General features: G+C 45.6%; 1 protein-coding gene across 1 annotated transcript; it reads right to left on the reverse strand.

The window, feature by feature from the left end:
- Positions 1–9334: 9334 nt before the first annotated feature.
- On the reverse strand, positions 9335–75796 carry LOC138467981 (extracellular calcium-sensing receptor-like). The gene is made up of 5 exons (XM_069608376.1): positions 75521–75796; positions 64376–65206; positions 61533–61760; positions 10478–10601; positions 9335–10278 (listed from the first exon to the last, which is right to left on the reverse strand). The coding sequence occupies exons 1-5, from the start codon at positions 75776–75778 to the stop codon at positions 9335–9337; spliced, it is 2385 nt and encodes a 794-aa protein (XP_069464477.1). The 5' UTR covers positions 75779–75796.
- Between the last annotated feature and the right edge of the window lie 68383 nt (positions 75797–144179).

Genomic DNA, 144179 nt, shown 5'->3' on the forward strand with positions numbered 1-144179 from the left:
ATGGGGAAAATATATACAAGACACTTTGGGAAAGCCTGAACTGTCAGAGAATATCCTTCCCATCCCGAATGTAACATGGGCCTGTAAAGCCTCGGAACTAGATATCATCACAATTATTCAAAATTTAAAAAAATTCACATGCAGCAGGTCCTGATGGTGTATGCAACACAGTGATAAAAAAACAACCTGATCTATGGGGAGCGGCGCTATTGCTCCAATTTAAACAAATTGGCAAACTCGGTATGATTCCTGCTTCGTGGAAAACAAGTCATATTTTAACAGTACGCAAGAAAGGGCGGTGGGATAAACCCGGCAAACTTTCGTATGCAAGCAATGCTCGATGTTTCCTCAAAGATTTTTGCTAGGGTATTGCTTTGTGAACTGAACGCATGGATTGCTGAAAAAAATATACTACCTCTGAACCAAATAGGATTTTGGGATCAATCCAGTACCACTCATAATTGACTGATACTATCAACTGCAGTAGAGCACTCATGGGTAAAGCGCAACTTAGATGTATATTGCGCATACATTGATTTCTCCACTGCTTTTGATACTATCTTACGCAATAGATTATGGCAGAAATGGAATTCCTGGGGGATCCCGCAAGGCCTATTAAGAATGTTGATGCTACTCCATTCTGACACTTCTTTCCGGATACGATTGAATGCAGCCGGAAGACTCTCTCATTTCATGGCAACTTGTTGTGGGGTAATACAAGGATGCATGGTTGCTGCTATTCTATTCAATCTTTATCTGGCAGACATGAAAATGGCTTTCAATATGCCCAAAGCCAATCCAGTAAAAATTAATGGTGTGTCTATTGGATGGTTGGTGTATGCAGACGACCTGTTAATTTTAGATTATACCGCAGTAGGTCTGCAGCATATGCTTGACTCTCTAGCTGCCTATTCTATCAATAATGGCTTAACCATCAATATTGATAAAAGCAAAATTATGGTATTCTCAAAAAACCAAGACCGAGGAAATACTCATGGAAGTTGAACTCAAAGAAGGTTGAACAAGTCACTTCCTATAAGTACCGCGGGATCATTACTGATGAGAAGCTAAACTGGGCTCCACAATGGTCTGCACTGAAAAATCGCTGTTTAGCAGCAGCAAAAGCCTTAAGTATGTATATTGGCAGAAACAATGCCTACTCTGTCTCAGCAGTATTGGCCATTTATATGTTAAAAGTCAGAGCTATGCTAATATATGCTGTGAAGATATGGTGACATAGTTTTGAAAAACAACGAAGCAAAAATATTGAGAAAGTTATTACGTCTGCCGCAATGTGTAAGTGTGGAACATCTGTAACTTGAATTTAACATAAATGGGATTTGGAATGCATATGTCTGCCAATGTGTTATGTCTTATGAAAAAGTGAGTATTTTTCAAACTGACATGTACTAATCGGTATAATGGGTATTTTGCAAAGATTGCATAGGAAATGGACTTTGGCGACTGTCCCAGGAACAACATCAATTATGGTTCTGAAAAGGTGCCTAAAAAAGACACTGCATGAATTGCGATATGAACAAAATACGATTACTATTGCCTCAAAAGGAAACAGCGGGATGTATGTTGAAGAAATATACACTAGAACAATGCCCCCTAAATACATTTTGGCCTTGCCAAGTGTCAATACGTTTCGCCCTTATTTACTGATGAAATTCAACATAACGGAGGCATTAGAGATGAAAGGCGATAGACTAAGAATTGCACAAGAAGATAGGAAATGTAGGTTATGTGGCAACAATGTTATTGAGTCTTTGTATCACATGATTATGCTATGTGAAAGTTTAACAGATTTGCAGACTAAATATTTTAAATCATATAATAATGCAATTGATATGAATTATTATATTGATCTATGGATGAATTTTATGCGAGGACATGATATTAATATTATATACTTTTTAGTTGTATTTTATATGAGGATTGTTGCTGTTTTTAAATGTTTAGAATAATGTATTTTTAGAAGTCAGATATGAATTTTGTTATGAAATGTGATCAACTATTTTTATGTCTATGTTGTTTGTCTTGTGTTATACGAAGCCAATTGGCTAAATGTATATCTAATAAACTTAAACTTAAGTATATGATTTAAGGTTAAGGGTGTCCTATTTGAGTACTGTGACATTACACTTGATGTTATAGTTACTGAGCAATGGTATTTTGTTGGCTGTTTCTGTGTCTATGATATGGGCCCAGTGGGCTGCACTTTAAACTTTCAGGGAGTTAAGGGCAGGTGTAGCTCTGGCAGAATGGTGATTTGGAAGGTGTCTGCTCTCCTTCAGACTCTTAAGCCAGTAGGGTCTTCAACCATTCCATTCCAGGACGTATAATTTGTTATGTAGGTTTTTCAAGTGTCACCTTTTCATTCTTCAAATACCATTTCTCCCAATTTCCTAACACCACTTCAGAAAAGCGGATTAGTGAAATTGGGTCATTGCTAGACCAGAAATCATTCCTACCTGTTCCTTGGCATGCAATTGTTTTCCATCTTCACCCATTTTATTTTTCGCTCAAGCTTACTTTTACTAAATCTTTGCGTCTAGTTCAGGGACGTTTGCATGTGAAGGGGTTACCTTTTTGGGATTCTGACCAGCTATCTTTTTGATCTGTTGCTTTTCAGCAATGGTTCTCCCAATCTGGTCACATTGATGTTTCTTGTCAAGACAAAAGGCCCTCCTTTGACATCATGTCACAATGAATTGGGCTACCTATTCTTGAGACATACCAATGTTAACGTGTTCCCACTGGCAGCCTTATGTTAATGCTGTTCAACAAGGGGGTTCCTAGCTTGTGGGATGAACTAAATGCCATGACACTTTGCAATAGGCATGTGTGCTTTCTTGAATGCTTTCTTTTAACTTAAGTTGGACATTTGTGAGTGGGAGCATCCCTCTACCTTTTCAACTGGAGTGTTACCAGCTGTTACCAATTGATATTTTGTAAACAATACACTTTGTTGCTTTTCTGATGGTTGCACTGGTTTCTTAAGAGCCCATGATCAATGGATTGCCCTGTTAGGACTGTTAAAGTCCTAAAATCCCAGACATACAATGCTGGGTTTCTCTCATTCTGTTTGTTTTGGGCTTATAGGCTTGTGTTGAATCCTCTTGGGCATAATCCAAAACAAAATAAGGACCATAGATGAAGTCAAAGTCAGATTTCCCTCTTTGTAAAGGGGCAGCAAAAATACCTGTGTCGGGTGTTCCTCTTTCCTCAGCATGTATGAACGGTTACAAGGAAAACCCATAGTAATAAGTATTCTCAAACATGTATCAACTAATTTCTCTATAGTCCATTCAAAACAACACTACATTTTGATTATGTTGTTTTTCTATTAAATGTTTATATCATGTAGTGTTACAAATCGAACGCCTATTATGTAAAGTGTCTTGATTTCAAAGGGGATCACAAAAGGAATGTTTGCTTTTAACATCTCATATAGCGACTTTAAATGTGTAAATTACCAGTGTTGGTCAGTCATGTTATGCACGTCTTATGTTCCGATACAAATTGCCACTGTGAATTTATTTAATTAATTGAAATCAGAATTACAGGTTTTGAGTTGATGATGTAATTTAGTGATTAACCTATTCGTGCTTTTCTGTAAATGTAGGTTGTTTTAGATGTTTTTAGATTGTATTGAATGTTTTATGAATCTGTTTTTTCTTTTCTTTTTTTATTACATGTCAATATGTATTTTATTGTTCTGTTATTGAAAAGTTGATTTATCTCAGTTGATTCAAATAAAAAAAATGTAAAAAAATGTCTAAATTGCACATGAGCCAAATACTCCTTATTTACAAAAGGAAAACAAGTATTTGACTTAAAATCCCTTCAAACTCACTGAACCATCATTTCAGAGAATGACATGAATTTACCCGACTATTTCATTATGTGATTTCCTTTTCACTAAGGTGCAAAGCATGGATGTTACAGCCTTACAATGACATGTTGTCATTTTCTGACTTATCAAACACAAGATGTGTTTTTGTTCATCTGATAGAGGTACGCTGAATTTGATTAGCTATAGTGTTAAAAAGTTGCGGTGGCTTGGTGATTGAAATGCTACCAACCATATGTAAAGTTGTGTCTGATGGTGGAAAACCATGGTTAATTATCTGGAAATAAAATATTCAATAGTAGCATTATTGTTGCACTTTCTATCTAGTATTACTCCAGTATAACATTGTAGATGAAAAAACAGATACTTACAGGATCGATTATTGCAAATCGATTGAATTATGTATCAACACACTAACACATATATTTATACTGCTGTCACCATCGCATATAAGCGGTCGACCCACCAGGGTTTCTTTCATGTATTGCTCAGCTATGGCGCAAAGCCCATTGTCAGGCGTCTGCAACCTGCGGCTCTCCAGGTGTTTTGAACTATGACTCCCATTATCCCTCATCATTGACTCTGATGGCTAGATTGGATGTGAGCTGTAGTCCACAACATGTGAAGAGCCAACTGGCGGAGAGCCCTGAGCTAAATAAATATGCAAATGCAGAACAGATAGAGATTGAATTTGTATTGAAGTACGTAGCAATTGAAAACAATGTCCAACCGTTAACTAGATGTGTGCCTATTTCTGGGCCAAGATAGGACATTTTCATTTTTACTTCTGCGCTTGATAGCTCCTATTTCCAGATTCTAACTCACTGTCGTGGCCCGCACGGACATGGATAACCTGGCATGAGAGGTGAGCCTCGTCACACCGGGAGGAACCAATAAGACTTGTGCAGGGTTGCGCATGCGCAAAAGTGGATTTCCCGCATTCGGGAAGAATGTAAGTTAATAAAGAGAAAAAGCACACGTTATTCCCGGCTCAGTGTCCCTCTTTCCAGCGCAGTGTGTGGGTGGCATATAGGCACATTCTGACGGGCACCATATAGGATGTATTGACCCACTCCGCTATGCTATGCTATGCGGCATCACCCTGCCAGTTATGGGGATAGAAACAGCAACAATGGCAGCAAAACCCTTGTTTGCGCCAAAAACCTACAAAAGACCTACAAAAACCATGTGCCTCAACACACAAAAAGAGGGATGCACAACCTGCCACCCATGGTGCATGTGCAGTGGAATAGAGCACATCCTGCAGAAATGTGCCAGTCGGTCCCATGACCAGCAAACAGAGTGCACAGAGAAAAGCAGCACTTTTCAAATGAAACCCAAAAATATGCCTACAAATGACATTTGTTTTGTTCCCAAAAACTCCAAAATGCTTATAACACAACACTTTTCAACATTCACAATCTTGCCTGGTGCTAAAAGTCATGTATCTAATGAAGCATTGTAAACATACAAAGTCCTAATATGAAGAACAAAACATTCATCAGAAAAATGGATTGCCTGAAAACCGACAGCCATGCCAAAATCTGGGTGCAGTAAACTGGGCTGCCTGAATGACAGCTGTCAGAGGAGACTAAGAAAGCTTTAAAATAACCTACAACTAAAAAAAAGTCTGCAACATAAACAGGATTGTTGCCAAAAAGGAATACAGATTGTAGTTGTGTTTTGATTCCATAGATTTTAAGGCCAAGAAAGAAATGTATTTGTATGTGATGCAACAGATGTGGTTTTTGCTAAATTTAAAAGTTAATTAGTTTGGCTGAAGTTGCAAAACTGCAATAGCAGGTTTTTCTCACAGAAGGAACGCCTTCCCTCAGCAGAAACTCACAGGGAGGTGTTAATTGCGGGGTTTGAACAGACTCTGGTTTACAAAGGGCAAAGGAACAATGACCATACTCCAAACCAGGACATTGAAGGTGTGAAAGGCCATAGAACTGCTACAGCACAGGAAACTCCTGGCTGACAGAAGCAAATTCCAAAGGAGGGGGCCACCACATGCCTCAAGGAGTGACAAAGACTGACCATTTGGTGTTAACAGGATATGTAATGTTTTTTTTTGAAGGTTTATAACTTATTATCAAAAGGGGTGCAACATCTGAAAATGCAGATTAATTAACCTAATTATTAGCACTACCTTTGAAAACTTAGTACAACCGTGTAGCTTATTCTGAACAAGAATGGCAATAAATGTGGGTTTATAGGGTCTGTATTTCCGCTAGAATTGTGAAACTTTATACACTCATTCCCATGTTAAACACACACATTTGTGGAAACCTGCATACAAATTGAAAAGTGTGTTCATACTGAAAAGGGCAAAAGTCTGTAGAAAGGGGAGACATGATCCCACACCTATGGGGTTTTGAGGAATAGCTGCTATGTAAAATATGCAATCTGTGCATGTGATTTTATAGAGGTTGCACATGTGTAAATATGTATTTTGCCAAAATTAGACTTTGCGTTCCAGTGGCTAGGGGTGGATTCTCAGAATCATAAAATTATACCATAAAGATGACACTCTGTTTCACTCCTCCTATCAAGGCAGAGAGTAGACTCTGACCCAATCACCTTTCAAAGGGGCAAGCTTAGCTAAGCCGGCCCATACACCCCTTTGTGATGTCATTTTTAGTTATAAATAGAGACAGCTGACAGCACACAAGGACTCACTGATCCAGCCACCTTCCTGATTCCGGCAAAACACTCTGATACAGCTTTCTACATCCAGCTTTAAATATTCTTCCAGATCCAGATGCCAAATCTCTTGCCAGCAATAGAGACTATTGATTCCAGCAAGGCCCCAAACCTCAAATTTATGCTCCCCACTCAGTAAAGGCTGTGTGGTGTGAGAAGGCCATTTTGAACCAGTATCCAGAAATTCTCTGGCTTGCCACCACTAGGCTTGTCTGAGGAACTTGCCATCCAGCTGATCCAAATACCCACAGACTAGGAGAGCAGATCCTGTGCCAATCCGGCGACCGACCTAGATGATCCAATCCCATACCTGATGTGCTGTTTTCTTAGACCAGACCCCATCCATGACCAGAACTGACGGTCCCATTTAAAAACGTATCCAGTGAGTGTAAATAGGAAGAATTGTGTCACTAGCATATGTACTTTGCATAGTCTTGTCCCTATTTCCAAACCATCCTATCTTTCATTCAGAACCAATAATGTTAGAACTATCTTTGCGCTGCCCTTTTCTCATCTGAAGAAGTCGGATTTCCTTATCAGGTCATCACCCTGATCCAGTGACTGTAATCCCTGTGTGGTATTTGCGTCTTCATAGTCACCCCCTAGTGTAAGAAAACTCATTTGTCCTTTTTAAAAGTGCATTTCTGTTTTCAAATCTCGTGCCTATTTTACAAAACAACCTTTACTAAAAACTTCGTAAATCCCTCAGTTTTTGTGATAGAAACGGAATTTCATCTCCTACTTGTAGCCAACATCCATATCTATCCATAGCACCCACAATCTCATTGCAATCAATGCGATTCTCCCGTTATCGCTAAATATCGGGCAATGAAAAGTTTGCCGTGGTTTTAAAAATCTGAACGTTTTACACGTGTAAAATAGCTCTAAGCTGCTTCCGACCTGGACCTTAAGATTTCAATTGTTTTCTGTTGACCAAATCATTGCTTGTGCTTGTGTGCAACTATCCAAAGCGGCTCCCATAAGAATTTATAACAATTTCAGCAATTTTGACCATATTTGGTGTTTTTACCCAGTCCATTCAAAAGTCAATCTTGAAAGCTAGTCTGACAACTGAAAGTCAATTCCGTTTTTCTCTTTTGTTTGCTGGGGGAAAGTGGGACTGATATTCTGTTTGATTTGTGCCATTCCTGGATACCTGCTGTCTCCTCCTATCTTTTTACATTGCCTATTGGGGGATTGAGGGGTGTTGCAGGGGGAACTGCTAACCACAGTGCTATCTGATCTGAACCAACACAAAAGTATTACTTTCTGTGCTGCATTTGTTTTGCTTATTACCTATTCCTAGTGTACTAAAGATATTATTCAGTGTTCTGTCAACCCATTGGTGATTGTTGTGTACCTATTAAAACATATTGTGATTACATTTTAAATACATAAATAAATATTTACCTTTGCAAACCAGCCTGATTCCAGGTTCAGTGTGACCGGGGGGAGGGGGTCGGAGGGGTTCCAGTAGAAGGGTGTGATATGGTATATCGTTCAGAATAATGAACGTTGAGACAAAAAGAAATAATTATTTCAGTTGTGCACCAAATCCTGGGCTTTTACTTGGGGGTGTGCCGGATTGAATCACTTACATCACAGAGTGAGACAGGATAGTCACTGTGTGCGACAGACCTCCTTGCAGAATACAACATTGCGCTGCAATGCAAGTATCTACGAAAAAAAGACAGGCCCTCCTTTACAGATTCTAATGTTCACTGAACTCGGCAATCCTGCTTGCATTGTTTGACAAGCATTAGATCCCTACAATGTAAATAAGCCTATACAGCTGACAGGTAAAAGAGAATGCAGACAAGGCAGGGAAAAAGGGCAAAACGGAATCGATGATAAGATCCGTGTGCATAAACAGGGGGTGATAAGCCAAGAACTGTAATGCTTTACTCTACTGCTATGACATAATTGATTATTTGAGTACTGTGTCATTTTGCCATTAGACGCATGCGATTGGCCATTGGAAAGTAGAATGTACAATTTCCTTTCTTTCATGATAGGGAGCATATTGGGGTAAGAGTAATGTGTATCGATTGAAATAATCATGGTGGAACTTCAGCTACATGTTTATGGGTACATATTTGTGTATCTATTCCAATATAGCTTTGTCCTAAATTGAAAACACAAACTGGATACAACAAGCTTGCAAGATCACAGCATTATGGGGGTTCTGTGTACAACCCTCTGGCAATGTTCTAACAGGAACACCACTATTTCTCTCATCCTGCTAACTTGTCTCTGCCCCAGACTGGACGCTAACAGCCACTTAATAGCAAGCTCTTAATAGCAAGACAGCCATACCCAATCATATCAGATGGACAAAATGGGAACATGTTGTAGGTCTGGTGTATGCTACCATTCTTAGAGAGCTTAAGTAGGTAGGATGTTGAGGGTACGTTTGAGGAATCCTCACTTACATAGTTTTAAGAAGCAGTTCATTGTATCTGTGGAAGAGGGATTTCCATGACAAATGACTTAAAAGACAGACTTGTGGTTTCTACAGCTTGGTAGATGAGTGGTTCTGTAGGTATATGATATGATATTTTATTTATATCGCGCTCGTACACAAGTGTTTCAGAGCGCAAATACGTAGTTCTACACTAGGACCATGAGCAACAGTCTTCACGGCATTTGATGAACATGTTTTTGCCATTATATTATATGTATGTATGTGCAACCCTAGCATCGACATAGGCATTCATTGGCATTAAAAGCAGAAGATGATTGATATAATGAGAGTCAAATTCCAACACATTACTCAGTATGCATGTGGGTGGAGCTGGTTTTGTTGGCGTGTCCGGCTGTCTTGCCCATTAGATATTCCTTTGTGTTCATATGAGGTCTCATCATGATGATGAAGCATTTGGGAAGAAAGATGCAGGACACCAAAGCGGCACTGGAAGCCAGTATGGCAAAGATCTCCATGGCCACCATGTACTTGCCCCGAGTGCTGAGGTAGGCAGGAATAAATGAGAGCCATACACTGAGGAAGGCCAGCATGCTGAAGGTGATGAACTTTGCCTCATTAAAGCTGTCTGGCAGTTTTCTGGCGAAAAAGGCCACAATGAAACTGTTGGTGGCCAAAATCCCAAGGTATCCCAGCATGCACCAGAAAGCAATGGGAGACCCCTCATTACATTCCACTAGTATCTTTCCAGGAAAAGTGTGGATATTATATTCTGAGAAAGGAGGAGAGAGAGATAACCAAGAAATACAGATACATACTTGAATGAGTGTACAAACACTGGTCAGTAAGTATGACAATTTAGGCCCAACCCATCTCTTTAAATCACTGTTGGGTTTGGTTGCATTGAAGGCTATAACCACCATGATGGTTTTGGCCAAGATGCAAGAGACACACAAAGCAAAAACAATGCCAAAGGCCACTTGGCGAAGGAGACATTTCTCTGGTGTGGGATAACCGATGAAAGCCAATGACGATAGAAAACAAAGGGTGAGGGACAGAAGCAGAATGTAACTGAGGGAGCGATTGTTGGCTTTGACAATGGGCGTCTTCCTGTGAAGAACAAAGAGTTCCAATATTGAAACTGGTACCAAAGAGCAGATAATACAGAGAGCTGTCAGGCAAGCTCCCAAGGGCTCATCATAGGAGAGGTATTCTATTGTCTTCAGAATGCATTCATCCTGACGGATATTGGGCCACTGGTCCCACGGGCATTTGGTGCACTCAGCAGAGTCTGGAAGGGGATTAGAAAGACATGTACTTAGTTGTGTTTCTATGTAAATTTGTAATTATTGTGACAACAGTAATAACATGTTGATGTGGATAACCCATCCTTTCAGACTTTTCAGAGGACAATGTTGGTTATAGTATAATGTTTTGATTTAAAAACATAATGGACGTTTAGTTCATTACTACATATGCTGTCCACTTACCTGTCTGGTTGGTGATCTCCCCTTGAGGACATGGAATACAGAGGAAGCAGCAGACTGGCTCCCCTTCTTTACCTGCTTTTCTAAAGCCAGGCAGACAGCTTTGGCTGCAAACGGAGACTGGGACCTGTTAGCGAGAAAAGTGAAGAATATATAATATTCATATTGTTATTAAAATTAATATATGACATCTATGTTTAGAGCTAAACACAGTAATAGTACGTGAGCTTGACGTGCATCAGCCCTAAGAGGGGCAAGGTTTGAACAAGTATTTTCTTAGTGCTTGCATACATCTGTATTGGCAAGGCATTATACAAAGTATTTTAAAGGGTTAGAAATGCATTGATTTAAGCTCTATGTGGTGCAACATGGCTCAAGGCAGGCACACATCTTAAACCCTTGCCCATTCAGCGTTGGCATGGATTTAAGGTCTGTGTGTTATGATGCCAATGTATGGCTTGCTGTTTTGTGGTAGAACATGTATCATAATGCCATGCCAAGATTTAATTGGCACAGATTTAAAATCGATATGCTGTAAAACCATGGCAAGGCATAAAGCCTTTCCATAGAATGGCAGCAAACAGATTATAAATCCTTGCAAATCTAGCCTTTTTAAATACCTTTTTAGGCTATAGAAGTGCCTCTACCCTGCAACAAGTCACCATCATCCGGCAATTCTTTTCCATTGCATTGAAATCCCTGCCAAGCCGAATCGGTCCCCAATAGTTTAGTTGGGAGATTTCTACACTTTTCTTCACCAAAGTCCCAATGTGGTGAGTGTTCAAATTCAGTCAAATCAGTTTCCAATTCTGTATTATCTGCAGTAGCTACACATGCACAGTTATGCAATTCTGCCAGCCCGTGAGATACTGGACTTCTTTTGATCTGCTCATATCTCACTTCTACAGGGAACCCTACAACACCAATGACCATGATGTAAAGTACTTTACAATACCTACAGTGATTGCAAAATTCATGATTTAGGAATGCTTTCAAAACGCATAATTACAGCCATTAAGACAGTGTCAGTGACAGTGCCATTGAGTGTCCCTGGAGCAGATCTCTTGCCACCATTAGTTTCTACACACATTATGGCACATACTGTTAGCTCTGCATTTACACTAGTGAAGAAAGAGGTGTGACCTTGCTACAGCACAAGCGTTAATTACATGATTCATACTTCAAATCATCAGCACCCACGCCTGCATACATTGGCCATGGCAACAAAATAGTGTTTATTTGCTGAATGGGTCTCCTATTATAGCAAATAAGTCAGCATTTTAAGCACCGAGAAGGCATCACACAGTTTCTGTCTCATGTTATCCCACCTTCCACTGTGTTCACTACATGCCACAACTTTGAATTCTTTGTATTTGTATTTTTGATGTTTGGGGTGTTATTTTCGCCGGATATTATGTACATAGTACTCAGAGGTAGTCAGGGGATAACCTATCCAATTGATTGCGGGTATCTGGAGGTGGAAAGCCAGTTGTTGGGGGGGGGGGGCACAGGTAATGGGATACAGAAAGTTGGGGATTGGATAAGAGAAATGTACATTTCCAGCACATTTGAAATATTCTTCGTGATAAAATATTTATTATGCATTTTCCCAAATTTACATTCCACTTCCTTTTCAATTCAGGCTGCTCCTATAGTAAATCAGTTAATTCACACCTGACTTTAAACCCCCACTTTCATCGGCTTTAGGAATGCCCCTTTAACTGGCCCTGAGTTAATGGATAAAGGGAGACGCCCCATAGATCTTCCCTGTACCTCTGGCGTCAGCACTATCAGACCAGTGCCTTTACTTGTGTGTCCTGTGAAAATGATCATTACCATTGCTAAACACATACCCCCAATTACAGTACAGTCACTGTGGCTGCCAATGGTTGTTTCAAGTTAACTTCGTGATGGACATTTAGGAGGTGCTTTCAGCCAACATTGTCCTTATTTTTATTTTATGTCTTAAGCATGGCCCTTGCTCAAAAGTAGTGGAGCACTGTTCAGGGTGTGGATATCCATACATTGGGCTGGCATCATTTAACACTACAACAATACTGTGAGATGCAGTCTTTGCATTAGTCTGTGCATCCATCAGGGTTAGTACCTGGTCAGGTATTGTTAACAAAAGCTAGGTTTTGAGAGCTTTGCTGTATTGGAGAATTGAGGAGCAATTTGGAGCCGATACAGAGATCAATTTCTAAAGGTTTGCTACGTGACATGAGAAGGACTGTTGGTGGTCCTCTATTTGATGGCAATTGTGATTTAAGCCGGTTGGTTGATGTCCAGTTGAATCAGTATCATGATCTGGAGTGCCTGGTCTCCTGTTCAGGGGTTGCCGATGCCCATCTGACAGCTGAAGTGACAGCCAAGTCATTGTAGCTTAGGGGTTGCATTTATGATATAAACCCATGTCCCTAAAATCACATAACTATGAGAGTTGCTGTACTGGTAGCAGTTGTACATTTTAAATGTAAGCCATACCTGAGTTTACAGTATGGTAGCTAGTATCTCTCATAACTATCTAAGTCACATCAAATTGATTTCAAGCAGGTGTCAGCTCTGTCGACCCACGTCAGCTGTGGAAGAAGTATATATATTCGCCCCAGCCAGGCAGTGTCTGCTTATCAAAGCAGGCCTGTTGCATGGGAGCTGCCTCTCTTTGGTTAATTCTGAGGTAGTTGAACAAATCTCCACACTGAGTCAGTCTCCCAGCAGGAGCTGTCCTGGGAAGCAGGAATCAAAGAGCACAACCATCCCATAAGGAGTAGCCTCACACCAGAGTACGAGGGTACTGCATACCAAAAAGCCCTTTGATGCCATTGAAAAGGGAAAGGGCAGAGTCAGAGGAGAGAGTGGAGCTCCGACCAGTTGGAGGAAGATTCCACCATTTTGTGTCTCTCAGTCTCTCTCCTTTCATTTCTTTCACTTCCTTTGGCACAAAACATTTTGGGTGTGATGTCAGAAGGCATTGACTGTTTGTCTCAAGCACAGTGTTTGGACCCATTAAAGCAGATTGCTTTAGTCCAATCACCTCTGGACTTTCTCCTTTAATAACGGGGTCTTACACTACATCTTTGATTCTTTCTTGAACAAAAGCCAGAGGAAGAATTCATTGGATTTCTGATGGGAGAGCTGACTTCCCAAGTCCTACACGGAAGTGAACTGTGTATCCATAACAGAGGAAAGCTCTACTCCCTAACCATCTCCAGGCTATATTGGGGTGATTTTCTGTTGTAGCGAGACCTAACTGCTCGACAGCTACACTGGTAAACAGAACCTCATTCTGCTGAAGGACCCCTGTAGATGTCTGCCAGCCTCCTCCATATTTGGCACTTAGGAACAAAGACCAGTCATATCCTTGAGGTCCTGGATTCAGACCCACAGCAATCTGATAGAAAAGAAAGCCAAGACCCCTGCTTTTCATTGCCTCAAATCAATTCAACTGACTTCAAATCACGTTCACTGCATTTGAAACACAGGGTACACCGGTGCTGCCTTTGGCACTCAACAGAACCGTTGACCTTTTGTGCTTGCAACCACGAACCAGCTTCAAGCTGCACTGCCTCCTCGTAGAGGCCTTCACCTGCTTGGCTCAAATTAACTGCTCAGTGCCAGAACCGACTTTAACCACTGGAGTCACTCATCTACTCTAACTAGCAGTGGCCGAATCACTGGACCCAGCTCAACCTCAAACTGCTGCTTCAGCATACAGCTCACTGGACCAGGATCAATACTTCAAACCATCATCAACTTCAAATCAAACCAATGGAGCATTAGGAATTTAGCCTACTCAACGGTTACACAGATCTCAAACCAACTCTACTCTGAATTGATCTTGGGCAGCCCTCCGGTCTGCAATACCCGAATGCTGCACTCAAACCACTCAGAGCTACCGCATTCAAACCGACTCAATGCCAGCTTGATGCTTGGGCAAAAAACAATCTCTGCACCCAAACTGAGCTTGATCCACTTGCAAATCAGCTGGAAGCTTGGTATGATGCTGTTGTACTGACAAAGATTCAAAAAAGGTACTGTTGACCCATAACTAACCCCTGGTCCATTTCAAGCCCTATAGAATTGTGCACCTTTTTTTTCAAAAGGCACATACTTTTCGGAGAGCATTGCCATTGTTGAGTTGCCTTTCTTCCCTGTATTCTTATCCAGAGTGCCGCATCTTTCTCTCTCTGCATCTTCTCACTTCCATCCACAAGGGTGGGTTTTGTACAGTGTTTTTCTATTGGTGTGCTTATTTTTATACCGCTGTGTTTTGGACATTTGACCTCATTACAAGTGAGGCGGTAAGGGGTTAACGGCACCGGTAAAGGTGTCGGCGCCGTTAACCCCGTACTGCCTCATTACAAGGTCCCCTCGCGGGACCCGCTCTGGACGTCTGGTCAGACCAGACGTCCTTTGCGGGTCCCACGAGGGGACCAGCATGCTAACAACGGGCCCGTCATTAATGGGCCTGTCAGCATGCTCCCCATTCCCATTGAACCCTATGGGGGCTCAAATGAGAATGGGGATGGTTCGGGTCCGGGTTCCCTGAATGCAGAAATACCGGGCCCTCCAAAGTCGGAAGGGCCCGGTATTTCCCCATTCAGGGACCACCGACGCAGACCCTAGTTTGTAGGCAGCCATGCCCTTATTAAGGGCATGGCAACCTACAAACTCATAATGAGGCCCATTGTCTTTTTTTGGACGGTTATACTTTGCTGTTTGGGTTTCTACTTATTATTATTAATATTATTTTTAATTTTTACAAAGCGATGCATGCCCATGGGCCTCAGAGTGCACATAAAACACAACAGACAAACAGAAAGCATGGCAGGGAGGAGTGGTCAAGTAATGGGGAAGCTATTAGTCTGCTGAATCAAAGAGGCAAGTTCTCATAGCATACTTAAAGTTGGCCAGAGATGGAGACGTCCTTATGCAGAGGCCGGGATCATTCCATTTTCGGGTGCATGTGTTTCAAAATATGCTCCACCAAATTTGGCAAGTTTAAAACGTCTTTGACTCAGTGGGCCTCATTCCGAGTAGGGCGGTAAGGGATACCGGGCACCGGTAAGGAGACCGGTGCCGGTAATCCCTTACCTACTACGAGGTCCCTTAGCGTGTCTCTTCCTTAACGTCTGACCAGGTGTTAAGGACGGGACCTGTTAAGGGACGTCAGAGCTAATAACGGTACCACGAATAGCGGTACCGTTATTAGCTACTTCCACATTCCCATTGAGCCCTATGGGGGCTTAAATGGGAATGGGGAATGGTTTTTTCAATGGGGATTTACCGGTCTCGCAAAGGTCGGACTACACCGGTAAGTCCCCATTGAATGAGACCGGTACCGTTATTGGAGGCAGTCATGGCGCAAATAGCGCCATGACTACCTCCAATCTCGGAATGAGGCCCAGTGTATGGTCATCGTCAGCCTGCAATATTCACACAGAGTGTTTAACTGTCAGACGGTTAATCAAGTACTGATGAGCCATGGTGATCTGACATTTGTAGGTAAGGGACAGTGTCTTATGGATGATCCTCTGTTTGATAGGCAGCCGGTGTAAGTATTTTCTGAGTGAGGTTACATGATCACGTTTAGAAAGTCCTGGATTTTCTCTGATTGCTCCATTGTGAGTAGGCTGTAAGCGATGTATATTAGATTGTGATGTACTGATCAACAGACTATTGCAATAGTCTAGTCAGGGATTTACCATGGCGGTCGCAAGAAGGGTTCTCTTTCTTGAGTGACAGGTAGGGTCTAATCTGGTGAAAACGTTTATCTGTTTAACGTATCAACAGTCGAACGTATGTGAGATACCTGATGTTTCATTGAAGGTTCACATTCAAAGTAGTGCCCCAGTGTTTTTACACATTTGGAGAGTGGGATCTGATTGCCCATGATCATAAAGTTGGCATAAAGTAGGTCTAGTTTCTGGTCCTATAGTGATGCTATTAAGGGCCAGTGATTTTGATGACTTCCATAGTTGCCATGTACACCCTTTCTAGGGCCTTTGTGTCTTCTAAGTGATTCCCTGACAATTGCAGAAGTACCCGGGTGTCATTGGCATATTTGTCATATATGACACCCAGACTTTCATCCAGGTTGTGCAAAGGCCTGAAGTACATGTTGAATTTGTAAAGGCACAGGCATGTGTAACGCTCACCTGATATCCACGGGGACGCCACGCAGTCTGATTGGACCACTTCTGACCTCGAACCCCCTCCCTTGGACTCTTGTTCGGCTGAGGAACGGGTCTGAAAACACAGGAATTTGGGTTTAATCTTAGTGTCTCTTCCTGTCTGGAGCCCACCTCCCTTGTGGACCCAACTTCCCCCCTAGTACTCTCCTCACCTTGCTTTATTGTATGGTGCGCTCTCTGTCCTGCTTCTCATTGCAGGGGTGTGTTGATGGATGGGTGTGTCACAACCTAGTTGCTTCACTGGTGCGGGCCCTCAGAGTCCAGACCTGCTGCGGCTCCTGTTGGTGCAGGTAAGACTGCTGTTTGACAGTTTTGTCCTTTACTTTGCAATTGCCCCTATTAATATCTCTCCTTCATCGATAGGTGCAAGAAGAGTTCTAGTGGTGCCGTGCTGCTTGGGGCTGCGCATGAAATGGTAAGTGAAAGCACGATGCGCGGCGCTATGTGCCTTTTTTATGTTGACCTGTTTGTTCTCTCTTCCTTGCAGACCGCTGCAATGTCCCAGAATGGATGCTGCTGAGAAGATGGAGAGCGATGAGTAAAGCGTAACACACGCCGCCTTCTTGAACTCTTTTGTCTTAATCGATGTTCCTTCTCTCTTGCAGGTCATTATTATGGCCCGGAGTGGACGTGGGCTGAGGGCGATTCAAACCCAGGTAAGCGTACGATTATTTGGTTATTTTCAGTATTGGAGTATAAATGCTTACTAATGCTGTTTTTGTTCTCTTTCTTCTCAGGTTGCTGCTTTCAAGATCGAGGGAACGGCGCCGAGATGCTGTATTCTCAGGACCCACGAGCGGAGGACAGGGGTAGGATTCCCTCTCAGGTAAGTGTATACTAACAGTGTTCTTGTTCTTGCAGGTACCGTATCCAGAATGCTGATGAAGATCCGAGCAGAACGTGGTGAGCGTCACGCTGCCAAGCGCAGAGTAACGCAAAGCGTGTTCCTCAGCCTGGCCGTGGTTTATATAGCCCCCAGGTATCCCTAGGCCTGACCACACCTAAAACACTAGACCGCATAGCTCGGTTCTTGGACTGAGCTATGCGGGGGCATCCATGTTGTGCAAAAGGCTTTTGCCAAGCCCAGTTCTCAAGTTCTCTTTGTTTCACATATGAGCCTGGCGCCAAAGGCGCCAGGACTGACTCCAAGAGAGTTTTGGGCGAGATTGTGAGACCTTCAAGGCCATGATGGAAGGTAGTGGCGCAGGCCATTAGGGCCAGGGGCAGGGGTCATGACAACATGAGCCCTGTGGTACTCCACATGTGGTAGTGATGGGTGGGCCCTGGGCATCCTTTACAGTTCTTCTTGATGTTCTTGGACCTAAAAATGACATAATCTATAGGGTGACCTTCTCAGAGCAATTATTAACTTCTTCCAATCTAACTTGTAATAGTCTGTGATCTATGAGATCGAAAGCTTTGATAGGTCCAACAACATCAAGAGTGCTTGGTGGCCTTTCTCCACAATGCCTATGATGTTAGATTTGAGGTCCAATAGCACGGTCTCTGCCCCATGTTGCCTTGTAAATTCGGATTGATGGGTACCTAAGATTGTTTTTATCCTCTAAGAATATTTGTAGCTGCAAATAGGCCACTCTGTTCAGTATCTTAAGAAGATAGGAGACGTTGGTGATTGGTCTATAACTCTTGCCACCTGGCGGGTCCAGTGTGCTCTTCTTGAGCAATGTATTGATCCATGCCTTCCTCAGTGACCACGGTACCATGCCATCTGTGAAGGACATATTAATTATTTGTGTAATCCAAGGGAAGAGAACCTCAATGGAATCTTTGAGTCTATTGGTAGGACACATTTCCCCCAAGCATAATGTAGGTTTGAGTTTCTGTACTATGGCACCAAGTTTGGCTTCAGTACGAGTTTTAAACTCAAACTTAGGTGATGAAGTTTTGTGATTGGTTGAAGTCAATGAGTATTGTGGTTTAGCATACTCTTAGACATTTATTAAGGAAGCTTGGTGATTGGCAATGGCCTGTTGGTGCCTCTTAGTTTTATTCACAAATTGATTTTGTTTTTCTTGGCACCAGGCATGGTCTCTGGTGATGAGAGGAAAAGGGAATGTTTTTCTGTCGAATTCCCTAAGAATTTTGAAGAGCTCGCTTGAGCTGGATCATGCCTTTGTAATTCTGAGGTTGTAACTTTCAGATTTGGCTTCTACGATGACTCTTTTAAATGTTTGAACTGCTTCTTTATATTTACTCAAAGTGATAGGACTGGGGTTCTTGTTCCATTCCTGTTCCAGAGCTCTTTTCACTTTCCTTGCCGGTATGACGCTGTCGTTAAACCATGAGTTTTCAATGTTCTCACTTTTGATTTTCTTGATTTTTTCGGGGTGCCAGTACATCAATGGGGGAAGCAATAGTGTGCGAAAGCTCTAGTACTAAATCTGTTTCATTGGTTGCAGATTGGCAAGCAACGATACTGAAATGTTGGTGGTCTTGACGTTTTTTAAGTTTCTGCATTTCCATGCTGTTCTTTATCTAATCTAGTGGGAACAGAAGATAGCAGTATTGACATATTAACCATGGAGTGGTCTGACCAAGCACAAACCTGTGTAGAGATAGATATACTACACAGGTTGTGTGTCAGTATCCAGTATATGGTCTGGCCCCCACTATGGGTTTGATCCTTTACATTTTGAGCAAAGCCTGTGGCATCAAAGGTTGCAAGGAGTGATGCAGCCTGTGTGTCAGAAGGGTCTTCTCCCCACAGATTAAAGTCTCCTGCTACAATGACATGGGATTTGGGTTTAGTGATACTGCTTACTAAAGCAAGTAGTTGTTCTGCACATCAGGGTATGTTTTGTGCTGATTTGTAGAGGAGGATGATTGTCAATGTGGAATTTGAAGTAATCCTCATCTTTACCGTCAGACTCTTGCAACCCTCAATACTTGAGGTATTGATGGGCTGACAGTCTAGGTATTCTTTTAAGATGAGTGCCACACCACCCCCCTGCTGCACAATACAGTCAGTTCTTAACAGTTTATAGCCAGGTGGAAGAGAGAACAAGCCTGATATCTGAGCTGTTTCATCGAGCCTTGTCTCGATGACTGCCATCATATCAAAATCATGAAGATTGATATGATCAGCGACCTCTATCCCATGTTGGACCAGTGAGCATGTGTTGACTAATGACAGACTCCATTGCTGGTTATGAGTGACATTGGAATTCAATTTAGGATCTGGGTCATCTATGGGCTTTGAGCTTTAGCGAAATGGTGTCAATGTCGACTGATGTATGACTGTTGTTTTTTGTTAACTGGTTGAAGTTGGTCGATGTCTAGGTCAAATTCTAAGCACTTTCCTGTTTTTTGCGGAACATAGGAGTGATGTACTAGTATCAAGATTGTGCATTGGAATATGTGGGGATAATTCCCTGTGATCTGGAACTTTTGTAATGTGGTGTTTGATAGCATTGCAAAATGAGCAAGTGTGTTGTTTGGAAAATGCCTTGGTGAGAACTTATCCTAGCATTGCTCAAATTTGAGCTGATAATTTCGCTTTGATTAGAATGCAAGGTGATGGAGTCAAATATGTGATCACCACCCACAGTTGTTTCTGCCATGGTAGGCGTGTCAAGTGTCTGGTATTTTGCAAGGAGTTCAGGCTGTCTTGTTTGGTATCGGCTTTTAAGTGAGCAGGACACAGCAAAACACACTCTGTGTAGGGGCTTACCTTCTGTGAGAAGGCTGCATGCACGTTAGAACTCTGCAGAGGGGATAACTGGAGGAGTAAGGAAAAGGGAGGAGCCCACCCTGCCCACCCTTGTGTGAACCTAGCTTAAACGGATGTTAACCGGCCTGGCCAATGCGCTGGCGGTGACTTGCCACCAGACGCTCGTACCAAGGCAAAAGAACAACTACAAGCCTCTTAACCAATACAAAGGAAGAACATTACTCTCAATAAGAGGTCCATAGAAGGTTTATGGTCCTTAAAATTATGAGCCAATTTATATATGAATCAAAATATGCAGATTCTCACTCGCAAAAAGCTTTGCTCCACTCAACCGTCACACGCTTGACATAATAATGAGCAAAGTCTGAATCACATTCACACCACTCCTGGGAATGTAGCGTTCCAAAGCCCCAAGTGACCACAAAAGGCAAAGGAGCTATATCTCTTAACTGTTCCTTTTTTAACCTTATGATTGGGAAACCTCTGGCTTTGTAACAGTTTGAAAGCTGAGTCAGCACTTTAGCCAATACTCACCCTTGTACTCCTGTGGGGCAGAAGTCATTTTATCACAACTACAGTACAGAATTTGTTCGGCAAATGGTTTAATTTTGCCCCTGTTTCTCTAGGACTGTGATTAAACATTTGTTGGAGGGGTGGATGGTTTGGTCATAGCATGACTGATTCCTAAGGGGTATTGCTGTCAACCAGTATCATAGCCGATAATATTGCATCCCTATGCTGGAGAAGTCTGCAAAGCTTGTTTCTACCTCATAGACTGGAAAGGTTTTGAATATACTGTGCTGATCAAGGAGGCTTTTTGCCAACCTTTGTTCGTGAGCATTTGTGGACAGTGGCCAAGTGGGTGACCAACAGTGAGACGGCAGTGTGATGACGGCAGTGTGATGAGACCAGTTGGATGGGATAGGGTCAGTTCAGGTGATTAGGAGGCCTAGGAGAGTGGTGTAGGAATGGTCATTGGTGGTTGCCTTGGCCGATTTTCGCTTTTCACAAGTTGGAGGAAGTGCCCTATGACTAGCCTTCAAGCTCACTACGTATAGAGCCCAGTACAACGTGGTTCACTGATCAAAGTGGTGTAGGAGTGGTCATTGGTGGTCTGTGGTGAGCCGGGGTAAATCTGGGATCTTTGTGGCTGAGTTTTGACTGACATGGCCTGAAGTATTGGAACCTTCTCTTTTCATTGATGCGTCTGACACATGGACGGTAAGCATTACAAAGGAGTGCGACTTTCGCTTGATTTCTCCTTTTGTATGAAGCTATAACTGCCAGATCTGCCCAGGAACCACCCTACTCCCTTCGGTTTGCTGCCTGTATCTTGCCTAGCCCGAGTGGCTGGAAATACCTGTCACCACTCCCCTTCCTTCCCCATTGGGAATCATCTTGTGAGCTGCAGACACAGCTGGAGGTGGTTGGCCACATAAGCAGATACAGAGTTGTGTTAATTGTGTGTTTATGATATTACCTCAGTTGAGCTTACTTACCTGTCCTTACTGTGAGGCATACAGGGGCCAGTTTCTCAGCTAATTAATTCTGCTCAGCTATTTGGGTGACTGCTGCTTACAAAGATCCTTTTCCGGTTCGGAATCAAAATGCCCCATGCAAGCAAATCTAAAACCAACCACTACAACCTGAGAAAGGCGGGTTTCAGGCCTCCCTAGGATGCAACACAGGCTTCTGCTAACAGGGCAGACATGGAGAATGAAGCATGTAATCTTGCCCCCTAATGACCGAAGGAACGATAACTTCCTTCTTCCCCCCTGAGAAACCTGCAACAAATCCTCCCAAATCCTCCCACTGAAGTACAAGCACAGGAGGTGAGTGTATCCCACAACTGTTTGAACTTTGATGATATAGACAATGATTCCTTCTTAGACCTTTGCCTCACCATCCAGCAAAATATGGTGGGAGTGGATGAGAAATAGATGCTGGCAAGGGGTGAGCCCTTGATGGAGAATGCTCAGGTGATTAGGGCAGAGGCGAGCCCTGCACCAGATATTGACTCCGTCCGTTTGTCTGCCTCTTCAAATCTCATTATTGACTCAACTGGGACAGTCCAGATTGAAGATTCAGTACAGGAGGATGACTCGATAACTGGTGAGCCTTTGATGAATTGCAATCATTTATGTTAATGTTAATGTTAATGTTAAAGGACATTTGTACCGCGCACTATCACCACCGGAGTGGTCCCCTTGCGCTCTGGCGGCTCTGAAAGAGAGGAGGTTGAGTTAGTGGGAGGAAGCAGGAAAGGTGTAAGAGAGCAGTGATGTGCTGTTGGCGGCCTCAGCCCAGTGGGTCCGTTGGCTGGGCCTGGGTCGTTTGCGGCCGGTAGTCATCGTGGACTGTTGTGCAAGACTATGTGTGTTTTTGTTTTGTTGTTGCAATGTAGTGAAGTTTGTGCGGTTTGTTGTGCTGTAGGTTTTGGTTGTGTTTGGTTTGGAGTTTGAGAGGTGTATGCAGAAAGGGAAATTGTTGGTAGGCTTGGTTAGTTTGCGTCTCCATCCTGAGTCGAGGCGCTCGGCTTGCGTATTCTCCCCTGAAGTGGCTCTGTCCTGATATGGGATCGACTGGTATACAGGGTTCCTTACTCCTCCGGCCCCCACCTCCAACAAGCTCTCTTATAGCTCCCCTTATTCTCCCTTCATACTCCTGTGGCCAGTGCACCTGCTAATGTCAACCTCTCAGGTAGTGTGGTGATTGCCAATATCTCGACAATTCCACGCTACTGTGGTACCTGGCAGTAAATAAGGGGCGGGCGAAAGTGTTGGTGGGATTGTCTGGGATAGTTGACTCAGTATCTGTGCGTGCCGCCTGTGTTCCAGTCTATCCGGTGTCACCCGTTCAGGTGCCGTGGGAGCTGTCCTCTCGGGTCGGGGATGTCCGTGTCCTTTCCGGCTTAGTCATCCTTTTTCCGGTTTTGGTTTCCAGGTTTAGTCTGTGGTATTGAAGAGCCAGGTTTTTTGTGATTTCCTGAATTTTAGGTGATCTTCAGTGTTTCTTCTTTCTTTTGGGATGTTGTTCCAGGTTTTTGCGGCTAAGTGGTAGAAGGAGGTGCCTCCAAGTTTTTTCTTAAGGTATGGTTTGAGTTCCAGGCGGATTTCGTTGCTTGATCTGAGGGGTCTCGTTGGTTTGTAGACTGTTACTTTCTTTTGTAGGAATTCTGCTCCTTGTCCGCTGATTGCCCTGTGCGTTATGCACATTGTCTTGAAGGTGATGCGTTGTTTTACTGGGAGCCAGTGCAGTGTTTTTAGGGCTGGAGTGATGTGGTCTCTTCTGGATAGTTTGAGGATTAGTCTTGCCGCTGCGTTTTGGATCCGTTGCAGTTTCTTCAGGAGGTATTCAGATATTCTGAGGTAGAGGCTGTTTGCATAGTCGATTTTTGACATGATTAGGGCGACGATAGTGAGTGTTTTGTGCGTGAAGGAGCGGAAAGTTAGAATTCTTCTTGTCGTGTGGAGGAGAAAAAAGCATTTCTTCACTGTTGCATTTATTTGTGGTTCCAGGGTTAGGGTGTTGTCCATTAGGACTCCCAGATTTTTTACTACCTTCGATGGTGTTGGTGTGTTTCCCATTTCCGTAGGCCATGAGATGGTGGTTTCAATCTCTTGGTCTTTGGATACGATCATGATTTCTGTCTTTCCTGGGTTGATTTTCAGGTTGTTGGTATCCATCCAGTTGAAGACTTCTTTTAGACAGTCGATTAGGGTTGAATGGTCGGCATCGGTGTCTTTGATTTTGTAGATGATCTGAGTGTCGTCTGCGTAGATGTAACATGTAATGTTGTATTTTTTGAAGATTCTGATGACCGGAGTCTGATAGATGTTGAAATATAGTGGAGATAGTGAGGATCCTTGTGGCACTCCACAGTCGTTAACTCGTGGAGTGGATTTGAAAGGTTTTATCCATACGGTTTCTGTTCTGTCTGCTAGGAATGATTTGGTCCAGCGTAGTGTTGTGTCTGTTATGCCTATGTCTTCCAGTCTTTTGGTCAGGGTGGCGTGGCTAACTGTGTCAAAGGCTGCGGAGAGGTCGTGCAGAATAAGGGCTGAGGTAGTGTTTGAGTCTGCGTTAGTTTTGAGGTCGTCCCAGATGGATAGTAGTGCTGTTTCCGTTCCTCTCGCTGGTCTGAAACCGATTTGAGCTTGGTCTAGCAGGTGGTGTTTTTCTACGTGTTCTTGGGTTAGTTTATATACGTAGGTTTCCAGAACTTTTGCTGGGTAGGGGATGTTAGAGATCGGCCTGTAGTTGGAAAGGTCATCTACGTCACCACTTGTGTTTTTCAAGAGTGGCTTGATGTATGCTGATTTGAAGATCTTCGGTACAGTCCCTGTTGATAGTGATAGATTTAGAAGGTTTCTGTAGTGGTCTGCTGGCGATCCTTGCGCGAGGATTGATTTGTAGATGTCTGGGGGAAAGGGGTCCATGGGTGATCCCGCTTTCTTGCTTCGTTTTACCAGCATTGCGAATGCCTCTGCTGATATTGCAGGAAAACTTTGGAATTTGTGCTGTGGTTCCGTGTTAGGTTCGTTGGGTTGTATGTTGTGTTGGTTGGTCGCTTTTGTATGGTTAGTCAGATGTCATTGAATTTTTTTTTTAAGTGGTCCGCCAGGTCGTTGCATATTTTTTCTGATGGGGTTGGGGTGTTATCGCAGCCTGGTGGGTTTCTCATTTCTTCTATGATGCTAAACATTTCTTTTTGTGTGTTGGTGGCATTGTTGATTCTGTCATTGTAATGTCTTCTCTTTGGCTTTTGAATTTCCTTCTTGTATGTGCGGATTTGTTTCTGGTACAGTGTTTTTTTCCATGGGTTGTATTCTTTCCTCCATTCCAATTCCATCTTTTTGTTTTCCTTTTTCATGGCGTTTAATAGTGGGGTGAACCATTTTGCCATTGCTCTTTTTTTCGATGGGGTGAACGGTTTTTCTGGGGCGATCTTGTCTATTGTATATGCGATCCATTTGTGCAGTATCTCTGCTTTCCCGTCTCGATCAGCTAGCTCCAGTTAAGTAGTTGAGGGTTTCGTTAATTCCAGTTGTTCGAATAGGTTGCTTTCTTTGACGTGTTTCCAGTTTCTTTTGGTGGTGGTTGTGAGTTTCGGATGTTGGATGCAGGCTTGGGTAGGCAGAGTGATCACAAATGGGATGATGAAATGGTCGCTCCAAAGTATTTGTAATGGTGGTGCTGTGGTGATTAGTTTCTTTTTGGCGAAAATTGCGTCTAGGGTGTGTCCTGCCGAGTGCGTTGCTCCTTTGACTAGTTGTCGTAGTTTCATGGTGTTGAGTTGTTCAATTAGTGAGTTTTGGGAGTTGGCGTGGCAGTCTTCAAACCAGATGTTGAAGTCGCCCAGTATGATAAGGTGTTTGTGGTTGATGGCTAAGTTGGTGATGGCTTCTATGAAGTTATCAACGAATGTTGCATCATATGTTGGTGGTCTGTATACCAGGCTGAATGTGATGTTGGTTTTTGGGCTTCCTGTTAGATGTATTACCATGGTTTCGCAGTTGAGGATGTTGAGTGGTTCGCCAGTTTTTATTTTCAGGTGTTCTTTGAATGCTACAGCAATGCCTCCTCCTTTTTTATTTTTTCTGTTTATTTGTATGCATTTGAAGTCAGTCGGAAGGCAGCTTTGGAGTGTGATTTTGTAGTTGTCGTCCTGCCATGTTTCTGTGATTAACAGGATGTCAATGCCGTTGTCGTCGAGTAGGTCAAAGATCTCTGTTGAGTATTTTGACATGGATCTTGCGTTTATTAGATTGCAGTGAAGTTTGGAGGTGTTGTTTTGTTTGGGCTTTGTTGAGGTCATCTTCTGCTCGGTGTTGAGGTTTCCTGCCTGGTCGGTCACTTTTTGTGCTGTGGGGTTTGGGGTGTCAGCGTCTTCGAAGAGTTCTTCTAGGTATTGTCTTGTTATTTTTGTGTTTTCATCGGGTTCGTCTTCCGGGAGTTGTGATTGTTGATCAGAAGTTCCTCTTGCTTTGGTGATGTAGGGGGTTATTGTGTCAGTCGTCTGTTTATTGTTTGTGTTGTTCATCCTTCTTCTACTTGCTTGTGTTAGGTTGTTTGATATTGCTGCGTCTAATGTTGGGTTGGGTTGCCGTGCTGGCCCGTTGTCTGCGAGGTATGAAGTTAGGTAGAGGGATTTTTCTCTTCTCTCAGAGTTGCTTCGGTTTGTGTTCCTGTCTGTGGGGATCCAGTCTATGGTTGTTGTTCTAAGTTGCTGTTCTGGAGTGTTTGTTCTTTCATCTCTTCATCTTTTCCTTGGGATGGGTCATTTGCGTGGCATTGTAAGATTGAGAGTTGTTTAGTCTTTTTTTGGTGACGTCTAGTTGGTCCTGCTTTGGTTTTGTTGTCTTATGGAGTAGTGGCGGGTGTTGGGGCGTCCGCTACTAGTTTGGGCTCCGTCTGTAGGTGGTGGTCCGGCTGAAATTGGCGACTCGTGCAGTCACTGTCCAAGGGCAAGGGGGGTGGTAAGGTTATTATGTTGGGTGTTATCGGTGGCTCTCTATACTGTCTGTTTCCCTGGGCGCAGTTCACTGTGTTGAGCAGGCTATGTGGGTTGGGAAGGGTATCTGCTGGTTGTAGGGTGGCTTGGACGGGCGCAGCTTGGACTTTCGCCATGTGATGCAAGGGGCCCTAGTTAGAGTGACCCACCGCCGTAATTCACTGGTGGCTTCTGTCTCACTTGAGAGTTAGCTTAATTTGCGAGTGGGCTAGATTTGAGAGTGAACTAAATTTGAGATACCTGTATAGTGGGAGAGAGGCTTATCAAATTTGAGACACCTGTACAGTGGGAGAGAGGCCTATCAATGCCGTTTGGAGATCAGACAGTGCAGTTCGGGCACAGGGGCCCTGCTATCAATGCAGTTTGGAGAACAGACAATGCAATTTGGGTACAGAGGCCCAGCTATCAATGCAGTTGTTTGGAAATCAGACAATGCAATTTGGGAAAAGAGGCCCTGCTATCAATGCAGTTTGGAGATCAGACAATGCAATTTGGGCACAGAGGCCCTGCTATCAATGCAGTTTGGAGATCAGACAATGCAATTTGGGCACAAAGGCCCTGCTATCAATGCAGTTTGGAGATCACACAATGCAATTTGGGCCTTGCTAAGTTTGAGACACCTGTTTAGTGGGAGAGAGGCCTATCAGTGCAGTTTGGAGATCAGACAATGCAGTTTGGGCACAGAGCACCTGCTAAGTTTGAGACACCTGTTTAGTGGGAGAGAGCCTATCAGTGCAGTTTGGAGATCAGACAATGCAGTTTGGGCACAGAGGCCCTGCTAATTTTGAGACACCTGTATAGTGAGAGAGAGGCCTATCAATGCAGTTTGGAGATCACACAATGCAATTTGGGCTCAGAGGCCCTGCTATCAATGCAGTTTGGAGATCAGACAATGCAATTTGGGCACAGCGGCCCTGCTATCAGTGCAGTTTGGAGATCAGACAGTGCAATTTGGGCACAGAGGCCCTGCTATTAATGCAGTTTGGAGATCAGACAATGCAATTTGGGCACAGAGGCCCTGCTATCAATGCAGTTTGTAGATCAGACAATGCAATTTGGGCACAGAAGCCCTGCTACCAATGCAGTTTGGAGATCATACAATGCAGTTTGGGGACAGAGGCCCTGCTATCAATACAGTTTGGAGATCAGACAATGCAGTTTGGGCACAGAGGCCCTGCTATCAATGCATTTAGGAGATCAGACAATGCAATTTGGGCACAGAGGCCCTGCTATCAATGCAGTTTGGAGATCAGACAATGCAATTTGGGCACAGAGGCCCTGCTATCAATGCAGTTTGGAGATCAGACAATGCAATTTGGGCACATAGGCCCTGATATCAATGCAGTTTGGAGATCAGACAATGCAATTTGGGCACAGAGGCCCTGCTATCAATGCAGTTGGGGGCGACGGGGTGATCACATTGGTAAACATTGGTTTAGCCTAGTGGCCAGGTGTCTAGGGTAGAGCTGTACCTCTCCCCAACCCAAGCCACCCTACCTTACTGGTCCCTGTAGTTGCTGGTTGACGGCTGGCCACTGGCTTCCCCTGCGGACACCTGCTGACACTTCCTGGAGCCGCCTCTGTTGGAGCCGCCCTTGGCCTTGGGGCCCTTAGCCAGAGGGCTGCCCTGGGAGGACCAGTGATGAAGTGTGGGTGGGCCAATGAGAGCGAGTGGAGGGCGGGCTGGGAGGCGGGAGGGGGAGGGAGAAACATGGAAGGGAAGCGGGCTGGGGAGGGAGGCTACTCACGCTGCCCACAAGCCTGGGCGGGCCTCAGAGCTGGGGCAAGATGCCTAAATCAGAGGCCCAAGTGGGTCGAAGGTCGGAGCACTCACCAGGATCTGCCGGTGAAAAGTAATTAGAGCGCGTGCAGTTCGGGTTGCAAGGCCTGGCTGCAATGGATTAAGCACCAATCGGGAGCTGAGGGCGGGCTGGGAGGCGGGAGGGGAAGGGAGAAACACGGATCGGAAGCGGGCTGGGGAGGGAGGCTACTTGCGCTGCCCACAAGCCTGGGGGGCCTCAGAGCTGGGGCAAGATGCCTAAATCAGAGGCCCAGGTGGGTCTGAGGTCGGTGCACTCATCAGGGTCTGCCAGTGAAAAGTAAATAGAGCGCGTGCAGTGCGGGTTGCTAGGCCCGGCTGCAATGGGTGAAGCATCAATCGGGAGCCGAGGGCGGGCTGGGAGGCGGGAGGGGGAGGGAGAAACACGGATGGGAAGCGGGCTGGGGAGGTAGGCTACTCACGCTGCCCACAAGCCTACAGGGGGGGGCCTCAGAGCTGGGGCAAGATGCCTAAATCAGAGGCCCAGGTGGGTCTGAGGCTGGAGCACTCACCAGGGTCTGCCGGTGAAAAAAGTAAATAGAGCGCGTGCAGTGCGGGTTGCTAGGCCCGGCTGCAATGGATGAAGCACAAATCGGGGGGGAGCCGAGGGAGGGCTGGGAGGCGGGAGGGGGAGGGAGAAACACGGATGGGAAGCAGGCTGGGGAGGGAGGCTACTCGCGCTGCCCACGAGCCGGGGGGGCCTCAGAGCTGGGGCAAGATGCCTAAATCAGAGGCCCAGGTGGGTCTGAGGTCGGAGCACTCACCAGGGTCTGCCGGTGAAAAGTAAATAGAGCGCGTGCAGTGTGGGTTGCTAGGCCCGGCTGCAATCGATGAAGCACCAATCGGGAGCCGAGGGCGGGCTGGGATGCAGGAGGGGGAGGGAGCAACACGGATGGGAAGCGGGCTGGGGAGGGAGGCTACTTGCGCTGCCAACGAGCCTAGGGGGGCCTCAGAGCTGGGGCAAGATGCCTAAATCAGAGGCCCATTTGGGTCTGAGGTCGGAGCACTCACCAGGGTCTGCCGGTGAAAAGTAAATAGAGTGCGTGCAGTGCGGGTTGCTAGGCCCGGCTGCAATGGATGAAGCACTAATCGGGAGCTGAGGGCGGGCTGGGAGGCGGGAGGGGGAGGGAGAAACACGGATGGCAAGCGGGCTGGGGAGGGAGGCTACTTGCGCTGCCTACGAGCCCGGGGGGGGCTTCAGAGCTGCAGCAAGATGCCTAAATCAGAGGTCCAGGTGGGTCGGAGCACTCACCAGGGTCATTCCTCTTTTTCCCCCCAGAAAAGTGTAGCATGAGTCTTGCTTCATTTTTTGGCATAAAAAGGCCGCAGATTTATTTTCCACAATATCATAAAAACACACTGCACACATTAGTGGAAATAATTCAGAAGATGCGGCGACTGCTCCATGTCCAAAACCTGCTTCCCCCTTTTCTTCCAAAAGTCCATCATAGGCCCAACTCTCCCAACCCTTTGCGCCTGAGCCTCGCCTGCCCATGCAGGTGTTCGTGGGCGGGGTGAGTGTTGTTTCCTTGGGGGAAGCTGAGCCCTTGTTGTTCCACCAGACGCCCCTGCCGTTTAGGCTCCCAAGGGGCGCTGGTCTGGGAAGAGTGAAGACCCTTCCAGCTTTCTCCTGGCTCGTCCGGAGTCTGTCTCTTGTGTTTGGTTGCCCAAACACCGCCACACCGCCTGTCCTGCGATGTCGACGATCAGGCCTCCTTGCTTGTCCTGTTTGTAGGGTGGGTGGGTGTAAAAACGAAGTCCTCTGTTGGCAGGCGGGCATCCCACTGCCAAGGCTGGATGCTGCCTGCAGTGGGAAGCCCCCTCACTATAAAGGGGGGTAGCCCCGCGCCTTTCCATTGTAGCCCTTTGCTGGCTTTTTCCCCCTTTTGCCGCGCTGCTTCGTTTCGCTGGCTTTCCCCGCTTTGCTGCGTTTCGGCGGGTACCTCCGCTCCATCCTGAGGAGGGGGAGGGAGATTAGAAGGAGGACACCGCCGGGGTTATCGGGGTGCCTCCTCCATTTTTGGATTTTCCATCGACACTGTCATAACCTGTGCATCCGTCCATTTTGGACCCATTACATAGCAATAACTCATTCCTCTTTTCCCCCCCAGAAAAGTGTAACATGAGTCTTGCTTTGCTTTTTGGCATAAAAAGGGAGCAGATTTATTTTCCACAATATCATAAAAACACACTGCACACATGACCTGCATATCATTTGCCATGAATATTTTGCTAAAGCTGTCGCTTACTTAATCTTTGGGCTGCAATGGAAGGAGGCCAGGGTGCATCTATGCCGGAAAATGTACCTATAAGTGAACCCGCAACCTCTGCCCTTAGGGAGGATGTGTTAGACCACATTCCAGCCATGAATGCTGCCATTTCAGATACTTCGGCAATCTTTTTTTCACAAAAGCAACAAAGTTTGGTAAGACAGGCTGCAGCTCTTAAGATGCCATGTGAAGTGGCTACTGATATTCCATCAAAGGAAATCCAAGAAAGCACACAAAGGTGGCACGTGGCAAAAAACGGCAGGACAAAATCTTGGGTAATCTAACTACTTGGGTTTTTGCGGCTAAGTCTGCAGATGAGATCCATACCTCGGTGGAACACCAGGACATAAACTTGGATTCACCTTTGTCGAAGACTACTGTCAAGGCCCCCGACAATAACTCTTCCCCCAATGCACCCAAATGTTCGCTGTACCACAGACTAACTATGAAGAAGGGCCCATGTCTGGAAGGTGATACATGCATTGATATATCCCCGGACAGTAAGGTTTTGCTTGATAAAGAACATTAATAAAAAAACACGAGACAAATGGCTATGCCGATCAGCTTCTCTGGCTCGTCTCCATAAAGTTCCTCAACTACGTGTGCTAGTGTCCTAAGACTTTGAGTTCTTTGAACCTTTAAAGGGTATTTACCCTAGTGTTTCAGCAGTTCATTGTAAACACACAGACACAGTACTTTTACTGCATAATTGTCATGCTCAGTTGCTGTCTGGGGGAGTGGTGCTTGATCTCAAATTGTATTCGGTGGATTTAGCTTTGCCAGCCACCCTAGGAATCAGCAGCACTCCCTCTGTAACAACAGCTTACTTGCCTGGCAAACCTAAGGTCTATATATCGGATATTCAAACCATCCTAAAATGGCTGGCCGATTATTTGCCTCTGGCTGTGAATAAACAATGAGAGTTGTCACTCATGTGCTGGAATACCTGGGGCTTTGCTCATTTACTTTCCCCCTCTGGCTCACTGCCCTATATCACAAAACAATCATTCTTCCTCTTGCAGGAGACATGGTTAATGACACCCATATTGGTGGATGGTTATACCATTTACCAATCATTTGCAAACAGGGACTTTAGGAGAAGACCATATGGAGCTCTGGTCACGTGGGTGGCCCACAATTTGAAATCTTGTAAAATCTCACTTGCTCAACACAAACAGTAGCAGTAGAGGTGAATACTAGCCTAAATGGAAAGTGCTGCAATATGGTGCTGGTCTATGCATATACTCATCTAGTGGCCTTCACAGAGAGCAAGTTTGAGATGATATGCACAATCATTTTATGGCACGGGATGGTGGTAATAGTGAGGATTGTATTATTGTGGGTGATGTTATCAATTGCCACTGTGCTGAGGGTGAAGGCACGTATGTAGAGGGTAGACTGTCGACTAAAAGCATAATGAAGCAGGATGACTCTGACAATGGGGGGTTGACTTTGCTGAGGTTTTTAAAAAGTTGGAATCTTGAAATATTGAATGGCTGCACCAAAAGTGATACTCTGGGCGGCTACACTTGAGGAAGAGGTAGCTTGTGTGTAACCCACAATTCCTGGAGTGATCATGAGGTCCTAATTCTTGGGTTAAAGGGTTCCTACCCTATGGTGGTGGTGAAGGCCGTAGGGGATTTGGAAACCAATTGTTCAGCTAATTCCATTCAATGGACAGAAAATAACATAGTACGAGCTACACTCTATATCCAGAAGGTGGGCTACTCAAACCTCCATGCTTTTGAGGAAATGGTTATGGAGAACTTTGAAAACTTGATACATTCTTTTGTGGGTTTTCACTCTACAATGAACGTGTGTCTGGCCAGAAGAGAGTACAAGCCGAGTCTCACCTTTGATAAAGCAATTAGAGATATGAAGCGCAATTTACTTGGGGACCTAGGTGGGATCAAAGCTAAACTATTGCCGTGTAAAACCTATCTTAATGAGATAAAACATCTTAAAAATGAAATTGGCACGCTAGTGGCGCACATCTGCTAGAGATGCTCAATGGAAACGTGTGATTTCAGCAGAGACTCTCGCAGTATCTAGTCTCTCCTAGGGGAGACCAAAGGGAATAGGAACCAGCGCTTGCTAAATCCTATTAGTGAGCATTCATGGGTTACCTTTTTGTCTCATCATAACACTCCAATTATGACTCCCCCCCTACGCAGATCAACATCAAACCCCTGGATTGGACCCTTGATGTGGATAAGGAGGACATTTATTTACAGATTAGGGGCCTCATTACAACTCAGGCGGTAAGGGGTTTACGGCGCCGTAAACAGCGCCGACCCTTACCGCCTGAGTACGAGGTCCCTTAGCGCCATGGCGGATTTAACACCTGCTTTTAGCAGGTGTTAAAATCCATGGCGCTAAGGGACCATGGAGTTAATTACGCCACCGTAATTTACGGTGGCGTAATTAACGCCTTCCCCACTCCTATTATGCCCTATGGGGCAAAAATGGGAATGGGGAAGGGTAAATGGGGATTGGGGACTTACCGCCCCGCCAAACTCGGAATGGGGCGGTAAGTCCGCCAACCACCATGGCGTAAACGTAGTTTATGCCATGGTGGTAAAGTCACGGCCCAGGCGGTAACTTACCGCCTGGGTCGTAATGAGGCCCTAGGACACTAAAATCATCCCAGGCACCTGGCTCGGATGGCTTGGTGTTGTATCTTGAATGTATGAGTCTGACTGTGTGCAAGGTGAGGCCTCTGAGAATGCTGTGTGGAATGTAGAGGGCTGGAGGCCTGGGGGGTTCCAAGAATGTCAGTTAGGGACTTGGAGTGATGAAAGGGACCAGAGTGGGTGTATGTTGCCTTCTCTCCCACCACTATGCTGTAACCTGTAACTTAAGAAGAATAAAGCATTGTGTCTATTTGCAATTTACCTGGGTCAGTCTTGTTCCTGCTCCTTGTACCTTACCTGATCCAGGATACATCACCTTGCCAATTTAGTCCTGAGGCAAAATCCCAAATTGTGGTCCTCCTTGTTACAAATACTATTCGATAAAGTCCTAGAGGAAGGAAATATCCCCACGTCCTGGCAAACAGCTATATTGATCCCGGTCCTAAAAAAAGGGGTGCCCTAGAGATATGGGAAATGATCATCTGTTATCAATCCTGGACTGTTCAGGGAAACTATTTGGAACATTCCTCTTGAAAGAACTCCAGAGGTGGGTGGAACACAAGGGTCTCTTGGGGTGGTTTCCCCCCAGACTATTTTACCACACATAACCATCGGCTTATGGATTTCTTAGTTGAACAACCGCATGGTAAAAATGCACCCCCACTATATGCTCTTTTCATAGATTTCAAAACTGCCTTTGATTCAGTACTCTTATGGCAGAAGCTTGAGAGAATGAGCTGCCGAAAGGGTTTGCTTTATTACATAACATTATTTCATAAGAACAACACCATACGCTTGATGCTTGATGCTAGGGGTCTATGACTGAGCTGGTCGTCCAGTGCAAGGAGGTTAAACAGGACTGTGTCATGGCCCCTTACTGTATACCCTTTTTGTATCAGATCTTCCCATTACTTGTCTAGGAATAGAGGTTGCCCACCTAAAATTGACATGACATACTCTGCAGTACTGGCATATGTGGCCAATCTCGTTCTTTTAAATCACACCTTTACTAGTATGCAACATATGGCCATGGCGCTTTGGCTGTACACTGATAAAAACAAAAACCTGAATATCAATAGGAATAAGACCCAGATTATGTTGGTCACTCCCAAGTTTATAGGCAGACCTAGATTAATTATACAGAACACTGAAATCATTTATACTGCCTTTTATAAATACCTGGCGGTGGAATTTGATGCAACACAGGGCTATAAAACATGCGTAGAGGTCTGTACTAGGAAGGCTAACCTCGTTAATTGCGCAATTTGTTAAAAGAATGGGAGGCTATACGTTTGCTGGTGCGAGCTGATTGTATTTGCAATGCTTGGTCCCGGCGGCCACTTAAGGTTTGGAGAGCCTGGTCAGCCTCGATTTGATATGGCTCCAGTTAATCAAAGGAAGATTCTGGAGGAAGCTCCTTGGATTGCCTAATTGTGTCACCATGAAGATACTACATTTACAACTTGAGATTATGTCCCTTAAGGTATGATCCTTAAAAAGAGAGCAACTCTGAACATCAAAATGTTCTGTGGTCCTACTAATCTCTTGCTCCAAAGCCTAGGAATGCTCAATGTAGACTTGGAACAAATTCTAACTTCCACATGGACGTGAAAGATCTCTTTCAACACATAATGTGGACCCCCAATTAGTGGGGACAACTTCCATGTCTTTACAGCGTTCATTCAAAAAACGCATGGATCTGTGGGACCGGACGAGACCATTTTGCACTCAACAACTTTAAAATGTTATTTGTTTGCCTCTGATGTGCTATATATGTTCAAGAAGGCTCCGTCGCATCTGGACATATGTCCCTATAGGCACCTACAGAGATGTATGCTCTTTCTGTGAATAAATCACCATCCAGTACTAAGTTTATGGGCTCATCATTTTGACTGCCTGAACAGGAACGTTATTGCAATATTTGCCATGTTAAAACAAAGTTGGAGATAGCTTGGCACGTCATGACTGAATGCTTAAACATGGCACGGGTTATTTGTGCAAATATGTGCATCATTTGGACATAACTAAGGATCCTTTATTGTGGACACCATGCATTAACTCCAAGAACAGTGGGCTTCAAATGGCTCTTTTTAGAGTCTGGAGCGTGGTGGTCAAGCAATTGGCTTCTGAACATGTCAATGAGGACCTTATGAATTAATAAGTGGTATTGCTCCTGTGTTATATGGGGCATTTCACGCTTATGTTATTACGACCATGCATTTTGTATATTGCTCACCCTATATTGGTGAATGCTGTTTCGCTGTATATAGCACAATTGTCAATGTTAATAATATGAATTTGATCTTAATTGAATGAAATTGGTTTTATAGTTAACTGTTTGTATGACGTAATGTATGATTTAAATTGTATATGTGTAAAGTTTTATATTTAAACTGTACCACATTAAATAATAATAATACTAGATATAGGGTGTTGCCTTTGTTGCATGTTGAGGAGAGCACAATGTACTTTATGTCCATGGATACAGTCAGTGTGACTAACACACTTCAAGTGTGGTTGACACCATGAGACTGAGGGACATCTGGGAGAAATACATGTTATTGTGTGCACATCTGGCATAAAAGAGGAAGTTGGAGATATCATAAATAAAAGAATCTCTCCTCTGAGGTGTTCTGTAGGTAATGTGATGATTCATAGGATGACGACACTTCTCTCCAAGGGGTAGGCCTTCCCAGTGAGGCTAGGGTGGAGCAGCAGCTTATCAATAATCCCCCTAGAGGTGGTAACATGCGAGAAGACCTTCCAGGGCAGAATTCTCCTCTTAGAGATAGGGATGTTCATTCCATGACTCACCTCCTTGACCCATTTCCTCTTACACTCCAAGCTCCTCACCATAGCCTTACACTATTACCTATAACACCAAGGTACTATATGGTAGCACTAGCACCTGCCAGAGTACTGAGAGGAGAACACACAGAGGAGATAGAAAGATTACCATAGGCTCTCATCAAGATACTGAGACAAAGAAGCCCAGAGAAGACAAAGATCACTCCATGGAAACAAAAGAAAGACCTTGAGAGTCTGATGGGGAGGAACCATCTATCAGGTATAAAAACTGACAAAGGACTTGAATCAGAGACAGTCCAGCAAGGAGGCTGGAAAGAGCGGGAAATTCAGACCTTGCACGATGAGAAGTCATGGCCACAGGTCCGTGAGAAGCAGTCTCCGGGACAGGCCCAAAGAGATAGAAAAGCTGGCCAGAAAAACAGCTGGAGGGAGAGTGGCAGTGAATTCAGTGATGTGGACCCGGTGGTCCCACAGCAGCACTGAGATGACAGATCTCAGGCCCATGGAAGCACGGCAGAGTGGTGGAGAGCAAAGGAAGGCAACAGCCACTACCAACACCCCAGGAAGAACTGGAGATGAAGCCGCCTCCACAAGAAGGTAACAGGGGCCTCAGACACCTGGTAGGGGGTTTGGTGTGGAAGGTTGCAATGGGAGTCATCATGCTCGTTCGAGTACCCAAAAGAAGGAGTGCATCGTTGAAGAGTGCAGCAGGAGCAAACTCCCTCTGTAATGTAGCAGGACCCATTATGCCCAGAAGGGGGTATATTAGTGCATGAAAAGGCATTTCATGTCAGCATTTCCCTCATTTCCCTAAACCTGAAAGCATGTAAGAAAAAAATGGCCTAAGCCTGAGGCCTGAGAAGTATTCTAATGAGTTCTTAGTTGCTGAATGCGCAATGCAAAATGCATCAATAAGAACCTTGCATAAGCAGAATAGTGCAACACTCTGAAAGGGAACCTGAACTAGTTTGCCTCACCTTAGCAATACATCCTCAAAGTGAGGCATGTGCCTTTAAGAATATGTTGTTCATTTTTAATCTACTTCTGCGTAGAATTCTAAAACAGCAATGTGAAACCAGCAGCCAGCAACTGGAAAAAAGCTATTCATTTTGTATTCCTTTCAAAAAGGGATTTTTACAATAGCTTGGAAGGATAACTATGGAAACAGTCCTTGTCCTTTGTACAAGGAAAAACTAGTGGTTGGTGATAACAGAACAATGGCACTTAATTGCCCATAGAAATCTCTTCAGGGACACAATAAGCGCGCAGCCTTAAGATCGGGATGGTGTCTGACGCTTAACTGCAACATAAGCAGTACATTTTCATCACTTGAAATGACATCACCAATAGAGAATTGTTCAACAAACCATGAATTTGGTGACTAACTTATAAGAATCGGGGGGATGACAATTGAAAAAGCACACCCTGGGGACAGGGTGTCAGAACCCTTGCTTCACAGAATTGCATTTGGAATGCCTGGCTCAGATGGATGTCCATCAAGTGAAGAGCCCTGGGTGATTTCAGTCAGAAAGGTATACAAATGGCCAGACGCCATCAGTAGGGAGACTGGCAGGCAAACAGATTGGTAGATAACTTGACCTGATTGGGGAGCTGAAGAAGCAGACGTGACAATCTTGTTATCGTTACCTGGTCCCCTCTTTAACAGACAATTTCCTCATTAAGCTTAAAAGCAGGCATCCAATAAGTGCTGGGTATAGGCTCTTGAATTGAAAAACAGGCTCATTCAGCATTCACTATCATTATTGTATTCAATTCCGGAACTGCATACTAGCATTTAAAGATTTAAGTGAATGATTTTGCATTATTTTCCTTTGATGTTTGCATTTTGAACCTGCATTATTTGCATTTTGATTAGCACCATTCTGAAATATACTGTAGTGCTTACCATTGGTTTCCATTGCAGTTGCCTTTAGGTGCTCCTCAAGGTTTATTCGTTTTTAACTGCATTTGCCTTACAAGATTGATTTTCTCCAACATTGTGAAAGAGATACACAACTTTGGTTTAGTTCACTGTTATGGATAGGTAGCAAACAGTGTTTTGCAGACATCCAGGTGTTATGAAATTTACTGTGGTTTGATCTCGGCATTTCCAAGGAGCAGTTAGTGTGTGTTGATATAATGAAGAGAGTTTTATAATTATACACTCTGAAAAGATGGATTACGATTGATTGTATTGCGGCATTTAAGGAGTGAGATGAGAGATGTTTCTTTAAGTTTGCATTATGAAACATATCAAATTACATATTAATTGTCAGTGCATTCATTTGAGTCCATAATCAATTTTGGAATATGTTATGCTAAGATGACATATTGGCATGTCAATTCTGTATCATTGTTTTGTTCTGCTCATGACATGCACGATATTTGAGGTAACACATACTGACAGCACCCATTTAAGGTTAGATGTTATTAACGGTGGGAGAAAGGGAAAATTGTTACTATGAGTCCTATGAGATGAAACGCTAACTGCATCCACAAACACATATACAAATATTTGTAGGTGAAGGCACAACGATGGGCTCCCGCGCCCTACGAAGGAGGGCCCCTCGGCGGGGCCCCCCCTTAGTGACGACTGCCTCACAAGGCACAGTGGCGCGAGGAGTCGGGGGGTGGGGTGGGGGGGGGTGTGCGCCAGGCATCACTCCACCCTGGTGAGGGAGTGGAGGGGCGGGTGACGTCATCACCCGCGCGCCCATGTGGGGCTTAAATACACCCGGTCTGAAGACGCAGGGTCTCTCTCTGCCGGCTTCCCTCCTACGTTGCTCTCCGGTTTCCTGTCCCCCTCCACGTGTTGGGACCTGAAGAAGCTGAGTGTTGCTGTCCCGTGTTGGCTGCAGTCGTGGCCATGGTTCCAGTGGAGAGTTCGAGGTCGGTGTTCCGGGTTTTCCAGCGTCAGCAGGTTTCGGTTCCAGTCGGTAAGAAAGAAAAGAAAAAGGTGAGTGAGGGCCGAGCGCAGTAGAGGGGGTCACAAACTCTTAGTGAGGGTTGCCGGGTCCACGTGGTGGGTGGCACTGGGGCTCGTCGGAAATGCGGGGTCGGCTTGGGGGCCACATTAAGGGCATCGGCGAGAACCTGGGAACATTTATGGGGGGTAGTTTATGTTTTAAGTGTTTTGGTTGGGGGCTGGGGGGCCAAGTGTGGTAGGGCCTTCACCAAGTCTGCCCTGCGACTGTTGGGCATGTGCGCCGCGCTTCGGCTGCTGGCCGCCGCGGTGACAGTGGCAGTGGTTATCTGGACCACGGACGCGGCACGGCAGTTGCGGCAGTGTCGGGAGCGGGCGAGGAACGGAACGGCCGACCACGCTCTGCAGCAGCTTCACGACACGCTGGTCTCCTGCCGACACCATGCAGTAAAACTGCTTCCCCCTCTTCCTTCTTCTGGCATTAGCACATCTCAATGAAAAACCCAATAGCAAGTGAGATTTCCCTATGTAGGCACCTCTCAAGCTTGCATATTCCCAATGGTATAGCAACTTCAACACGGTCACAATCCCCACAAGAGGGCAAAACGTTCCTGTGATTGTTCAGTATTGCGGGGCCAAGTGCGGTAAGGCCTTCAGTGGGGGGCGTGGGGCGTCCGCAGGGTCGCGGTGCGGGGTGCAGGAACACGGGGCAATGCGGGATGGGCGTTGTGCATTGGGGATTGTTCAGGGGAACTTCTCGCGGCTGCAGGCGAATGGTGGGAGGGTGGAAAACGAGACGGCGGGGCAGTGGGGGACTCGAGTGAGCAAGGGGGGGATATTGGGGGGGATCGTGAATTGAGAAGAAACTGTTAATCAGAGGCCCTGTACGTGATGTTATCATTGGCTGTGTTTGCTCCTTTTGTTTCTGGAGTAATCATTCCAAAACGTATCTATTGATGCGACATGTGCTTCCGGGTGCAAGTTGTGAGTGAATTTTGCTGGGGTCTTTGACATCGCTGGCAAAAACCGCTACACAATTCAGCGAGTGGCTGTTTTCTCCAAAACAGCATTTACCCTACTAACTAGTGGGCTTTGCATGGGTGACTTGAGTTCTGTTCTGCCATGTCTTAGAGTGGTGTGGGGGGGGGGGCGCCTACACCCCCCTCTTATCTCTTTGGGATTAAAGCCCAGGCTTTCAGACAGAGTCCCCGCGCCACTTCAGCCGCACTGGGGGCTGGTAATGTATGCGTGAGGCCGGAGGCCGTGACGAACAGCTGTTCTGGTGGCGGGCTTCTGTGCTCATTAGCATAAACGTGATTAGGGGGTTATCCACGAGGGGGCTGGGCAGCCGGCTGTACGCTGGTCTTCACAGCTTGGGACACGGCAGCAGTGCAGAGGGGGCAGGTGTCGGGGTATGCTCACACCGCATGTATGAGGCAATTGCTAAACCTATTTACGTCTTGTATGATTCTAGCTCCTCGGCTGAACTGCAGGCATGTTTATTTGTACCTTAGTGTACCTAAGGGGTGTTTCCTACGAGGCTGTTGGACATGCGCAATACATGGGTATTTTCACTCCAACTTCCAGAAAGCTGCATTCTCTCGTATCATGTTTGTTCACTAAATGGATGAAACCGTGGGACGGTGAATGTGTTTCTATTTGGGGTTTTCACTACTTTGCCAGCATATCAAATGCATATGTGGCAGGGGCAACTTCCACGCACTATGGCAGCCTTCGGCAAAGCAACCGCCCCCGGGTCTCTAAAAACAACCCGGTTTGTTGGTACGTTAACATTCCTCATACTCGAAGGGTTCTTTAGCCGTGGTGTGCCTAGGTGTTGCCACGTGCAGGGTAATGGTGGTATTACGGTTTGGAAGTTTGCGTTTCACGTGCGTTAAGGGTAATTTTTGCAAGCCCTAGGTTGCCCACGCGCAGAAAATGGAGACAGTTGGGCACAAGGGCAGGGGGCCCGCGATGCCACAATGAGTTGCGTTTAACAGAGGTGCAAGGTGTTTCGTCAAAAAACGAAGCAACGGGAATGTATTAGTGCATATATACTGGTCCGTGCTCTTACAAGGAACGATATTTGTACTCGGTTGAAGTGTCTCCTTAATTAAGGCAGGTTGCTGCTGGTATGCACCCAGTGACGTTGGCTAGCCTACTTGCTGAATTGTGTTTCTCGATTAGGAACTTTCGCCTGCCCCATGAACACAACGGTACAGACGTGCATGTTAATTACCCTGGGATGGCCAACGTGTCTCATGGGCTCACCATTGTTGCGTGGGTTTGTGCAGGAAAAGCATGCACCTCGGTACAGTTCATGGCTCCCATGAACCAACTTCCACCCGTATTATCTGGTTTGGGGCAGTTGTTTCAACCCAGGATATGTTGTATTACTTATAATGCTCCTGTTACTATTGATTGCACGGGAAAGGGTGGCTTTGCATTGCTGAGGATACGTCTAACCCAGACGGCCGCGGGTGCCGAATTGTTTATCCAGCCGGGGTCATTTGTGGAAATGGAATTTAAACATGTGGGAGGATGGCCAAGTGGGTTTCAATAGTAAAAATCTAAAGGCATACGTTAGTGCTGTTAAAGGGTTTATAACGAAGTGCGTTGTAGGTAACGTGTCCATTTAATACATAGGATTTGTGCAAGGAAATGTTTTCAAACCACGTGGCTGTACACCAGGCCGTTGGAAGCACTTGCATGGGTGCCTGGTAGCGGCGCTGCCGCATGTCCGAAATGGGACACAATTGGTGTAGCCCACGAAAACTCTAGCCATTACTAGGTGTATGGATCGTTCGACCACAGTGCGGTGCGAGAGAACGGGGTGCACCCGGCAGAGAAATGCCCAGGGACGGCGGGGGTCCTTTGTTACATAACGTAATTACTTGTCTCGAAGGGTGCAACGAGAGATGCACATCTTGGTACTGTGGATGCTTTTAACTCAGGCCGGTCAAGTGGCGCAGCGGGTGGAGCGCTCGCTTTGTCATCGGTGCAGAGCCTGCTGACGCAGGTTCGAATCCCGGCGGGACCGGGCTCGGCCTTTCATCCTTCAGAGGTCGACACCGTGGGTAATGATAAGCAGCGCTCGGATACCCGAGGGTTCGTAGCGCGGTATTCATGCCAAATTATTATTATTTGCGGGTTAGCGGCTTTTATTATTTGCAGGGTTAGCTGCTTGCCGTCCAGGTCCCACAGCTGCTGGTGAACTCTGACTTGTTCCGGCGAATGAGCATGTTCTATTTTAATGCACGGCATACATTTCTGGGGTTTGCTGGTGTGGCACCACGAGGGGAATGGTGGTGGCACTTTCGCAGTAGGGAACGTTTTGATATTTTGCAGCATTTCATAAGGAGAGGGGGCACGCTTTGATAAGGAAGCTAAGCTCCCGTTCACATGGTAGTGCTTCATCAATCGGTGTGGCTCAAACTGGTATCACCGTAGGGCGGCTACTTAAAGGTGGGGCAAGGTTTGAAATGAGCACCACACACCGGGGTAATAATAAACAGGATACCTGAGGGTTCGCAGCGCTATATAAAATGCAAATTATTATTAAAATTTTCGGAATGGTCGTAGTTACGGGGCATCACAGACTGATGGTTTATGACCCTGGCTGAACAGGCTCCCACTAATGACAAGGCTATTAGAGTACAGCGCGCAATTAAGGTATATGGGTTCTGTATGTTCATTGAGCCACACAGCAAGTGACACTGTGCCTCTTTCTGGGTCTGCCATGGGCGCGTTTTTAAGGTCCGGTTCAAGGTTGAAGATCAGAGAACTTTTTGTGTGCAACAGTAGTACAGCAGCGATAAGGCCCGCCAAGGGGTCACAAGGCAAATGGCAGGACGGTTGTGCGCCGGGGTCCGTTGGTGCGCTTTTGGCCGGGGTGGGGGGGGTGTTTGGTTTCCCAAGGGGCATGGTGGCAGTGGCCACAGCGCCGACCATTAGGGATAATTCGCTTGCAATCTATAGTGGGATGGTCGCGTTTCAAATGTTTTGTTGCATAAGGGGGGGGGGGATGTTCATACCTCGGGATCGTGCTGTTTATACGGTTTTGCAAGGCTAAGATTACCAATGTCATATGGGTTAGTGGGTAAAGGAGGCTATTTGCGTGCTGCGGTGTGCTCAAAGTAGGCGTTGCGTTCATTCGGATATACCTTTCGTCGGCATTGCAGATCCAATGTACTTAACAGGCACTTAATCAAAACACGGCATGGCAGTTGCACTTAGAAAGGAGAGGTGGAGCGTTGGTCAGTAAAAAAAAAAAAAAATTAGTAGCTGCTTTCGGTTTCGTCACTTTCAGCACAGCTCACAGCCATCATTTTTTTCACAATCATCTTTGTAGATGTAGCGGAGGGCGCAAAAAACGGGCTGCATGGGGACCGACTGAGGGCACTTACTGCGGGCGCATCACAAATGGGTTTGAAACTGTTGAGAACAGAGATTAGTATTAAGGACGTTCCAAGGACGTTCACTGCACAATCTCGCTTTTTCGCTACTTACCAGTGTCCCTTAAGGTTGGGAGTTTTACAATGTTCACAGGGTTCAAGGAGTAAGATTAACCTACAAACAGATGCAGGAAGAGAGCGTTTGGTTAGAACAATTGGCAACTTGGGTACGCCTACAGATGCCCATGAGAGCGTAGTGGCGCATGGTTTTGCATGACTAGCTGTGGTTAAAACAGAGCATTTTGGGCTGGGTGCCGGGCAAACCACCCCGCTCTGGGATGGGCAAGTGATGGAGCGGCACAGGCGCAACCTCCGCCACGGGCTTTAGAAGTGGGATGGCCAACAGCGCGGTTAAGCTAGGGCGAAGGAAGGGTGCGCAAGCCGGATCCCCCTCTCTCTCTTGCAGGAGAGGGGTGCTCTGGCAGGCGTGGGAAGGGGGGCAAAGGGAGGGGGCGCTAGGAGGGGGCTGATCACGCGCACAGTGACAGGGGGGTTGCAAGGAAGAGGGGGTGGGTGAGGGAGAGCGGACACGGGGAGGGGGGGTGGAAGAATGGGACAGGTTTCTTGGCATACGGAAATGAGATGACATGGGTAAATCAGTCTATCAAATCAATAGTCATTAAGACATTGCCTAGACAGATGCAACAACAGAAGTAATCAAAAGGCTTACAAATGAGGGCCCACAAGGAAGGGGGTGGATCATACCTAGGCAGACTTGGAGGGGGGCACATTCCCAAGGAGGCATTGAGGAGTCCAGGTGAAAATTGAGTATAAAACTAGGAAAATTCCTGATCAGCAGGGGCTTTGGTTGGGTCGAGCACGCATTGATCAGCTGGAAAACTCCGGGTTGTTTTGGGGAAGACAAGGTCCACTTATCGGAAGTGGGGGTAAGGGTGATGGTGTACAACTTAAAAGATGCCCTAGAAGGCATGGGCTGCAGATGAGCTGCCGGCAGAGGCCATTCGGGGAGGGGGCACGAGTCGGCTCTGATTGGGCTTTGTCAACGATGGAAGGCCTTTAAAGGGTCCGAAACGCTCCCTCCCTAACCGTGGCTGGGGGGGGCCTCCGGTAAGGGAACGGAACGGTCAAGGGACGTGTTCCGAGGGCAGGACACCCTGCAGTCATGTGGGAGCAGAGTGCAGGCCGGAAAAAGGGTGAGGCCTGATGAAAACCTGCAGGTATGGTTGGCGGCATTCAGAGTCATGGAGCACATAATAACGGAGAAGGACCACGACCAGGGGCCAGCCCTTCAACACTACAGAGAATTCGTGGTGGAGGAACACAAAGTGGGGGGGCACGTTTTGGCTGAGGAACGACCTAAGGTTTAGGAAAAGCCTGGAGTGTGACCACGGCTTGAGATGGGAGCACAAGCAGGTGGGGGTTTAGTGGCTAGGAGAAGGGGGGTCAAACCGGACTGACAATAGAAGGGGCAGACGAAAGGGAGGTCAAGGCACGAGCAATCGAAGGTATGGGGCCTACAGGACAATTCCCTTTTAAGGGGCACAAGGGCTCAGCCGGAACTCAGTTCTATCAGCAATCATTACTAGATGGGAATGTAGACAATAATAATGGTCAAAAAATAAATAAGAGATTTCACAAAAGTGCATTACTTATCGTAGTGGGCGTGGTTCGCCAAACTGGGGAAATCCCTAATCAGCAGGGGCTTTGGGTGGGTCAAGCATGCCTGGATTAGTTTGAAAACTGCGGGTTGCTTCGGGGAGGAAAAGTTCACTTATCCGAAGTGGGGGTAAGGGCGATGGTGTACAACCTAAAGGATGCTCTGCAGGGGATGGGCTGCAATTGAACAGCGTTGGGGGGGGCAGGGGTGAGTGTCGATTTGGGTTTTTTGCGAATAAAGGAAGCCTTTAGGGGCCCGAAACGCCCCCCCCCCACCTAAATCTGGGAGGTGGGGCATCCATTTATGGAACGGAACGGTCAAGGGAAGACCTCTTTCGGCACGCCGCTGCCAGGCCAGTTGGCCCTCCTGCACATGTAAGCTGCAAACAGGAGGAGCACCAGCGGGGAAGGCTGCGACACAAGTCATCACGCCACCGGTTGTCAGCTGGAGGGCCTGCGTGCCTGTTGCGGACGGAGTAAAAGGGGTGAAAGGCGCATGGTTAGTTTAACCGGGGATTCCTGAGCTAAGGCGACCAGGTGCATGAGGGGGAACTCACTACGGCCGGTGGCCCGCTGTGAGTCATGGCGGTGACACCGGTCGCAGCGACTGGTCTTTGGCAGACAAGCCCAGCGGATGTTACCTGGTGTTCCCATTAGAAAGTACTGGCGGAGACCACAAGGGGAACTGCACAGCCATCAGTTTATTAAGAACGGCGCCCAGGAGTATTAGACTCAGGGGAGGCCCACGTTAATGGGGAGGGTTAGGGGGCTTGGAAGACCTTTCCAACTCCAAAAGTGGGTGGGGGAAATGGGAAGTGCAACGTTGGAAACTGAAAATTGCAAAGCATCAATGAAGTCAGCAAGGGGGGGGTGAATTGAAAGTTTGCACTGTAAACGGGGCTCCGGCAAGTACGTTGGTAACTGAGGGGAAGGGGGGGCCCCTGGGAGATAAGGGGGGGCTCAAGAGAAGGGGGCCCTTTGGGATTGGCACCCTTTGGGATTGGCAGCTTAAGGAGATCAAAAAGAAACCTGGGGGGAGGGCCTTGGAGTGCGGGGGCTAGGGGCCAGGAGGAGCAGGGGGGTTAGTTGGGGTGGACCCCCCGAAGCGAAAGGCGGGGGAAGAGGAGGGGGATAAGAAGGATGCTGGGGCTCTGGGGGATAGGTATGCGCTTGATGGATGGGGCTCTCTAGAACAGGAGGGCGCGATGGGGGCCGGAGGGGATGGGACAACTAAGGCGGCGGGGAGAGCTCGGGCTGATCGGGGTCTTGGCTGAAAGGGGGAGAGGGGCTCCCTGGCAGGTTGGGCTGGAGGATGACCTGTTTGGGGAGAGAAAGTTAACGATGATCAATAAGCCAACCCGGGGAAACAGGAAGAGGGAATCCAGGGGAAAGGGAGCAAGAAGGGGAAAAGAAGACCGGAACGCATCCTTTAGAAGGAGCCTAAACGGAAATGAAGAATGGAAAGAAATTAAAGCACGAAATAAAAATTGCACTTAAATAGCGTTGGGAAAAAAGAAATGAAAAAAAAAAAAAAATTGCAAAATAAAGAAATGGCCAAAGGGTAGAGAGGGACTGCTGAGGAAGGGACTGGGCGCCCGCGTCGGGTCCCCCAAGGACCCGAGAGGGTGGGGGGGGGAAAGTTGCTTGCTCTCAGAGTAGAAAATCCTGAGCGTGAACGGAACACCTGTAAGCTAACTCCTGACTTTATGTGTAATAAAGTTTGCTGTGGCAATTTTTCTCCCACTCATCCAACTGGTCTCTGCCTATCCTTTGGGTGGATGGGGGTTGGGTTGCTTGGGAGGAGGGTAGTTGGGAAGGTGTGAGAGTCGGAATGTGGAATGAGAGCTGGGGGGTGGGGGGGGTTATCGGGAGCAGCATGGGCGGCCACTGTGCCACCCCACTGAGGGTGTCGGTGCTAAGGGTTGTGCTCATAGGCACGGCGCAGAAATCTGCCAGTATCCATGTTATAACCTGTGCTTGCTTGTCGCCTTAGAAATAAAGTGCTAGGGTCATTTCCAAAACTGGGCGCGCTGGAGTAAGCAGCACGTCCCCTGAGCTCCCGCACCAAAGCATTTGCTACTGGCTCAATAAATAGTGGAGAAGCCCTCCCCAGGTACCACTGGCCAGAGCTCACAGCACGAATACGTGGCGAGACAGGGGAAAGCGGCTCTAGCTCCCAAAGTCCTCCAGCAACCCGGCGTACTACAACTGCGGTGCGCTGTGGCCTTTGCTACTGTCCGGGGGCTGCTATGGCAGGAAAACACTAACAGACGACACCCAGCCCGTCCCGCGCTGCCAAGGCAATGCGGTCGGCCGGCGGGGCTGCACGTTCCTCCCTCGACAAGCACACTCAGTGAACAGAGTGGGCAGCACAGGCGGCGGGCCGCCGTACCCCGTTGGGCCGCCGTCCGTAGAGACACCGTTTGAAGAGGACCCTGCATGGGAGAGCAGAGACGCCCACGGCTAGAAGCAGGCCCATCAATGCCGAACCCCCGGTGAGGGGAAATAATCATTAATACTACTGGGCGATTTCACAAACTCAGACCTGGAGGGGCTGGAGCGCTCTCTACCTACTGCCCCCTTCTTGCAGACAACCGGAGCTGATTGTGACAGAGCCTAGCTCCTCTGATGACCCGTGATAAGCGGGCTGGGATAAGTGCAGCCTGCCCTCCGATGCACGGACCATCAATAAAATAAAGCAGCCTTGCTCGGGGGTTGGGACGTGTGGGGCCCCCCGCAAATCTTCTGGACCCTACCACACCCGAGACAGGACCCTGCGGACACCAGACTTCCCTTGCCCCACCTCGGCCACATCATCGAATAGCCCAGTGGCTGCTATGTGGCCGGAGACCAGCCCACGCACCGGTAGGCAATGTGGGGTGGACCCGCTGGAGAGGGGCCCACCTGGATCTACAAGAGTGCCAAATCCGCACCCAGAAATGGTGAGACCCCCGACGGCGGGAGCCCCGCTTATCCTGCACTTGGCAGAGACTTTCGCCATGTGCCTGTACCTCCTTTGGCAGACAGGAGTGGGGGCCCGCTGCCAGCAACCCTTCCTCTCATCCGCTGCTCAAACTTGGGGCCAGCAGGCAGACCAGACCTCACACCAAGGAGACCTGCACCAAAGGGACCCCTCCACCTTAGCCAGCAGACCCTAAGCAGCAGCAAAGAGGGGAGGGCCCATTTGCGAGACTACCACAGCGGGGGCTCCGTGCCACTCCCAACTCTGTGCGGGGCACCTCGCCGGCAGCGCTGCAGGACGGGCGCTGACTCCCCTAGCCAGGAACAGGGAGATCTACTCTGGCAGCTCTTAGCCCATCAAGTAAGTGCAGAGAGGGGCCACAGGTGCTCACTGGGTGGGGGGAGGCACTACCCGGGTGGGTGAACCTGCACCAACTGAGACCAGCCGGGGCCCATGCTTCTCCAGCCTGACAGGGTGGCTGCGCAGTGGGACGGAGCACTGCACTTGACTACCTTTGCCTCCCGAACCTTCAGACCCGGGGTGCGGACTGTGACCCGCCCCTCGCAGGGGCCCACTCCAGCTCACAAAATCACGTGCCCTCGGGTCCATACATCTAAGATTACTACACAGTCTAACAGAACCCACGGACCCTCCATCTAGAGGGGGACCCCACACCACAACCAGAGACCCGGTGCACCACTCCACACAACACAGGAGCAACCCAAGGGGAGAACCCTCCTACGCCACATAACCAAAAGGAACCTACTTGCATACCTACCAGCCCTCCACTCACTGGCCCACAGCAACTGAGGAAGCACCCAAAAACCCCATCCGGCAGCCTGGTTTCAGTTTGAAAATAGTAAGCAGGCCCTTGGGCGGACAGCAAAAGGGCCACAAGGGCAAACATATCAGAGACATCACGCTGCCTCAGGGGGGAAAACTAGAAACAGGGGCCCCTACGGTCACCACTCCTGGCGGGGCGGCCCGACCCAGGAAGTCAGCGGACGCAGGCAGTTCAATTCAGGGCACCAGCCATGGAGGGACCACCTACCCGCCTACCGAGATGTACTGGGACAGAAACAGGGATACTCTTGTCCCTCCCAAAATAGCAAAGAAGACCCAGGAGGGCACCCTCTCGCAGATATGGACCAGAGACATGGACACAATGGGAGCCCAAAGTACCACCGCCTTGGGGGCATACACTGGCACTGAAAACAGAGATGAGGACCAGAAGAGACCAGTGACCTTTTCCGCCCTCAAAGGCCTGCTAGGTGAAATAGTCAAAAAAATTACCAACACAGGACAAAAACAAATGGATACCCTAAGAGAAGATCTGGCTGAAGGAATCCAAGAAATTATAAGAGACATTAACAATATTGAGGAAAGAGTGGATACCAAGGAGAGGGCTATTCAGGAATTAATGGAAGAAGCACATAAAGCAGATTCCTTGTTGGAAACCCTGGACGTGGCTACCCACAACCTTGAGTTAAGGGCCGAAGATCTAGAGAACAGGTCCAGGCGTTCCAACATACAAGTAAAATGCTTACCAGAGACCATTCCGGACCAAGAGCTGACCCAAGTCATGAGATCCATCTTTAGTGATCTGTTGGACGCAGAACAGAGCGCAGATATCCGCTTTGACAGAATCCACAGGGTGGGATTGAAACGCCAGGAACCAGGGGCAAGACCAAGGGATGTCCTGATCGAATTCCACAGCTAGACTTTGAAAGAGCAGATCTTGGGAAAGGCCAGGACGGCAAACCAAATCACATAACGGCACAGAGCTTCACCTGTACCAGGACCTATCTCAGACCACATTAAACAGAAGAAGGTGCATGGACCCGGTTCTGACGTACGTGCAAAACCAACAAGTACGTTACAGGTGGCAACACCCATTTGTGCTGAGCTTCACCTGGCAAGGGAAAATGCATAAAGTAACAATGTGCAAGGAAAGTGCAGCTATTCTAGGAATCGAACATGAAACCCAAGCATGGCGCCCCTCACCATCCAGCCAAGTAGTTGCCGGAGAACCTGGGATTGGACGGCGATAGAGTCCAGGAAAAACAAGAAAGGGGGGCGACAACCCTCTCACGGAAGCCCACCTCCCAACGCAGACCCCGTCAAACCAGGGCATTCAGAAACACAGGACAAATGACCTATACTAGGAGGCTCAGACCCCACAACCCTGACAACTCTGGGGAGGGCATATAACGAGTCAGTTCACCGGTTAGAGCCACAATGAAGCCATATGAATATACTGGTGCGGGAGGGAAGGGGGGAGGGAATGGCGCTTTGGAATGGGAATGGGAATTCCTGCGTGGGGAGATGCTGGGCAAGTGTTAAGGTCTAGCTCTCTTGACCACATGTGGGGGGCTGAGTGCCATCTGGACCCACACAGTGAGGGGGCGAGGGGAGGAGAATAGGGGAGGGAAGGGCGGGACGTAACAGTACATTCAACACAGAGTAGACAAGGGATGGGGGACTTAGCGGAGGAGTAGTGAGAACTGAAGGAAGCTCACCCAAGAGGCAACGGACTCCTTACATAGATAACAACTTATGACACCCAAGATGGCACTATCTAACTGAACAAAGATTATATCGCTCAATATCAATGGCCTCAATACTCTGCTCAAGCGGAAAAAGGTTGAGAGATACTTAGAAAAGAAGACCCACACATAATCGCACTGCAAGAAAAACACATAGACGCAGGACACTCACATGATTAAATTCTGGGGGTAAAGGAAAATTTACCAGGCAACACATTCAAGCAAAAAGGGGGGTGCTTATAGCGCTAAGTGACAGGCTTGATCTAACCGTAAAAGACACAGATAAAGACAACCAAGGTAGATATCTCGCAGTAGCAATAGAAGGAAGGGGGGAAGCGTACACGATCGCAACACTCTACGCCAAAACACAGGCCAAGACCCGTACATACAGCAAGCACTCACACGTTTGTAAAAGTTCGCAAAATCCCCCATCATCCTTACAGGAGACTTTAATATGAATTGGAACCCCATCACAGACAGTAGCACCCAAACCCAATGCCCTCCGGGATCTTAAATGTAAATGACAGCAATTGGGCCTAGTGGACACATGGAGAATGATGCAGGAGGACAGAGAGGGTTACACCTTTAGCTCTCATGCCCATAGATCACACTCCAGGATCGATTACATTTGGCTGTCCACCTCTCCGATGGGCAAAGTAACCAACCTCATGCTGGGGGCTATCACCCTTTCTGAACATACGCCTATGACCCTAGAGTTGCGGAGGAACAGCGGGCCCACTGAGGCTCTGGAAATAGAGATACCCAGCCAGCCTTTTAAAAGACATAACCCTAGTGTGAGAGGTGTCAGAGGAAATAGATAGATACACTGAGACCAATAAGGTTGGGGATACTAGTTGGCAAACCTGGTGGGATGCGCTTAAAGCGGCACTTAGGGGTAAGATTATAGCTATTAAAGCAAGGCGCACACGAGAACTGAGACTTGAAGCCAACTTAGAAGCCAAACTAAAAGATCTGATGACTAAAATGAGTCTGAAACAGACCTTTGCTATGAAAAGAGAATACAGGGTGATACCGGACAGCTAGACACCTTGCAGACCAGAGCAGCAGAGCATAATCTGCTTCACTTTAAACAGAGGCTGTACGTCAAAGCCAACAAATTGGACCGTCTGCTGGCTAGAATGCTTAGTAAAGAAGAGAGGGACCGAACTATATTGAAAATCAGGCAGCACTGGGACCAGATGAGCACCAAAACTGAAGATATACAAAAGGAATTTGTGAAATTCTACTCCAATCTGTACACCACTGAATACCTGTCCTTAGAAAGCCAGGAAGCTTACCTGAGGGACACACACCTGAGCCGAAAAACTAGGGAGGAGAGGGACACTCTAGAAAGAGAAATCACAAGGGACGAAGTTAGGGCAGCCATTTAATCACTCCCAATCAATAAATCCCTGGGTCCCAACGGTTGTGTCGCAGAGTTCTACAAGCTACACGAAGAAGACCTAATCCCACACCTCACTAATCTGTATAATTGCATAGAGAAATCCAAAACGCTACCGAGAACTATGGATGAGGCCAAAGTCATAGTAATCCCTAAAAAGGGGAAAGATCTGATCGAGTGCGGGTCGTACCGCCCCATTGCACTAATCAACGTTGACGCCAAAATCCACACTAAAATATTGGCCAACAGGCTTGGCCTAGACTAGTTCATGCAGATCAATCAGGCTTCGTGAGGGGCAGACAAACAAGTGACAATATAAGACAGATAACACATCTGATCGAAAAAGCCCAGAAGAGGGACATCCCTGCTCTCCTCCTAGCCGTCAGCACAGAAAAATCCTTCGATAGATTGACCCACCATTTCAGTAATCTGGGTTGCATACATTTGTGGCGGTCTGTCTGTATTTGGTTTCCACAGCACCTCTTCCAGCCCCGCTCCCACCCCAGCCCTTTCCATGGATCTCCATATTTTACCGTTGTCGTCCCTTTGCCAGTCTCTGATAACCCTTATTTGGGCAGCGATGTAATATGCTTTGAAGTCCGGCACTCCTAACCCCCCGCTCACCATTGGAGATCTCATCACCCTTCCCCCTACTCTTGGTGGTTTGTAGTTCCAGAGGAAATTGTCGATCGCCTTATGTAGGTTTTTGAAGAAGCAAGGTGGTGTGTGGATCGGAAGGGAGGTGAAATGGTAGAGGATCTGCAGCAGGACCACCTCCTCCATTCCCACACCTCTCTCCAACTACTACCCAAACACCCCCCTTTAACTCATTATTACTTGCTTTACTTTCACTACTTGCTCTATTAACACTTGCAACACTAACAGACACATTCAATCTGCAGTACCAATTGCTCTCACTACTCCATATGTCACTTGACCCATAAATCACATCCACCATCTGCAGCTCCTTCCTCCGGCTGTTATCCTGCTGGTATCTTGTTTCAGCACCTTCAACTCCACTGACCTCACCTGAACAATCCACAATTTCCACTTCCAGTGTTGTCCGCTTATCATCCTCCCTGGCCAGTCTGGCCCCGTCTTGCTCTTCCAGTGTATGACAGAAGCAGAACAGGTTACAACTAAGGGGCTAAGCCCCACCCATGTGGCACTGCCATGAAATTGCAATAACGGCTCAGGAAGGTGAATTTTCAAGCTTCAGATATGGGGCTTTGTTCCTGTGGGCCCACAGGTCAGTCCTGATGTGTGAAGGTCTGAGTCCCCTTAGAGTATCCCTGCTGGTCTAGGGTGCTGAGTGCCAGTGGCAGTGTGTCTTCAACAGCTTGGGGAGCTTAGTGAGCTGAGTATGCCGGTAGCCTGGATGTCCGCTGGGTGGTTTGTCTATTGATATTCCTGGAGCAAGGATGGGTTTCTTGATCATTCAGAAGTTCTTTGGAATTTCTGAAATGAACAGAGAAAATCAAGTGAACATTTATTGCATGAGACATGGTCTGAGATAATTGTGTACTGCACAGAAACATGCAGGCACACTGGGGAGAAGGAACTGGGGGACCTTTCAGCTGCCACTGTCCACCTCAGGCCTTGGACTGGCTCTGGTTTTATCTCTGTTAGATCCCCTAACCCCAGCTGAGAGAGTTCCCAACCCCTCTGGTCAAGGTCAGTGTACTGGCCTTGCCATACACCTGTACCACTTCTCCTGACTCCCCTTATTCTTTCTCATGCCCCCAATGGTTTACTGACGGGCGGTACAGGGAGAGAAAATCTATGTTTGCCTATTTTGTACCTGCCTGATGGTAAATGGTGAACGAGAATGCCCGTAACACCAAGAACCACCTCAGAATGTGAGGATTTGTGTCTGTATTTCTCACCATCAATACTAGCAGGGAATGGTCAGCCAGCCAGGTAATATTGCCCGGACCATTTGATGGCCAGGGCTTCAAACTAAACTATGGGATCAATCAATTCCCAGCGCTGTAAATTACTTCCGATGTACATCACTAGCTTCTCGTTCCCATCATCGACATGTGATAATACTACTTCTAAATATACTAAAGAGGAGTCTGTTTAAAGAATTATTTCTTTGGCAAAGTTTGCATGATCAGAATGGGGCTTTTGCTTGAGGCCCTGTTAAGTTAATTAAAGGCATAGTGGGCCACTGCACTATGTAAGAATTGCTCTTTTTTAGTTTGTCTGTTAGGGGTCTTGCTCTCAATGTGAAGTTAGGTATGAAACAGCAATAACAGCCAAACAGACACAGAAAGGCCCATATGTCCTTCTTTATGATAGAACGAGGAACTTGTTGCACTGTGACAATCTTGACTCTCTGAGGTAGGATATAGCCATTTCCTACATGAAATACCAAATATTTCACAGAGGACTGGGTGAGATTTCCTGTTGCTGGACTGGCAGTTATATGTGCCTTCCTCAGTATGTCACATATGGCCATGTGGTGTGGCAAAAGCTCTTTCGATGTTGAGCTGCAGACCACGATATCACACAAGTAGTCTCCGGGAAAAGCCGAGCAGTGAGTTAGGACTTCCTCCATCAACCTTTGGAAGGTTGCTGGTGCTCCATGCAATTGAAAGGGTAAGACCGTGAACTGAACAGGCCCTTTTGGGCTTAGTTTCTTGCACCATTTGCCAGTATCCCTTTGTTAGGCTGAGAGTAGAGATTTATTTTGCAGGGTGCAGTCTTTCCTCCAGCTCTTCTATTCTCAGCATCGCTAATGTGTCAAATTTGGAGATCGCATTGAGGTGTTGAAAATCAATGTAGAAACAATATGTCTTGGCGGGTTTGGGGATGAGCACAATCAGAAAGCACCAATCACTCTGCTATTCTTTAATACATCCTAAGTCAAGCATCCTCCTGAGTGCATCCCTTATTTTATGTTTCTGGACTTTGATAACTAATAGGGCTTCAGATGTATTATTCTTCCAGGTGCAGTGATTATCTTTCAAAAATTCCTTTTAGTCACCCAGTTCATGATTATGGCTTATTCCATAATGTCAAATAGAGCTCAAGGAATCAGGACATCCCAATTCCTGCCCGAGAATTGTTTTAAGGTCTTCTTATTTCATTGTGCAAAGCCACCTGCCTGGCGTCCATACATGAATCTTTCCGGGTGTGGATTTTCAGGAGGGGTTTCATTTCGCTCATCAGTTTTGAAATAAAAATGATCGATAAGCATTTTCTGCAGGCAACCCCACCATCACAAAGGAAGGAATGTTCACATACAGTGGGCCTTTCTCGGTATTGCATCTCATCAGGAAAGTCTCCAGATATTGGGTCTCTTAGGTGAACACACCACTATATATATATATATATGTATCTGTTGCTGGACTAAATCCATTCCAATCCAGTGGTAGGGTATCTATATGATGGGTAATTGTTGCAGTGGTTCTTGGGATACTACATTGTCAGGAGTGATCATCTCGCATATGGGACAGCATGAGCAGTTCTATTTAGTCTGTGCATATATCCCTAGCAAGTAAATGTGGCTGAGCAGTGTCTTATGTGTTCTCACTGGTCCCAGATGTCCTGCTGTTAGGTTGCAGTGGGCTATTTCAATATCAGCTTTCCTGAACTTTTGCGAAACCAGTAGCTGGTGATGATAAAGACTGTCCCCTCATGGGTTCACACTGACTCGATATAGGAGTCCCCCTTCACTGCACTACAGTGGCATGCTCTTGACTTCCAAAACCAATATCTTATGAGCTTGATCTAGGAGGGGATATGTTTGCTGGGCTTTCAAAAAACTCAACTAAAGCAGGTCCAGGGAGAGCTTAAGTTTGATCTTTGCATTCTCAGCTTTGTTCACTACTCCTTACCATGCGTTGGGTCTTTCAGTGGGCTCCAGGGTTATGATGTATGGAATCAATATTCCCTCACAAATTAGTTGGGCAAAGGATTTACCTTGTTTCAATTTGAAGGGTTAAAATCCCATGTTCAATACAATAACCTTTACCCCTCCCAGTAGTACTGGTAAACTACTCTGGGCATCATTACGAGGAGGGCGGTAAGGTGTTAACAGCGCCGGTAAAGGTGCCAGAGCCGTTAACCCCTTACCGCACTATTACGAGGTCCATTTGGGGGACCAAACGACCTTAGCGGGTCCCGCGAGCGGTCCAGCATGCTAACAACGGGCCCGTCATTAACGGGCCCGTTGTTAGCATGCTCCCCATTCATGGGAATGGGGATGGACTGGGTTCGGGATCCCTGAATGGGGAAATACCGGGCCCTCCAAGGTCGGAATGGCCCGGTATTTCCCCATTCAGGGAACCCGGACCCGGGTTTGGGGGTAGCCATGCCCTTTTAAGGGATTAATTAATCAGGACCGCTAGTTTCCATGTTGAGGGTATTTGGTTCAATTGATTAATCAATGTGATAATTTGCAATATCATGTCCGCCCATGTCTCTGGGGAAGCTTTGATTTGAGCATTTGTGAGGCCGTCTGGCCCTGGTGCTCGTCAATTATTCAATTTCATGATTATGAGTAGAATTTGTTGTCTGGTAATTGTGATTTGACATTTGTTCATTTTCCGTTGAACTTGGGATTCAGGGGTATCCTTCTTCTTGTATAGAGCAGCAAAATGTTCCAGCCAACGGGCTTCGGTGACATTTTGTATCCTGCGATGTTGGACACTTTGTGTTGGATTTAACAAACTCCATAGTTCTCGAGTGTTACGGTTATTAAGGCAAGCTAGCATTTGCTCTGAATCTTGTTGCAACATGGAGCTTTTATATGATTTTATCCAATTCCGGTATTTTTGTTTGGCAGTGTTGATTGCAAGGTGCGATTCTTTAGATCTTAACTTATTTAGGTCTCTGCATAGTTTTTGTAGCTCCCTTTTTTTCATTGCAATCAACGGATCGTAACTGTGAGTGTGAGGCAGTTGCTGTTTTTTACAATCTTTTTGCGGTTGGTAATGTGGTTCGAATAACCACTCATAATTTAATTTCTCTAGATCTTTTTTTCCTGTTTTATGAAAAATCTGGTTTAGACCTAGTACATCAACTGTCTTAAGTCTCAATCTTGTGGCTTTAGCATTCAGTTCCATGGCAGGTAGTGTAGTTTTCTCTTGGTATAGGTTTTGCTTTTGCCATGTCATTGATATCATGCGTTGGTCACAATTGTCATTCATTGTGATCTCCGTTTTCATCGGTGCCTTCACAATGTTCTCCGAAATATGTATATAATCCAGTACTGCTTCCGATGTGCCTTGTGACCATGTTGGTTTTAATTGAAGTTTATCGTTCTGATAGGTACCAGTAAGGGTAAGATTTCTTGTTTTCATTTCTTTCATCCAAGATTTGGCTCTCTGGGACAGATCTTTCTTCTCTTTTTGATTTCCAGATTTATCAAAAATGTGTATGTTTAGATCTCCACAGATTATTATGTCGATTATTGGATACTTATTGACAAGTTTATCGAGAGCTGTCAGGAAAGTATCTAGGTGTAGAGTTTCATCAACCGCTAAAGGGTTCCAATATATGTTAAATATAACGGTCCGTGGTGACTGATTACAAAAAAGTTTATTTTGTTGTTGTACCACTACGTATTGGATCCATGGATTCAAATTTCTTGCTTCAATCGGAGTCCAAAGGGAGGTGATTTTTATCATCATAATCTGTCCTGACGCTGGTCTTCCTTTTTGTTGTGTGATGGCTGGATTAGTAAAGATGTTGTATCCTTCACACGTAGGAGGATGAGACAACCATGTCTCTTGTAGACAGATTATGTGAGATTGTTGTAGCTTTGGATGAGTTTGATGGAATAAATGACCGTGGCCTCTAGTATTCCATTAGGTCAGTAAGATATGTTCATTCTGTTTTTCTACTCGTTGTTATGAGGACACGGATAGGCTACTTTCATTTTCTTTTGATTGAAATGTATATTCTCTTCGGATATATCTGGATGTAGACAGTCCTTGGTTCTTATGGATTTCATCTTCCATGTTGTATGACATGGTTGTTGATGATGAATCACTGTTTCTTGTTGAGGCAAGGTTCAGGTTTGATTTCTCGTATTCTCGTCGTAATGGCGGCTGGTCATCTAATTAATGCATCAATGTATCGTGAGTTGACCTCTGGTCTGTGTCCTTCTTCTTAATGCATTTGAGTCCAATACATTGTAACTGGCTGTCGGCTTTTAGGATCTCTTGCATAGTTATCTGGTTCATAAGCTGTATTTCAACTTTATCAAGATTCTCGTCATCTAGAAATTTGACCAGATTTATATCCTTCGTACTAATGTGCTTCAGTTCTGGAATGGCATGAATTACACGTAAACTGTTAGTACGATTTAAGATGACCGCAGGCTTTGTTGGTCGTAGGTGTGTCATTGTTATTACATATTTCTCTTGACGTTTTAATGGATCGACAAATATGGGTGTTTTCAGCAGTGGGTATGCAAAGCTCCTCTCATCATAAGGCGGCGGCCACGGACCGTGTTGCAGCGATTCATTTGTATGTTCTCTTACAAATTTCTGGTCATCGGTTCTTAGTTATTTTTTCCCATTTGGTTTTGACTTTTCCATGCTACAATCGCTTTCCAGTTCTTCATCCGATATATCAATACAGGTGAGCTTGATTTGTTGATTGACAATCGGATTGAGGTTTGGATATTGGTCTAGAAGAATCATGTCTTTGATGTTCTGATCTTGATCTATATCTACTCATTATGAAGCTTGGGTGCGACCATTACTGAAGAAACCTACCCTCGACCCTGACTCCCCCAACAACTACCACCCAATCACAACAGTGCCAGTTCTGCTAAAAATCATCGACAAAACCGCATATCTCCAGATTCAGTCATATCTGGAAACCCACGACATCCTTGGAAAAAGACAATCTGGTTTCCGTCCCCGCCACGATACGGAGACTGCCCTACTTGACCTTAAAAACCAACTACTTGAAGCCATGGACAATGGTAAATCCTCACTCCTCCTACTCCTTGACCTCTCAGCGGCCTTTGACCTGGTCAACCACAAGACCCTCTGCAAACATCTTACAGACACTGCTCACTTCTCTCAAGAAGCCACCACTTTTTTGGGCATTTTACATGCTGTCATTTTAAATGTGTACTTTGCACCGAAGCTGTTTTAACTCTACTTGTTTTTTAACTACATGTGTGTTGTTTATTTGGTGAAGGGGATTGCTGGGTGGTGAGTGGCAGAGAGAAGTGGTTGGTGGAGAGTTAAATGGGAGGCTGGAGGGAAAATGCTACACATTGTCATGTAGTTTGTGAAAACTACATGACAATGTGTAAAATGCCCACAAAGAAAAAACATGGAACCAAACTAACTCTCACATTTACACTTCAGTACAACTTACAATCACTACTCCATACCTCACATGATCCAGAATTCGCCTACATCTGCTGCTCCTTTCCCATCTGCAGCTCCTTTATGCTGGTCTCCTGATCTGCAACCTCCCCCTTCTCTGACCTCAAGCAAACAACCCAACCTTCCCACTTCCTGTGCCGTCCTCTTATCCTCCTCCCCCTTTCAAGGATTGGGCATCTGTCCCTAGCCAATCTGGCCCTGTCTTCCCCTTCCTGTATTTGACAGAAGCAGTAAATGTTGCAAGTACGGGTGTAGCCCCACCGACTTCCACCACGCGGACCAGCCACAGAACTGCAATGGCGGACCAGGAGGGTGAATTCTGAAGTTTGGGTTATGGGCTTTGCTCCTGTGGCCCCACAGGTAAGTCCTGATGTGGAGATTGTCTGAGTGATCTTAGAGTGTCTAGTGTGCCAAGGTGTAGCGGCAGCATGTCTATGCCGGCTCGTTTGCCTCCTGTGTGGCTCTGTTGGCTGCATTCTGTCTTTGCACTCTCTCTTCTCGAGCGCAGAATGCCATTAGCCAGTATTCATGCAAGGTAGATTGTGCCAATGCAGGTCTTGGGCTATTTATGTTGCTGATGCACAGATGTCGCTGAAACAGCGACAATCTGGCAATCATATGTTGCCTGAGGCATGTTGAACTACAATTATGGACTGCACAGAAATATAGCGCAACAAAGCTGGGGGGCTGGAATTGGGGCCCCTATCTCCTGCCAACATTCAACTCAGGGGTAGGGCTATCTTTGGATTTCTTTCTTTTAGGTCTCCTATCCCACAGAGAGAGTGTACGTCCCCTCTTAATAAGACTAGTGCACAGGCCTCATGAAAGTTTGCAGTGCATTTTGCAATCTTAAATTAACATAACAAGATACCATCTTACTCCCTACATGTAAGAAGCGGCCATCATGCAACAACCACACATGCTGCACACACATCCGGTGTGCCCACGCACCATACAGCTCCCTCTCTCTCGCTCTACTGACTTGAACTGCGGTTCCCGAGGGCGCTCAACCTACCAGCGCTTTGAGATCATACCAATGATACATAAGGCGCTATATAAATGCCAAGTAACATTAGTTACAAGTACCACAGTGGTGTGGAATTCCCGAGATATTGGAAATTAGCACACTGCCTTACTTGTTGACATTGGCAGGTGCACTGGCCACAGGAGTATGAAGGGAGTACAGGTGGGGCTATGAAAGAACCTGATGGAGGTGGGGACCAGAGGAGTAAGGTACCTTGAATGTCAGAGGGACCCATATCAGGACAAGCGCATCGGGGGAGACTACACAAGCCCAGCACCTCAACTCAGGATTGAGATGCCAACTAACCAACTCCACTAACAATTTCACCCCTACATACACCTCTCAAATTCCTAACCAACACAACCAAAACCTACAGCACAACAAACCGCACAAACGTCACTACATTACAACAACAAAACAAAAAAGACACAGACTTGCACAACAGTAACAACGATTACCAGCCGCAAACACCCCAGGCCCAGCCAACGGTCCACCGGGTTGAGACCACCAACAGCACATCACTGCTCTCTTGCGCTTTTCCTGCTTCCTCCCACTAACTCAGCCTCCCCTCCTTCATCAGAGCCACCAGAGCGCCAGGGGACCACTCCGGTGGTGTTAGTGTGCGGTACAGATGTCCTTTAACATTAACATGTCTCTCTCCCTCTATCCGTCTGCATAATAGTTATTTCCTCTCTCCCTCATTTCCTCCACCTCTTCGTCATTTTTGTGATGTGATAGTTCTTTTTAAGAGTATTAGTTTATGCAACAAGAGAATTGGCACAACCTGTCTAAGTCACATTTCATCTAAGATGATCCAGAAATCTTTGAGCCATGCCATACCTGTGAATGTGATGAAGGCCACTGGATGCCACTAGGGTTGATAGTGAGTGTCTTGCCCTGAGGAGCACTGGAATCATATCTGCCAACCCTCACAATCATCAGACCGCCATCAGGACTCCTTTGCCAGTTTACAATGTCATACTGAGCGGGGACTTCTCCATCACGACTGAAGAACAGCTCTGCCCCCATCTTATCTTTAAATCGCACATTTTTAACATAGTGCAGAAGCTGACAGAGAAAAACAAATCAGAGATTCCAATGCATTTCCTTCATTTCATGTGTACAAACTTCCAAGACACAATTCCTGGAATTGAGTTATATTGAGGAGAATACATCTCAACAGGCCTGACACACAGGCCTGACACACCCATGACGGCTGCCAATGCCCTAGCGATGCCCATGACATCTGACATTTGTTTATTTATATCTTCATTTTTATTGTTTTCAATTATCATTCTCACTAATTGTGGCCAAAATGGTTTGTCAATTTTCAAAAATGAGGAGAACGGTATGCTGCATGTATACAACATTCCTGTTTTGCATTCATGGATTCCAGTAAATAATAAACAATCGGCGGGTGGATAAGGGTGAATAAGACTGTGGGGAGTGGCTAGGATGGGAAATAACAGTCTGTAGGGGGAGACCGCCCCATCCATTGCCATTCAGGATGCACAGCCACTTCTGCATTTTTCATCGAGTATTCTAATCCTCCAGAAATTGGAGGGTTGGCTAATTTTGAAAATCTCGATTTTGTATCCAATGCTTTGGTTCAACTAGAGGTTTTACAATAATAAACCCAAGGAAATAATGCTGGTGGCCCCCTTAGACAGGGGCACATCAATATGCATCAGCAGGTAGGAAAGGTAAGCAAGGGAGAGAGAGGGATGAGCGCAGGTCAGGAAAGTGGACAACAAAGCAAGAACGGACATACTAGGATCGTGACGTGCAGAAGAAATTCAGGGGAGGGGGGTAAGGAGGGTCCAGGAAGGGGAGGATGGGACAATGCAGGGGTGCAAGGAGGAGAAGGGATAATGGTGAGGTTGGGAAGAATAAAAAAACATGTAGAAGAGCAAGGACATAGTGGGATGGGCAGGAAAAGGCACAGATAAAAAGCATCAACTCTCAACCACCGGCAGATACAGCAACAACAGTAACATATTCTAAAATCAGAAGGGCAGAGGTAGGAAGAAGCGGCAGAAGTAGGTGATTCAGCAGCAGGTAGGCTTTGCAGTTGAAAAGGTGAAGATGTCGACGATATCATCAAGGCTGAATGAGTCACCGAGTTAGGAAGCTGAGGAGAGTGGCAGCGGCGGCTGGTTGATGAAGATAACTGCAAGTGACTAAGCCAGAGGCCAAGACACCTAGGATCAAGACCAACAGATAGGAGGGAGACAAGAAACTGAGAAGACAGTTAAGCAATGTCAGGGGAAAACAGTGAAGGCAGGGGCCAGGAGGGGATGACTGAAGGCACGGAAAGGACGAACCGTGAATCAGGCAGGGAAGAAGAGGCCAGGGGCTTCAAGACGTGTTGTAGGAGCAGCTGGCAGATAGCCGAGGAACAGGCTGAGGGGTGTACAGCCATGGCAGTGAAAGGCTGCAGTGCTTATCTTGCAGTCAACAGTGGTGATGGAGCAATCAGCTCAGGAAGAAGGGCTGAATCCAATCTGAACCGGCAACAGCAAAGACAGGGCAGAACAAGAGATGAACAGGGGGTTTTCTGGCAGGGCAGCCACGGCCAGACAGGACAAAGGCCTTGGTGTGGGCCTCAGTACGGAGCCGTTTTTGCCTGCTGGCTCTCCTGGATTGGTCCAAAAGGTGGGAAAAGCATCCAATCATCTTCCTGCAGTCAGTAGGGTCAGAGCAGCCTAGCAAAGGCTGTATGCCGGTGAAAAGGTGGCAGTCATTAATGAGATGGCATGGAGCCATGGCCATCATGCCGCAAACCCAGCAAGGCAGGGCCTACCCTGCACACAGCAGCCATTGTTGGTGCTGAAATGCAGGCTGTGGGCAACAGGTAAGGAGATCGGGGTGAGAGTCCCATGGAGACCACAGCTTGCTACCACACTCGATGCTCCCGAGGTCAGACATGACAAAGGCCTTGGTGTGGGCCTTAGTGGGGAGCTGGGGTCTTGATAAACACATTGACATGATATGAGTAAGTGACAAGTATCTTGAAAAAATACAATCGTCCTACCAAACCGCTTCTTAAACAGTGCTGTGGGTGCTAATTAGGCTTAATGCTCAGCTCAAAAGGATATGAAATGGCAAGTGAGATATACCTTATGGCCTCACTGTAGTAAGGATCTTCCCAGATGGTTTACAGATCCTAATGCAATGGCATGTACATGATAGAAGAATGAAGGGTATATGTGACAATGTCTTAGCGGCCATAACTGAAAAGAATTGTAAAATCTGATAGCTAAACAAAATACAAATGCGATTTATATCAAAAAGAAAGAATTTGCCCATGAGGTTTGTATTCATTTGTATTCATTTGCCCCACATCAAAGGGCCGAATTCATTGACATCTTTTCACTTATCTAAGTATACGTTACTCATAGAGCATTCCAGGCCACAAGCCAAACAGTAGAAATCTGCCAGTGAGAAATACATTACCAAACATCTGCCAGGATTGCATACAAAAATACCATCCCAATAAAATGTGTTACACAGAACATGGCCTGGAAAATGATAATGTAAGAGGTTTCAATTTTTTTTTAAAAGGATGCTATATCTCCTGTTTCCTTATCCCAAAATAGTGACATTCAAATGCACAATGAATTGGTGGAGAAACTTCATCATTGTTAAGAATGTGGATACAAATCAATACTTGTGTACAGTACCTGCCATGGATGAAAGTCTACAATCTTGGCACAGGTTCCTTTGAGGGATGTGCCCTCCCCATTCCAGCAGAACACCAGATTGTGGAATGCCCAGGCAATGGCATAGACTGCAACATAGGCATTGTAAGGGCCTCTGAAGCGGCTTTCATCATTATAGCCATTGATCAGTTTGTCCAGTTTCTCCTTCCCTGTGCACACCTTTGATGTGTTATCCCACAAATGCATGTCCTGATTCGGGTCTAGCCACGTGCATGCAAAAGCTTCTTCCCAGAACTTTAGAACAAGAATATCACCACTATACTGCGAAGGATGCACGCTATTGAGAAACTCTACAAAGCCTGGCATCTCCTCACTGTGAGAAGCAAATCCGATGGTGCCAGTGAGTATTTTGGAATACCTTTCGTTTGACAAGGTGGTGGAGATGGACCAACCCTCACTAGCAATCCAGACCCTTCCACTCACATTGTGCTTCATTATCTCCTCCATCAGAGGACTGAGGCCTGCATCACTGCAGAAGATGACTATGGCAATAGCTGTTGAGTTTTGGATCACCCGGATGATATGAGGTGCATTTCTGTCGGATCGGCTCAGGATAATGTTCTCAGAGAAGGCTATGCATGCACCAGCTTTTTCCAGCTCTTGCTTCAGTAATGTGGCTCCCAGGTGACCGTAGTCATTGTCTTCAACCAGGAGACCCACCCAGGTCCAGCTGAAATGGATTAGAACTTGAGCCAGCCCATGAGACTGGAAATTATCATTGGGAATGGTCCGGAAAAAAGATGGAAACTGGTTCTGATCACTTAGGAGTGGGCTTGAGGAGACATAACTGATCTGTAATGAATCATAAATACATCTGAAATGTAAATCGTTAGTTATTTTGCTTGCACTCAAAATATTTCAAACCATCAGAGCAAACACTGATACTAGCAGGACCAATGCAAATGCTGGAAAACAGAAGCTGGCATTTATTACCACAATCTGAATTGGATGAATGAATATTCTAAATTGAGAAAAGTGACTAAAATGGATAGAGAAAAACCTTTTGCTGACCACAAGGAGCCATAGCATTAAGACATCAATCTGTTCAATTCCTAAGTGACCTTAGTGAATGCATGAATTACCTCCAGTAAAGACTTGTGGATGGGAATCTTTTGGTATTTTAGTTTTTAATTCTAACATATAAGAGCAAATCCATGTCTTTTTAGGGAATGCATATTCAGTGCTGTTTTCTTCTATTACTGTAGTTCCTTTCCTGAAGACCATGGGTGTCTCAAAATTTCCTAATGTCATGTTTTCCTTTTGTGCTCCTCATCTCCATCAGTCCCTTTGTGCTTGGCTCTAGCTATGTCTCTTTGCCTTGCTTCCAGTGTTTCTATGACTCTATCTTCTCATTTTTTAGAGTCGCTAAACTTGTCTCAGAATTAGCCTGTTTTTGAACTGCTGTATTGCTTTCTTTTTTGGAGAGTAAGGCAATCTATGTATTTTTCTTGTTGGGATGCATGTTGGAAAGCAAGTACAGCATCCCAGCCAGGCAAAAAGGTTTAGGCTGAGAAAGACCTATTAGTATGTGCCACAGTGTGAGCAGGTTTTTGCACGGCAGAAGGTACACAAATCACTTGTGATACATCATAACGCAACAGAGAATGAGCAACAACTGTATTAATGTTGTAGTTGCAGAGTTTATAGATAGGGCAGTGTAATATAGGCCCTGGATTTAGCAATAGTATGCAAGGTTATGTTTTGAGTGAGGTGCGAGAAGGGAGCTGAAGTAGATGGAGGGAAGAGAGACAATTGAGTCAGAGAGGTATTGTGGTAGAAACAAGGTCAGTGGGTCGACATGGCAAGAGAGCTGCCATACTGGATTTTGAGATCTAGTACACAATGAACAAAATGAAAGTCGTGATGTGGAGCTGTGACTGTTCAGCTCAGTCCAAAGACAAATCTGTTTTTCATTCCCCAAGAGTCAAAGAACAGGGCATTGAGAGAGTTGGAAATAGAGCTTCAAAGGACAGATGCAGAGCTTGCACAAGTGATGCTGGAACAGGGAGAGGGGCGTAGAGCACCAATACGTACATGTGAATCGAGTGCAGGTGATTTTTTATTTCAAATTGACAGTAGAGCGATTGGGGACGTACACGTCAAAGTAAAGGATGAGGGCTGCAATGATGAAAGGCATGGCTGGGACTACAGCGTGCTGACAGTTTAGACTATGAGTCTATTAGAACAGACAGAGGCAGGAGTATTAGGGGGGGATGAATGGATGACAGAGGAGGAGCATACCACCGAGGGTGACAAAAAGAGTAGAGAGTTTATGGGGCCCAAGACTCAGAGCACAACCATGCCTTATGACATTGAGTTGTCTAATTTAAATATTAAACTCTCTGCTAAAGCAGATGATATTGTCCTTTTTTGAAGAATCCTAATACTAGTATTGATTACCCGATGTGCAGAATGTCCTTGTTCTTGTCTGTTTCTGGGTATATGTTAAATGTAGTTAAAGTCCAAAATCGTACCCTTGAATATTCACTGCACTAAATATGATATTCTGAATTGTGGTATTTAATAGTGTACAACATGCATTAAATATCTGGGAATCCCTATTTCTTCATCCTTTAAAGATATTATGAAACAAAATACCAAGTTACCTATGTCGAGGGTTGGTGAACTTATTAATGAAGGTACTCCATTGCATGGTGGGGACAGTTAGAATCAATCAAAATGATGATCTATTCAATTGCACTTTATATACTTTACATGATATCCAAGCCCTTTTCCCACTCGTTCTTACAATCATTTGACTTCTAGTTGGTGACATTCTTATGGGAAAATAAGAAACACAGAATTTCATTCAACTCAATATCAAATAAAACCAGCAAATCTCTTGCATCATACTTGCCTCTTTAAAAAAGAAAGATCTAAACTTCCTGTTATTGAAGATGGATTAGGAGCTAGAACAGTTTCTGACAAAGATATTATTGATGCTGTTTCTAAAAATATAAGAAATTAACTTGTAATGGTGGTTTCAAATTTCCCAACTTCAAGTTGTATCATTCAGAATTCTTATTCAAACAGATTTAAGCTTGGTGCATGATTGCAGATAGTCATGAAAGTATAACACAGTGTATATTGGAGGAATTGTTTGTAACCCCCTTATCTCTTGATGATTGCTGTCATATAAAAGATACAAACAGATTGCTTACAAATGTGAGCATCAAGGTTTAAGCAGAACATCTTAGAAATGTTCTATTGCCACTTATTCGAAAACCTAATGAATTAATTTCACATTTTCAAATGGTTGAATAAACATATTCATACAAATGGTAACTCTTTCTTTTGGAAACTGTGGCTTTGTAAAGACATCACATTGTTAACCAATTCCTGGTGGATGGGATTCCTATTTCCTTTAATACATTTAAACTGAAATGTTAACTCTCTCCTATTGACATTGGTTTGCTAAGATTATGAATGCATTGATGGAATAAATAGAGGTCTGGTTGGGTATTAATATTCTGCCTTATCAGGGCAGATTACAATGTCTGAAAAATGTCAGCTGTAAGGCCTCAATATTATATAAATATCTTAACACTAGTGTGACTGATGATCTCACTGAAGCTCCTATAGCCCGATCGCCAGACACTCCCAGCCAAGTACCGAAATTTGAATTCTCCAACATGACTGAATCTGAGGTCATTGCACTCATAAAATCCATTAAGCCTTCTAATTGCAAGGGAGATACCTGCCCCTCACACATTATCAAAGACTGCGCGCCTGCCCTGGCTCCCATCATCACTGTCTTCATCAACGCTTCCTTTCAATCGTCACATGTACAGACAACTCTAAAAGAAGCTTGGGTTAAACCTCTCCTAAAAAAAACATCTCTCGACATCTCCATCCTAGGGAACTACCGTCCCATCACAACCGTCCCTTTTTTGCTGAAGAACCTGGACAAAGCAGCCTACCTGCAGGTTCGAAAATGTATTGAAGACAACCACCTCCTTGGGCTACGCCAGTGTGGCTTCCGCCCTCGACATGGTACCGAGACGGCACTACTTGACCTAAAAAATCAAATAGATGACCTAAGGGACGCGGTCAAAGCAGCTCTTCTCCTACTCCTTGACCTCTCTGCGGCCTTCGATCTGGTCAAGCATAAAACGCTATGCCACCATCTCAGAAAAACAGCCCACTTCTCAACCAAAGCATGTGATTGGATCTCCTCTTTCCTTCAGGAGAGGGTAATGAAGGTCTTTTCTGACTCTGCTAACACGACACCTAGCTCCATCAAATGCAGAGTCCCACAGGGCTCCTGCATAGCCCCCACACTCTACAATCTCTTCATGAGGCCTCTCTTCAGGATACTGGACTCCTTGGGCATCTCATATACAAACTATGCAGATAACACACAGGTCCTCATCGCCCTGTCAGGTGACTATAGCACAGACCTGGACACACTTAACAGGCTTTACGTCACCATCCAATCATGGATGGCAGAGAACTGGCTCTGTCTAAATAGTGATAAGACCGAACTCCTGCTTGTCGGTTCCCGATCTACGCTGGGCAAACTTGAAACTAACTACCAATCTTTCACCGTGGATAATATTCCCATCATAGTCTCCCAAACCATCAAAACACTGGGTGTTTATCTAGAACCCAGCCTCACCATGGACAGACAGGTCAATGCCGTCCCCTCTTCCGCAGCATATCACTCCAAACTCATAAATGCTATCAGGCCCTTCCTATCACGGCAAAACTGCATCTCAATTGCCAGAGCCATCATCGGCTCCAGACTGGACTACTGTAATGCGCTGTTCATTGGAACCTCCCAAAAAAAAACTCGCCAAACTACAGATTGCACAAAATAATGCCTTAAGAGCCGCTACCGGCACTTCACGCAAGGAACACATCTCAGGGATCAGAAGGCAGGTACACTGGCTTCCCATCAAGGAAAGGGTGGTCTTCAAAACCTTGGCCCTTACACATAAGTGTCTGCACCATCAGGCCGCCCCCCTATCTGACACAGATGATAACCAGACAAACTGTCACCAGACCCTCTAGAGTAGCCTATGATAACCGCTTCACTGTCCCGCACACGCGCAGAGTGCGTGCAGGAGGCACAAGCTTCCCCTCTATGGCGGCAACCTTATGGAACAACCTCCCAGCTCAGATTAGATCTACTGATTCTTACACAGCGTTCCGCAAGGCTTTGAAAACCCAGCTCTTTGTATAAATTGCCCATCTTGCCAGGTTTGCACCTCCACTGTATCACCTTGCATAGGACACTATCCGTTATGCCTCGTGCTACCCAGAAAAGATGATGAGTAACTAAATGTAACTTTCACTGTAAATCCTCTGTAACCATGTAACTGGACTGTATATCTTCTGTAACCATGTAACTGAATCTGCTTGAGTATACCTTTCTGGGGTCGCTTATTGTAACCGTCAAGTAAGCCTTCTTTAAATCTCCTTATAGCGCCTTGTTGCCTCTGGGCTGTAGTGCGCTATACAAATACTAAAATAAAATAAAAATAAATAAATAAATTGGTGTCAGAACTAACTCGGCACCAGAGTGGGATCTGGTAAATGGAGAAAAGCAAACCTAACACAAACTATGCATTTCTTTCAGGATAGAGTATGTGTTACACCTTCTAGATTATTTCACTGTAATCTTTCAGCAGATAACGAATGCTGGACTTGCTAAGAAACAGAAGGTTCTTATAAACACATGTTTGTTGAAATTTAAATTTGTTAAGCTATTCTGGAGAAATGTTTGGAATGTAATCATGCGAATCTTTAAATTACAATTTGTTTTTCATTTTAACATGTGGTGTTCATTGTGTTAAGATTGTTCCATTGTGATCTTTTGATACATAATGATATTCAAACAATCACTTCCAATTGGAAGCAATTGCATTGTATCACTTATAAAATGTTTTTGGAAAATAGTTTGTAATGTTCATAGACTTGAAAAATGTTTAACTTCCACTACATTAATATTGTAAAAAACATGACTTGAAATGGAACTTCATTTTCTATCAAGTTCCACTCCTGCTTTATGATGTATCTTAATGTAATCCTGATGTCTCTCAGGAACTGTTTGTGATGTACTCCTTCTGTGTGTGTCTGTGCATTATTTCATCTTGATTGGTTACGTCATTAAATGTCATTTGTATATAATACAACATCTATCGCCAAATGTGTGCTAGGTTAGCTTTTATTTCATTGTTAATCACAGTATTAATCGATGATTCTGCCCTTTATAACTGCTGTGGATAGGACTTTCTTTTGATTATACTGTGTAACTATTTATCAACTGGCTATGTTATTGAAATACACATTTCTTAAACTTCAAAAAAGAAAATCACCGAACAAATCCTATGAGCCCAAATGAAGGTATAACAGTTGGGAAGCTTTAAACAACATGAGCTAATGGTAAAATACAGTTGGCTGCGACCTGTGAAATAGTTAGTATTACAAGTGTAAACACATTGGCAGTCTGTCCCCTATTTTTTTACTGACTGTAATCTCTGGACATGACTCAATCTTGAATCAATTGCACATGCTCTAAAAAGTCACCCACAGTCATCCTGCATCTGCAGCAATTAGAGAGGATAGCTTTAACAATTGGGGAAAGGCTCAGGAGAAGAAAACATCTACTGTGCTGCTTCTTGATGGGAAACATATAATACAGAAATGGTTGAAGCATGGTAAACCCAAGCCTACTAAATAATGCTGAAATCACTTTCCTAACCATGCATACTAGACAAAAATATGTTGTTATACTTGCAAGAAATTGCATCAATAAAGTTAGCAAGAATCATGTATCTCCAAAAGAGTTGTTTAAACCGTCCATAAAATGAAACTCCTCAATCCTCAAACATGTTGGCACTCTGAGATAAACCATGAAGGCAACTAAACAGAGCCACCCGTCAAACATTGTTGACTGTTCGGCAACACTGTGTTTTTCCCAATCAACATCCATCCTACAAATGCATCCTGACTGCATTTTGTCTACTCTCAATCGGCTCAAGTGAATGCACATAGAAACCTGACAGTATTGTTTCTACTCCACTTGGGCTCCAAGGAATGCACATAGTAGCGTGTCAGTATTCTTTATACTCCCACTGGGCTCAAGGGAAGGTAAATAGAATCCATCCAGTATTATCTCTACTCCACATGGGCTAAAAGGAATGCACAATGCATCCTACCAGTATTCTTTCTACTCCCCCTGAACTCAAGGGAATGCCCATAGAAGCCTGTCAGTATTCATTCTACTCCCCCTGGGCTCAAGGGAATGCACATAGATTCTGCCAATATTCTATCTACTCCACGTGTGCTCAAGGGAATGCACATACTATACAGTCGATATGCTTTCTACTCCCCATCGGCTCAAGGGAATGCAAATAGAATCCTACCAGTATTTTTGCTACTCAGCGGGATGCACACAGAATCATGCCTGTATTCTTTCTACTACCCCTAGGCTCAAGGGAATGCACATAGATGTCTGCCAATATTCTTACTACTCCACGTTTGCACAAGGGAATGCACATGGAAAAATAGTTGGTATACTTTCTACTCCCAGTTGGCTCAATAGAATGCAAATGGATTCCTGGTGGTCTTTTTGCTACTCAGTTGTTGCACACAATGCCTGTATTCTTTCTACTCAATACGGGCTCAAAGGAATGCACATAGTATCCAGCCTGTATTCGTTCTACTTCCACTCGGCTCAAGGAAATGGAGATAGAATCCTGCCAGTATTCTTTCTGGTCCACGTCTGCTCAAGGGAATGCACATCGAATACAGTCGGTATACTTTCTACGCCCAGTGGGATGAAGGGAATGCAAATAGGATCCTGCCGGTATTCTTTCTGGTCCACGTCTGCTCAAGGGAATGCACATAGAATACAGTCGGTATACTTTCTACGCCCAGTGGGATGAAGGGAATGCAAATAGGATCCTGCCAGTATTTCTGCTACTCAGTGGAATGCACACAGAATCATGCCTGTATTTTTTCTACTCCACATCGGCTCAAAATAATGCAAATACAATCCTACTTGTATTCTTTCTACTCCATATGAGCTCAAAGGAATGCACATGGTATCCTGACAGTATTATTTCTACTCCCCATGGTGTTAGGAAGAGGGCAATCACGCCCCACCCCACTAGGCACTTTAAAGTAAGGCAAGACGCATTTGAGGCACTGTGATGAGCCAGGGGTCAGGGGGACAATGAGAGGGATGCCTTCCTGTCCAGCAGGACCCCATGCTAATATAACCGTTTATAGTGTAGCCATATTGTGAGACCCAAGGCGCGGGCGGCATCGCTATTTTACGTAGATACTAATAATTCTAGGTAGAAGAGAAGGCATGCGCGGCAAATGCAGCATTACATGCTCCAGGCCCAAATTCACACGCTCACAGAAATCTCTAGTCATGCCTGAGATCCCATGAGTACAGTTCACACCCCCACCCGTCACATTGTTTATTCATAGTTCTTGAAAGTGTTGCAAAGATGTGTCTTTCACCCAAGAGGAATGTGCCCTACAAGGCCGCGATCAGAGACCGGTGCCTGGTGTGCATGTTATCTCACACTGGCCATTCCCAGGTGACCACGAGTTATAGCCCATATAACTGACTGAACCCTAAGATCCCTAAATCCCAGGACACCAGGTGCCCTTTGACCACAAACCCCAAAGTAACAAGTCCTGGCATGTTCAAAGAGGGTCGTCTGGGGGTATCATTGACGCAACAATCATATGATTTGTATTGTGAAGTGCTGGGAGGGATACATTATATTTCAAATTGAGGGTGGAGACCTTGGAGACGGATGGTGCAGAGGGAGTGACTGAAATGTGTGTGTGAAGGTTAGAGTGCCCCAGAACTTCCTGTGTGTCCATCTTAAGGCCTGCTAAGTGCACAGTTTGAGGAATAAAACAAGCTGTATAGTAGGAAGATAATTAATCTGTTTTCTAACCTTCAACATGAGAAGAAGATGAGCCACACAGCACCCACGTGATGGAAGACGGACGGACTGGGCTGGGACCGTAAACTGCCATCCTTCATGTCTAAAGGTGGTACAAGTGTAGGGTCCATCCAATCAGCCACACAGGTTTTAAGTGTATGTTGTTGCGTCACTACGACGCTATGTACTTTAAAAGTGTCTGCTTGTACCTCTTTTTGGCAGAACGTTCTTGCAGCAGAGTTCTTTGCTGTTGCTCTCATCTGCGTGTGAGATTAAACTTGTTTCCCTTACAAGATTGACTTTGGCCTTTCTTCCCTAGCGGGTTGTATTCTCTCTGGTGTGAGGGATCAGGGGCCCTCAATGGGCCCTCAATGGGCTAAAGGGAATGTGCATATAGTCCTGGCAGTATTATTTCCACTCTCCATAGGCTCAATGGAATGCACATAGAATGCTGCCGAGTATTTTTTTACTCGGCATTTGTTTCAAGGAAATGCACATAGACTCCTGCCAGTAATCTTTCTCCTCCCCATGGGCACAGGGTAAGACACATAGCATAATACAAATATCCATGTACTGGGCCTCTGGGCTGTGTTGTTTCTTGTGCAACCAATGTGATGGGTTTTCAAGGAATTGAATATCTGGTTTTAGCAGTAGCCCATTTTTAGAAAACAACCACGTTCTGTTATTGACCAATTAAAATAGTGCCTTTAGAAAGAGGTGCATGGGGTGTTGTTAGTGCAAGTAGTCGACAGGTCATGGAATGCCTCATGGCTAGTCTCGGTGGGAATTAGCTCTTCTGGATATTGAGCAAATCTACTGCAACTCAACTCTTGTGAGAGGGTCAGCACTTTCTGGGAAGAGGTATTTGAAATGCTGACATCTTGATGGGTTGGCTCGCGCATCCCTCCCCTGCAGGAAGCTGATCCTCATTTATATAAATGATATCCGGGGAAAACAGTGTGCACATCAGGCTCGGCTGTTGGGAAAGAGTATTCTCAGAGTTTTGAAAAGTACGACACAGATAAACATACCTGACTGGATTAATAGGTGCTGCACCTTGACTTCATCTAAAACATTATTGTACCGGACGTAAGAAGCCATAGGTAAGCGTTACAGCATAAGCAGCTTATTTCCTCAGCGAATGCATAGTACAAATTAGGTGCACAGGGTACATTGATGCTATGTGTTTTGAGCCTCACTTTACTTATTTCTTGTCCCTGCCCCCCTATTTAATATGTGGGTGGTTTACCAACCCTTCCATAGAGATATCTGTTGTCAATAGATCCTATAGTCTTGACCTCAGCAGCCTGTGTTCCAGTTCAGGTACGGCAATGTTTCATGAACACACCTGTCAACCAGCCCTTAGTGCCACCTGCATGTTATAGGTTCGAATGCCTGTTGGACCAACTCAATAATGAATTCCTCTTGTTTGAGTGAAAAGTAGCATTATCTGAGTACTATTAGTATCGGTAGTATTTGTTGGCTATTTGGGGACTGACATTACAATCGTAGAATACACGGTAGCCTGTAATACAAGCATACGACCCTACACATAATGTTCTTATACCAGACAGTTTGTGAACTCACTTTAGACCAGTACCTGTACCTGTACTAAGACAAATACATGACTGCTACTCAGGTAGCCAGCGAAGAGCAGAATTCCAGCTGCCACTGCAGCATTGAATGAAAGCCTTGCCAAACTTGTCTGGCAACATTGCTTTCTGCAACACTTTACAGCCAAGACCTCTTTAAGGTAGTATGTTTCCTTTGTGCGCAGCCCGAGTTTAACACATTAGAGCAAGAATCGGAATGTTATTACTTATTTTAAAAGACAAAACGAAAATGTTTGGGATGAAATGTATTAAACTACACCATATAAGAAGATGCATATACGTGGTGTCTATCAACAAAAGGAAGATGTTTTGCATTAAGCACGAGGCAAGGGATTAAAGGGGGTGGCCATGTATTAGAAGGAATACGATATCCCCTACTGTACGTTACAAGGGTACTGCAAGTCACCTCGGAGTTCTGTCACCTTCTATGACCTTTTTATGTGGTCACAGAATTCAATTTATCAGGTAGTCGGTACTTTTTTCCCATATATCTTGACTTTTTTTATGGTAGCCAATATATAAGTTAATTTCTTAATTCCCATTGGCCAGTGAGATGAATATCATTCTCACTTTCTTACCTGTGGCAAACGATACAGTCCCAGTAGCCGTGCCATGACGATGGAGCATGATGACCCGGCATCACCGATGACACCCATGAGCGGGAATTTCTCTCGGCAGCGGAAATTTGGAACAGCATCGTCTTGCCCTGCCAGAATCCACAAAGTACCTTCGAGGGACCTCTGCATTATCCTACAGGAGTCATAGATTTGGAAGCCAAGCGTGACATTGGGCAATAGAAGCCGGCTTGTGTTAATCTCTTCAATCGCAAAGAGCATGGCTAGGAGCGCCCGGTAATTTTTGGAACGAAACCTGAAATAGGGAAAGAGTGCAGAGATATAGGAGAGTTCTGAAAAGCCTTTGTTTGCAATATGAATAACAAGCATACATGATGCTCTTCATGGCATTGCAAGGAATCATGAAATTGATTCACCTTAATGCCTGAATTGGGCACCTGCTACCATTCCAGACTTAGTCAACATGGAGCTCTTGGAATGCACTTGAGTTTTGACCTGGATCCCTGCGTGCTATTTTAGAGACCAACTCTCCCTTCTGCAGATGATCCTACATCCAATCCTACGCTGCCATCTGTTATTCAAGTGAATGTAAATGTAAATCAGTGTTCATGTTCAGCCTCTCCCTCCATTGTGACACACTCACATCACTGCCAATAAAACTGATAAGTAGCAAATAGTTTTGGAAACAAAGCATATAATTTAGCAGAGCGGTAAAACATGTCATATTATCAAATACTGTATGTTTTAGCGCTACCACCAAACCCTTAATGAGGTCCCTAGTCGAAGATAGCAACACGCCTGTTGCTAGATTGGCATGAACAGCCCCTGTAGTCCACCTACTTTCAAAACTCTGGGCCTCCTTTGTATTATAATGCTCAGATCTGGCAAAGCACATTTAGTAGCCCATGTCAACTCTGTCCAGCTTATGCAGAGCACAGATCTGGAGCTCCTGTGCACCCAGGCTATGCACATCTCCCATAATGCTCCTCTAATGATATATGCAGACCCCACCTATCAACCATCACACTCCACCACTTTGATGGCTGGTAGCTCAGCACTGAGGCCCAATGCACTGTTCAGGCCAATGTACCTCTTCCACATGTTTATCTGCATCATCCTGACTTGATGCAGAACCACATGCACAGATATGTCAATGCCTCCCTGAGACGATCTGCATTTCCTCTTTTGATCCTTGATGGCACTCCATGTTGCTTGCTGCGCCATAGGGAACCATGCTGCAGCTGCACCTCACAGAAGAGTAGGCCCAACAAGGCCAAAAATATCTGGGGTTCCTTGTGTTTCTGTGCATAGGGGACCTGGCCTAGCAGTTGGGACAGGGCTGCACTCATTGGTGGATGTACCTGACAGATGTGTATATGGGCGGATCCCATTGACTGCAAATGGGCTAAAAAACATTGGTGTGGAAGGTTTTCCAGAGCAATGCCAGCGGTTCATATTAATTTGAAACCTTCCACCCATTACTTTTTTGTTTTAGTTTGTCTCCCTATGTGAGAGAGGGTATGCCCAGACGTGGGTCCCTTGCTGCTGTGCCATAGGTAACCAAGCTGCACCTCAGTGAGGAGGTCCAACGAGGCGGAAACATGTCTGGGGTTGCTTGTGAGCAGACAGGACCTGGCCTAGCAGTTCAGGCAGGGCTACTCTCATTGGTGCCAGTACCAGACAGATTTGCATATGGCTGGACCCCTTTTGCAATGGTGCAGACGGGCTAAAAAACGATGGTATGGAAAATTGCCCAGAGCAATGACAATGGTTCAGATTAATTTGAAACCTTCCACCCATCACATTTTGGGTTTTAGTTTGTCTCCTTATGTGAGAGAGGGTATGCCCAGATGGGGGTTCCTTGCTGTTGCACCATAGGGAACCAAGCTTCACCTCACTGAGGAGGCCCAACAAGGCGGAAACATGCCCGGTGTTGCTTGTGTTTCTGTGCATAGAGCACCTGGCCTAGCATATGGGGCAGGGCTGCACTCATTGGTGGATGTACCTGATAGATTTGCATATGGCTGGATCCCTTTTGCAATGGCTGCAAATGGGCTAAAAAACAGTGGTGTGGAAGGTTTCCCAGAGCAATGACAGTGGTTCAGAGCAATTTGAAACCTTCCAACCATTACTTTTTTTGTTTTAATTTGTCTTACTATGTGAGAGCGGGCATGCCCAGACGTGGGTCTCTTGCTTGCTGCGCCATAGGGAACCAAGCTGCACCTCACTGAGGAGGCCCAACAAGGCGGAAACATGTCAGGGGTTGCTTGTGTTTCTGTGCAGTTCGGGCAGGGCTGTTCCATTGGTGGCAGTACCTGACTGATTTGCATATGGCTGGACCCCTTTTGCAATGGCACAGGCAGACTAAAACACGATGGTATGGAAAATTGCCCAGAGCAATGCCTATGGTTCAGATTAATTTGAAACCTTGCACCCATCACGTTTTTGATTTTACCCAATGTTCCCCTTGACAATCCACCCCTGCAATGACTTGAACTTCCCTGCACATTATAACGAAGTGTAACGCTTCTTAGTTCATATTCTTGTCGTGCACAAGTGCCCCCTATTACACCACACTTAACAAACAGGGGTTCACACAACAGCACCTCAAGACTACAGTGGGGACATGAACGTGGTGGGATGTCGCACAGTACCTCTGGCAGCTGATAGGCGCAGGCCTCTCTGTAAAGGTGGTTTTCTTGAATTCTATATCATCATGGAGCGGAAACAGCCCGCCCAGCACAATGTCTCCGTCCCGGGAAAGCCCTGTCACCGCTGCGCTGTGAAGCTGGCACCGTGTCCCCACGTCCTGGGAAACACATGCCGGCAAGACACAGTGTACCAGCAGATAGCACAGGAGATTCCTGTAAGGGGCGTCTCGGCGCACCATCCTATCCATGCGACCCCCTGGCTGAGTGCAGCCGTGGGAAATTCCGAGGGGCGGGATGCTGTAGTTTGGCGCCTGGTTACCAGTTGAGACCGCGTATGAACATGAGCACAAGAGGACGTTCTAGTGAGAGGCGCTTGAACGGAGAAAGGCACTGCTCCTACCGCGATGCACTCGTCACAAATGGCGGAAGAACGTACGTGGTTTTCCTGGAAATGGGATACAGACTGGTCCTGCTTTCGCGTCACACCTGGTCATGGTTACAAAGGGTCGTTAAACCTCTATTTCTGCAGTGGAACCAACCCCTCGTGGCCATTGCAAGATCATCCCACAAGGGCCGGTTTCTTAGAGAACTCACTCCGAGAAGCGAGCGCAGTCACTGGCGACTTCCCCTGGCCTGCAAGCGCGCTCCGCGGCTCCGCTGATGCTTTCTGAGATTCTCATGGAACCGGGCACAAACAGGTCACCATTTCGCCGCGGGTGGCTCGGAGCACTCCGAGGTCAAAACCTTGCAAACTCTTGAGTTGGGGAGCAATAGCGCCAGACACATCCAGTGCCCCGGAATTGCAGAAATGCGGCATCAGGGATTAGATCAAAGCAAAAGATCGAAGAGCTACTTAAAAATTAAGTCACTATTTGTGTTATTATTTTTACTATTATTGTTATTATTATTAATATTGTTATTTTTGTAATTCCTCGTAGTATAAGTAGTATGCCAATAATAATTTTGGGGTCTTTTCTTACACCCCACAAACTATGGTTCTAAAGTCCGAGCTGAGGTCTACAGGCCGAGCGACCGTCTATACTAATACGGAGCCTGAGAGGACCTGAATGAGTATTCAGAGCGGGTGGCTGAAGCACACCTCACTTCAACCCTCGTTCTCTTAGCACCCACAGGTGACCCGCGTGCAGGAGGCTTGCAGCGGGGGCCTGCAGTGCAGCCAAGCTCTGCGTGCATGAGGTTAACACCTATCCCTACGCCACGCTGCTCTCCAAGCCTGTCAGTGCAGCTTGGGATACAGGTTGGGCCCGGGTCCACTGCTGTTAGGGGAAGAGAGTGGGCGTAGGAATCCCGCCCGCCTTTATATAAGGCTGATCCGAAGGTATGTTTAGGGGAGGGGGAGAAGGTGGATGAGGGGGAGGAAGGCGGGGCAGAAGTGCGCGTGGGCAACTGAGTTAATTAAGTTAATTCATTGATAATTTGTGTGTTCCTTTGAGAGTTATGCTAATCCATCTGCCACTGAAACTGATCAACAACATGATTTAAATTAGCCAGGTGCACTAATGGTCTCACCTGCAGTACGTAATGGTCAGAATATGAATGGCGGTAAGAACTGCAGAAAGTACTTGAGATCAACGATTCACCGTGTAGCTCTTATTTCCGACCAAGGCGGCCATTTTATTGACACATCTCACTCAGAATGCTCTCCACAAAATATCCTTGATTCATGGCTGATGTAGCTGTGCGAGATGCTGTCTGTCCCTTTTGCCACTGTGCATCTCCTTGTCAGTCAACAGGTGTCGAAGGCACTTAAAAATGAATGCCCAGCACACACCATTATATGATATGATATGGCATTTGTAACGCGCCTATACACAAGTGTTTCAAGGCGCGACAAGGCAGGGAGGGGGAACAAGGGGAAGACAGACAACGATCCTACTAGGCCAGGTTTCATTCAGATCGTGCAAGTGCAGGGGAAGGGGGGAAGGGAAAAGGTGCAAGGGGAAGGGGAGGGGGGAAGTGCTGAACAGGGTAAATAGAATAAAAATAAATAAATAAATAGGGCCAGCTGGTGGCAAGTGCAAGGTAAGTGCAGACAAGTGCTGGGAGGGGGGAGCTGTAGGGATGCAGAGACAGTCCCGCAGTGCAGGGGTTGCCAGGGAGGCAGTGCAAGTGGAGAGTGGCTGGGCCAAGGACCGAGGTCCATTCACAGGCACAGTGCTCCTCAGGCGCATTAGCAATCTGCAGTGATGAGTAAGGAGCATTGGTGGACTAAGGTTGAGACCCATCAGCAATGCTTGTTTTGTAATTCAGCTATTTGGCATAGGGCTATGGTTTACTCTCTACGTGCTCAGTATTGAAGCAATAGAACCTGAGGAATGGGGGCATTACCATTCGGGTAGTTTCAAGCCTGGGAGAAGTGATGGCTATAACATAGCTTGGGGGTATTACCAGACCAGCACTGGCACGATGTACTGGTGTACTAACAGCATTGTTTTCATGAGCTGAGAAATGGCATTGAAACCGGTTCTCAACCTGAGAAAAAAAGCCCAAAGTAATGGCCACCAGGGATCGGGGAAAAGGGACTACATGCAGTCCCTTATCCCTTTCCATGGCGCCCATTAAAAAAATAGGAAACAATGTAAACAAACAAAATGGCCACCATGGAATGGGAGAAGGGACTAAATGTAGTCCCTTCTCCCTTTCCATGACTGCGTTAAGTATTTCAATCAGGCATACACCCTCTTCTCAGCCTAGTATGCAGCGAACAGCTGAAATGCTTCTTTTATTATATCTATAGGTTCAATATTTTGAGTGATATACCACACCCCTTCTCACATACCCCAGGTCACAATGGACCAGGAATCAGGCTGGTTGGTAAAGGTAATATTTATTCATTTATTTAAAATTCAAATCAAAAATATACTTTTTAATAGGGAGCAGCAATCAGCAATGTGGTGACAATAACAGATAAGATGGTATGTAAGGCACTTACATTCACTCTTTAGCAACACACATATAAAACATCACAGAAAAGAACACTGTTGGCTTGTTTGGAAAGACAGCACTTACGTAAGGATTTCCCCCTGCAATATTCCTCAACCCACAAATAAACAATTCTAACTAGGTATAAGGAATCAGCAGGTAATCAGGAATAAGGAATAGAAAACAGAAAGTGAATCCAACCTTCCCACCCCAAAACAGAGAGAAAAACTGATTTGAAATCTTACACTTTAAAATGACATTGGGAAATGGCTGGGTAAAACAATGAATGTGTGCAAAAATCCTTATATCAATACAAATTTCTATGGGAGCAACATTGGAAAGATACTAACAATCATGAGCTATAGTTTGAGCAAAATTAAACACTTTGATTCTGAATGGAAGGTTGAAAATAATGTGGCAATAAGACCCGAGGAGGTGGGCCAATACCGTCCCAGGTAATCCCCCCGGGGCTGTAGTTACTTAACGAAGCCCCGGGGGCATTACCGTGGGCGGTATTGGCCCGCCACCGAGGGTCTTATTGCCATTAGCACCCCGGCCCGATAGACCGGGGTGCTAATGGCATTTTTTTTCTGTTTCGCTTGTTTCGAAAGAGAAAAAAAAAAAATGCCCGCCGGGAAAGGGAAAACGTAGTCCATTTTCCCTTTCCATGGCAGCCATCGGGAGCGGACACGCTGGGAACACAAATGTTCATCAGTGCGTTCGCTCCCAAGACCAGAAGAAAAAAGAAGGTAAGTGGGGTTGGGAGGGCGGTAGGGAGGGGGACGGGGAAGAAAAAAAAAAAAAAAGAAGTACCGCGGTCTCCGGCGGGGGACGATGGAAGCCTCCAGCCGTGTTGAGGCTTGGAGCGGGGATGGCCCCGCTCCGAGTCTCCACACGGCTGGAGATTTCCATCGTCCCCCACCAGAGATCACAGGATGGAAGGTAAGTCGGGTGGGGTGGGAGGTGGGAGGAGGGAGGTAAAAAAAAAATTCTTACCTGTGTCCCCGGCGGGGGATGAATGAAGCCTCCAGCCATGGGGAGGCTCGGAGCGGGGATTGCCCCATTTCGAGCCTCCTTATTGGCTGAGGGGCTACCACGCCCCTCGCCGGGAACAGAATAGCTGGCACGCACGGCGTAAAAGGGAATACTGTGTGGTATGGCTCGCAAATGAGCCAATCACCACGCAGTATTCCCGTGGCGCCACGCGTGTCGGGTGCTAATTTAGAATAAAAATCGCACGTGTAAAACTTTGCAAAATTGTGGATTCCCGCCTAAAATTAACTAAATGCTTTTTAATAAAAACGGGTGACATACACTGTTTGGGAGTGGCTCGGGGTGTAGCTATATGTCTTAGGTATAACCAAGAGTTGAAATGAAGTCTCTAGCTATTAAATTTAGAAAGATATGCAAGGTTGAATGAGAGGCGTTTTTAGAAAAACGTTAGTGAAACAGAAAAGAAACTCAGTTTGTATAAGAAAAGATTTACTAAAGTTTTACTCTATGCTAGAACATTCTGTCCAGGATACCAAGGAGGGACACAGTAAGCTCTAGAGTTGAATTATGACATCAACACATCCCCAGTGTCCTCTCCGGTGGGACTCGAAGTGGGATTGAGAGTTTAAGATTTACACAAGATAAAATGACTAAAGAAATGGCGCTTAGCAAGATGAATCAAAGACAGGATTGCAATAAGGATTCTGAAACTGTTATGAGTTATTAAGGTAAGGATAGGATGGTTTAGTGTTTGTGATGAGACAAGGCAAGGCAAGGTATGCTATGGTTTTCTATGATTCCTATTAATACTTACTGTCCACTTTAATTTAGGATTTTGGACCATCAAGGGTTCTACTCATCACACGGATCGGCTCTAACCAAGGACAGCAGGGCATACTGAGCAGGAAAGGATCATCTAGGTCGTGCTGGTCACCGGACGTACTGCACTGGACTGCACCTTCTGGTTACTGGATAATGGAGATTAGTGGGATGGCGATATTGCAGGCATGCATCTAGTAGTAGCAAGCCAGGTTGGATCAGGATGCTTCCCTTGGGTTTTTGGGATTTATAGAATTTGAGGCCTAGCTGAAAAGGGGTTCAGCAATGCATAGGACTTGGCTTTGCAATGAATTCTGGAATCAGGATCAAGCAGGATGAAGAAATCAGGAACAGGACACCACACAGGAAACCAGGAAGAAAGTCAGGAATTAGTCTGTGTGTGTGGTGTCAGGTTCCCTTATTTATCATGCCAAAAGACATCACTAAAGTATATGGCAGAGCAGTCTTACTACCCACACCCATAATGCTAGGATTGGGCAAGAGCACATTTTCCACCTTGCTCTTCGCTGATTGGATCACAGAAAAGGATGTCTTGTTTATGGGATAATTTTTACAGTGACTAGAACCAACATCTAATTTTGCCATGAATACATATTTATACAGTTATAACCTCTGAGAAAATCAGATACACAGGTTTCATATTTTGTGGTTAATACTTCAATCCAAACTCAAAGTATGTGGGACCTGGTTTTGCCTTTCTGCTGCATTTTGGCCATGAAAGATTTGGCCTAAAATTTCCCAACTTTGTACACATATGCGCATTTACCCCTGGGATGCAGGGCCATCTTAAGCACTCTGGAGGCCTGGGGCATGGACAACTCTGGGCCCCCCTCCAACAGACCAAAGGAATTAAGAGATATAGAATATCTAGTGCGCCCCACCCAGTCTCACGATAACAACCCATATCTTGATATGCTGTCTCGCAGAGATCAAAATAAGCATGGTAAACTTCCTTTCAGATGAAAAAGCAGGAGACCGAGTAAAAATACCAAGTCACACAGCCGCTCTCCGTGGGACCCAACTTGGGTTGTAGATTAAATCAAAGATAAAGTGAGTTAAATGAAGTATCCAAAGTAATACACTTTTCATTCAAAGAAAGTCTTTTGCTCTTTTTCAAAAATTCTAATTTATCCAAAGAAATTTTTTTCAAACATAGGAAAGTCACTAATGAAATCTTAGTTAGGAAGCAGCTGTCACAATTTGTTAAAAAATCAGACTCTATGAGCCAATGCATTTCGGAAAATGGTTTCCTTCATTAGGGCTACTCTGTTATGGTGCAAATATATCCACAATTCAATATAGGCAGCGTGACATAAAGAAACATCCAGAAACATCATGAATACATCAGTGTAATGCATAGTGTAAACATAAAAATAAAGAAATAAAAAACATACCAAGTTTCACAAGCGAGTTTCGGTAATGGGTGTAATGTCAGAGTGGATATGAAAAAAGAGGGAAAATACAATAAGTAAAAGGTAAAAATAAACAGTTGCTTATAATGTTTTGGCAAAAAAGAAACCATTTACCTATAAAGTGTGGCAGGCTTCAAACATGAAAAATATGGAGTCATGTAGCTCAATCGGGCGTCCGTGATAGGTGCCCGATAGAAGCAAGGGCAGGCAGATGCTGTCAATATTGGGACTGGATTAAACAAGTAAAAAACGTAATCAATGGGGGTAAGTGCATGGAGAATGTGTGAGGACCCAGGTGGGCCAATTCCGTACCTTGTCTCTCGCAAGTGGCAGGAGATCCTTCGTTCGCTGTCGAGCGTAGTCTGGGGCTACCACTTACAAACGTTGCTAGGGCAACAAAGCTATAAATAGACACGTACCACGCGTCCCGATCCGTCGCGTGGCTGTGGAGTAATGCTGCTAATGGGTGTGTAAACTCAAAGAATCAACAAACCAAACATTTATCTATCCTAATGTGGTCATTTCCAAGAATTGTCATGAGATAAAATACAAAAAACAGAATGAGAGAAATAGAAAAAATACTCAGAGTGGAGAAGTGCATTCAGGACCATCGCGAGGAGTGTATCAAGGTAACCTTGTTGTAGCAGGTGCCGCCCCAAGGTGGCACCTTGGGTCCCAGAGTATGAATCCGGGATTTTCGGCATGGTTACAGCGAAATGGTTTCACAAGTGGTAAAGTCAAGAATTGAGCGACTCAATCACATATGGTGCTCATGCTAAGTAAAGGACAAAAAATGGGAAAGTTCAAGGAGCATAAAACAGTGGTACATGGAAGTCATTCTAAAAAAACAGTGGAAGAAAATCTGAATGCTTCAAGGACATTGTAACAATGGTGTATAACACTAAGAACACAGTAAGGGAACAGTGATAGCAGATCAGAGGAAAGAAAAAAATGCTAAAGCGCATGTATAATGGGATACTATGGTGCACCAAAGTGATGTGCACTGTAATGGAGTGCATAACTGTCCTAAAAAAATCAGAGAGATCAATGCTAATGAGACATGAATAATGTGATACTATAGTGCATCAAAATCATTGACAGTCATCTAGACACCACAGAAACCGAGAGTAAATAGAGAAGAAGGGATACTACAGCGTCACGTATCATGGAATACTGTGATGTATAAAGATTGTATGTACTGTGCAGAAGTGCACAAATGTTCTTAACAAGGAGAGTCACAGGATATACATCGAATTTCAAATGAAACAATGGTAATTCATTTCTTCATTAAGCCATTAGGGTCTAGACGGCCGCGTCTGTCGATCCAAAATGTTTCTCTCCGGTTGAGCCGTAAGCTCAGATCTTCATGCGGGTTGTTTCGAGTCAAAGTTTCGAGTCAAAACTTCAAGGATCAGGAACCTTATTTGGGTATGATTGTGACCATTTTCGATCCAATGGCACGACACAGCCGAATTGGGATTGGCATTGCGGATGCAGGACCGGTGTTCATTCCACTGTGTCTTGGCTGTTCTCGTCGATTGGCCCACGTAGTATTTCCCATGTGGCATTTAATGCCATAAATGATGTTAGAACTGTTGCAGGTACCAAATGTTTTTAGAAAAATCTTCTTGCCTGTACGTGGATGGTAAATGACATTGCCTTTAATTACTGAGTTGCAGTTAATGCAATATAGACGTGGATATGTGCCTGTGCGCTGTGTAATTGGTTCTTTAGAAGGCGGTCTTGTGTGAACCAATTCGTCTCTGAGGTTCCTGCTTCTCTGGTAGGCAAACACAGCTAATTCACTAAATAGGTTTTGTACCCTTGTATCATTTTTGAAGATATTCCAGTTTTTCTTGATTGTTTTCTTGATTCTATTGCTCTGAACGGAGAATTTGGAAACATATACAGGAGACTTGAGTTCCCTTTTAGTTTTACTGGTGGTAGACAACAGAGTGTCACGGTTAAGAGCATTGACTCTTTAGGCTGCTGAGTCCAATTCTTCTTGCTTGTGGCCGCATGCTAAGAATTTTTCTTGTATTTTAAGTTGCTGTGAGGTGCAATCGACCGGGTCGCTGACAATCTTTTTAACACGTAACAATTGACTATATGGGAAGTTCTTTGGAAGGCTCGGCTGATGAAAGCTCAAGCGGTGCAGTAGGTTACTGCGGTCAGTCACTTTCCGAAAAAGGCTAGTGTTGTAGCCAGTTTCTCTCTTCCCTATTTTGACATCAAGAAAAGTAATCGTATCGCATGATGTTTCTCTAGTAAATTGAATGTGGCTGTCGATGTTGTTAAGGTACTCAAAAAAGGCATTAAATACTGTCTCAGTGCCTGTCCACACTCCAAAAATGTCATCAATATAATGTGTCCATAAATGGATGTCCTTGCTCCATTCCTGTTTGCTGAGTATATGATCTGTCTCGAATTTGTACATGAAACAGTTAGCGTATGTCGGCGCCATAGTGGCACTCATCGAGGTACCCGAGGTCTGTAGAAAAAACGGGTTATGATATTGAAAGTAAGAGTTCTCAGCGATAAATTGAAGAAGGGTCAATATGAATTATTTCTGTGCTCGGATATCCGGTGTTTTTAATAATAACCATTCAACTGATTTGATTCCCAGATTATGCGGTAAAGACGTGTATAAACTTTTGGCATCTATAGTGAACATCAGCTGGTCCTGTTGGAAAGTCATGGAGTTCAGTTTCTGCAGAAAATGGGTAGTGTCACGGGTGTAAGTGGGGGTCTTCTGAATCAATGGTTGTAAGAAGAAATCAATATAGATGCCAAGTGGTTGATTAATGCTGTCCATGCCTGCAACAATAGGTCTTCCAGGTGGTTTGGTCAAATCTTTGTGGATCTTGGGTAGGGTGTAAAAGTTTGGGATTCTGGGGTAATTGTTGTTCAAAGACTTATGCGTATGTGCATTGATCGAATCCAATTCCAATGCTTTGTCTAGCAATATTTCCAAGTTTTGTTTTATGGGAATAGTCGGGTCTTGATCCAGGATGGCATATGGAGTGCGATCTTGTAATTGTCTTAAACACTCGGAGTCATAGTCAGTGATATTCTGGATGACCAAGGCACCCCCTTTGTCTGCTAGGCGGATTGTTATGTTTTTTGTCACCATATAGGTCTTTAATGAGTTTCATCTCATGAGGTTTAATATTCTTATGTGGAGGAGTTTTATAGCTGATTCGTTCAAGATCTCGGGTAACAAGTTTCTGGAAAATGTCGATGGATGATACTGTAATTAGTGGTACAAATCCACTCTTTGCTCTAAATTCTTGAAAGTCAGGCATCTTGGTCAGGTTATCTCGAGTTTCTAACAAAGAAGAATTTAAGTTTGAGCTTTCTGACAAATGTATACAGTTTGATTTTGGTGTCGAATAATTTTGTACCATAGGTAGGTACAAAACGTATCCCTTTTGTAACGTGTCTTCTTCAGACTTACTAAGTGCCCTGTCTGAAATGTTGATGACTAAGTTTTCCTTAGTTGTAGTCTCGTTTGTGGTTTGTTCTTTTGATTTCCTCTTCCCTCTATGGGTTCTTTTGAGCGTGCGCCTAAAAAAGCTGAGGTTGAGGGAGCCTGTGCTGAAGGGCTGGTTGTGTGGTTGGAATTGTCTGTTTGTTCGATGGGGGTCTCAGAGTCTCTTTGTGCCTCAGAGTCAGAGCTGGAGGTGTTATCGGATGGATATTGAAAAAGCTTCTTGGGCGCTACTGGGCCATATTTCTCCATCCAAGTATACACTTCATCATTGATATAATCATAAGTGTTGCGTTTGAATTTCATAACTTTCGTTTGCTCCAGCTCAGTTTTGTAGTACTCAAGCTTTGTTTTAATATCTGCAAGAATGATGTCATACTCCTCTTGTCCCAATGAACCAACTAATTCTTAGGGATTTGTTGGTTCTTGAAATAACAGCCCAATGTGATTGCATGTAATTTCCTATTAATCTCTTTGCGTATCAAGTATTCTAACTGTTTGATCCATTTGGCTGGAGTCCACAAAATTCAAATAATTTGACTTTAGTGGACTTCAATAAGACTTAAACTTCGCCCTACTCTGTGCAGAGAGAGTAAGGAATTTGTTCGCAGGTGGGAGGCCATTTTAAACAAATGCTTTTTAGACCTGATCTTACTGACTATCCAAGAGCTCTCTAAGAATTTGAGCTCCCTTAATGCGGAAATTCAAGACATTGAGAAAGAATTAGTTGGCTCATTGGGACAAGAGGAGTACGACATCATTCTTGCAAATATACTTGGATGGAGAAATATGGCCCAGTAGCACCCAAGAAGCTTTTTCAATACCCATCCGATAACACCTCCAGCTCTGACTCGGAGGCACAAAGAGCCTCTGAAACCCCCATCGAACAAACAGACAATTCCAACCGCACAACCAGCCCTTCAAGAACCCGTAAGGGGAAGATGAAATCAAAAGAACAAACCACAAACAAGACTATAACCCGTCCAAGATGCCTGACTTTCAAGAATTTAGAGCAAAGAGTGGATTTGTACCACCAATTACAGTATCATCCATCGACATTTTCCAGAAACTTGTTAACCGAGATCTTGAACGAATCAGCTATAAAACTCCTCCACATAAGAATCTTAAACCTCATGAGATGAAACTCATTAAAGACCTATATGGCAACAAAAACATAACAATCCGCCCAGCAGACAAAGGGGGTGCCTTGGTCATCCAGAATACCACTGACTATGACTTGGAGTGTTTAAGATAATTACAAGATCGCACTACATATGCCATCCTGGATCAAGACCCGACTATTCCCATAAAACAATACTTGGAAATATTTCTAGACAATGCATTGGAATTGGATTGGATCAATGAACATACGCATATGTTTTTGAACAAAAATCACCCTAGAATCCCAAACTTTTACACCCTACCCAAGATCCACAAAGATTTGACCAAATCACCTGGAAGACCTATTGTTGCAGGCATGGACAACATTAATCAACCACTTGGTATCTATATTGATTTCCTCTTACAACCATTGATTCAGAAGACCCGAGCTTACAACCGTGAAACTACCCATTTTCTGCAGAAACTGAACTCCGCGACTTTCCAACACAACCAGCTGATGTTCACTATAGATGTCAAAAGTTTATACACATCTATACCACATAATCTGGGAATCAAATAAGTTGAATAGTTATTATTACAAACACCGGATATCCGAGCACATAAAGAATTCATATTGAGCCTTCTTCAATTTATCGTGGAGAACTCTTACTTTCAATATCATAACCAGTTTTTTCTACAGACCTCGGGTACCTCGATGGGTGCCACTATGGCGCCGACATATGCTAACTGTTTCATGTACAAATTTGAGACAGATCATATACTCAACAAACAGGAATGGAGCAAGGACATCCATTCATGGACATGTTATATTGATGACATTTTTGTAGTGTGGAAAGCCACTGAGACAGCATTGAATGCCTTTTTTGAGTACCTTAACAACATCGACAGCCGCATTCAATTTACTAGAGAAACATAACGCGATACGATTACTTTTCTTGATGTCAAAATAGAGAAGAGAGAAATTGGCTACAACACTAGCCTTTTTTCGGAAAGCGACTGACCGCAATAACCTGCTGCACGCTTGAGCTGTCATCAGCCATGCCTTCTCAAGAACCACCCATATAGTAAATTGTTAAGTGTTAAAAAGATTGTCAGCGACCGGACAATTGCACCTCACAGCAACTTGAAATGCAGAAGAAGTTCTTAGCACGCGGCTACAAGCAAGAAGAATTGAACTCAGCAGCCCAAAGAGTCAATGCTCTTGACCGTGACACTCTGTTGTCTACCGCCGGTAAAACTAAAAGGGAACTCAAGTCTCCTGTATATGTTTCCAATTCTCCGTTCAGAGCAATAAATCAAGAAAACAATCAAAAAACACTGGAATATCTTCAAAAATGATACAAGGGTACAAAACCCATTTAGTGAATTAGCTGTGTTTGCCTACCAGAGAAGCAGGAACCTCAGAGACGAATTGGTTCACACAAGACCGCCTTCTAAAGAACCAATTACACAGCGCACAAGCACATTTCCATGTCTACATTGCATTAACTGCACCTCAGTAATTAAAGGCAATGTCATTTACCATCCACGTACAGGCAAGAAGATTTTTCTAAAAACATTTGGTACCTGCGAAAGTTCTAACATCATTTATGGCATTAAATGCCCATCTGGGAAATACTACGTGGGCCAATCGACGAGAACAGCCAAGACACGGTGGAATGAACACCGGTACTGCATCCGCAATGCCAATCCCAATTCCGCTGTGTCACGCCATTCGGTCGAAAATGGCCACAATCTTACCCAAATAAGGTTCCGGATCCTTGAAGTTCTGACTCGAAACAACCCAAATGAAGATCTGAGCTTACGGCTCAACCGGAAAGAAACATTTTGGATCGACAGACTCGGCAGTCTGGCCCCTAATGGTCTTAATGAAGAAATGAATTACCATTGTTTCATTTGAAATTCGATGTATATCCTGTGACTCTCCTTGTTAAGAACATTTGTGCACTTCTGCACAGTACATACAATCTTTATGCATCATAGTATTCCATGTTACATGATGCTGTAGTATCCGTTTTTCTCTATTTACTCTTGGTTATCACTGTCCTCTTACTGTGTTGTCTAGATGACTGTCAACGATTTTGATGCACTATAGTATCACATTATTCATGTCTCATTAGCATTGATCTCTCTGATTTTTTTAGGACAGTTATGCACTTCATTACAGTGCGTATCCCATTGTACATGACGCTTTAGCATTTTTTTCTTTCTTCTGATCTGCTATCAATGTTCCCTAACTGTGTTCTTAGTGTTATGCACCATTGTTACAATGTCCTTGAAGCATTCAGATTTTCTTCCACTGTTTTTTTAGAATGACTTCCATGTACCACTGTTTTATGCTCCTTGAACTTTCCCATTTTTTGTCCTTTTAATTAGCATGAGCACCATATGTGATTGAGTCGCTCAATTCTTGACTTTACCACTTTTGAAACGATTTTGCCGTAACCATGCAGAAAATCCCGGATTCATAGTCTGGGACCCAAGGTGCCACCTTCTGGTGGCACCTGCTACGACAAGGCTACCTTGATACACTCCTCGCGATTTTCCTGAACGCACTTCTCCAGTCTAAGTATTTTTTCCATTTCTATGATTCTGTTTTTTGTATTTTATCTCATGACAATTCTTAGGATGACCACATTATGATAGATAAATATTTGGTTTGTTAATTTTTTGAGTTTACATACCCATTAGCAGCATTACTCTATGGCCGTGCGCCAGATCGGAACACGTGGTCACGTGTCTATTTATAGCTTCGTTGCGCTAGCAACATTTATAAGCGGTAGCCCCAGACTACCCTAGACAGCGAACGAAGGATCTGTTGCCACTCGCGAGAGACAAGGTATGGCATTTGCCCACCTGGGTCCTCACACATTCTCCATGCACTTACCCCCATTGATTATGTTGTTTACTTGTTTAATCCAGTCCCAGTATTGACGGTATCTGCCTGCCCTTGCTTGTATCGGGCACCTATCACAGACGCCCAATTGAGCTACATTACTCCATATTTTTCATGTTTGAAGCCTGCCACACTTTACAGGTAAATGGTTTCTTTTTTGCCCAAACATTATAAGCAACTGTTTATTAGTACCTTTTACTTTTCGTATTTTCCCTCATTTTTCATATCCACTCCGGCATTACACCCATTACCAAAAATCGCTTGTGAAACGTTGTATGTTTTGTGTTTTTTTTTATTTTTAATTTTGAAACGATACATTACATTCATGTATCCATGATGTTTCTTGATGTTTCTTTATGTCATGCTGACTATATTGTATTGTGGATTTATTTGCACCGTAACAGACTAGCCCTGATGAAGGAAACCATTTTCCGAAATGCATTGGCTCATAGAGTCTGATTTTTGAACAAATTGTGACAGCTGCTTCCTCACTAAGATTTCATTAGTGTCTTTTCTATGTTGGAAAAAAATGTTTCTTTGGATAAATTAGAATTTTTGAAAAACAGCAAAAGACTCTTTCTTTGAATGAAAAGTGTATTACTTTGGATACTTGATTTAACTCACTTTAACCTTGATTTAATCTACAACCCAAGTTGGGTCCCACGGAGAGTGGCTGTGTGACTTGGTATTTTTACTCGGTCTCCTGCTTTTTCATTGATTTTGAGTCAAGGTGTCTCCAGACTCATCGCAGCCAGCTCCTGCATAATCTTTGTGAACAGGAGTGATTAACAAGTAGCATTTCAAGGGCAACATTAGCAGTCTAAGCAAGGGTACTTGTATTCAAGCATAGGTACAGCAAATATTTAATCAATATCAGCCACGTGGAAGGTATACTGGACATAGGGCCTCATTACGACCCAGGCGGTAAGTTACCGCCTGGGCCGTGACTTTACCACCACGGCGTAAACTGCGTTTACGCCATGGTGGTTGGCGGACTTACCGCCCCATTCCGACCTTGGCGGGGCGGTAAATCCCCAATCCCCATTTACCCTTCCCCATTCCCATTTTTGCCCCATAGGGCATAATGGGAGTGGGGAAGGCGTTAATTACGCCACCGTAAATTAAGGTGGCGTAATTAACTCCATGGTCCCTTAGCGCCATGGATTTTAACACCTGCTAAAAGCAGGTGTAAAATCTGCCATGGCGCTAAGGGACCTCGTACTCAGGCGGTAAGGGTTGGCGCTGTTTACGCTGCCGTAAACCCCTTACCGCCTGGGTCGTAATGAGGCCCATAGTATACCTGCAGGGCACAGATTTTATGACAAAGGTACACATAATCCAGAATAGTCTGAGATTAGTTGCCTCAGAGACAGCAAAAGTGCTCAAGCATGGATACAGATGAACAATGGGAAGCAAGGATCAAACTACACATACCATACCATAGCATAGAGAGTGGATAACGATTTGAAGATAACAGGAAGGCCTCTGTATCCAGATAAACTCAGATTATTAGTGAGACATGGTTTTCAAGCATTGTCGCCGTTCGAGAGCAAAGAAGCAGGTGGCTCTGGTGTGCAATATATCAATGCTCACTATCATTACAGAGCAAGCAACACTATTTATAGTCAGTGAAACCATGAATGAGTCTTTTTTAAAGATTGTATCCTGAGAACGAAATCACTCTGAATGGCTGACAATTTTGAAAGGTTTAGGGACTTGCATTTTTGACAAGTGAGGAAATACAAGATTAAATGGGATACCCAGGATCACACATTGATTAAGAGGTGAAGCTGGGATTCGTAGCCACAATTTCTGGTCTTACCAATTTATATTCTAGTCTTTGCAGAACTGAATTTGAAAATATGAAAATCACATAACTCAATATAAACATTTAAAAAAACAAAACATTATAGAAAAATATTATTCAAAATGGGAATGATTCTAGCTTCATTGTGTCCATCATCAAGTAAAGTATATAAATACCAGCCTACTAATGGATGTGATCTTAAAAGATTTCAAATAGGTTTTTCTCTTTTGTATTGTAAAGCTTTAAATACACCCCACACACGGGCTTGTGCAATGGTATTTAAAAATGTGCAGCAAAACCGTTTTGTTGTCACATAAGCAAACCTTAAAATATGCTGGTGAGAAGCCTGCAATATCTGGTCTGCTCTCTTCTGTCTAGAACTCCTTCCACTCAAATGGCCTACATGATAGGAAAGATCAGGTAATTGGCTAACCAATGCCACCAGTATGTGAGAAGAAAATCTTTTCATAGAAGGCAGTACAGTACTGTCAATGATATAAGATTTGTCCAGGATCACAGTATCATCTGCTTCCAAAGCCAGGATCCAAGCATGAACGCTTTGGTTCCACAGTCTGGAATTCAGATACTTAAACACCTCTAACACTTTATTGTCATCATTGGAGTTGCCTGCCTAGGTTTTACAACTCCCCATCTAAACAAACCAATTTCTAGACCATCACCATATTGATGGTATGTTAGTTTTTATAGCAACCACTATCAAGTGCAGGTACATTGGTGATGATAACACCTGTGGTGCTATAGAACAATGTACATTTACATGCAGGCTTAACAACTTCATACATTTGAAACGCTGGAATTTGGTATTGTAATGTTGCATGTGAACGCATATTTCTGCAATGAGTGCTTAACACACTGAGCTAGCCTCTGAACCATCGGGACACTCAACTGTATCAATATGTATTTCAACTTTGGCTATTGCACATGATCAATATAATACCCAAAGTATGGTGAGAATGCTACAGCTGTTGTGCCACACAAACTATGTATACCACAGTGAACATAGCATTACAGGATGAAAAGATCTGAACAAAATGTACTTGTCAACAACAGACAGAAAATAGGTTTAGCCTTAGCAACACACCATAGAAAATCCTGATGTGGGATACTTAATTTTGTCGACTTAGTGAAACTGCCTTTTTTTTCAAATAAGACTCTTTCTTGGGGCCCCCTCCAAGGTGGGGTCCGGGGCAAGTGCCCCTGTTGCCCTCCCATAAAGATGTCTCTGCTGGGATGTTTTTACAAAATGTTATGTGCACAATATCAATACTTTCCCCACAATCTGTCATTCCTTACAACTTCTGTTGTTTATGCAGCAATGAGTTCTTCCAAGTTTTCAAAGAACAAGCATGAAATTAGATTTAAAACTACACACTTTTCATATTTTTCCTCATTCTTGCTGCAAAGGTAAATGTCTTCAAAGTTCATTTACAAATAGGCTTTTTAAAAGCAAAATGAAGTCTATTGTCACTTATCAGTTTTTTTTCTTTTCCCCAACCGCATGCAAATGTCAATTGCTTTGGAGCAGGATGAGCGGCCACTCTTTTGATTGAAATTTCCTGCCCCTCACACTTCACAGGTGAGAGTCTTAGCCTGCTATTGTCTGAAGTCACATTGTCCTTGTTTTTCAAAGCCTCCAAGATAGCAATTAGCCTTTCCTTTGCCAGCAGTTTATGAGGTATCACCATTTCTCAGGGCTAGCAACTGGCAGAGCACGTTTTTTTAAATATAGTTTGCCAACTCAGCCTGGATTTTAGCTTTGATTTTCTCCTTTTAAATCTTATCTGTAAACCTATAGAATTAAAACAGTTTATAAGTGTATTTCTAAGAGTAACAAATCCTATTACATTTCTAAGTAATCAAGCCTTCACACAACAATGCAATTTTAATAGGCGATGTTCCCCCTTCAGTCAGCAAAAAGCACATTTTACTATTTCTTTAAATTCGGTTTTCATCTCCAGCAAATATACACTTTGTGCAGCCATAGTTCTTGTCTTGAGTGCTGGAATTGTTTTGCAGCATGGATACAGTTAACAGGCATCTATTTTGAGTATTTCTCTGGACAGCTGATCCTTGATACTGTTGCAAAGAAAATAGACGTGTTTCCTTTGTAAAATGAAAACAAAGCCCCTGGTTGTTTTTTCAAGGATACTTTTGACAGGAGCTGTCATTCAAAAGAGGCCTGGTTCCTCTGAAACACAATGAATGATCCTGGGCATTGCAGGGCCTTTTTAATCACAGTGGTTTATGAGAAATTCATGAATTTAGCACCAAGCAGCACTTTTAAGGTTGAGAAAGTGTCATTTTAAAGAGGCAATTTTGGGGTTCAGCAAATTGATTCTGCCTCTTTCACTTCACTCCATGTTAAATGTTGCAGAGCACACTGGCACATTCCTGCAGTGAGTACTCTGATTAACCCCACCTGAAATTTGTGTGGCAGGGGGTGCAGCCATTTTCTGGTTGTTATAAAACGCAGTTTAAAGATCTCGGTGCGCACAGGAGTCAGTGCGGCCATTTGTACTATTTCTTGCACCATTGCAGTAAAGTGATGTAGCATAGCACAGCTGAGTGGGTCAAAATATCCCACAACGATCAGGGAGAAAGGAAAAGAACCCTGTGTGACTCAGCGCTCCGAATGGAGCGCATCAGGTGAGTCTTTCCCGGCCAGATAACAACCCAGCAAAGACTAATCTGATTGGTTGGGACAATCTGACTTTCCCTCAACAAGTGCTAATAGTTAATAATGCTTTTAGCCTGGTATACTGACTCATTCAGCCAGCAAAGAGTCATGCCAGCATCAAACACATAGCAGACTGCACGTACTTAAACTATGGCTTGGATAGTCAGTCATGGCATGGTTGTTATAAGAGTGCTTTATGAAATCTGTCCATGAGATGTCTATGATATAATTTGCTCTAATTTGCATATTCATGAGGCGCAGTAACAACAGATCAAACCCCTCCTACCACAAAACCCAACCCAGAATTCTGCGACAAGATGTAGGCTGTTTGTAATCTGAATATTGTATCTGAAATAGTAAATAAAACCAAAGATCACCTAATGTTCTGTGGTAGGGAAATCACGCCCAATATTTTTTCCAAGTAAGTACAGGCATCTTACCGAGAGAAAAGAAGGAAAACAACCTGCAAGATGTTGACCCGCTATTTGGATTTAGAATACACGCAAACATCCATTAATTTAAAATCGCAATGATGTTTCTTAAACAGGACACATTTAATCTACTCGGATATGAACAGTTTAGGCTTCTGTGTAGGCATGATGTAGGTACTTGCTTGGCACTGATGCCAAGATACGACCTGTCAACAAGGTTATAAGATCTGGAAAATTGAGTGATTACCTGGGCATATGATATCAGTATTTGGCAAATGCCTTTCTAAAACCTCACGCCAACACGTTACCTTTCTCACTGCATTATTTGAACAGGACATCAGTACACGGAAGATATATAAATGAAGTGGCTGAAAGCACACTTGGTTGAGATATTTTATTACACCACTAGCCATTTGCAGCTGCAATTAATTAACAAAGTTTGATGACACTGATTGATAGAGTGAGCTCAAAGAGATCCCCTGTGATGTATTTTGGGAGGGGAGATGCAGGCAGTGGGTTGAATAGTTATAGGGATTAGCATGGCCATGGGCAGGCAATGGGAGGGTAAATAGGCAAACAACACCCACAAACTGTGTGTGACTCCTCACATTTCATCTTACTCCCCTGCTATCTTCCAGTGCAATATTTTCGGCTAATAGGTGGTGCTTAAGTGCCACATTATAGCCCAAACTAACACACATTGTATTCACATACAACATGTGCATTCATATGAAAATACTACACTAAATGCGGTGCATTGTTAATTTCTAGTTTGGGCATGTACTTAAAATAAATTATGTGATTTTCGGTTACTTTGTCTACAGGATTGGGTTTAAAATACAAGTTTTTAATTTTGTAGAATTCAAAATCTAAGTTCATTTTATGTATATTTTGTTTCTACTGGTCATTAGAAACCCACTTAAAGCAGAGTCTTCTCTTTTCTGAGCATTGTTATTTGAAACATTGTCATTAGGCATTTAAATTTACATATTTTCCTTGAGAATAAAGTGGCCGAAATAACACTCTTTCCACTTCACTTTAAAATATAGCTTTTTTCAAAATTAATTTTTCATGTAAGGACAAGACATTGAAAAATGTCCTGCAAATCTGTGAATAGTTTGCATACTCTTTTAGAAATCCAATCCGACATTATCCCTGTGAAAACTTGGGTATTAATGTATACAGCTATTCTCTACACAAATTGAATGTACATTATGCAAATATGACTTTTGGGTGCATTATTTTAAATACACTTCCAAAAAGCTTACCTTACAGCCCAGTCTTCATGCAGTGGCCCGACTGGTAAAGAATTCCTCTAAAGGGCTTTAGATCATCATAAGGGGTTTGAGTAGCTCTTGCTCTATACATCTATATACATAGAGATTGATATATTACCTTTTGGTTTGGTTTGGGAAATTTCAACTCTCCAAGCAATCTCTGCCACATAAACTCTAGTTTCAGTCTATCCCCTTCTTTCAGAATCCTTCTCAGGTAATCTGATTTGTCTTGTGTGAGCTTTCAGGACCAGGATACCCTGGAATTACGCATTTTTAAAGGGATTGACATCAGCTACAACCAGTGTAGAATCCCACTCAACAACTGCCCAGTCATCAAGCCCCATTATCCGCGATTTCTAAGAATCCCGTTATTTTCCATGTGTCTGGGCTCAAATAACTGATACGTCCCACCATTCAATGTCATTTGAAGCAACCGTTTCTCATTGGACATGTCCTATCACTGAAAGGTTGATTTCCCTCACGTAATGAAGATATGTGCCACACAAAAGGTTATGTTGTACGAATTTCAAATTTTTACTTCTAATGTGTCCACATTGTTAGGAAATTTTAAGGGAGAGAGAGAAACTCTTTTTAGGGACATTTAAATATCTGTAGGGAGTAAGATACTTGCCCAAGAAGATCATACAACAGGACGTCAGTGTTGTAATTGTATTTTAGAAGAGCACACACAGTTACACCATAAGAGACACACACTATTTGTAGTATTAAAGAGGTGCAATGAAAGTTGTGCTTCAAAGCACAAACGGGAGAAACATTGATGGGGGTGGCATTTTCCTTTAGGTCCAAGAGGACCTCTATCTATTCTACTGAATTGTACCCAGAAAAAAACAGGGTATTAAAATGTGCACAATGGAACAGGAGAGGAACATGGACTATCTTAAACTTAATGTTTGGCACAATCCGTCAGCCACAACACCCTCATCAAGGGACTCGAAGAAATAGAGATCACAGACACTGCACTGCTCTGGATTAATTCTTTCCTGTCTGAAAGAACAGAAATAGTATGGATACATCCATTCAAATTAGCACTCTGGGACACCACCTGAGTAGTACCACAAGTATCCTCTTTATCCCCAATCCTCTTCATCAACTACATATATCCACTAATCAACCTCATCAAAAGACATGCTACACTATGCATCCAACTAATCAACAAAATTGAGGATGAACAAGAGAAGAACACAACTCTAATAGACTGTCTCAAAGAACTCTACCAACGAATGAACACCTATAACCTCAAAATCAACCTGGGCAAGACAGAAATCATGATTACATCTAGCAAACAGGGAGGCAGCCAATACATCCCATGGCCCACAGAACTGGGAACAGTACCCACACCATCCAAAGTTGTCAAAAACCTTGGAATCCTAATGGACAACGAGCTAACCCTAGAACAACAAGTAAACACGATCACAAAAAATGCTTCTTCCATCTGCACACAATAAAAAAGATTCTACCATTACTCTCCTTCACACAGAAAACACTGACCATCATCTCCCTCATCATGTCCAGCAAAGACTACATCAACAGCCTGTACCTCGGAATGCTGGATTATTTATTGAAGAAACTGCGATGTTTGCTGAACGCAACTGCCAGACTTCTCCTCAAACTCTCATGAAGGGACCACATCACTCCAATGTTAAAGACGCTACATTGATTGCTAGTCATAAAATGAATCACTTTTAAAACATAAGACACAGAGCAGTCCACAGCCTTGAGGAATTCATACAAAAGAAAAGCACCATCTACCAGCCGATTAGAACACTCAGATCTAGCAACGACAGACTCCTAAAACCTAAGCCATACACAAGGAAAGAACCTAGTGGATCTGCATTCTCTTGCCTAGCCATTAAACTTTGGAAGTCCCTCCCCAGAGAACTAAAAACCGTGAAGTACCATCTAAAATTCAAAACATTTCTAAAAACCTGGCACTTCAACTCAGAATGGGATGAAAACCTATGACCATCACCCATCCCCCATGAAAAAAAACACACAACAGGAAAAAAAAGGTGAATGGTCCAGACCAGAGTGAAGGGCCGAGAAATAGAGAGGCGACTGAATGGCAGGTATACCCAGGTGTGCCCGTCCCCATAGCGGGCCAAACCGGAAACAGGGGTGAAAGATGGGACCAACTTAATTAGACCACAGATAGAGGACCTTAGATAAAAAGCAGAGAGAGGGGCATCCCAAACTCAGAAAAGATGAACCACGAAGCGCAGGGAACACAAGGGCACAGGGAATAGGTCCCCACTTGTGATGTGGGCAGTAACTGATCTTAATACTGGGGGTGGAGACCGTACCACTGAATAGCACTGTTGATGACCCACACCTCGGCACCAGAGGTGTAGCCAGGTTTGTCTAACAAGTGGGGCCTGAAGCTAAGGTAGTTGGACCCACCGCACCCACATTGAAATCTGTAAATGCAGGCACAGTGCTGCTGCATGGGCATTTACCGATTTTAGGTGGGCCTTGCCCACTCAGGCCCTACCCGTCTACACCTCTGCAGTCACCACACAATATAGGAGTAGTAATTGTAGCACACCACAATGTACAACAGGGGACATTGAAACAGAGGGTGTAAGATAGGGTACCACCACTAACAAACCATATTAAAAAACTCATCCTTCTGCATACCCTCTCAAATTCTGAACTAAACATAACCATACCTCTACAGCAATACAAACCACATGCACTTCTCTACACCACAACAACACAACTAACCACACATAGGCTCACAAAACAGCAAATGACAGCTACCAACCGAAAATCACACTTACGCTCAGCAAACAGTGTAAACCGAAGTGAAGCTCCCAACAGCACATCATAAGTCTCTTGCTCTTTTCTCCCACTCGGTCCTATTAACTTGCACCTCCTCTTACCCTCTTGCTTTACAGATCCACCAGAGCACCAAGGGACCATGCAGGCTGTGCCAGTGTGCCTTTTAAGAACCTTTAGCATAACATAACAATGCATTTAATTTTTCTCATACTAAACTTCTAAGTGACCTCTCATTTTCTAAAATTGCTGAACAAGTGCAGCAATCAGACTGGACCAGCATCAATATTTAGAAACCTTTGTATTTTGTAAATGTAAAAGCACATTATCATCAAGAGACATAGGCTTGCAATACTGGTTAGGCATACAAATATAATCCTTACATCCCTGGATGCTGTCTGTTATGTCACTGTGTGGGTGAAGTCAATTGGCCCTTACCATTGCCATGTTTCATTTGAAATGAAGATATGTTGCTGCGAGTTCATACCATATGCACATAAAGGAAATACACGATAAGGTGTGTTGCATCACAATCTAGAAACTTGCATTTAGGGAAGCCGTGCTATTGATTTAGAATGTACAGAATAGTGATAAATCGACCTTATGTATCCACCTAAGATTCTGATTTTCTGAAAGGACGACTATCCCTCAATTCTCTTGGGTGATTTGGTGTATTTAATTGAGGGCCCGCTCACTTCAAAGCAATGTTATTGAAAATGTTTTCCTGTTGCTTTAAACTGGGATAGTTAAGCTCGCTTTCATCCCAATATCTGTTTTCCACAGTTGTTAATTTATACATTTTATGTTAGTCTATGAAGTGGGCACTTTAGATGGTAGTCTCAGTCATTGTTTATATCTGCACAAAAGATTTGATTTACTTGGCTGTGGTTTACAAAATGCTGCCCTCTCTGCTCTGGGAAATGCTATATGTGCTACAGTCCACACACAGCGCAGAGAAATGTAGACAACTGCTGTTTGTTCTTATCTAAATTTAATCTCACTCAGCTTTGAATAAAGTGAAAAAGCAAAGTATGCTAACATTTCACTCTAAAATACTACCACGTTCTTTGGTTGTAGTTTATCATCTACTGTGCACTGTGCACAGGCACAAAGCTATATGTTCTACAAGGTATTTGATTTCATGTGGCTTGAAATATAGTTAACAAGCAATATTGTATTGCTTGCTAAAATGTTATAGTATTCTATTTCGGATCCGTTTCCACTAGTGGCATGCCCCCATCCCAGGTCCTCCCATTTGAGGTACTTAACAGAGAAGTGAGTATAGAGGATATACATCTAATTCAAATGTGACATTATGTACTCACTTTAAGGTAGTTAATATAAGGAACAGAACCAGATTCAGCCCTCACAGCCTCCAATCACAGCCCTCACAGCCTCCAATCACAGCTTCATTCAGGCAAGTCACTCTTAATTTGCCTTTAGGAAATCTGGTCTGACTCAAGTAAAATCTGCTTCAGGCTTCCTCCTGGACAAAGCCTATTCACCTCCATATATTATACAAGGTCAGCACTCATCCTGTTGGACACAGGTTTTTCCTTTCTGCAGTCTTCACCATCCCAGAGATCTACCCACATCATGTGACATTATCTGTATACAATGAGTCTCATTACAATGTCTGCGGTGCAGGAAAAAAGTTGCAGTAATTCCATTACTGCCACATTTTCCACACCACCAAGTGACATGTTTGGTACTCAGTAATTCTGACAACTTTTAGGGGAAAAGTGGAGGATTTACCTCCCACATTTGCGATTTATTGGCAATTATACACCTGGCAGAATTACTGAGTGATGATTCTGCTGATTCTTGAAGAAACATTGCAGCATTTACCTCCACAATTCTGTCACAAATCCCCAATAGAGTTATGTGGACTACATAAAAGGGGACTAGCACTGCCTTCCCACCATGTGTAATCTTGGTACCAAGTGGCGGCAACAATAATTATGTTTGGTGGTATTACAGCAGATTTCCCGCAGGAATACCACCAAACTCATAATGAGGCCCAATCTCTATTATTCCCACCAATGTAATTTACAAATCACACCTTAAAATTTGTCAAGGATTTCCATTGGGTTTCTTAATACCCAGAGACTTCTAGAGAGTACACTCCTTCTTTTGATAGGTCAGAGTTGTTCTTAGCATAGAACCAGTGTGTGTTAAGCACAAATATGGCCGATCATATTTTTTAATATCTCCTCGCACCAATATTACACATAAACGAAATATGTATTTCTAGGTATCCACAATCGTCACAAAAATCAGGGACATGCAACGTGAGTCTATAAGATTCATTTTGACACATTTATTAAATCATATATTTATATTAATTATTAATACATATTAATATGTTGTATTTTGACTCAATTTGTAGGGGAGACACATGGTTTCATAACTCAATTTCATTTAGCACTAAATTATATTGTTGCAAAGTTATGTTGCAAGGTGTGTTTTGCATTTCTAATGTATTTTGAAGTATTCGTGAGTGTCAGGTGTTCATCAACATCTGTTTCTGTGTTTGGTACAACAAATCTAGTGGCAAGAACATTTACATCTATTCAGGAGTTCAGAAAGAGACATCTTAGTAGCAGAAGTATCCACTGTTTTCATTTAGAGGAAACTGTTCCCCCACTGATGGCAGGCATTCACTGACAGCAGATCCCTTGCCAACTGTGAGGCCATTGGGTAGCAGAGCTGCCCTACTGACATTGAGAGTTTAGGTTACCCCGCAACATCAGGGGCGAGAGTAGGTGTCAATTCTTAAAGACTTTATAATTCATGTATATTTGTAGGGATCTTCAATTTCGATAGAGATTCAACCTTCTATGTTTGAGGATTAAGTGCCTCCTCTGTGATTTTATAGCCTAGAAAGTTTACTTTACTACTGCACACTATCATTTCTGAAATGATAAAAACACACTAGCATTTTTTTAGTTGGGTCAACACATGGTGGATTTTCACCAGGTGATCTTCTACAGTTTTACTTTTAACAGGTCATCTACATAGGCCAGAATTCCCTCTTTCTACAAGATCAGGCCTGGCTTTTTGTAGAAATATATTGAAATCCTTTCTGCTGTTAGTATAACCAAACACAGTTTGAGTTCATCACATTGTTACCCCCCAAAAGTAAAAGCAACTTTATATTGTTTTTTTATGGAGTACCAGGACAGTCCAATATCTGTTAGTCAAATCACATGCAAAACATACTTTAGAACCTTGAAACTGTGGAAGCCCAAGGTCGATCTAAGGGACAGGCCACTTTGACCTTTGTAACCAGTTATTCAGTTCCCTTCTGCCTGCCCAGATCTCCAATTTCCATCAGGTTTCAATATTCCTGGTAATGGGTTATTAAATGTACTGTGCATTGGTCAAATAATGTCATGGGATGCTACGTTTTTGACAATTTCCATGAGTGATTATATGGATGAATGTGTTAACCAATATTCTCTTACAAATACTGGTTGCATGTTCGAGTGTGTGCTGTGTGATGAATGGGCGTATGTCCACAAACATAAGAATCAACAAATAGCATATTCTGGAAATGTTGCAATAGCTGCCTGAGTTTCTATCTTTGCGCTTCTGTCTCTGAGGCATCAGCCATACTAATTAGATCTTGGACCAACTGACATGGAACCTGGAAACATTTCTGGGATGGCAATTTCTCAGGTATCTTCAAACTATGTTCAGAGGTCCATTTTTATAGCATTTACTTCGATGAATGATTACTTAGTTTAAGGTTGAGTACTGAATACTATCTCATCTTCCAGCATATCACAAGTAATATCATCCACCCCGTAAGGGTACAGGGAGTACACCATAAAATGTACAACTTGTCAACCATAAAGAATTCATAGTCTGACATCATCAGTATTGCTAGAACAATCTTAATGTATGGGACCAATATAGGGTTGGCTAAATCCATTGAAAAGTGCCTGAAATCAACAGCCATTCAAAAAGAGATAACTTGGGATAAAATTATATTTGGAGATAATAATTGTGAAAGAGATGTTTGGATGCTATAATCATTGAGATTGCCGTTGGGTGTAGATACTGCCTTTGGTGTTGAAAAATGTTTAAATTAATAACAACGACAAGGTTTGCCATTTTCTGATCTTTATTGGCAAAGCAAAATGCTGAGGTTTTCCTAGCATAGGGGATTCCTCTTTGATGTGAATTTAAGCAGCATGCAGCAGCAATTGAGTGGGCCTTCATGTGTTATTAATCAATTCTAAATCCAAATCAAAGTAAATTAACATTAACAATAAACATTCAATGTAACATAAGAATGGAGGATAAGGGCTAAAAAGTCCTAAAGTCTAGCAAAAGAGCTGTGGTTCTCTAAGGTTGAAGGGAATTATCACAGAAATGTGAATTCTCCCCAACACTCATCCCCCCCAGAATAAGGGACTAGAGGATTTAATCCACTCCTGGATGACTCTCCTAATCCACTTGGTCATACGTTCTTCAGTCCTTCAAAAGCCTTAGTCCACTACTCGTTCAACCTGACCTTCTTGGGAAATTTGGGTGAGAAGATCACATTCAAGGGAGAATCTATGGTCCCATAGTTCTCTATGAAGTTCTTGTAATACCCAGTGAGACCTAGGAAGGCTCTCACTTGGGTCCGTGTAGTAGGGATGGCTGAGTCTTGTACAGCTTGCACTTTGCTAGGCAATGGCCATATTTCACCTCCTCCTACCTCATGTCCAAGGTAGACCACTTTACTCTGACCAAGTTCACATTAACTAGTCTTTATGGTTATATGGGCCTGTCCCAGTGCCTGCAAACATATCCTATGTGGTGAAGATGCTATTCCCAAGTGGGGCTCAACACTGCAATTTCATTCAAGTATGCCATGCAGAAGACATCTGACTCATTCATAACTTGATTCACCATCCTCTGAAATGTAGCAGGTGCATTTTTAAGTCCAAAAGACAAAGCCTTAAACTTGAGGAGGCCTCCTGGGGTGGAAAATGCAGTTCTCTCCATGACATGGTCATTATAGCTATTTGCCAATAGCCCGAGGTCAGGTCACATATACTGAGAAACGTGGCTGAACCAAGTTTGTCGACCAGCTCATCTGTCCTGGTTAAAGGGTGGCCATCAGTTGTGGTGACTGCATTAAGAGCTCTATAGTCCACAGATAATCCCAACTCTTTGGTTCTTGCTTTTGGCACTAGTACAACTAGACTAGCCCATGGACTGGTAGATGGCTCAATGACCCCAAGACCAAGCATCTTCTTCATCCTTCCTTTATGTTACATGATCTGTCATTCTGTAACTCCTGCTATTGACAGTAGGGAGACAGTCACCAGTGAAAATATCATGCTGGCCCCAAGGGGTCAAGCCTAGTGTCAGTGAAAACAGAGAGACAAACTTATTCAACAGAGCCTTGCACTCCTCTTGTTGTTACAGGGTCAAATCTGACTCCTTCAACTGTCTCATCTGAGGGTTGTCCCTTGAGGAGATCAGAGAGAGGCTCATTCTCCTCCTCCTCTTGATCACAGACTAAGAGCAAAACTCCTAGTTCTGGTCTCGAAACATAAGCCCTCAGATGGTTAGTGTGATAGATCCTAGGGACCTCCTTTCGGGGTGCCAAAGTCCACTAAATAATTGACCTCTTCAAGTTTACCCACATCCTTGAAGGGCCCAATCCATTTGTCCTGTAAGGCCCTCCACCTTGTAGGTACCGTAACCAAGACAAACTGGTCTGGAGCAAACTCCACCATGTTGGCCTTCTGGTCATGCCAATGTTTGACAAGAGCATGACCTGCTTTTAGGTTTTCTGAAGCTTCTGTCATTATCAGGGCCATCCTCTTCCTGAGGCTGAGCACATATGATATGATATGCCATTCATAACCCGCCTATACACAAGTGTTCAAGGTGTGACTAGGCAAGGGAGGGAGAACGAACGGAAGACAGAGCCAACAATCTTACTAAGCCAAGTAAATTTAGATCGCACAAGTGCAGGGGATGTGGGAGGGAAATGTGCAGTGGGGGGAGTGGGAGGAGGCAGTGCAGTACATAGGATAACAGTAAAATATGACAATAATAAAAGGTGCGGCAAGCAGGTGGCAGGTGCAAGTGGTTGCAAGTGCAAGGGTAGGTGCAGGCCACAGTTGTCAAGTGCTGATAGGGGGCTATAGGGATACAGAAACAGTCCCTAAGTGCAAGGGTTGCCAGCAGGGGGGCAGTGCAGATGTACAACTGCAGAGGAGGGGACCTGGTGCAGAGATCAGAAGGTAGTCAGGTAACCAGTGCAGTTTCGGATTCAGCCAGGAGATCAACAGGGGAGAGGAGGAGAGAAAGCAGAAGCAAAGAGGAAGGTCTTGGGGTGCTTGCAGAACCATAAGTTTTGGTTCTCCTCAAGTTTCAGAGAGGCAGGGAGTCTGTTCCAGAGGGAGACCCCAGCAGAAGAAAGTGATATCCCACCAACCCATTGCTTGGAGAAGCAACTGACCCCAGAAGGCCTTGTGGACAATGCAAAGGGTTTTGAACTTAATCCTCGCCACCACTGAGAGTCAGTGCAGAGATTTCAGTCCTGGAGAGATATGATCCCTGCTCTTGAGGCCAAGGAAAAGTCTTGCATTTCCTGTTTTGGATGAGTTGCAGAGGGCGCAGAGTAGAGGAAGGCAGATTTAGAAAGAGGCTGTTACAGTAGCCAGCCTAGAGAGAACCAGAGCTCTGGAGACAGTGAGCTTCTGGGGGAAGGATAGGAAAGGAAGAATACCTCTGAGGAGGTGCAGCAGGTAGTGTAATTTCTTAGATATGTCAGAGATGTGAGTAGAAAAGGAAAGTGTCCTGTCAAAGATGACCCTGAGGTTTTTAAACTTACAGGTGGGAGCTGGAAGAGGGCCAAGGGAGTCCGGCCAGTGAGAATTAGGAAAGGAGGGAGCAGGTGTGCCAATGAGGAGGATCTCAGTCTTACTGGCATTAAGGCAGAGAAGTTTGGCGGGACACCACTCCTGGATAGCAGACAGACAGTCAGAGGTGAGTGAAGGAGAAGGAGGTGGCGGAAGGGAGCCTGAAAATGAGTTGATTGTCATCCGCATAGAACTCAAAGTTGGGGCAGTGAGTGGCAATGTGGTGGCCAAGAATTGCCAGGTATTGGTTGAACAGCCAGGGAGAGAGGTTAGACCCCTGGGGAACACCGCAGGTAGAGGTAGAGGTAGAGATAGAGGAGAGGAAGGACCCAATTTGGAACTGGGAGGGTCGATTAGAGAGGAAAGAAGTCAGCCAAGCCAGGGCCTGATCGATGATACCCAGGTTATCACAGAGATGGTTGAGCAGGATGGCATGATTGACCGTGTCAAAGTTAGAAGAGAGATCAAGAAAGAAAAGGACACAGGGGGTGTTGGAGTCAAGGTTAGAGAGCAGGTCTTCACGGATGTTCAGGAGACACTGTCACTGGCTGTAGGGAAGGAGCACTCTCCAACACTTCTTTGATCAGGGCCAAAGGGCCTCAGATTGGATGACCATAAAGAAGTTCAAATGGGCTGAACCCAACCCCTGCTTGAGGGACGTCTCCATAATCAAAGAGAAGGCATGGCAGTATAAGGTCCCACTTTCTTCTAAGTGTTTCCTCTAAAGCACCTATCATGCTCTTCATAGTATGGTTAAACCTCTCCACCAATCCATTGGTTTGTGGGTGGTAGGCTGTTGAGAACTTGTAAGCCACACCACAGTTCTTACACATGGTCTGCATGTAGTGGGACATACATTGTGATTCTCTGTCAGAGATGACTTCCTTAGGAAAACCTACAGATACCCAAGAGGGCCTTAGCCACTGCCTGAGCAGTAACAGTTCTCATAGGTATGGCCTCAGCATACATGGTAGCATGGTCTACCACAACCAATATAAATTGGTTGCCTGAGGAAGTTGGATCGTCTAGGGAACGAACTATGTCAATCCCCAACCTCTCAAGAGGGACTCCCACCGCAGAAAAGGGCACTAAAGGTGCCACATTATTGGACCTACTCTTGCCAGAAGTATGACAAGTGTGTCAGATCCTACAGAATTTATCAACATCAGCCCTCATCTTGGGCCAGTAGAAGTACAGAGAAAACCTCTCTTTGGTCCTCTTGAAACTCAAGTGGCCAGCCAGAAGAATCTCATGGGCTCATCAGTAGGTTGGAGCTGTGCCTCTCTAAGAATAGTGAGCAAGGGGTCCACGTCTGGATTCCCCTAGTAACTTATGGTGAGACCCAACATTACTTAAATATGCAAATTAACAAGGGGGTCCAGATGTGGACCCCTTGCTCACTATTCTTAGAGAGGCACAGCTCCACCCTACTGATGAGGTCCAACCAGACCTAAACACATGTCTGGGGTTTCTGTTGATACTCTTGTGCAGAGGAGAATTTCCTTAAAATTTCGGTGCTGGATTGCCCCAGGGCAAGACAAGAACTGAATGTTTAGGATATTTCTCCTCTGTGAAAGATAGTGATCTAAAGACTCTGGGTAAGTCTCTCGTAACCTGGACTATTGTCTGGAAGAGGAACTCCCAGTACCCCCCTTGTTAATTTGAATAGTTGAGAAATCTGCAAATTGGTAGAAGTGTGACCAATTTTTAAAACTGCCCTTATTGCAGGGGTTTCTTTTAAAATGTATTAAACATATGTGTTTTATCAGAACTATAAGGCTTCAGTACTCGGCTGGCTTTGCCTTATCTTAGCTTGAATATTGGTTGGGTTGTGCCTTTAGCAAAGTCCCCAAGGTGTCTCCTGTCCCCCCAGATTATATGTGCCTCCTACGCCCCTGTGTGTGTGTCACCATACAAAAAGTTGATGCCTATGGAGTTTGTCAGACTACAAAAACAGAGAAAACATATAATCCAATTCAGGTCAGAACAAATGAGAGAGTTAGAAACAGGTCTCACTTACTCCAGGGTTAAAATTTAAAAGTCCTAAAGTCCAGCAAAAGAGCTGGTGGTCTCTAAGGTTGAAGGGAATTAGCACAGAAATTAGAATTCTCCCTAATAATAACCTTGCTCTCATCAGCATGTATTAAAGCCTGTAGAGGTGAATGGTTAATTTTGTAAATTTAAATATATTCACGATTTTGGCTCCTTTGAAAACAGTCCATGACACATTTATTAACTTATTAGCACGAAGAACGTAGCTTTGCTTTCTAGAATCTAAATTGAACAAAAAAACATATTGCAGTCAGGAATACACTCTGAGAGATCCCTGGAAAGGGCTCAAGTATCTACACTGCACTCATTGTACTTTAGGAGTGCACCTGTCCAGGTATTTCCTGGAGAGTTCATGTCACCGTGCTCCACTCCTCGTAGTGAACAGTGACAATCTGACAAGTATTTTGTCTCGGTTTTGCATCATGCATAGCATTGTTCAATTCTTCAATCTCTTTTTTACGAGTAGAGTAAAGCAAATGATGTTGTACATCTCACTCTATAGCCATCTTGGACAGTGGGTCATTAAGGCCATGGAAAGCCTGCCAGGTATCATTGCATACATGAACATTTAAAATGCAGTATATGAGTTGTCCAAAAAGCAATATGCTGCAGATATATCCATGAGAAATGAACCTTCACCGGTTACCTGGAATTTACAACAAGAAGACATGTATTTCTGGTCAGAAAGTCACATTTCTTGAAAAATGTATACATCCCATTTCTCCAAACCCAGATGATTATTAAACTCCATCATCGGCAGTCTCTGGTGCATAATCAAAGTTATCAAGAATTTGTAATCACAATGTGCTGATTTAAGTGAGGTGTAAAGGTTATGGCATACTCAATATAACCCATATTTTCAATTTTTTCAGGAGGAATTCATTTATCAGTGTGAGATGTAAATATAAAAACAAAAGAAAAACGATTACGATATGTGATGGGAGAGGTGGGAGGTCTGCAGAAGTGCAATACAGAACGGGTGGCACAGAAATTAATGAATTAGGTCAGTGTTTTCACAAGGTCTACAGTCCTGCAAGCACTAGGTAATCATGTGCCCCAATATCGCTAAAATGTCTACCATTTATTTGTAATTTCTTCCAATAACAATCTGTAAGTGGAACTGTTCTCCTATAATGTAATCCAGAGATGTATTAATGCACTGTAATATATTCCCACATACATGCCACAGCTGATAGTGAGAGTGTTCTCCTGGCATGGATGACAGTGATATGTTCACTATAATGTATTGCTACATTCACAGGGAACAAACTTAATAGAAAATGTATCATCACAGACCTGACACACAAGTATAATAATATTGTCAGGTGTGTCCTACCCTACCCTTCTCAGGTGGCACCCGTGATAATATTGGTTCAGTTACCCTGCAAAGGCAAACACCCAATGAAAGGTAAACTACTGATATTATTGGGAATGTAATTATTATACACTTCAACTACACTAAAAGTGGCAATGCAAATTCTAACAACAAGGAAATCATCAATGTACCAAAAATCAAAATTAACAACAAAACGGCAAGAAACAAATAATTCAAACTTGTAAAAAACTTTGCAGCAAGCAGCATGGAAACAACCAAATTCAAAGAGACTCATAAAAAACCCTGGTCACGAGCCGGCCCAGATAGACAAATGGCTGGATGAAGCAGAGCTCCCATTTGCTGAACATAAAGATGTACAATTAATTTAAAATGAATTTTATAACCTAGGCCATTTTACCAGTAACCATAATTTGGATCTTTTTTTATTTATGTGTCAGTTTTTATGTAATTTCCAGGCGATTGTGGTGATTTAAAATCCATACACCTGCGACTAAGGGAACTGTAATGGCCATCTAAAATGGGTTTCTGGCTGATCAGAAAATGTTCCAAATGTGGGTCAACGGGTGGAGAATGAAATTAGGAATATTGGAAAATTGCCACATGGCCATGCAAAATGGTGCAGACCTGGCTGTCAGTTTAGTTAATTCCCTAGGATTAGCTGATTCAGAAAATATATATATAATGGTAGTTGCAAGTAAAATTATTAATTTTTGCCAAATAACTAGATTTTTGCCAACATTTCACATAAGAACACATGCTGATTGCAAATGGAGCTGCCATATGTCTTCTCCAGAACCAGAACCAATCTGTCCAGATGGGCTGGATTTCGGTGGAGAGAGAAGGGTAACTGTTGTAAGGAACCCATGGTGGCAACAGTAAAGATAGACAAAAGAGATCACAGTTCAAGGGTGTTTATTAAACTGTATAATGGGTGAGAAAAACACCTAAGCTAAACCTAAATCTAAGATGGGAGCAAGCTGCGACCATCAAATAATAATAAGGCAGTGCTAGTGGAATCTTGTCAATAAAAGGGCCTATACTAAAAATAAAATGATTACCAATCCTTATTGCTAATTTACTAAATAGTGTGGGATAATGTTCTCAAGAAAAGAAAGAAGTGTTCATCAAATGATAAGTCAGGATGCTATGATTGGGTCTCCCTTCTCCACGTTTTTAGCACAGGACAAGGCAGGACCTTTGAGCACAGCATGCTAACGGGCCTCACCAGCAAGAGGTTACAGTTCCTTTCAACGATGCTGGGACCTTCAGTGGCCAAGTCTCCTTCCTGCAAAAGTCTCTTACCTTAGAGGGCCAGCTGTACCAAAATAACAAACAAACAAAAGTTCCTTCCATAATATTCTATGTTGTGTGATTGCTCCTCACCGCTTGGACCCCCCCCTCAGCCAGGCTCTGATCCTTCTTGTTATGTTAACCTCCCTCAATCGGGTTCACTATGGCCTTTCTCTCAAAAACTTATAATTTCAACACTCTCAATGACTTCTTAACCAGTTATCCATTGTGGACATCCCTCGGCCGGGTTCACACTTGTCATCAAAATGTTCTTGGGTATATTACTGCTTATCCCAATTCGCGAGCTTCCCTCTATCAGGTTCACATTTGCAAATTTCACAGTTCGATCAGTTTTCTTCAATGTGTCAAAGACTTTTGAGTGTACTAGGGGTTTTGCTCAACCCTCGTAGGACCACGTTGACACTTCCGACAGGCCTCTTGGCTCTTGTAATTCCAACAGAACAACATAACCCAGAAAGGCTTCGATCAGAGTCCTTCGAATGAGCGTCCCAGCGATGCCAGACCACACTGCTTCTGAACCTTTTCCTGGGGTGTCTTTAAAGCTCAATTACCCATGTTTTTGTTCAACAAGGTTGCCGCCTGCAACCTTGGGCCCAGCAAAGTTTGGTTTTACTATCTGTCTTATCCGACTCACCGGCTGTGCTGAACGATTGGAGTTTCTTGTCTCGGGTGTCAAGGACGGCACCACTTCTCCCCACTTCGGTTATCAGCATGGGAGGTCCCTGTCACACCACACGGCAGCTGGACTTCCCGGTGTTATGGTTTCCCTTTTGGAGGCTTCGCAGGTCTTAATTGAAATGGGCAATTTCCTTCTCATCGTCCCTCCATGTCTCTCCACCTTTCAGCTCCATTTGTACTGCTGGTCTGGAATAACTGCTTTCTAGTGCATTCGGCCTTGTTCGAAGTGTGCTTTCATGCTCCGCCTTTTATCCCTGTGGGGAAGGAAAAGGGCCGTCAGGTGTGCGTAGTTATTATCAATTGCCTGAGCCTGCCTGACCCTTGTGTTGGGACATTTCAGGTAAACGGCTCAGGTGTCAATCCTTTGTCTGTCACGGTGTGGGAAAGAGTTTGTGTTAGAAAAGGAGGGTAGAACTTCTGAATATCCTACAGCGTAGGATGGGGAAAAGGTGTTATAGGGAACGGGATACCGCAACTCACCCGTCAGTGTCCCACTTCCACTCCCAATGACCCCCCCATCCAGGTGATCCTCCTGAATGATTCACCCCCAGGAACTGGATCCAATAGTGATGACCATTTCCTGGCCACCTGGATTACAGATACCAGGGGACTAGTGGGTGAGACACCTTCAGGTTTCTCACACTGTCCAATCCTATTTGCGAGAGCTCTTGCAGGGCGCTGCCCCAAAATTGTAAGATTGATGGTGTCATTGCTGCTATATAAGGGGGCTTGCTGTGTAGTTCCTTTGCTTATTAAACAAAAAGTATTAAGTTAATTAATTCCTTTTGACAGAACACTACAGGGTGATATTGTTAAAATTCGAAATTAACAAAGTTCATTCCCAGTGTGCGCTTTAAAATTATAGAATATAATTTAAATGGGTAATCATTTTTGTTTTGTTGACACTGACTTCTTGAAGGAATAGGGGTGTATATATTCTTAAATCACTCCAATTTTTTGTCCAACTTTCCTCAAAACAGGCTTTTCAGTGTAGGGGGTCTGAAATCCCAAATTCTTCAATCATCCTCATTTTTCTGTCAGACTTCCCCAACCCAGACCAAAGTAGGATGGGGTCTGAAAAACAACTCGCTAAATCACCCTCTGTTTATTTTAAAGCAAACGTCTGTATAAATTAATAATTGCCATATGCATTGGCTCAAATATTTTAAACTGAACTGCTAGCCTTTATGCATGCAGGAACATCAAAATTGCACAGCACTACATCTATTAATTGTGTTAACTGACCAGTGTTAATTATTTCTTGAATTTAAATTGAGATCAAGTATTGTGATTTGTGTGTTTCTTTGTTCTTAACTAATTTGTATAATAGATTTGTGTAGTAAGAAGTTAATGGTGATCCACAAAGAGGTTGGTGTGTGTAGTTTGTGCAATTATTCTTAACATCTATTTCATATAAACATAAATATATATATATATATATATATATATATATATATATATATATATATATATATATATATATATATATATATGAGAGAGAGAGAGAATTAAATAACAGAAGCTGAACTCTCTAATATCATCCGCAATCTGAAGCCATCTTCCTGCCCTGAGGATCTCTGTCCACCATCTAAAATTAAATAATCTTTTGACTGTCTTGCCACTTTTGTCATTAAATTAGTTAATTCCTCCTTTGTCATCTCTACAGTACTGGCGTCTCTCAAAAATGTCTACATTTCACCTGTTATCAAGAAGGTCTCTCTTGACCCGGCTGCCATAGAGAACTACCGTCCTATCACCAATGCTACTTTCTTGTTGAAGATTCTGGACAGTGTTGCTTACCTGCAGATTCAGAAACATATTGAATAGGGAAAGATTGCAATCCGTGCAAAGTATTGAAGATTCTGAAGGATTCTAAAGTTGACCTAAACAGATTTTGAGTATTAAGAGACTGGAACTGGTTGTGAGGTTACAAGCTAGAAGAGCTGATGCCTTGGGGAAAAGGAGCCCTGAAGCCCCTTTCTTTTGTGAACTCTCATATACGACCACCAGTTCTTTTAAACTCCCTTACCAATCATTGAAATTTCATTCTCAAGGATTGGTATGGACATTGTGGGACCCCTACAAATTTCCAAACTGGGAAATAAATACATTCTGGTGATTATGGACTATGCAACACAGTACTCAGAAGCCTTTCCTTTAAGAGCAAACGCCACACAAAAAAATGTTGAAGCACCTGCTCCATTTCTTTTCACAAGTGAGGTTTCCAAAGGAGATATTAATCAACCAGGGCTCTATTTTCATGAGAAACTCATGGGGGAAGTTAAATAACTGTTGACTATCACCACATTACAAGCATCTGCATATCATCCACAGACAGATGGCCTTGGTAAAGATTTAACAAAACCCTAAAGACCATACTGTGAAAGTTGGTGGAACAGGATGGCAGAAATTGGGACCAAATGATTCCATGGGCCTTATTCACAGTTAGTATTGTCAGGTGTGTCCCTCAGGCTTCCACTGGATTTTCACCATTTGAATTACTTTATGGGCGGGAATCCTGGAATGTCCTGGATATGTTGAGAGATATTTGGGAGGAGAGATAAGAAGCGCCATTACCACTCTCCCAAACTGCAACTAGGCTTAAAGAAAAAATAATTACTGTTAGATCTTTGGTACAAATCAATATGGTCAAAGCAAAAGAACAACAGAAAACCTTATGCCAAAAAATTCTCTTTGAGATATTTTCCAATAGGTCAGAAAGTGCTTGTGTTATTGCATACTTCGGAAAATAAACTTATATCAAATGGCCTGGACCACATGAGGTGGTGGAACAAATGGGACTGTGTAAGTATAACATTACCCAACCCGACAGTCACCGAAAAAAACAAGTCTGCCATTTAATTCTGTTAAAAGAATGCTGAGAAAATCCTTCAAAGTACAATACCATCATATTATCTTGTCTGCTACCAGATGATTCAAATAATACTGCCTTGGTTTCCTCTTATCTTAGTAACAGCCAAAAACAAGACCTGTATCATCTAATCAGACAATTTACTGATGTGTTTAGGGAAGATCCTAGAAGATTGAAGGATATTTATCATCACATCCGCACTCCAGAAAGCAAAGTGGTACTTTTAAAATCTTACTGAGTATGCAAGTCCTGATACCATCATTAAGGAAGTTAAGCAAATGCTAGACACTAACATCATCATCAAACCATCTAATAGCCCTTGGTCCTCCCCTATCGTGTTAGTTGCGAAACCAGATGGAAGTTGGAGGTTCTGTACAGATTTTAGAAAGGTGAATGCCTTTGCTGCCTTTGATGCATAGCGATGCCATGCATTGACCATCTTATTTAGCGGTTGAATAATGATGGCTACCTCTTAAGAATAGGTCTTACAAAAAGGTTATCGGCAGGTTCCACTATATGGACCTCACAAAGAGAAAACTGTCTGTGTTACTTCCTTAGGACTGTTCTAGTTTAACGTTTTGCCCTTTGGTCTGCATGGAGCTTCCGCAACATTTCAGAAATTGATGGACACAATTTTACAACCATACTTGAATTCTACACGACAATGTGATACACAGTGAAACATGAGATGATCACCTTTGCACAGTCATGAGAGCATTGTGAAAAGCAGGGCTAGCAGCTACCCCTAGGAATTGCAAACTGGCTCAATCAGCAGTAAAATATTTAGGCTTTTCTGTGGTACTGTCCAGCCATAGCAGGAAAAGGTGAGAGCTGTTCTCGATACCCCACACCAAAAACCAAGACAGACCTGATAGCCTTTTTGGGGTTAATCGGCTACTTCCGATGGTACATTACAAATTTCTCCATCAAAACCTCATGGGTTACCAACAAACTGAAAAACGCTGAGCCCCAAAACATCAGATGGCATGAGGAAGATGAGATATGTTACACCACCTGAAAACCACCTCTATTCCAGAGCCCCATTTTGAAAGTAGTGGATCTCTCTAAGGAATTAATCTTTCAAACCGGTGCTTCCTTAATGGGACAAGGAGCTGTCCTATCTCAAAACCATTATTGCCTGGAACCTCTGATATTATATATCAGTCAAAAACTGTTTCCCAGGGAGAAAAACTTCTCAGTCATTGAGTTAAAGGCACTGCCAATGAAGTTGGTAGTGATACATCTGAAGGACTATCTCATGAGTCATACGTTTTGACTAATCACAATCCACTCCCGTTAGTGTGGATTTCCTAGAGAAAATAATCCAGCCCAAGAGTTAGGCATTAGTTCTTGGACCTTCAACCTTATTGCTTTACTGTGGAACACTGAAAGCGTCAAAATCAATGTAATGTTTACTTTCGCTCTCGGTTTCCCTGTGAAGCATTTGCGTCCAAACCACAATGGGGAAGTGAATGTGAAAAACCTGAAGGCATTTCCACACCTACTCCCCATGGATCCTCTTCTCAAGTGGCCAGAGAAAGGCCATCAGTTTTGGATCCTGACCCTGGGGGTGGAGATGTGAGGGAGGATCACCTGGGTGGAGGATCCCTGGGGAACAGGGGAAGAAATTCTTTGGGCGAGAATGGTATACCCCTTTTCCGTGTGAGAATCAACCTCCCCCTCGACCTGCCTTTATAGGCTGTTGTAAACTGTGTCCCCTCATTCATACCATTATGTACTGGGAAGAGGAAGAAGCAACTGGGAGAAGTGTACACTAACATTCAGTTACACCACTCTGGTGCTGAGAAAAGGAAGAGGCCTGGGAACTATTGCATGGGTCAGGCATGTCCACAGAACACAAATAATTGCATTCAGGCAATTGAATTGATGGTCTCGCACATGAAAGCTGTTAACCGGTGACAGGTGCATAAAAGGTGTAACCATCAGTTGGGAAAAGGAAACCAGCAGGAGAAATGTCAAACTGAGTGTTGCAGACCTGAGAGGGGAGAAATCCTGCTGGAGAAAAGGCTGCTGAGGAGGATCCTCCCTGGAGGCCAGGACGCAGGCAGTTACCAAGGAGAGACGCCACCGGGGGCCAAGCGGGCCGTGAAGGACTCAAGACTGTCTGACCCTCTGTCGTCGGGCACTTTGAGGCATGGAAGAGACCCTCACATTGTAAGCCACCGGTAGCATTCGCAAGTAATGGGAGGAGCAACTGGAAACACACAGCAAGACTTCAGGAAGGCGAGCGCTGCTTGCAAAGCTACACAGACATGTGTGCTGAACTGAGAACGAAGAAGGGAGCCACCCGGAGTAGTCGCCATGAACCAGTGAGTGAGGCAGAGAGATCACTCATACCGGGCCGCTCCTGGGGATTTGTGCAAGGCAGATGTGACTGCGGATGAATGGACATATGAATGCCTGAGGGAACAGAAACCCTAAGCCACTTTCTTTTGTGATCTGTGTTGTTGCCTTGGGCATAGGACCCTGAGGTCTTACGAACAGCTGTGTTATCCTTCTGGGAAAAAAGTACCCCACTGGTGTCTTGGGGGAAGGGAAACGCAAGACACTGTGAACTGTGTTATCGTCTCAGGGAAGGGAACCTCGAGGCCCCTTTATTTTGGGAACTGTATTTGAACTTGGGGAAGGGCACTCCAAGACCTTTTGTTGGAAATGTTTTCAACTTGGGGAAGGGAAGCTGGAAAGCTAGCCAAGAGATGGACAAAGCTTTGTTTTAAACACTATTCTTTCGGCTGCTGATATTCCTAAACATTGTTTAGCTGTAGTTGTAAGGGCAAGTATAGGTTTTGGCCACAGACAGACTTTCAAGTTGAACTTACTGACTCAGACTAGCCTTACATATCGCCCCTCTCTTTGAATCTCCCCGACCTCACTGAGCCAAGAAGTAGGTTTGTTTTGCAAATTAAAAAGTTTATTTGAAGAATTGAACAATATATATATCACACTTTTATCAGTAAAATAATATCTGAATGGCACACTTATGAATATGAACAGTAATCAGTAATGGGTAATATCACAATATCAACAATCTCTTTACTCAGTAAGGAGTAGGAATAGGTAGGATAAGGTAGCAGAGAATACTTTATATGATTCAAGGAAATGCAAGATGAGAAAGAATGCAGCACAGAAATAAACTAGATACGGTTTCAATCAAAAGACAATATATTCACTTTTTCCCCTGTTATTACTCACTCCCCCCACTATGCAATATGAAGAGATGGAAATGAGGGCACACAGGTTTCAAGAATACACTCAATAAAGCAGTTCAATTCCAGTTCCCCCAGCAAGTGTAGAGAAAACAGGTATGATTTTAAAATAGGTCAAAAATACTTTTGAATGGGATAGCAATGAATGGGAAAATATGCCAAAATGATTTTAATTCACTAAAGGAGATTCAGGATTAGTGAGAGTTACTTTGAATTGGTTCAAGTGAACACTCACAATGGTTCATGAATGATTAGCAGATTGAAAACGAATTTCAGCAGTTGCAAACAAGAAACAGCTATTTGGACATGTGGTGAAAGAGAGCTAAATTGCAATTTGTGGCAACTTTTCCACGTGCAGAAAAACGTGAGTGCGGAAAAAGTATAAGGGATGTAATTTTAGGTTCGTCGGAAAGCTTGGGGTCTTAGCTTCAAAATGACAGTTAAATTTCAGTTCTAGGACGTGCGGTTCAAAAATTATGGAGGTTTTTGTGTTACAGCCCTTCTAATGGATTCTCCGTCTCCGCCTTTACAGGCATCTATTTATGTGGTTTTCCCCCGCAACATGGAGGAGCCGGGAACCACCGGCAAGGCTTCCGTCTTTCTCGACTCTCATTACGAGCTGGTAGCTATGCCCCAACTTCCGGAATCACATATCCGGAGACTCGAACATCAGACGGATGCGTTGCTTCTCTAGTCAGAGTTGCACAGCGCTCCGTAAGTTCGCTTATCTAGCTACTTCTCAAACTTACTCTTGAATTGTACCTCCCTTCTTGGAGTTCCTTGAATTTACTTTCTTCTGATTCCTTTTTGATCTGTGTTGTTAGATATTTTCAGTGACTGTTCGTACGTACGTGGCTAATAGTTACTTCCTTCAACAACCAGCTTTTTCTCAAGGTTTGTCCGGAGCATAGCGTCACGTTGCTAGAGATTCATTCTTTAGTTCACTTGTTCTACTCTGCAAATAGACCATTAAACTTTGTTATTCCTTCGTCACATGTTAGGAAGCAGACATAGGAATATTCTGCAGTCTTCCGCCCTAAGTCTTCTGGATAGTTAAACCCCTTCATGTCAACAGAGTTACGGGTACTTTGGTAAGGCTATATATTCCCTGTTTTTCGGTCTTCTGTTTCTATCTTGATTGAGATTACTGCATTTGAGCATAATCTATTTACCTTCTGCTCTATTAGGTTCCTTACACTGTAGCCTTTCTGTCACTATCGACTTGGCTGATAGTAATCAGGAATCTGTCCTTTTCACCAGGGCAAGCCCTTCCTCCACTCCTAGATTTATTATACATTTGTGGTATTTTCCTCTCTTCTTAATCTTTATTCTATTTACATTAGAATTCTTCACCAGGGGGGATTTTGCCTGCACTAAGTTCCCGTGTAGCACTAAGAAGACACCACTGCTGCCCACAGGAGTCTTAGCACCCTAGCACCCTAGCAGCTCACCACAGGGTTTTTTCCCCTTTTGGGTTTTTCTCTGGAGGCTTCATTTATTCATAGCCTATTCCGGCTGAGAGGTGGAGGGGTTTCTAGGGGAGACTCACTCTTACTCACGTTCTGCATACTACCTAAATTGTTGAAGACCTGGTGGAGGTAGGACATATGTAGATGAAAGTGCATTTCAAACCATAAAATATAACATTTTGTGAAGGTAGATTGTTTCAGAAATAAAGTCAAGATTTCAAAAATTACAGATCACGCTTTAAAGAGTAGGAATCAATATGGACTTATACTAAAGACACTCAATGGGCAGCCACCAGAACAGGGCGCCTCCGCTCTAATCTCTGTCCGTCAAAACACTTGTCCCTCTTCAGAAAATATCAGCGCAAAGATCATTATTGCTACAATTATCACAAACAATATAATGAGAAGAATTCAGGATGGACACACAATTCTATAATGCAGTTCTGGATAAGTGGAATGGATGGAATTAGATTACTTTAAACTAAGAGATTGGTATGGATAGTTCTAGACTAGATACTCAGTCATAGGCTTTAGAATGGAGTGGGCCTCGTCAAAGATCTGGTCAAGGGTTTGGCTTCACTCGCCACCGGACAGGTCTCAGGCACTCTGGGTTCTGCTCTCAGCACTGCACTGCGGTCTGGGCGGCCTCTTGGACTGGATCTGATGGGTTCTGGATACAGCGCTGCTTTCTGGGTCTGGATCTCGGTTCTAGCACAGGGTTCTTAGCTAGAGCAAAACAGCTCAATCAGGCTGTTGAATGATTTAGTTAGGCCCCATGGAAGTTTAGGGGTTAGAATCAGTTTGCAAAAGATTCTGAAGGCCTGCTGCAAAGAGTTCAGTTTGGGTTAGGCCTCTGCTTCAGGAATCTAGAGTTTGGTTCTAGAGTTTGGTTCTAGATCTGGAGTCTGGAGTCTGGAGTCTTCCTGCAGGGTGCTATGCCAAGAAATCAGTTGAGTAGTGGAAAAATGTGTGTGTCCTATCTGTCCTCACAGTCCCTATTTATGTATTTCTAAAGTGGGTGGGGAGGCTGATTCTACAATGCCCAACCCTCTAAAGATCTGATAGGTTAGAGGATTTCCTATCCCCTGATTGGAGAAAGGATCAGCGTGTCAGAATGAGTCAGAGTGATGCTGTGTTTATGGTCCAAAAGAAATCCCTCCCTTTTGCTTTTACATAGAACATATATTTTTCCCAAAAACATATTTCCCCAGATACAGAAGTTGTTGAGAATACATAATTACATGACAGATTGCTTAAGGTACATTTCTGTTCAAGTCCCATGTTTCTACGAGCGTGGGTTCCGAAATGACAACATTTTCACACTTTTGGAGGGTTTCTCAATATTCATTCTGCACCAAATATGATGCATGCATATCCTCTCTGAGCATATTACTGTAAACATTCATGTTTCTAGCATAAACACAGTATCTACAATATGAATAAATTCCGGGGTTTGGTCACAGAACATCGCACTGATTTCAGCTTAGTCTTAAACTGTGAGTGAATTTTTCATTTTCACAATCTCAAAGTTTCACATTTTTGTCAGTTCAGTACACTTTGTTATAAGCATTTTTTTATAAAATATACATTTATTCCAATGTTAAATCCACATCTCAGTCTGGTCTGCCGCCAGAGCTGGGCTGACTCAGAGGGTCACATATCTTGTTTCCTGCCAGCAGTGTGTGGTCAGTTACACCCCAAATTAGCATTCCCTATTCAGTCAAAGGCATCTATTGTTCCTTTCTCCGGGCTGCAGAGAAAATATCCTCCCCTCTTGATTAGCATGCCAATGCGACATCCTCCTTCTGGTGGGAATGACAAGGTGTGAAGTGTTCTCAGGGGAAGCAAGTCTTTTGGAGTTTTAATTGCATCAGGTTACTTTCTGATCAATTGTAACATCGTTCCTTGTGAAAAAATAACACTTATAAACTTAAAATAAGCAACATATCTTTAAATCAAGTCTTTTTCAACATGAAATCTCTGTGTGGCACTCTTACATGGCATTTTGATGGAATTCTCTTCTTTGGCATAGTTTGAGTTGAATTCTTAAACTTTACACAAAATGGTTTAAAAACGCTGGCTTTCTGGTAGAGGTGAGCAACGGTATTACACTCATTTTGACAGCTGTCTTTCCATCAAGTATCTTTAAAATAGGATTTTGTTCTGAGAACATATGATTCTTGCTGAGATTGTATTGCTGTGGATGCTTGCAGTAAATGATGTAGAATACCGAACAAAGAGCATGATCTTTTAGGTGATTTGTGAGCCATGATTTTAGCAATTTCTGACAATCAAGAAAATGGATTTTCAAACAGCTCTTTGTTTCTTTTTCACTCAGCATTGCTATTTCCAAGTGGTTTCAGGCTACTTTGTGGGTAGCCCAATGGTGGTTTTTGACAGCGGTCTCCTGTGTTACCACTGACATAGGCACAAAGTAGATGGTGGCCTATTTTTCAAGTTTTCGCTGCACAATTTCTGGTTATTTCTAGTGAGCAGCATGCTTTCCGGCTGCCATTATGATGTTTCTGCTGCCAGCAATGCACAGTGATGTTGCAGGGCTTGGATGAGTGGGTGATACATCCCACAAGCCCCCCTCTTGCGATGGCCATTGAACTTCCATCAATGGAACTTCGCAAGACTGGGACGTTAGCCTCATCTCTCTGGATTCCACAAATGGCAAAGTTCATCGTCTTTTCCTCCATCAGGGGTGGATCTATCGGTTCTCCTCGCCAGTCCTAATGGGAGTTTTGAGCGATACCCCTGGCTCCTCGGATATTTGCTCCCGGTCCCCGGGTCATCCTCATTGGTCAGTCTCCATGGTTTATCTCTCTCTCTCTCCTAGGATGACAAAGCAAAAACATATTTGTAGACATTTACCCACCACTATTAATGTAGTGGGGCGGACATATACATTTTATAAATCAGGAGACATTTGCATTATTATATTTTATAGACTTACAGGCCGATTCATGGAATTAATGTGCGCTGAAAATGCCCACGCAAGCGTGCGAAACCGTGCGAATCGCAGTGCAAGTGCAAAAATCGCAGCAAAACCCGCGCACATCGATTCATGGAAGTCCATGCGCGAGTAAAAACTGGGATGAGCGCTAAAAATCTGCATGGCGCACGCCGGCTCACAGGTCATGTAACAGCGTGCGCTAAGGCCACAGCGAAAGTCCACATAGCGCGGCGCACATAACAAAAGTAGGCGTAACACGGGGCGTGACATGCGGAATGGGGAACAACGCGTGAAAATGTGGGCGTCACGGGGGAAGTAAAGGAGGCAAGTGCGCGGAACGGCCATACGCTTGCCTACAAAACGTATTCATGGAATCGAATAGGGCAAACCAATGCACCCTCGAAGACGCGCACAGACCTAAACACATACGCCACACGAAGGCAGGCGGTAGCGTCCCTGCGCATGAAAAAAATGTGCGCCAAAATGTGCGCTAACAAAAAGCATGTATATACAGCTCTGATGATTGTCCCATACAGTGGCACACTAGGACAAATGATGTGCAAAGGGGTACGCGACAAACACGAACACCCGCTGTGTCCAAAATAGCGTGTGCGTGTATTTCGAGGGTGCGCGGGAATTTTCACACATGATTGGCCTTGGGCCAGCGGGGTGCGTGTAAATCTGGGGTTGCAGGAAGATGCACACGCGATAGGCCCTGTGCGAGAGGGATGTGTGTATTCCTGGGGTTCGTGTGCAGTTTCACACGTGATTGGCCTGGGTACGTGTAAATCTGGGGTGCGCGGGAAGTTTCACACGTGATTGGCCTTGGGCAAGCGGAGTACGTTTATTTCGGGAGTGCGCGGGAAGTTTCACACGCGACAGGCCCTGCGCGAGTGGGGTACGTGTATATCTGGGATGCAGGGGTGTCCTACACGTGAATGGGCAGTGTGGGTCCTCCCAGGTGTTCCCTCTACACCCTCCACGGCCCCTGCAGGCAGCACACACTACAGGGGACTACCCTGCACCCCTGGTCATGTCCTGCACGCAGCCCATCCGCCATGGGCATAAACCCCAGTCAAGCCACATGTCACCTTGCACTACTGATCACCAACGCATGACCCTCTCCACCCCCACCCTCCAGCAGTGCAGTGCACCTGCCAACAGGCCCACACTCATGTCGCACTCATGTCCCCTTGCACCCCCACCCCCCAGCAATGAGGGGCACCTGCTAGCAGGCCCCCACTCATGTCCCCTTGCACCCCCACCCCCAGCAGTGCAGGGCACCTGCCAACAGGCCCCCACTCATGTCCCCTTGCACCCCCACCCCCCAGCAGTGCAGGGCACCTGCCAGCAGGCCCCCACTTGTGTCCCATTGCACACCCACTCCCCAGCAGTGCGGGGCACCTGCCAACAGGACCCCACTCATGTCCCCTTGCACCCCCAACCCGCAGCAGTGCAGCACACCTGCCAACAGGCCCCCACTCATGTCCCACTCATGTCCCCTTGCACTCCCACCCCCCAGCACTGAGGGGCACCTGCCAGCAGGCCCCCACTCACGTCCCCTTGCACCCCCACACCCTAGCAGTGCAGGGCACTTGCCAGCAGGCCCCCACTCATGTCCCCTTGCACCCCCAGCCCCCAGCACTGAGGGGCACCTGCCAACAGGCCCCCACTCATGTCCCCTTGTACCCCAACCCCCCCAGCACTGAGGAGTACCTGCCAGCAGGCCCCCACTCATGTCCCATTGCACACCCACCCCCCAGCACTGAGGGGCACCTGCCAGTAGGCCCCCACTCACATCCCATTGCACCCCCACCCCCCAGCACTGAGGGACACCTGCCAGCAGGACCCCACTCATGTCCCCTTGCACCCCCACCCCCCAGCAGTGCAGGGCACCTGCCAACAGGCCCCCACTCATGGCCCCTTGCACCCCCACCCCCCAGCACTGAGGGGCACCTGCCAGCAGGCCCCCACTCATGTCCCCTTGCACCCCCACCCCACAGCAGTGCAGGGCACCTGTCAGCAGGCCCCCACTCATGTGCCATTGCACACCCACCCCCCAGCAGTGCGGGGCACCTGCCAACAGGCCCCCACTCATGTCCCCTTGCACCCCCACCCCCCAGCAGTGCAGGGCACCTGCCATCAGGCCCTGACACATGTCCCCCAGCCAACACATCACCACAATCTAGATCCCTGGCCCTTATGGCCAGCCTCAACATGCTAAAGACCCACCCAAGTATTGCATCCACCCACACAGAAATGCCAATCACATGATACAACCCCAATGGGAAGTATGTAAATGAACACATGTCCGTCACACACATACACAATGGGTGCAAGTGAATGTCAAAAACCATATCATGACATGCATGAAACCAATGAGATAATACCACAAAAGGAAGTATAAAAAATATATATTAAAGATTACATGAATGTAAATCAAATTAAACACACAACAATGGGAATAACAAAAGAAATGGTCCATGTCCGATAAATAATGAAAATCCAGAAAACATAAGCAAAAGAAATCCAAAAAGAAATGTTGTCCAAAGTCACAGTTCAAAAAATCAAATCCAAGGGAAAATAAAAAACCATTGCTCCCTGGTGAACAAAAAAAAAATATTAAAAAAGATGAATCCAATGTAGAACTATGTACAATTGAAGAATCCAGGGTCCATGAGCCCAATTTAAGAAATGAAACCTACCAAAAACTACTACCTAATAAAAAACTATATACAAAAATGTTGTGCATTGTCCAAGCGGTCCAAAATAAAGAAAAAACAAAAGGAAACCTAATACTAACAAACTAACTATTTACAAGGGCAGCGGGCAAGTCCAACGGCTCACTTGTTGATGTCCAGGGCCAGGGCATCATCGAACTCCTGTTTGATGTCCCGGAGGCGGTCCTCTTCCATGGCCCCGAGGGTTCACAGGGACGATGACATCTGGATCTCCAGGTCCCTGTGAATAGCCACGAGGCACTCGGCCCGCCTCAGGGCCCTACGCCTGGAGTTCTCCGCCCTGACCATCGCGAGCCGTGCCTCTTCCGCCGCTGCCGCTGCGCATCTATCACATGGCCCAACTGCTGCCACACGGATGCCTTCCCCTCCAATGATGAAGGCACCGAGCCATCATGGCTCCCACCTTGTTGCTGCTGCTGCTGTGCTGCTGCCTGTGCCCTGGTTCCTGCTGCCTGCACATCCTCCTACAGCTGGGGTGCAGTTGTTGAGGTGGCCACCCCTGCTGGACGTCCGACTCCCGACTGTGGCAGGGATGTGTCCTCCACCAGCCTGGCCGCAGGGTCAGAGGCAGCTCCACAGGGCACCCAGGTGACACATGGGTGGGAAGATGGCACGGAGGACGACTGACGCATAAGGGGTTCAGTTGAGGAGGGGTTCGGAACAAGGTCCAGAAAATGGAGGAGTCCGGCCCTGGTGAGCTGTCCCAGTGGGTCAACGCGGTCAACGAGCCATGCGAGAAGATGTGCAGTCTCCTCATGAAAAGACCGCAGGTCAGCTCGCATGGCATATTGACACAACGCCACCCCACCCAGGACAGGCTCAATCCGGTGCCGGATAGCCACATCCGCAGGGAGAGGAAGGCCAGTTGGTGTAAGCCGATCCCCTCCCTGAGAACGGGTCTGGACGTAGGTATTCCTGCTGGTGCAAGATGATGCAGTCACAGGATCGGGGACAGGATTACACATAGGCACCTCCGCGGCGGCCTGTGCTTCCTCCTGTCCCTGCCCCTGCACTGCACCACTAGCACCAGTGGAATCTCCACCTCCAGACCCCATCTCTGTCCCTTGCACGGCCTCCTCCTCCACCAAACCCCCCACCAACCTGGATGACTCCGTGCCATCTTCCTCCGTCGGTGCCCTGTGGGGTCTCAGCTGCCCCTTCGGATGCCGAGGAGTCCAACTCCAACCTCCACCTCTTGGACCTTCCCTCGGCAACTGCGACCTGGGATGCGGCACCGGACTCCTCACTCCCCGACGAGATGACAACCTGGGAGGGGAGCCGGGCCTTGCGTCTCCGGCTGGCGGTGCGATCCCTGCCGCTGTGCTCCACAGCACCCACTCCGCCCTCTTCATCAGTCGATGCTGCAGACAGGGAGAGATAGGACACAGGCATCAGGGCACTGTACAATGACTCATACACACATAACAGTTGCACACAAGTGTCATTGTCAAACATCAGACATGGCATCACAATCCCCAACACACATGTCGTTTCAAATCACACACATGAGCTATTCCACATCCATATTGCAACAGCCAGCACCATCCATACACACACAACAGCATGAGCAGGCAAAGGTGAGCCAGACATCACATGAGACACAGGGAGTGCACTAGACATGCACACACGCCACCACACTTACATACATGTGTACACCTCAACCAAGTGTCGCAGTGATGAGATTAGCATCCATGTCACATCTGGCAATCAGTCTTCTACATATCAGTCTCACATGCATCCATGTTGCATGACAGTTGCACACTTGTCAGATACACATACATGCACATGTACAAAGTGCAGATACATGCAGCTGGAACCAACATCCATGTGTGACACCACAACCTTGACAAGTGTCCTACACAGTCATTCAAACATGTGTGCTCACACATCTGCATTTGGCCTGCATGCTTACCCACAAATACACCATCCATGTGTCTCACACATGAAAGGACTCGCATGTGTCAGCCTCACGGCCCTGTACATACACATCCATACATGGCCCTACAAAACCACATGTGCCACCTGCACACTACTGGCACACCACCACACGCACAGCTTCCAATCAGTATGCATGTACACTTACCGCTCGACTCCAGACGGGTCTGCCTCCCAAGAACCTGGATGTGGAGGGCTGGGCATACGCGTTCCAGGACCCTTATTTGGTCTTCCGACAGGTGGCCCCGGCGCCCCTTAGCATCCGCTGCCTTCAAGAGGCGCCGGGCCTTGTTGAGGGTCCTGGACCTGAAGTCCTCCCAGCGCTTCTTGACATGATGGAATTCGTGGACTGCCACACACCTCCGCGTTGATGGCAGTCACGATGTCCGTCCAGATCCTGTTCCATCCTTCCTTGTCGGCGCGCGACCTTCTGAAGAGGGCATCATACTGCCCCAGGACTTGCTCCACCAGGACACCAACTTCGGTGGCAGTGAAGCTGGTGGCCCTCTGCCTCTCTGGCTGGGGGTTGCCAGTGGTCTCAGATGGTGGTGTGCCCGACATGGAAACCCCAGAGGCAGGAGTGGGTGGCAACTGGGTCCTGGGGCTGGGCTGTGGAGCGATGGAATCCCAGTCGGGAGTCTTCGGTTCCAGCAGGGGTGGTCACAGCAACAGCACCCCTGGCTGACGTGCAGGCAGCAAATGGCAGGGCACGTGGGCAGCAGGCAATCAGGCAGCAGCAGATGGCAGGTGGGAGCGTGCTCGGGGCTCTGTGGGGCAGTAATTCAGCCTTCTGGGCAGGAGTGTGGTCTTCCGTGTGTGAACGCGTGGCCAGCTTGATACGGAGTGATTTGGCACGTGAAAATCTTGCAAATCAGCGTGTAATTCGAGGTAAGCCCCTTAGCGCATAAGCGTGTCAGTGTACGTACGCGATTTAATTGAACCAAAGGCCCTTACCGTGTAAGCGCGTCTGTGACATGGCGCACGCGTGTGTTTCCCTCATAGCACGTGATGACAGAGCACACGTGGAAAAGCTGCACGTCCGAGTGTCAGAGCCTGTAAATGGAGGAAAGTGCGCGTACACGCATAAGTGACATGTACGTGTAGGACGCCATTTCCTTGTACGTGCTTTTTGTGGAGAGCGAGTGGGTGGATTCTCTACTTGTTCACACGCGATTATTTCACAGTGTTTCAAGTTCGTACTCCCTGTTACCTCTGACAGCTTTCATTTTTCTACTTTTTTTGGGCCTGTTTCCTCAAACGGTGTTCACTTCTCCTTTTGTCCTGTTTCCTCAGACAGCGTACAATTCTTCTTTTGGCGGGGGTGTTGCCAACGTGCACACGCACATATTTTTCACATTCTTTTTCCAGGAAGACGGTGAGTTCCGCACATACTTAGCAACTGTGCTTGCCCCGTGTGTCGCGTACCCCTTCAGAGGTCATTGTAGGCTGCGTGTATTACGTGTACGCTTATTTTTGTGTTTCTGGGTGCCACAGCGTGGAGCGGGTTCATTTTTCCATGCAGGTGGTCTACGAGGGGTTGCGTGCACGTTTATTTTTGTTTTTGGGCTGCCTGTGCATTGCATGACTGGTCATCTTCCCCCAGGGGTCACAGACAGCCTTGTTAGAGCACTAGGGTACAAATTCCATCTAGTACCCTACCCCTTTAACCCCCAGTTGCCAAGGACAATAGTTTACTGCTCCTCCCATACGCTCAACAACATCAGTGCCATGGTTGGGAGGCGACCAAGGGGTAAGGGAGGCAAAGGTGGCCAACCTTCAAAAGGTGGACGTGGTGGGCGCGGTAGGGGACGTGAACAGGATTTGCAGGGTGCCTGTAGACCCCCATCAGGGACACCCATATGGAGGACCAATCAGGGACACCCATGCCCCCCCCCTCCATGGTTGAGGGAAATGTGGCTGAGACCATCCCAGCTCAGCCCCTGTTGGAACAACCCATTGTGGCACCTGACCTGGCACAGGATGACTCCCTGGCTGACTTCCAGGTCAGCAAGTCTAGGCCACGTGTGGTGGTGCAAGTTGTCACCAAGGCACGTATATCTGGGACAGCTATATCATCTGCTGCCCCAAGTATGCAGGGTGGTGAGGCTGCAGGGGCAGCTGCAGCTCCATCCGCCCCAGCTCTGACTCTCCCAGCCAGGACAGTGTCGGTCCTGGTCCATCATACTGATGTTCCCCCTGCCAACATCACACTTCAGACAATGCCTGCACCAAGTCCTATGGTCAATGTGCATTCGCACACTCCAACAAGCCAGTCCAACGTTGATTCTGCCCCTACTGACCAGAGCGGCGTTAGCCACTCTGGCTCCGCTCCAGCTTCTAAAAGGAGGAAGAAGGGTGCTCTGGCACGACAGGCTGAGACCCCAGGCACGGCTACACACTCCGGCACATCAAGGAAGCCTTGCTTCAATGACACAGAGCTTAATGCACTTGTGAGCTATGTGTTGCAACATAGCAACGAAATGATGGTGACTGCAGGGTCCAAGACCACACCTGGTCAATGTAAGGCACACTGGCAGACCATCGCCAACGACAAAAGGGCCCTTGGATTTGTGATGCACTCAGCTGATGATTGCTACAAGCTATGGAACGACCTGAAACGCAGAGCAAAGGACAAGCTGGCCTCAAGTCATGCCGCTACTCTGGTGACTGGCGGTGGGTCTCCACAAGAGGACAATGAACTCACTGAACATGAGTCTGTTGCTGGGACCTTCATCACAGAAGAACAGATCCGAGGTGTGGGAGAACTACCCGATTATGAAACATTGTCTGGTGAGTGCCCATGCGTGTGCGTGTAACGCATGTGTATGTTGTTTGGGTGACGGGTTCTGATTGAGTGGCAGGTGAGGGTGTGTGTGACTGAGTAGTATGGGTCACCCATGTGCTTCATCCAAAACATTCTGCGGCCTTGAATTTGGGTGTGACACTATCCCTTCTGCCCACAGTAGTAATTTAGAGCAACATTACGGCAGTTGCCCTTGAGGTGGCATCATGTAACAACATTGTTTGTATTTGTCAGTGTTCTTTCAGGCTGATTGTTTCAATTCTCCCACTTTTGCAACACATTCCTCAGCCCTATTGTGACATATGTGAAATGCTTCTGTCAGTGAAGAACCCCACATAGGCCCACATGTGTCACCTTGGTAGTTGAAAGATTTGACCATTCAGGCTGAATGAGTATTGTCCTGATCACATGATGTTTTTGGGCCTGTTTGAATGTGGAACATGCTAGTTGTTTCCTGTCATGTTGAAGTGCACAACCATTGATGTGTACATGGCCCTGCAATCACTGTATTTTTGTACACTGGATGTGTTGCAGTGTGTGGCACATGGCGTATCTTTTCACACTATGTGGCATTTTTCATCTCTTCATGTCCATCTCACATGGATGGGTGACAGTACTCATTCACTGACATATGGATGTACTTGTGGAATGTACCATGGCTGTGGTACATGCCATCTGTGTGTTGGCATGTGTCATTTATGTGTATAGGACATGCCACTCACAGGCCAATGTGTGATGGCAGCGCTACCCAGCATGCAGCAAATGTGTTGCTCTTCCATCTTGGTGTCATCAGTGTCTGCCATTTTCCTCCCCTTCCAACTCTGTGACAGTGCATGCATGGGAGGGTTATAGTCATGTGGGACATGTGTAAATCATGTACTGGTTCTGTAGCTTGTCAGGCCTATTTGTGTGCTATGGTGCTAATGCCTGTTTCCATTTTTTGTCTTTCATGTTTCTGCAGGGGATGACACACTTGATGCTGGTGAGGTTGAGGAGATGGTGCAGACCCAGGAGGAACCTGAGGCAAAACCGGCCACCAGTGGGGGACGTGGTGTGGTGGTGGGTGAGAACCCACTCTTGCTGCAGACGATACTGTCAAGGGGTGTCTCTGGGTGCACCTCCCCAGACCTCTATTCAGGTGTTGATTCGGATGATGAGACCTATGTGGCATCGCAGGTAAGTGTTTCTGGAAGGGGTTCTGTCCAACCCACCTGCACCAGGGGTAGAACCCTCTATGGGGATGTCAGTGTTGGTTAGTCAGCCTTTGGCGGTTACGGGTGCAGGGTCACACTCCACAACATCTGATCCTGTTCCTGGGCCAGCAGATCAGATGGGGAATACAGTCCTGCAGCCTCAGGCAGTGCCGGCACTGCAAGGCACAGATCGCCTTGCCCCAAACAGGTGTGGTGCCCGCCGACGCGGTGGCCGTACGCCACCAGGCAATACCGCATGGGAACAATCCATTTACGGTATGGCAACCCAACAGGCAGCATCAGTTGAGATGATGGCTCAAGCAATGGAGAGGGTGACCACTTCCATTGTCCCCCCTGAGAGGCAGATGGAGCTACTACAACAGGCAACAGACTCCATTTGCCAATCACACAGGGAGGACATGTTGGCGTCCAACAGGGACAGACGGGCGGCACTGGAGACTCTACGCCAATCAATTTCAATAGAGTCCCAGGGCCACAGGGAAGCCCTGAGGGTAGAACTCCATGACCTCAGGGAGACTCTTGTTGACCTTGAGACTTCCACTAACTTGAGGACAGAACAGCAGCTGGAGCGGCTCACAAGTTCGCTCTCAGCTGAGATGCAGGCAACTCGGGAGGAGATCCGGGCATCACGTCAGGTGCTGCATGGGAATAACCGCACTATAATCCTCCAGAACGAGACCTTCCACACCCGCATGCTTGCTGCCTTTGAGGACCATACCAGGGCATTGCGTGGAATGCCTCCCATAGCACCACCACCTCCTGTGGCAGCAGCAGAGTGTGTTCAGAGCGACAGCAGCAGTTCTCCCACATTGGCATAGCCGTGTAGGCCATGAGCCCATGGAGGTGTTTTTTTTCCAACATCCACACAGGCGGCTGTTGGTGTGCACCCTGTCCTCGGACCTCCTGGGTGGCCTCCCCCCCTGGCCCTCACATGGCCTTTTTTGATTTTTGATTTTTGATTATTTTTTGACAGTGTGTTGCCTTGTGTGGCTCCCGTGGGCATCCACTGTATTCCGTCTGGGCACATGCAGGCTTGTCCTGTGTTTGGGTTCGATGCTTGGGTTTGTGAGACACACACCACTCCTGCTTCCCGTTTCCATGGGCTTGCAAAGGGTGTGACCAAGTGACAGTGATGTACACAGTGATGTTGGGCTCCCATGAGCTGTGTGGGCAGTCTGTAGTCAATACTGTGTAGACATTCCTTGTGTATATTGCAGTTGTATTGTACACTGCATGTTGGAATTATATATGCTTCTGCTTCCATGTCTCATGTCTTCAGAAGGCCGTCTACTTTGGAGATGGAGTTCATGATGTATGCAGTACACAGACAGGTTTGGAAGCCTGCAAGACTTCAGTTGGAAGGGGGTGATGTGGTGGCATATTCAGGTTGTAAGACTACGACTACTTTAACTCAGTACTGTCATGTTTTAGTTATGTTTGAGCTTGTGTAGCTGCATTGTATTGTTGGTAAGTATTTGGTCATGTGTGTTGTTAGTTCAACATTACTGGGAGCATATTGTTTGTGGCCAGTTTCCATTAGGGACACTGTACTTTGTGACACTTGTGTCAGGTTTTCTGGATTGCTTTGTTTGCTCTCACATAGCATGCCATGCCATGGTGTGTTGGGTGGTGGTGCTGGGGAGGGGTTGGGTGACATGGCACTGTTCTCATGCTGTATTTTGCAAGGGGGTAATGCATTTAGCAGCATATGTGTCTTTTGATGACACAGCATTGGTGGTGTTTCTGTAGGTAGGTATGCACACATTGTGACACTTCCAGGTGACCAATCTCAGGCTGGTATGGTATTGACAGTTGACTGTCCCTTGAGTCATCATCATTGATTGTCAGATGGTATGTGCCAGGGCTGTGTGCACTCCACAGGGGTGTGATTCTAAGTGAAGTAATTAGCCACCAGCTGCGTTCGGGCTGCCTCACCCCGTGCCTTTTCGCCTCCCATGCGCAGCGGGCGTGCATGTGGTTGGAGATGTGGGGGCACCACCATTTCCACCGGCCACCCCCCGGCGTGTTGCAACTTTGTGCAGGACACATGCTGCCACTATGATCCTGCACACTACTGGGGGAGCGTATAACAGCTGCCCGCCAGAACGGTCAAGGTAGCAAAAGCGTGACTTGAGCACTCTGAATGTGCGCTCCACTATGCCCCGGGTTGCAATATGGGCTGTGTTGTATCTTACCTCAGGTGGCGTGGTGGGGTTCTGAATTGGCATCATCATGTGGGTGCTCAGAGGGTAGCCACTATCCCCTAGCGAGGTGGTGATGGTTATCATTAGTAGGGTTGTGACATTACTCAGTATCTGGCATGCATGCATGTGCTGTGGCATTTATACTCACCGAGCAGCCATGTATCACCATGCCGCCCAGCTTCTATGTCCCGGTTTAGGGTTGACATTCTGTAAATGAAACTGTAGTAGGTGGATCCTGGATAGTTGGCATATACTGAGGTGATGATTCCCTTGGCATCACATACTACCTGGACGTTGATGGAATGCCAGTGATTGCGGTTTCTATAGATGTGCTCTGATGCCCTGGGGGAAGTAGAGCCACATGGGTGCAATCAATGGCACCTAGGACTTTGGGGAATTGTGCCACCCTGTAGAAATCGTGGACGGCAGCCTGCCTTTCTGCAGGTGTTCTGGGCAGGTATATGTGCCTGCGGACTGATGGGCGTGCAGTCATGATGGCCAAGACCTGGTGTAGGCAGCGTGACTGCGTGGCCTGTGACACCCCCCCACTATGGCACTTGTCCGCTGAAATGATCCAGTGGCCAAAAGGTGCAGTACATTGAGGAACTTCTCCAGGGGTCTGAGTGCTTGGGAGCAGAGGGTGGGTGATGTGAGGTCATCCTCCCACTCACTGACCAGGTCGAGTATTAAGAGAGGTGGAAACCTGTACCTCCCATACACCTGGTCATCAGGCATGCCAAAAAGGCTGGTTCTGGGTGTGAACATTCTGGGCCTGACTATCCTCCTCCTCCTCCTGTGGTATCCCATGAACACTGCTGCTAGGAACGGTATGTTCATCATGGCGTCTGAGCTTGCTTGTTGTTTGTGCGCACTTTTATGCTGCGCTGGTCTACGTACGCCTGCTTCCTGCTGGTGTACCTGTTTCCGGATTAACGCATCTTTTTTGGCGCGTGCGTGTGGGCGTTCCGTGTATTTGCCTCCTGTACTTCCCCACCCACCCCAGTGATACACGTACCCCGCTCCCCCAGGCCCAAACGCGTGTAAAACTTCCCGTGAGCCCCTGAAGTACACGTACCCCGCTCACCCAGGCACATTCGCGTGTAAAATTTCCCGCAAGCCCCTGAAGTACACGTACCCCGCTTGCCCAGGCACAATCGCGTGTGAAACTTCCCGCGCACTTCCGCAATACATGCTATTTTTGACACAGCGGGTGTCCGTGTTTGTCCCTTTGCACGTAATTTGTCCTAGAGGGCCACAGTATGGGACATTCATCAGAGCTGTATATATAGGCTTTTTGTTAGTGCAGGGACGCTACCGCCTGCCTTCGTGTGGCGGGCATGTGTTGATGTACATAGTTGACTTTTGGTTTGTGTCATGAGATCGCCATTTCACTGCTGGTGGGTGGAGGTTCAAGGGGTCATGAGTGGGACATGAGTGGGGTCCTGCTGGCAGGTGCCCCACACTGCTGGGGGGTGGTGGTGCAAGGGGACATGAGTGGGGGCCTGCTGGCAGGTGCCCTGCACTGCTTGGGGGGTGGGGGTGCAGGGAGACATGAGATGGTGATCAGTGGTGCAAGCGGACAGGTGGCTTGGCTGGGGTGCCTGGCCATGGTGGATGGGCTGCCTGCGGGACATGACCAGGGGTGCGGCGTAGTCCCCTGTGGTGTGGTCTGCCTGCAGGGGCCGTGGAGGGTGTAGAGGGAACACCTGGGAGGACCCACACTGCCAATTTATGTGTAGGACTCCCCGCGCACCCCCGAAATCACATACCCCTCTCTGACAGCTAAATCGCGTGTGAAACTTCCCACGAACCCCTGAAATACACGTACCCCACTCGCACAGGGCCTATCGCGTGTGAAACTTCCCGCGAACCCCAGTAATACACGTACCCCACTCGCACAGGGCCTATCGCATGTGAAACATCACGTGAACCCCAGGAATATTGGCCCTGTGCGAGCGAGAGGGGTACGTGTAGTTCTGGGGTACAGCGTGAAGTTTTACACACGAAAGGGCCCTGTTGAGCGGAGTATGTGTATTCCTGGGGTTCGCGTGAAGTTACACCCGCGATTTCAGCAGGGTACGTGTATTACGGGGTTCGCGTGAAGTTTCACCCGCGATTTCAGCAGGGTACATGTATTACGGGGTTCGCGTGAAGTTTCACCTGCGATTTCTGCAGGGTACGTGTATTCCTGGGGTTCGCGTGAAGTTTCACCCGCAATATCTGCAGGATAGTGTATTACGGGGTTCGCATGAAGTTTCACCCGTGATTTCAGCAGTGTACGTGTATTACGGGGTTCGCGTGAAGTTTCACCCGCGATTTCAGCAGGGTACGTGTATTCCTGGGGTTCGCGTGAAGTTTCACACACAAAAGGGCCCTGTTCGAGCGAGTACGTGAATTTCAGGGGTGCGCGGCAAGTTTTACATGCGAAAGAGCAATGCCTGTGCACAATACGTCACAGACACGCTTACGCGCTAAGGGCCTTTGGTCCAATGATATTGCGTACGTGTGCTGACGCGCTTACGTGCTAAGAGCCTTTCCTCGAATTACACGCTGATGTGCAAGATTTTCACGTGCCAAATCAATCTGTATCAAGCTGGCCACGCGTACACACACGGAAGACCATGCTCCTGCCCTGAAGGCCATTTTCCTGCCCCCAAGAGCCCCGAGCACGCTCCCACCAGCCATCTGCTGCTGCCTGTCTGCCTACTGCCCACGTGCCCTGCTATTTGGTGCCAGCACGTCAGCCATCTGCAGGGGTCCAGTTGCTGTGTCCACCCCTGCTGGAACAGAAGACTCCTAACTGGGATTCCATTGCTCCACAGCCCAGCCCCAGGACCCAGTTGCCCACCCACTCCTGCCTCTGGGGTTGCCATGTCGGGCACATCTCCATCTGGCACCACTGGCAACCCCCAGCCAGAGAGGCAGAGGGCCACCAGCTTCACTGCCACCGAAGTTGGTGTCCTGGTGGAGCATGTCCTGGGGCATTATGATGCCCTCTTCGGAACAAGACGCGCCAACAAGGAAGGACGGACCAGGATCTGGACAGACATCGTGACTGCCATCAATGCGGAGGGGGTGGCAGTCCGCGAATTCCATCATGTCAAGAAGCGCTGGGAGGACTTCAGGTCCAGGACCCTCAACAAGGCCCGGCGCTTCGCGGAGGGGGGCCGGGTCAGCCTGAGCAACATCCAGATGAGGGTCCTGGAACTTGTAGGCCCAGCGCTCCACGCCCAGATCCTTCGGAAGCAGACCCGTCTGGAGTTGAGCGGTAAGTGGCCAAGCATTGCTGTGTGAGACAGGGCATGTTGCAGTGTGCTGGTAGTCTGATACTTGCCTGTATGTGTGACCTAGGCCATGTATGGATGTGTGTATGCAGGGACATCATGGTCATGCATGTGGGACCAGTTATGTGTGAACCACATGGTAGGTGCATGTGTTTTAATGCAACATGGGGACCTCTATGCAGAATGCACACCTGAAAGCATGCCAGTCTCTGTTCCTGGACATGGAGGGGGGGGGGGGGCGAGGAATGGGTGGTGATGTCAAATACATGTATGGTGCGTGTGTGTGTGCACGCCAGAGAAGTGTGTGTTTGACTTTGAAATGCCATGGATGCATGTGACTTTGAAGGCAACATCTTGGTTTACAGGGGCCCTTGCACATGGGTGTTGATGTTGATTCCAGGCGCCGGGAGTGTTTCTGAATGTGTGTTGCATGCATTGACCCATGTGTTGTGGAAGGACAGGATGGAAGTGACATTTGACAGTGCCACTCATGTGTTATTGCTTCCTGTCTAGGGTATTTTGTGCTGTACCCTGATGCTTGTGTTCTATGTCTCCACCATGCAGCGTCAATTGAAGAAGAGCGCGGAGACGGCGCTGTGGAGCCAAGCGGCGGGGATGCCTCCACCGGGCGGCGACGCATGGCCCAGTCACCCTCCTAGGAATTACCATCATCCGGGAGCAAGGGGGCTGGTGCCGCGTCTGCCACAACGGCTGTGGCGGAAGGGCCGGGTATCCCCCACAGGGGCTTCCAATGGCGGACGACGGTGTGGAGACATCCAGGTTGGTGGTCTCCACAGAGGAGGAGGAGCCCGCTACTGAGCCGCACATGGGGCCTGGTGGAGGTAGTACCACTGGTGCAAGTGGTGCAGTCCAGGGCCAGGGTCAGGAGGCAGCACAGGTCACCACAGAGGGGCCTGTGCATGTCGCTGTCCTTGACCCTGTGACTGCAACATCATGCACCAGCAGGGAGGCCCTGTCCCAGGCCCGACCGCAGGTAAGGGAGAGTGCCATATCACCTGCCTCTCCACTACCTGCGGGCGAGGGGTCCCATGACCGTATGGGATCCGTCCTGGTGGGTGTCGCGTTGCGCATGCGTGACATTCGTAATGACGTGCATTCTTCCTGGGCGGAGAACACATGCCATCACGAAGAGCAGCGTCGTGACGTGGCTCTGCTGAGAGGAGCCCTGGTCGGTGGGTTCCTACATGTGACGCACACTCTGGCAGACCTCTCCTCCTCTGTGAGGATATGCGCCGGTCGTTCTCCACATCGTCTTCTGGCCCAGATTCCACCAGGGCCCCCTGTGGACCTGGCCTGACCAACACAGCCAGCTTGGTGGAGATACCATTCCTGCCACAGTCGGGAGTTGGCGGTCCAGCAGGGGTGGCCACCACAACTGGAGACCAGCAGATGGAAGATGTGCAGGCACCATCGGACAGGGCACATGGACAGCAGCAGCAGGAGCAGGCTGTAGGCGGGAGCCATGATGGATCGGGGCCATCAACATCGGAGGGGCAGGCATCAGCCATAGGGCAGGAGGACCCCGGAATGGGAGTGTCTTCCGTGTGGCAGCGGTTGGGCCATGCGATAGATGCGGAGTGGCAGCGGGCGGAAGAGGCACGGCTCACGATGCTCCCTGAGGCAGGCCGAGTGCCTCGAGGCCATTCGCAGGGACCTGGAGATTCAGATGTCATTGTCCCTGCAAACCCTCAGGGCCATGGAAGAGGACCGCCTCCGGGACATCAAGCAGGAGTTCGATGATGCCCTGGCCCGGGACATCAACAAGTGAGCCGTTGGACTTGCCCGCTGCCCTTGTAAATAGTTAGTTAGTTAGTTAGTATTAGGTTTCCTTTCGTTTTTTCTTTATTTTGGACCGCTTGGACAATGCACCACATTTTTGTATATAGTTTTTTTATTAGGTAGTAGTTTTTGGTAGGTTTCATTTCTTAAGTTGGGCTCATGGACCCTGGATTCTTCAATTGTACATAGTTCTACATTGGATTCATCTTTTTTAATATTTTTTTTGTGTTCACCATGGAGCAATGGTTTTTTATTTTCCCTTGGATTTGATTTTTTGAACTGTGACTTTGGACAACATTTCTTTTTGGATTTCTTTTGCTTATGTTTTCTGGATTTTCATTATTTATCGGGCATGCACCATTTCTTTTGTTATTCCCATTGTTGTGTGTTTAATTTGATTTACGTTCATGTTATCTTTAATATATCATTTTTTATACTTCCATTTGTGGTATTATCTCATTGGTTTCATGCATGTCATGATATGGGTTTTGACATTCACTTGCACCCATTGTGTGTGTGTGACGGACATGTGTTCATTTACATACTTGCCATTGAGGTTGTATCATGTAATTGGCATTTCTATGTGGGTGGATGCAATACTTGGGCGGGTCTTTGGCATGTGGAGGCTGGCCATAAGGGCCAGGGATCTAGATTGTGATGACGTGTTGGCTGGGGGACACGTGTGGGGGCCTGCTGGCAGGTGCCTGTTAGGCAGAAACCTGTGCAGTTCCCTCTGGGACCACTGCAAAAGATTTAGGACTACAGGTGTTTGGCTGTAAACCCACTTGGTAGCAGTCTGTACCACACAGATTCACTTGGTATCTGTGGCTGAGCAGTCAGACTTCCCTCAAGAAGAGTTAGGCAGTATGTGGAGTATACAAAATAGGCCAATCCACACAGTAGAACAAGCAAACACGGAACAGAGCTTCGGTGTAAAGATATATAGTTATTTATTCATAAAAACACATCTATGGAAAACACACTGGCACTAATACGGTAAACAACTTCAATCACAATTACTATAAGTAAATCAATCCCCCTAACAATAGTTCAACAAGTCTAGGTTCAATGGCACCACTTATTTGCAGACAGAGGTGAATGCTTTAACCTAGATGGCACTCTAGTATTCGTTAGGATGGTAGAGAAAAGGCAGGGTATGAAATCAATTCGGTACCAACATTTTTACGAACAAATGAAAGGCAAGTAAGGCAGGGTCTACTGTAGATCGCAAAGTACAGAGGCCAGGCCGACTCGGAGAGAGGCAAGGCGAAATGTTCCAAAAAGTATCACAGTGGAAATGCACTTCGAGTCTTTGGTGCAAATTGTCACAGAAAGATTGGACCAGTTCAGAACAGAAAGTTAAGAAGGCTTGGAGGCGACCCAATGGAGAGGCGAGGATTAAGACACCTCACGCTAACTGAAACAAGGGAAGCCAGGCGGACACGGTACCTTGTATGTGGAGAGACAGCTCCGGCGGGGGCAGTTGTTCCTGGTGGTGGATGCAAGTCGGGGCTTTGCCAAGAGAAGAGATGATCTCGTCGTCGAAGGTAAGTTAGAAGATCGTTGCACCACCAGGGAAGAGACCAGCTGCGGCGTGCTCCGTCACAAGGCACCACCTTTTGGTCGCGGTACAGTGGGTAGTGGCTTTCCGGTTGCCGGGGTGCTCAGCACGGGCAATTCGACCACTACATCCTGGAACGAAGAAAAAGCAAAGGGGACTGGTTGTTCCCACCAGTCAGGGGAAGAAGACTCTCCAGCCGGGAGATCTCCTCTGTTGTTGGGAAGTGGTGAGTCTTTCAGCAGGGCTCCACCGGAGGTGTCGTCGTTGCAGGTCGGCTCAGCTTTACCCTCGTCGGATTCTTAGGTCCAGGGGCGACTTCTGAAGATCCAGTCCCAAAAGCCCTGCTTTTATGCAGAAAACCCCCATTCATTCAGCCTAGCTGTCAATCAACACACTCTAAGTGGTGAGCGGGGTGGCTCACCACTTGGGCCAATCACACCAGAGTGCGACTTGAGTTGGCACGGCAACTCAGTGCAGGGTGTCTAAACCCCCTCCCACACCCCTTGTGGTACCCAGACAGAATGGCACCATTTTGGAGGGCCTCTGTGCAGAAGCCCGCCAAAAGTGGAACAAAGGGCTCAACCTTTGGTTTAGGAGTCACAGAGACGAACACAGACGCCATTTTAAAAACCGAGTTCTGGCAGAAGATACCAACCGATAGATTTATTTAAGATAAATAAACCGGTGGTATGTTAGAGATTAACGAGAAAAAGTATTAACCTCCAACAATGGGAAGAATCCCATAGGGTTATATTCGGGGTCGAATATAACAAGTAGTTTCCACTGCCACCAGCCAAAACTTGACGAGGGGGGATGGGACAGTGCCCCCTAGAATAACAGACCCAGGAGTAATCGAATTACCCCTACTAGTACGTCCACAATAGGATGGTTTGTACTAGTTCTGTTAGTAAATTTAGGTCTAGTAAAGCCAATGGTGACTTTACATGCCCTGGGAGACAGTAGTCAGTCCCAGGGTATGGAGTCTATGGTGGGGATCCTCTAGGACTCCCCAGTGTTACGGCACGGAGGGTGCAGTGTAACACACATAGAAAAACATATGAGACCCTATGGAGTAAAAGACCCCATAGCCCATAGAACACATTGACATTCAAAGGAATTACACACATTCATGTCCAAGAGTGGGAGAAAAAGAGTCTCACTCTTGGCAGGATGGAAAAAAACAAACTCCAGAAATCCAGCAAAGCTGCTGGGGGACTCACTAGGTTAGGAAATTCAGCCTAAACAGAGAATTCTCCCTATCAGTGCCCTGCACTGCTGGGGGGTGGGGGTGCAGAGGACATGTGTGGGGGCCTGCTGGCAGGAGCCCTGCACTGCTGGGGGGTGAGGGTGCAAGGGGACATGAGTGGGGGCCTGCTGGCAGGTACCCTGCAGTGCTGGGGGGTGGGAGTGCTGGGGGACATGAGTGAGGGCCTGCTGACAGGTGCCCTGCACTGCTTGGGGTGTGGGGGTGTAAGGGGACATGAGTGGGGCCTGATGGCAGGTGCCCTGCACTGCTGGGGGGTGGGGGTGCTGGGGGACATGAGTGGGGGCCTGCTGGCAGGTGCCCTGCACTGCTTGGGGGGTGGGTGTGCAAGGGGAAATGAGTGGGGGCTTGCTGGCAGGTGCCCTGCACTGCTGGGGGGTGAGGGTGCTGTGGGACATGAGTGGGGGCCTGCTGGCAGGTGCCCTGCACTGCTGGCGGGTGGGGGTGCAAGGGGACATGAGTGGGACATGAGTGGGGTCCTGCTGGCAGGTGCCCTGCACTGCTGGGGGGTGGGGGTGCAAGGGGACATGAGTGGGGGCCTGCTGTCAGATGCCCCTGACTGCTGGGGGGTGGGGTGGCTGGGGGATATGAGTGGGGGCCTGCTGGCAAGTGCCCTGCACTGCTTGGGGGGGTGGTGCAAGGGGACATGAGTGGGACATGAGTGGGGTCTGCTGGCAGGTGCCCTGCACTGCCGGGTGGTGGGGGTGCAAGGGGGTAATGCGTTGGTGATCACTAGTGCAAGGTGACATGTGGCTTGGCTGGGGGGGCATGCCCATGGTAGATGGGCTGCCTGCGGGACATGACCAGGGGTGCAGGGTAGTCCCCTGTGGTGTGGGCTGCCTGCAGGGGCCATGGAGGGTGTAGAGGGAACACCTGGGAGGACCCACACTGGCATTCACGTGTAGGACTCCCCTGCACCCCCGAAATACACGTACCCCACTCGCACAGGGCCTATCGCGTGTGAAACTTCACGCACACCCCAGTAATACACATACCCTGCTGAAATTGCGTGTGGAACTTCCTGCGCACCCCAGTAATACACGTACCCTGCTGAAATTGCGTGTTAAACTTCCCGCACCCCTGAAATACACGTACCCTGCTGAAATCGTGTGTTGAACTTCCTGCGCACCCCAGTAATACACATACCCTGCTGAAATCGCATGTTTAACTTCCCCACACCCCAGAAATACAGCTACCCTGCTGAAATTGCATGTGGAACTTCCCGCGCACCCCAGTAATACACGTACCCTGCTGAAATCACCTGTTAATCTTCCCCGCACTCCAGAAATACATGTACCCTGCTGAAATCGTGTGTGGAACTTCCTGCGCACCCCAGTAATACACGTACCCTGCTGAAATCGCATGTGGAACTTCCCCCGCACCCCAGTAATACACGTACCCTGCTGAAATCGTGTGTTAAACTTCCCCGCACCCCAGAAATACACGTACCCTGCTGAAATTGCGTGTGGAACTTCCCGCGCACACCAGTAATACACGTACCCTGCTGAAATCCCCTGTTAATCTTCCCTTCACCCCAGAAATACATGTACCCTGCTGAAATCGTGTGTTAAACTTCCCCGCACCCCAGAAATTCACCTACCCTGCTGAAATCGCGTGTGGAACTTCCTGCACACCCCAGTAATACACGTACCCTGCTGAAATTACGTGTTAAACTTCTCCGCACCCCAGGAATACACGTACCCTGCTGTAATCGCGTGTGG

The sequence above is a fragment of the Ambystoma mexicanum genome, chromosome 1p (assembly GCF_040938575.1).
Source record: "Ambystoma mexicanum isolate Mex_15411 chromosome 1p, UKY_AmexF1_1, whole genome shotgun sequence".
Lineage (NCBI taxonomy): Eukaryota > Metazoa > Chordata > Amphibia > Caudata > Ambystomatidae > Ambystoma > Ambystoma mexicanum.

Coding starts and splice junctions, on each gene's coding strand:
- LOC138467981 (XM_069608376.1), bottom strand. CDS start 75,778: ATGCTCTTTGCGATTGAAGAGATTAACACAAGCCGGCTTCTATTGCCC. Junction 61,761..64,375: donor TAGACTTTCATCCATGGCAG/GTACTGTACACA, acceptor TTTCTCTGTCAG/CTTCTGCACTATGTTAAAAA. Junction 10,279..10,477: donor GGAGATCACCAACCAGACAG/GTAAGTGGACAG, acceptor ATCCCCTTCCAG/ACTCTGCTGAGTGCACCAAA.